The following is a 144,179-nucleotide window of genomic DNA, read 5'->3' on the forward strand; positions in this document are numbered from 1 at the left end:
GTGCCTACCTTATGGAATACTCTAGTGGTGGGATTCAGCTGATTTGTACCCATTCGGCAGAACCGGTAGCTACTTTTTTGTTGCCCAGGCCCAGAATGGACTTCTAGAAGCAGCATCCACACAGAGAAACGGTTGTTCACACATTTGAATCCCACCAGTGGAATACTCACCCCCCAAATGATTCAGCAAGCACTCACTCTTTTAACCTTTTGAAGGCTGTCAATACCTGGTCTTTTACCTACCGTATTTTTTGGCATATAAGATGACTTTTTAACCCATGAAAATCTTCTCAAAAGTCAGAGGTCATCTTATACGCCGGGTGCTGAAACTTTAGGGACAGGTGTTAGAATATGTTGTTGAAAAAATGGTTTGTTTAACAGAGTATTATTAATACACAGTGGAAGTTGTACTGGGACTTTTAGGCAAACAGTAATGCACTAACACGAGTTTTATAACTTATTTTTACTCAGACAACAAAAAGAAACACAGTAAGAAATAGTCCAAGTATCAATCCAGTATCATGCACATAAAAGTCAATCCATAAAAAACATAGTATCAAAATACAAAAGCTGCTTACCAATATCAAAAACAATATACACTGTAGCAAGCAGTTGATTCTTGAGAGAATAAATATCAAGTTAGCAAACAAGAGAACAAGAGGTATCCAAACACTAACATCAAACACATATACAAGAGCAACTACGTGTAACATCTAACTCTCTTTTATGTGGAATAATTACAGCCACACCCTTAGGCCGTTTAACTCCTTAAAGGTGCTTTTACTCCATTATATAATATTGTCACCCAAATCAAGTTTAATCTTTAACAATCTCCCCTTTTGGGTGGCATATTATACATATATTTTACAATCTCAAATTACACATATCACAAACAGATTTATGCTTTATAGCACCCTGAGCTTTAGTAAACTGGTCAGCAATATTATCTTCAGTTGCACAATATTCCAGTTTAATCAAATTATCTTTAACACATTGTCTGACATTTAGATACCGTAGATCCGTATGTTTTGATCTAGTTTTCACTGCAGCATTAGTTGCTAATTTTATAGCTGCTTGATTGTCTTCATACACTTTTATTGGTTCATTACAATTTAAACCCATATCAAACAATAATTGTTTCCATACCAATAGCTCAGTACATAATAAGGATAAACAAGAAAATTCGGATTCAGTTGTTGATAAGCTTATATGCTTCTGTCTGTTAGACCTCCATCCTACTAAAGCGTTTCCCAATAATACAGCCAATCCTGAAGTGGATTTCCTGGTTACAGAATCAGATGCAAAACTAGCATCTGCAAATGCTTTTAGTTCCAATTCCTTTGTTGGCTCTAGATATAGAGAATAATGTATGGTGTGCTTCAAATATCTTAAAACTCTTTTCGCACCTTGCCAACATCTGGTTGTAGGATTCTCACAATATCTAGCTAAATGATTAACTGTAAATGCTATGTCAGGTCTTGACCAGTTACATAAATACATCAAGCTGCCTATTAATGATTGATATATCTTTTTATCAAAGACATTGCTGTTATCTGCTGAACTCTCAAAACCTTGAACCATAGGTGTTTTTACTGGTTTACAGTTTTCCATATTATAACGTTTCAGCAAACCATTAATTTTCTTAGCTTGAGACAGTTTAAATCCTTTACTAGTCCTGATAATATCCAGCCCTAGATAATGACTAATAGCTCCTAGATCTTTTACTCTAAATTTTCTTTTTAACCCTGAAATAATTCTTTCAGTTTCTGTTTCATCTTTTGCTATAATAGCAATATCATCAGTGAATAATAATAACAATGATAATTCACTATTTTGCTGTTTTATAAATAAACAAGGATCTGCAATACTAGCTTTAAATCCCAAACTATTTAACTCTTTTACTAAACATCTATTCCACTCATAACCTGACTGTTTTAAACCATACAAACTCTTATTCAGTTTCCAACAGTACCCTACCTTACTTTCTATTCCTGATGGAACTTTCATATATATATCATGGTTTAATGTTGCATGCAAATAAGCAGTTTCAATATCTACATGTTTTATACTATAATTCTTATTTGCTGCCCAAACTAAAGCAGCCCTAAGAGTGGAAGCTCTTAACGTTGGGGAAAATACTTCATCATAATCACTATTATTCTGTGCAAATCCTTGAGCAACTAATCTTGCTTTATGTATTACCTCTCCTGTAACACTTTCTTTCAGTTTAAAAACCCATTTACATCCAATTAACTTTTCTGTTTTAGGTATTTTAACCTCTTGATAAACATTAAGATCTTGCAAAGACTTTATCTCTTTATCCATAGCTACTTTCCAATTCTTTCTTTCATTCTCAGGATACATTTTTATTTCTTCAACATTAGAAGGTTCAATGTCTATTTGACAAATTAAACCTGCCTCGAAACGATCAGGCTGTCGTCTTTCCCTGTTAGACCTTCTGAGAATTATTGGACTTATAGGTACATTTACATTATTATCTTCTTCCTCTCCTGTCTCCACTATCAGTGGTTCTTGTTTGATCTCTCTAGCAGGTTCCTCCTCTTCTTTATCACTTTCATTTGAGGAGTTAGTTAAATCTTGTTGAGGAATATATACAATATCTTCTACCCTTTCCCAGCCTGACTGTTCTTGAAAAACAGCGCTAGAACTACAATAAATGTTTTTAGTACCTTTCTCCCAGAACCGATAAGACTTATGGTTTAACTCATAGCCAACAAAAAATAATTGTTTAGCTCTATGTTCTCCTTTATTTCTTATTGAACTTGGAATATGTACCCAAGCAGGTGTCCCAATTGTGTGAATATAACTAAGATTTGGTTTTCTCTTATACCATAAGGTATAAGGAATTTTACCTGTAGCTGAACTAACCACATTGTTTAAAATATGATTAGCACATTTTGCTGCTTCTCCCCATAAGCTATCAGGTAAACCAGAATCTTCAATCATAGATCTAATCATAGCTTGCAATGTTTGGCCCCTCCGTTCAACAAATGCATTATGCTGAGGTCTATAAGGAGCTGTACGTCTATGCTCTATTCCCTCTGAAACTAACAGCTCATTGAACTGTTTATTAACAAACTCAGTTCCATTGTCTGTTATTATGGTTTTTACATTTAACTGAGTTTTCCTTTGTACAAACTTGAGCCAATTAGATATTGTTTGTATAGTTTCAGTTTTTGACGTAAGTAGATAACAGAACCCATATCTGCTATAATGGTCTAGAATATTTAATATGTAGCAAGCACCCCCTAAACTGGGTTTCATAGGACCTATCAAATCCATAAATACCAGTTCTAATGGAGTTGTGGTTTTAAATCCATCTAACCTATTAGCTGGTGCTGCCCTGCTCTTTTCTCTACCACATACGTTACACTGCAGATATTTCTTACAAGCCTTTAACTTAAACCCATTAGACAAAGCTACAGTTCTTTTTAGTGTATTAAAATTCACATGACCCAATCTTCTATGTAATAAATGAATACATTCATCATGTGGTTTTTGATTTGTACAAGTAGTAGCCATTATAATAGGATCATTGCTAATTACAAACAAACCGTCTTTCATATTAGCTATTAAGTTCACTTCATTCTTTTGAATAAGACATTCCTCCCTTTGGAAAGTAACTTTAAAACCTGCTTCCAATAATGCCTTAACTGATAATAGATTATAATCACATCTGGGAACATATAGCATTTCCAAATTTTGTTTTAAAAATGAACAGTAAACCTTACCCTCTCCAGAGACCTTGACTCTCCAGCCATTAGCCATAGAAATATATTTTCTACTAGACCTTATATTCTCAAAATCCCTTTTTATTTTTGAAATACAATGTGTAGCTCCACTATCTACCACCCACCAATTGTGGTTATTAGTAGTTCTATTAGCTACAGCTACATTAATCAGTTTTTTATTCTTTCTATGGCTTTCCTTTCTCTGACAATTACTATTCTGACAAAACTTAGCAATATGTCCCTTTAACCCACAATTAAAGCATTTCCTTAAAATATAAGCAGATTCAGTCTTCTTTATTTCTTGTTGCAATGGCTCTCTCAACTGTTTTCTCTCCATACGACATCTTGATTCTTCCAACAACCTTCCAGTTATTGAAGAAACAGTTAGGTCTTCTTTGGACAAAACCTCCAAGGACGATACAAAGGCATCGTAGCTCTCATCCAATGATGATAAAATGATGTAAACCTGGTGAAGCTCTGAGAAAATAAGTTCTTTTTCTTGCAGTTCCAACAAAGTTGCTTTTATAAAGTTAAGGTGAGCTAACATATCGCCATTCTTTTCCAGTCTAGCTCTAAATAGCTTTCTGGTAAGATTTATATGAGCACCAACACTGTCCCGAACAAAAATCTTTTTCAACTTAGCCCAACATTTAGCAGCAGATTCTTCTCCACGCACATGGACTAGCTGTTGGTCTCCTAATGTTAGCCCAATGATAGATAAAGCCTTATCATTGTCTTTATTGAAATCTACAATCTTCTTGTTATCTTCTTCATTAGTTGGATCCCAGGCAGTTACATCAGGAGGATTATGGACTATTTTCCAAAGACCTTGATTTTGTAATAGCAAACTACATTGTGTAGACCAGGATACGTAGTTTGACCCATTAAGCCGGGTAATGCAGAATGGATTGAATAGTCCTTGTGCCATTGTCTGAATTTGAAAACTCAGTTAGGAAATATAAATACAATACTGTGCCTGTCCTCAGCACCACACTGGATCTGGGCCCATAACCATTGTTAGAATATGTTGTTGAAAAAATGGTTTGTTTAACAGAGTATTATTAATACACAGTGGAAGTTGTACTGGGACTTTTAGGCAAACAGTAATGCACTAACACGAGTTTTATAACTTATTTTTACTCAGACAACAAAAAGAAACACAGTAAGAAATAGTCCAAGTATCAATCCAGTATCATGCACATAAAAGTCAATCCATAAAAAACATAGTATCAAAATACAAAAGCTGCTTACCAATATCAAAAACAATATACACTGTAGCAAGCAGTTGATTCTTGAGAGAATAAATATCAAGTTAGCAAACAAGAGAACAAGAGGTATCCAAACACTAACATCAAACACATATACAAGAGCAACTACGTGTAACATCTAACTCTCTTTTATGTGGAATAATTACAGCCACACCCTTAGGCCGTTTAACTCCTTAAAGGTGCTTTTACTCCATTATATAATATTGTCACCCAAATCAAGTTTAATCTCTAACAACAGGGCTGGCTGGAAAACCTGGAGCAGATCTCCCATTTGCTCTGCACAGGGAAAGCGGGACCAATTGGAGAAGAAGCTGCAGTCTGTGATTTTTTACAGGCTGGGGTCTGGGCGTCTTTCCTTCTAAAGTTGAAGAGCAGCTGCAGTCTATCCCAACTTGAAAGGCAGGTGGGGAATGCAGCAGCCAGAGCAGCTGCTTAGCTCTAAGGACACATTTGACTCAGGAACTGGGCGGGCTGGCTGGAAAACCTGGAGCGGATCTCCCATTTGGTCTGCGCAGGGAAAGCTTTAGAGTGAATTAGGAAAAGTTTAATCCACTTGCACTGTTTTATGTTTACATGTTTGATGACAAACAGCCTTATGTTTATAAGTGACAGTTTTCCTACTAAGTACCTGCATGTCATAAGCATTTGAATTAAAATTACCATATTAAAATCAAATCTGATGTTTTTTAATTTTTATTTGGTGTGTGTTGGAAGAGGGGTAGTCTTATACAGCGAGTATAGCCCAAATCCTATAATTTAACAGGAAATGTAGGGGGTCGTCTTATACGCCCAGTCATCTTATACCCTAAAAAATATGGTAAACTCTGAAATAATACAATGGGGGGAAAGATAAGTTTGTGTACAACAAAAGGCAAATTTCCATGGGCTTATTTTAACTGAACATTTAAAACAATTTTAAAAATGTAAATCAGGACACTTACTTGTTGAAAGCAGTAATCTTGAAGTTAACTCATGGAAAACTTTTTGTTCCACTAAGCTCCCTTCCCAATTATATTTATCAGTGCTTTTTTCTCAAAAAAGGTGCTGGAACTCTCATCTTGGTGGGCGCAGGAGGCAGGGGTGGGTGGGGTGGGGTGACGCTGCTGTGGTCACGGGTGTGAGGGGTGTTGGTGGCAGGATCACCCCCGGGGACAGAGCCGACACAGTTTTTGCTGTGGGAGCAACAGGGCCCGCTCTGTTATCAGTTTTGGGAAGTGGGGGAGGGGGGCCTAAGGGGGGGTTGGGGATGGGATAATATTGTAACCTTTTATAAAACTTTTCAATAAAAAAACAAGAGACTGGACAGCCATTTGTCTGAAATGGTATAGGGTTTCCTCCCTGAGCAGGGGGTTGGACTAGATGACCTCCAAGGTCCCTTTCAACTTATTATTATTAAACCTCATGATGTGGATTGCATACAAATATTATATAATTGGTAAATAAAGGTAGAACATATGTTAAATATACATCAAATGATAATATGCTTCCCTACAAAGTCAATTCTTGCTCAATGACAGACCAAGGAGTTAACTCGCAAAGGCAAGAGGAAAATCTAGAACAGATCTGTGCAACTTGTAGAAGGGAAAGGCCCAGACTGATAAATTAAAAAATCTTTGTGGTCTGCAAAGGAATGCTGCTGGGCTAATCAATGATTTGGTGACTAGAGGAGCATCTACAGTGTTGGAGCTTGTGGTCATGGTAAGCCATGGAGGCACTAGGCAACATGACTTTCAGGGCAGTGGTGGTGATTTTATTATTATTTTTTTAAAGTCTGTGCTCTGTCCATGGGTGCTTGGTAGGCTGCATGTACAAGCCTGGTCTAGAATTTATTTTGGAGCATTCAACTATCAAGAACAGGGACGTCAAACCCATTTTGTTTGAGGCAACTTCTTATAAAAGAATTGCCGTTAATTTGTTTTAATAAAATAATTTAAATTAATTTTTCACTTGATTTCAAATTAAATGAATTATATTGGTTGACAATGAGATTTTTTTAGTACAATTGCCAAATGCAATAAACTGGTTTTAGGTATATGTTACTGGAAGGAAAAAGCAATCCCTGCTGCATTACTGATCCCAGAGAAGCATTTGCACGTATGCAGGTATCCTTAGGGTGCCATAGTTTTGGATGAGAAATATTGGTTGCAAAGTTGGCATTTCTGGATGTAATACAGATATTTTGGACTTATTTTTGTTTCTTTGCATGTTTGATATTTTTAAAAAGGCATATGCTACTGACTATGCTTATGCACATATGTAACATCTTTTGCTAGGATACATGACCATTGCTTGTCCAAAATTTTAATATACAGATATTATCACCAGAAATTATTTTAGCCTTTTTAATAAATGTTGTTATTGATGTTTAGCTCACCAGGGAAAACATCATATATTGTTATGTATATACTAGGTTAATTATTTAAAGACTGAAGTGCAACATAACTGGACTCTAAATAATCTATTTTTCAAAACACACAACAGTCCAAACAGTAAAAGTAAAGTCCAAATTAAGAATATTTCATTCTTAAGACTTTTTTAGATTCAAAATAGTTTTCAAGAGTGTACAAAAGATACTATTTTTTTAGAATCAGCTAAATTAAACATATTACATTGAGAAAAATGTTTCTCATTTCTTTCCTGTTACCTTTGATTTCATTGCAGAGATGTTAACATAAGAAATAGATTATTTTGTTATCTAATTTTACCTTCCAAAAGACAGAAGCAGATGAAAAATGTGGGGTTCTTTCCTGTTGGCTTTTTTGAATTAGCTGTTTTAGATTCTAAAAGTTTAGTTCATAGGGTAAGCAACCTTGGCTCTTTTATGACTCAAGGACTTCAACTCCCAGAATTCCTAAGCCAGCATGGCTCAGCTTGGAAACCTCTCCCTTTCCCCTCAGCGTAGCTGGCTCAGGATTTCTGGGAGTTGAAGTCCATGAGTCATAAAAAAGAGCCAAGATTGCTAGCCCTGCAATAGGCTTAGGAAAGCCAATAATAGAACTGCGGGGGGGGGGGGGGTTCCTGCAAAAAAGGGGGCGGAATGCTGTTCTGAGTGTTCTATGAGAATAAAAGCCCTATCCATATCTATGGCACCCTAAGGATACCTGCATACATGCAAATGCTTCTCTGGGATCAGTAATGCAGCAGGGATTGCTTTTTCCTTCCAATAACAGATTGCTGGGAAATGCCAAACATGGCCTTAAGAATTCTAATGTTTGTTACAAATTTTTCTGGATGTGGTTGGAAAGAGGCCTAGAAATGCTAGCACAAATACATCACGCTTGTTGAACATGTACATGCAACTAATTACAATCTTCAATTATATGTGATATATGAGATGTCTCAACTGCAACTTGCAAACTGTTCCGTTTTGTGGCAAAACAATCCAGGACAAGCTGATCAGCAGAGCTAAGAGATGACTCATTAACACAATTTCTGGGAAGGAAAGAAACAGAAGGACAGTTTAATATCTTCCAGTTGATGTTATGTTATGTAACATCTTCTGGGAGTTGAAGTCTACGAGTCATAAAAGAGCCAAGGTTGCCTATGCCTGGCCTACTGGCTTGCTGCTGAGTGTGCCAAAAGACCTGGCCAACAAACGTTGCACAGGCAAGTTGTCTGCAGCGAAGGCAGAAACATTGCATGCCTCCCTGCTGCCCAACTACACCATCTTAACTAGGTAAGTAAGAGAGGACAAGGAGTGGGAATTTACTCCATAGTACTTCTCTATTTACCATATCAAATGCTGCTGTAAGGTCTATGAAAGCAGCAAACAGTGGTCTCCTCTTATAGGCATATTTGGCAATTAGACAAAGCAGTTATCAATAGTAGATCTGTTTTGTCTAAAACCTGCTTGTTCTTCTGTGAGGATGTTGTTTTCCTCTACCCAGATTCAAATTCTGTTCAAAAGGTACCTAGCATATATTTTTGCTACAATGTCAATCAGGCTGATGGGCCTGTAATTACTAGGATCTTTTTATTCCCTTTTTTATATATGGGGACAACTATTGCCATCTTCCACCCATCTGGTATATGACAGGTGTTATTTATGTGTGCTAATACAGGGCCCCAGCAATTGGTTAATTTCTTAAATAATTCTGCTGGTAAAAAATCCTCGCCTGGGGCTTTATTGCTCTTTAAGCTTTTAATGATGGACTGTATCTTCTTTTCTGAGACTGGTGGCCAGGGGGGGAGTTCTAGGGTTTGCTAAATCACTATTTAAAAATAGTTTCTTTACTGGTTTGGTGGGAGCAAACAAGCACTGATAATAATTCTCCCAGTCCGCAGCAGAGATTGGTATGTTGAATGCAAATCTCCGTTCCTTCAGGATACCTGCTACAGAGTGCCAAAATAATACTGAGTTATGACTTCTGGCAGCCAACTCGAGTTCTGACCAGATTGAAATGGCAAAACTTTTTTTTCTTTAATGTTATAGGGTTTTTTTATTTTCCCTTGTGTGCAGCATTTTAGCTTGTATATGGGCAGTAGGATTCCTCTGGGCAAGGCTCATGGCTGCCCTCAATTTCTTTTTCAGTTGCTGGCAATCAGGATCAAACCAGACAGGTTTACCCACTCAGGCTCTTTTTGTAGCAGGTTTAGCTGTTAGGTGTTTCTTCAGTATGTTACAAAGATTGGAGAATGAATTGAAGGCTGACATCCAGACAGTAGTAGATGACTGGATTGTTCTAGCCCACTTAGTAGCATTCTCTTTTTTAAGGCATTCTAATATTGCCTTAGTATCAACTTTGGCCCAAATTAACCTTTTATTTTGGGTCTCCTCTACCTTTTTGGTGAGCCATCTGTCAGCCATGTTATATGGTCTTAAATCTGAGTGGCCTCGCAATGTCACACTTACAGGCTGATGGTCGCTATTGTCATTAAGGTGTACTGTGACCTCCGAAAAGAGAACAGCCTTATCTCTAGACACACAAAAGAGATCCAGCACACTACTTGAATTGGCTGAGTGGTATGTATAAGGGTATGTGTAATTCCTATCCTTACCTCCCAAAATTTGGAGATTACCCTTAAAAATTAAGGAAACTAGGAGCAGTCCAGCGGCATTACTTTTACAGTCTCTCGAGAGCCACTGAGGATGAGTATCAAAGAACTCCCCTGGGATTCCCTTCTTCTGGGCAAGCTCATACAGAGAGGAACCCAGCCTAGAATTCAGATCTCCTAGTAATACCATTATGGACTGAGGGTACAGTACAGATATATCTTCTAGGATAACTTCCAAGCCCATCCAGTATTCGGAATTGTAGTGCTGGGATATGCTTGGAGGAATATACACATTTACCAATATTAACTCAAGCTGGTCATATTCAAATTTGATAGCTAGGAAGTACGGATACTTATCTTCGTTATATAATTTCTCCCCCTGCCATTGCAACTCTTGCTTTATAAGAATGCATAGCCCACTAGAGGGTCTCCATTTGTTCTTTGTTTTTTGGGCCTGGGAGGCCCATCCCTGAAAGCCTGGCAGTTGTACTGGTTCATCCACTTTGGTTAGCCAGGTCTCTTGAAAGGCTATTACATCAAATCTAGAGAGAAAGCTCATTAGTCCACTATCAAACATTCATTTCCAACCAGCTATGTTCCAGGTCATCAACTGTATGGGGTTCTCAGAAGCAAGGTGGTCTAGCTTGGTTGATTGGTTAGATCAGGCATGTCAAACTCACGATGTCACATGACATTGCGTTATGTATCGGAGCTTTTTCCCCATTGCCAGCAATGGGGTGGGCGCAGTTTCATTGTGACGCATCCGGCCCATGGGCCGGCAGTTTGACACCCCTGGGTTAGATGGTGAAAATGCCAGATGTCAACTTCACATTGGAGCCGGGTTGATATCATCTATGCTTCCCATATAAACAAAGTTGTTGTGAGGTTCGGTATTTCTCCTCGTGGGTTGCAGAACTTGTTGTTGCTCCTCTATATCTCGGTTGCCAGTGTGCTCCTGCTCTTGCTCCAAGAATGATTTTTTTTTCAATGGGCAGGTACTCCAGCTTAAGTCTACAAATGTAGATTTCTGTCCATTTTTGGAGGGGCATAGCTGAGGATTCATCTTGTGAAAAGATGTTGTGGCAACTTCTAAATCAAATGAGGATGGAAGCTGGATTATATCCTTAGTGTTTGTCAGCTTAGGGGGCACTGTATGATGAAGCCCTTTCTCTTTCAGTTGTTTGCCCTCTAGTTGGGTTTGTAAGTCCCATTCCAACAAGTCACATAAATTAAATTTATCTGATAAGGTACCTGCGAATAAGTTACTTACTGGAACAGACTGTCTGTTTGCAATATAATCTTCCATTTTCTGCTGCTTCAATGGCTTGGATAAACTCTCTGCTGCAGAGTGCTGTCTCTTCCTCCTTTTCCCCATTCAGGTTTGTTAAAACAGGTTTAAAAATAAGTTTAAAACTAGATTTAAATAGGTTAAAATGGGTTAAAAATGAGTTTTAAAAGGTTTTAAAAGGTTAAAATAAATTTAAAAGGGTAGGTTAAAAATACAATATTAAAAGAGGTTAAAAAGTTAAAATAAAAATAAAGTAAAATAAAATAAAGCTTTTACTTTTGGAGGAGCTCTTTACATCCTTTGCTGCCTGTCCACCATCTTGGCTCCTCCCCCCTCTATATAGTAGAACACACATCTATTTGCCATGGAAAAACGGACTTCCCAAGATGCTTTGAAGGAAGTCATGGCAGATGAGGCTGACAGAGGAGCAATGAAGGTTCTCTGGCCACCAAAAACACACACCAGTCCCACGACGATCCACCACAAGACCACAGATGGACCGGGGAAGACCGATGAAGTTGATGAGATTGATCGGTTGCAAAGAGAGCCACTCAGACGGCAGTGCTCAACAGAGCAAACAACATCTCCACAAAACTGCACTAGCTGCAGGAGACAGCATAAAAGATCAAAGGGCAGATTTCATACAGCTGTTTGCTGCACCTGTGGGAAGCAAGGCCACATTGCCAGAGTCTGTAGAGGTCGCCAACAAAAAACGTGAAGTGCGGCTCCACAGCAGAAAGGTAAATAGGCCCCAGGGCAGAACAGGGTTGGATACTGCTCAGGGAGGTGAAGTATCTAATGAACAAGAGCCCAACGCCCGCTCAAGGAGAAGTTAAAACTCGAAATTAGACTTCAAGGGGTCTCCATGAAGCTAGACACTGGTCAGCTCTATCAATTATCTCATACAAGACTTTTCATTACATTTGCAGACAAGGCAAAGGGTGAGTTCTGCTCAAGCCATCAAGCCTCATACTAATGAACTTGGTGGTGTTTCCATAGGAGGGGAAGCCACCATTAGGTTTAGGTTCAAGGAGTTTGAGGGTCCCCTCAGCGTTCTGGTTGTAGATGGACAGCACACCAGCCTCATTGGACTGGACTGGATTGAAGCCCTGGACATCAATGTGATGGGCATCCATCACACACAAACAGCTGATCTGACAGCAGTATGCCAACAATATGCTGATGTCTTCAGCACAGAGTTGGGACAATACAGAGGGGTGCCCATTTTGCTCAATCTTGATTCAGCAGTCACTCCAGTCAGAATGAAACCGCGCAGAGTGCTCTTCACACTAAAGCCAAAGATTGACTCGGAACCTGACAAACCAGTGTAGCAGGGAGTGCTCCAACCTGTGGACAGTAGCCTGTGGGAGACTCCCATAGTGACCCTGTGAAGCCGAATGGGGATGTTCGCATCTGTGCAGACTATAAGTGCACAATAAACAAGGCACTATAGAGCTTCCGGTGGCAGCGCGGCGCCGGAGACAGCCTTTTCGGGCTGCCCGCTGCTCAGCTGTGTTGTTTTCACCCGAAACAGCGCCGATCAGCTGTTTGGGTGGATTGGAAGCCCCCTCCTCGGGAGAAGAGGGGGTGAGGCCCCAGGTAGGGGTTGAGTTCTCCGGGGCCGCCTGAGCTTAAAGCTTGGGCGGCTGAAGGATTGAACTCCCCCGTAGCCTGGGTTGCTCCCAGCTGTTCAGCGTCTCTGCTCCGGAATTTTTGGAGCAGAACCAGGCGTTTGCGACCACCCCTGCCAGAAGGAAAGACCTTGGAATAAAAAGGAGCAGGCAGAGCGGTACAGGAGGACAAGGTGAAGAGGACTTTTATTTTTACTCTCTAGCTTAATGGACTTTTTAATCTTAAAGTGAAAGTGCGCAACAAGTGAAAGTAAAAAGATGGCGGCTAAACCTCCCTCAAAAACTCTTCGGAGTGCTGGAACTTCCCCGGTGCAACAGACATCGTTGCAAGCTTTGCTTCCTCCTGCTGCATTGACATCGAAGGATTTACAAGATGCTCTTGAAAAACAAGCCCAGGTAATCTTAGAAACACTGGGTGATAAGTTGGCAAAGGTGGAGGAGAAACTGGAGAAACTGGAGGAGAGGATAGAAGAGAGGATGGAAGAGAAATTCAGTGCGATGAGGGTAGACATTTTGTCTACAGTGGAAAGTGTGGCTGAATGTGTGCAAGGTTTGGATGAAAAAGTGGAAGATCTGACTCAAAAGAATGCTATATTAGAAGTAAAGGTATTGGAGAATGAAGATTTAAGAGACAAAATGGACAGAGAATTGAGTCTTGTTCAGTATCATCAGATGCAGTATGCTGTTAGAATCAGAGGCTTAAAAGAAAATATTAAAGAAGACCTAAAGCAGCTGATTTCTGAGGCTCTGGAAGCAGTATTGGGTCAGCCAGCATCTGAAATAAAGGGATGCATGGATAAAGTCTTTTGTGTAAATTCATGGATTGCTAGACAGAGAAAGCTACCTAGAGATGTGGTGGTTTATTTTGCAAAGAGAGAAATTAGAGATGAAGTTATTCAAGCTGCCTATGATACTAAAGTAGTGGTTGCTGACCAAGAAGTTTTGGTTTTAAAGGAAATTCCTCCAAAGATTTTAAGGAGAAGGAAGGACTTTGCATTTCTTGTGCAGGAACTTAAGCAACGTGATATAAGGTTCAGATGGGAGATTCCAGTTGGATTGGTGGCGATGCATGAAGGTAAAAGATACCGTCTGGTTACTGTGACACAGGCGCGTGATTTCTACAATAATGTTTTAAAAGCAACCCCACTATCACTTCTGGAAGCTGCAAAGGGATCTGGAGAAGGAAAACCTCAAGAGGCCGAAGATGGACAGACAGAGGAGAATGGTGCTGGAGGGGATCAAACTATAACTTCGTTGGCTGATGCTGGAGAGCAGAGGGTGACGCGTGCTGCTTTAAAAAGAGCAAAACAAATAAAAGAACAAGACCAGCAGAAGTTTATGGAACTTTCAAAGCGTACTTACAGCGAGGCAGTGGGAGGAGCGCGGCCCAAAGGAGACAGAGGGGCTATTAAAGATGTGCTCCAACAACTTCGGGATGACAAGCATGGCGACTAAATTTCTAACCTGCAACGTTAATGGACTAAATTCGCCTCAGAAGAGAAAGAAAGTTTTTCAATATTTAAAACAATTTAAGATTGATGTTATATGCTTGCAAGAAACGCATATTAGGGCTATGGACCAAAAGTTTTTATTGAACTCAAGGTTGGGCACGCAATTTGTCGCCTCTGCAATGAATAAGAAAAACGGAGTGGTTGTCTATGTTAAAAGTGCTTTAACAGCGGACTTAATTGAAGCAGATAAGCATGGAAGATACGTTATGATAGATTTGTTGCTAGAAGGCAAAAAAACGCTTTTAGTTGGACTGTATGCTCCTAATCAACAACAACAACAAGCTGACTTTTTTAGTTTACTTCATACAAAGCTTACTCAGTTGGATTACAAATCGTTTATTTTTATGGGGGACTGGAATGGTGTTTTGGATGTACAGATGGATAAGGCTGGTTTTTTTAAGCGTGTTCCGTGTCATGCCAGATTGCCTAAATCTTTTTTTGAAATGAAGGATGATTTGGAACTGCGAGACATTTGGCGTGACACACACCCGCAGGAAAAGGATTATACTTTTTTTTCTGATAGACATCAATCTTTTTCCAGGATTGACTTCATTTTGTTGACTAACGATTTTTTTTCTAGGATTAAGAAGGTAAAGATCTGTGCAAGAGCTATTTCTGACCATAGTCCAGTATGGTTAGAGATCAATAAGGACAATAGAGATAGGCGCTTGTGGTGCGTAAATGAGAACTTGTTTAGGAATGAGAAAAATGTGGAAGAATGTAAACAGCGGATGAAGGATTTTTTTGAAATTAACATGAATAAGGATGGTTTGGGTATGGTATGGACATGGTTTGGGATGCTAGCAAGGCCTATATGAGAGGGGTGTTGATATATATGAATAATAAACACAGACGTACTTTGGAAGCTAGAAGGAAAGAATTGGAGAATGAAATTAAGGAAAAAGAGAAGGCCTTGATTCTGAATCCATTGGATGTGAAGACTAAGGAGGTTATTAAGCTATTAAGAGGACAATTTGATAAATTAATGGCTGACCAGGTGGCAACCAATTTGCGGTTTGCCAGGCATAATACTTTTTGCAATGCTAATAAGCCAGGTAGATGGCTAGCTTACAGACTAAGGAAAAAGCAAAGGGCTTCTAATATAGACAAAATTGAACATAAGGGAAAGGTTGTGTTTCAACAGGATCTTATTAAGGAAGCCTTTGTGGATTTTTATTCTAAATTATATGCTAAGGAGAAGATAAATGAAAAAGACATTGATGTATATTTGGAGAATGCTAGCATCCCGGTTCTTACGCAAGTACAAAAAGAGGAGATTAATCAATTGATTACAGAAGAAGAAATTCTTATAGCAATTAAGGAGTTGAAGGTGGATAAAGCGCCAGGTACAGATGGTCTGACTGCGGCTTACTACAAAAATTTACAATTAGAGTTGATAAAACCGTTAAAGGAACTGTTCCAGATAATCCAGAGAGGGGGAAAGGTGCCTCCGTCTTGGAGAACTGCTTTTATTTCTTTGATTCCGAAGGAAGACCAAGATGTTACTCAAGTAAAAAACTACAGACCGATATCACTTTTAAATACAGATTACAAGATATTTGCTAAGGTGTTAGCTAATAGATTGATGAGGGTTCTGCAACAGGTGATTCATGGGGATCAAACTGGGTTTATTAGTGGTAGGCAAATGAAAAATAACGTGAGGCATATAGTTGATGTGTTGGAATTTTTGGAAAGGAACAACCAGATCCCTGCGGCGCTAATTTTTTTAGATGCTGAGAAAGCCTTTGATCAATTGAACTGGCAATTTTTGATGAAAGTTTTAGATAAAATGAATTTTGGGGATAAATTTTTGCAACCAATTAGGGCATTATATCAAAAACAAACAGCCCAAATAATAGTTAATAATAGTTTGACAGAAGCATGTAATATTGAGAAGGGTACAAGGCAAGGGTGCCCGTTATCGCCTTTGTTATTTGTGTTAACATTGGAGATATTATTGGTTAAAATACGGAACTCGGAAAGAATTAAGGGTATACAAATTAGAGATCAGGATTATAGATTGAGAGCGTTCGCAGACGATCTGGTTGTTACAGTGACCCAGCCGGAGAGCTCTGTTGTGGACCTGATGGAGATAATAATGCAATATGGGAAGGTTTCTGGATTTAAAGTTAATGTACAAAAAACTAAAATTTTGGCTAAAAACATGACAGCATCGCAAAAGGCCCTTTTAGAAGGGTTAACTGGATTTGAGATTGTTAAAAGGGTCAAATATTTGGGGGTGCTTTTGTCGCCCTCTAATACAAAATTATATAAAAATAATTATGAAAAATTATGGGGAAAAATTCAAAAAGAAATGGAGAGTTGGGAAAAACTGCAATTGTCTTTGTTGGGGCGAATCGCAGCAGTGAAAATGAATGTCCTGCCTAAATTTTTATTTTTATTTCAAATGATACCGGTTCTTAAGAAAGATTCTAATTTGGAGGAATGGCAGCGAGGTATCAATAAATTTGTCTGGGCAGGGAAAAGGCCACGAGTTAAACTTAAGATTATGCAGGATACTCGTGAAAGAGGTGGTCTTAAAATGCCTAATCTTAAATTATATTATGAAGCTGCTGCGTTAGCAGGTATAAGTGATTGGATTAATTTGACACAAGAGAGATTATTAAATCTTGAGGGCCACGATTTGCTGTTTGGCTGGCATGCATATTTGTTGTATGATAAGAAGGTAGATAATGTGTTTAGAGTGCATATTTTAAGACAGGCATTGCTGAGAGTTTGGAGGAAGTATAGACATGTTAGACTGTAAGATACCTTTATGGGCAATTCCAAAACACGCAATAGAAAATATAAATGTTGGTTTTAAACATGATGTGACTACGTATAAGGAGATTTTAAGCTTGGAAAGAAATGTCTGGTGTTTGAAACCATATAGCCTCTTGCGAGATGAAGAGATTGTTCAAACTTGGTTTCAATATATTCAGCTACGGGCCAGGTGGAAAGAAGACCAGAAAATTGGCTTTACAATGACTGATGAAAATCTGATAAAGCAAATTAGAAATCAGGGACCAGCACATATTAAACGGATATATCTTGCATTGATAGAGATTGATTCAGAAACAGAACTTGATAAGGACTGTATGATAAAATGGGCCCAAAACATCCAAGAAGTTATTACAATGGACACGTGGGAAAAGATTTGGGTGAGGAACGTAAAATTTACACAAGCTCAAAATCTAAGAGAGAACTTTTATAAAATGTTTTATAGATGGCATTTAGATCCTAAAAAGCTTGCAAGTATGTACCCGAATTATCAGCCAAAATGCTGGAGGTGTGGCGATGAAGATTCAACATATTTTCACATATGGTGCACTTACAAAAAGGTTAAGGCCTTTTGGATAAAAATTTGGTGGAATATGCAGAAGATTTTCAAGCAAAGGATAAAGTTTTGTCCGCAACTTTTTTTGTTGGGAATAATTACAGATGTTACGGTTGTGGACACTAAGCTGATGTTGAATTTAATTACGGCAGCAAGACTCTTAATAGGTCAGTATTGGAAGAAGGAGGAACTGCCGACCTTAGAAGAATGGACTTTAAAGGTTTCTGACCTGGCAGAGATGGCAAAGATTTCAGCTTATTTGAAAGATCACTCGCAAGAACGTTATATTATGGAATGGAGAAAATGGATTGAGTATATCCAGAACAAATATAGGACTAAAAAGTTTCATGTAGCATTTGAATAAGTCTTCCTTTTCTTTTCTTTTTTCCCCCCTTTTTTATATATATATTTAATATTAATAGTGTTTGTATTATCCTATATGAGCCAGAGAGTGATAGATTTTAGAGTTTATGGTTGTTAGCATATGGATGTTTATGATTGTTTTTTTTGTTTTTATACCTTGTACTTAGCTCTGGGAAGTCGGGGGGGGGAGGGGGAGAGGGGTAGGGAGGGAGGGAGAAGGGAGGGGGAGGGGGGACTGTTAAAGATAAAATGTATATTAAAACTTTTCAATAAAAAAATAAAATAAACAAGGCATGCTTTCCCAGTTCCAGCGGTAAGCCACATACTCGCCTCGCTTCAAGGAGGCCGAATCTTTGCTAAATTAGACCTTGCCCAGGCATACGGACAGCTGCCAGTCAATGACTCAACTGCCGAGGCACAAACCATCATCACACACAGAGGGGCATTCTGAGTGTGCCGCCTGCAGTTTGGGGTAAGCGTAGTCCCAGGTTGTTCCAAAGCATCATGGAACAGACACGTAAAAACATACCCAGCGTCTGTCCATACCTTGATGATGTCCTGATTGCAGGGGAATTGGCGGCAGTCCTGGCCATTCCTGGAAAATGCCTCACCCCACATCTTAGTCCCCAGGTATACCTTTTTACCCCTTCATGGTTTACTGTCTTGTGGTTAAGGGGCTTGTGTAATTCAATGAAGCTATGAGCTATGCTGTGCAGGGCCACCCAAGACGGAAAGGTCATAGCACAGAGTTCTGACAAAACGTGATCCACTGGAGAAGGAAATGGCAACCCACTCCAGTATCTTTGCCATGAAAACCCTATGGACAGTACCAAAAGGCAAAACGATATGACGCTGGAAGATGAGCCCCTCAGGTCAGAAGGTGTCCAACATGCTACTGGGGAAGAGCAGAGGGCTAGTACTAGTCATGCCAGAAAGAATGAAGCGACTGGGCCAAAGCCAAAAGGACGCTCAGCTGTGGATGTGTCTGGTGGTGAAAGGAAAGTCCGATTCTGTAAAGATTTTTTCTCCATAGGAACCTGGAATGTAAGATCCATGAATCAAGGCAAGCTGGACGTGGTCAAACAAGAGATGACAAGACTGAACATTGACATCTTAGGTATCAGCGAACTAAAATGGACAGGAATGGGTGAATTTAATTCAGATGACCATCAGGTATCCTACTGTGGGCAAGAATCCCTCAGAAGAAATGGAGTAGCCTTCATAGTCAATAAAAGAGTAAAAAAAGCAATACTGGGATACAATCCTCAAAATGACAGAATGATCTCAGTTCGAATCCAAGACAAACTATTCAATATCACAGTAGTCCAAGTCTATGCCCCAACCACCAGTGCTGAAGAGGATGAAATTGACTGGTTCTATAAAGCCAAAGAGGCAGAGGAACTAGAGATCAAATTGCCAACATATGCTGGATCATGGAGAAAGCTAGAGAGTTCCAGAAAAACATCTACTTCTGCTTCATTGGCTATGCTAAAGCCTTTGCTTGTGTGGATCATAACAAACTGTGGCCAGTCCTTAAAGAGATGGGTGTACCAGACCATCTTATTTGTCTCTTGAGAAACCTATATGCAGGCCAAGAAGCAACAGTGAGAACTGGACACAGAACCACTGATTGGTTCAAAATTGGGAAAGGAGTCCGGCAAGGCTGTATACTGTCACCCTGCCTATTTAACTTATATGCAGAGCACATCATGAGAAAGGCAGGGCTAGATGAATCAAAAGTTGGAATTAAGATTGCCAGGAGAAATATCAAACACCTAGGATACTGTATGCAGATGATACCACTCTAATGGCAGAAAGTAAAGAGGAACTAAAGAGCCTCTTGTTGTGAGTGAAGAAGGAGAGTGCAAAACATGGGTTGAAATTAAACATTAAGAAAACCAAGATCATGGCATCTGGCCCTCTCAATTCCTGGCAAATAGATGGGGAAGAAATGGAGGTAGTGACAGATTTTATTTTCCTGGGCTCCAAGATCACTGCAGATGGGGACTGTAGACAAGAAATTAAAAGACGCTTGCTCCTCGGGAGGAAAGTCATGGCAAATCTAGACAGCACACTAAAAAGCAGAGACATCACCCTGTCAACAAAAGTGCATATAGTTAAGGCTATGGTCTTCCCAGTTGCAATGTATGGCAGTGAAAGTTGGACCATAAAAAAGGCTGAGTGCCAAAGAATTGAGGCCTTTGAATTATGGTGCTGGAGAACACTCCTGTGATTCCCTTGGACTGCAAGGCGATCAAACCATTCAGTCCTAGAGGAGATCAACCCTGACTGCTCTGTAGAAGACCACATCCTGAAGCTAAAACTCAAAAACTTTGGCCACCTAACGAGAAGGAAGGACTCACTGGAGAAGAGCATAATGCTTGGAAAGATTGAGGGCAATAGAAGAAGGGGATGACAGAGAATGAGGTGGCTGGATGGAGTCACTGAAGCAGTAGGCACGAACCTAAATGGACTCCAGAAGATGGTAGAGGACAGGAAGGCCTGGAGGAATGTTGTCCATAGGGTCGCGATGGGTCAGACATGACTTCACAACTAACAACAACAATGCCTTGTTAAGTGGAGCGGGATGCTCTCCTCCCGAGCAATTGAGCCTGCCTCTGTTGTTCTTTAATTCTCTCTGCTCTCCTTGGTCTAGGATTGGGGGGGCTTGCTCCTCACCTGCACTATGCCTTTCCTGTTCCGAACCTGAAGGGCCCTGGCCTGCCTCAGCCTGTTCTTCCGTACAGTCCTCCAAAACCACAGAAACCCCCTCCTGGGCCTCAACGAAGCACTCCATATCTTCCTCAGAGTCAGGCTCAGATGGAGGCATGACAGCCAAATTCCAATCTTTCCTAAACACCAACATCATATGGCCGCAACCTCTGCTCCCTCCCATCCCGCTCCCAACCATCAGGCCAAGCGAATGGTGAGGTCCACCAAGGAATCACTCAAGTGGATGACAATGGGAGATTGGAATCACCACCTTGCAAATTTTCTCCTGTGCCAGCACACGACTCCTAGCACTGCAATGGGTCGCATCCCTACAGAACTAAGGTGGGGCCGCAGGCTCACAATGAAGCTTGAACAATTCTACCCAAACAGGACAGCAGCAGAAACAGCTCAACCAAAGCTTCCCAGGAACCTAGGACCTAGAGTGACTAAAGTAACGGGGCCATTGTCTTACGAGGTAGCTCTGGAAAATGGTCACGTGGTCAGATGCCACATTGACCAGTTATGGCATCATCAGGCTGGGCCATTCCTGGGAGGGAGGAATTCAGACACACTGAGTGACTATGTTTTTCTGAATCTGCCCACATTTGCCAGGGCCGGCTCCGCAGAAACAGAGGCACCACAGGTTGGAGAACCACCTCTTCTATCAGATGACCTAAATGGCTATCACATCATGGGTCAATTAGAGACGGATGATCATACAGTAGAACAGGACTCCCAAATGACATTACGGCAGTCCGTCCAAATCCGCAGTCCCCCTGTCTACCTTAAGGACGATGTGCACTTATCGTTTTTTTAAAATAAATCTTTATTTACATTTCGTGTTGAAAACACACCATACACCAACAAAGACCAAAAAAACCCCATTTACAATATACAGAAAACGAAGAAATCAAAAAATTGAAAACCATTTCAAAAATTTCAAATTAAATCTACTTCTAAACTGACAATTGTATTCCACTCATTAAATCTCTTATAACTATCCAACTCCAAAGCTTATTCATTAACAAAAACTATATCATTTCATTTTGGACCAACCTCCAAGCCACCCTCATTTCTTTAATCTTTTATCCATCCAAATATACCATTCATTCCGTGATAGAAATGCTGGTGTCTCTTCTTTACCCTTCAACTTCTTGGTCAATGTATCTGCTTCTGCACAATCAAGTATTCTCTTAAGTATAGCTTCATCCGGCGGAGTATGATTTGCCTTCCAAAATTGAGCATACCCCATCCTCGCTGCCATTAAGATATGTAAAACTAAATACCATATTCCCCTCTTAATATTTCCAAGTCTGAAGCCAAGCAGATATGTCTCTGGTTTAAGATCAACTAAACACCCTCTAAGTTCCTCTATCCGTTTTTGAATCCTCATCCAATATCTAACCACTTAGATGGGAGATGCCATCTATAAAGCATTTTGTATATGTTCTCCTTATATGACGTGGAAACCACCAGCCTCATATTAATTCACCAAATCTCTTCCCATTTCTCAAGTGGAAGTGCATAACCAAAATTCTTCCCCCAGGCAATCATCGCGTCTTTTACCACCTCCTCCCCTACTACCCTGGTTAGCAAAAATGTATAGCACTTAGATATCATCCCTTTCTCCGGACCCAGCAGAATCTTATCTAATTCCTGCAGGTTCAGATAAATACCCCTTCCTTCCTTATCCTTCTTATACCTTGACTGAATCTGCAAGTAGGCCCACCACTCCAGTTGTAACCCTTGCTGAGCCAGATCTTGTCGCGTTTTGAGTTCTCCCCCGCTATCTAAAAGTTCTTTGTAAGTTGGTCTTCTTCCCTTCTTGAGTATGGTCGGATGGGTCAAAGCTTCCAAGGTTGATAACCATCACGGAATTTGCACATAGTACTTGGCCCTTATCTTATCCCAATTCCGAATCAGTATATCCCTTATGTAATGACGAGTAAACTGTTTGCTTGGAGGAGTACCTTCCCGCCAGAGGGCAGCATGCCATCCCTGCAACAAATCGAATCCTTCCAAACTCAACAATCGATTATTCCTTAAACTTATCCATTCCTTGCCCCAAACTAAAAGGGCAGCCTGATAGTAAAGTTCCCAATTCGGCAGGCCAAGACCCCCTCTTTCCTTAATTTCTTGCATCATTCTTTTTCCAATCCTGGGCCGTGTCCCCTGCCATATGAATCTAGAAACTACCCCCTCTAACTCTTTAAAAAATGTCATCGAAAGTTTAACTGGTGCTGTCTGGAAAAGAAAATTCCATTTCGGCAAAATATAAGATTTCACCGTGGCTACCCTTCCTAATAATGACAACTGTATCCTACCCCATTTTCCCAAGTCCATTTTTGTTTGTATCAGCAATTTAAACTGTAATTTGTTTAAATCAGTAATTTATTACGATTTTAAACCCTGTAATGTCCTCTAACATCTGTTTACTTCTATTCGAAAGATTTTTCGTTAATATATTCGTCTTATGTTTATTTACTTGTAGACCAGCCACATTTCCAAATTCCTCAATCCTTTTTAGTAACTCCGTGCTGGATTCCAGAGGGTTTTCCAAAACAAAGACCATATTACCTGCAAACGCCTGCAGTTTATAAATTTGGTCTCTTATCTGAAGCCCAGTAATGTCCTCATCTTTCCTTATTATTCTCAATAGGGGTTCTAAAGTTAAAATAAATAAAAGTGGGGAGAGTGGACAACCCTGCCTAGTGCCCTGACAGATAGCAAATTTGTCAGTTAAATTCCCATTTATCAACAATCTCGCAACGAAGCTTGACCAATTCCACCCAAACAGGACAGCAGTAGAAATAGCTCAACCAAAGCTTCCCAGGAACCTAGGACCTAGAGTGACTAAAGTAATGGGGCCATTGTCTTACGAGTCCCTCTGGGAGAAGGGCGGTATAAAAATCTCAATAAATTAATTAAATTAAATTAAAATGGTCACGTGCTCAGATGCCACATTGACCAGTTACGGCACCGTCAGGCTGGGCCAATCCTGGGAGAGGAGTTAGGGGGGAATTCAGACACACTGAGTGACTATGTTTTTCTGAATCTGCCCACATTTGCCAGGGCCGGCTCCGCAGAAACAGAGGCACCACAGGTTGGAAAACCACCTCTTCCATCAGATGACCTAAATGGCCATCACGTCATGGGTCAATTAGAGATGGATGATCGTACAGTAGAACAGGACTCCCAAATGACATTATGGCACTCCGCCCAAATCCGCAGTCCCCCTGTCTACCTTAAGGACTATGCATTTATCAAGCAAAGGATAACAACTATCCTTTGGGGGCGGGGTGTTATATATTAAGTACTAATGTTAATGTGTTGTGAAGTAACATATCTCCAACTGCTTTGGAGGGAAACTTCAAGAATTTAAGTTTCGGTGGGAGCGAAATAACTTTGCGATTGGCTGATGCCCTAGAGGTGGAAAGTATAAACTGCAGGCATTTGCCAGTTTTAACTCAGTTCTGTTCTTACTTAATAAACACCGTTGTACCATACTGGTCTGGTCATTGCCTACGAAACCTACTACACAATAGGAATCATGGTAAAATGACATCACAATCAGAAAGAACTCTCAGCTTGCAGTGGCCTTCTCCTGCAGCCATATTGAAAGGCATCCATATTGAAAGGCATCCTTTACTGACAAAGAGAGGATGTCCAGAATGAGATGGACTGCCATATCTATTACCCAACTATTTTTAGTTGGGATCCTTCTGCTGTATTTTAAAAGGCTGGGAGGAGAAAAAGATCATGATCTTGGAAAAAAACCAAAGGGAGAAGATTTATTTCTTAGATTCCTAATAAAGAGGCGACAATTTAAAGAAAATGTTGGAAAAGGTACAGGAGAGCAAGTAAAACCGGTTCCATATAGAATGGTGGAACAATGGTGGAAGCCTGTAGGACGGAAAGGGCCTATGGAGTTTAACAGGCAGCCAGAAGTATCTGCTAAAGGAAAAAATAAGAGACAATATAGAGAAAAATTATGAGATCCAAAAGAAAGTGGCTACGGAAACTTTTGTGGCTTCTGATGACACCAGCCAGAGGAATGAAAGCCCTCTGGAAAAATTAAGGAGCCATCACAAAACTGGAGCAAAAGATCGTGAGCTTGGAAAAAAACCAAAGGGAGAAGATTTATTTCTTAGATTCCTAATAAAGAGGCGACAATTTAAAGAAAATGTTGGAAAAGGTACAGGAGAGCAAGTAAAACCGGTTCCATATAGAATGGTGGAACAATGGTGGAAGCCTGTAGGACGGAAAGGGCCTATGGAGTTTAACAGGCAGCCAGAAGTATCTGCTAAAGGGAAAATAAGAGACAATATAGAGAAAAATTATGAGATCCAAAAGAAAGTGGCTACGGAAACTTTTGTGGCTTCTGATGACACCAGCCAGAGGAATGAAAGCCCTCTGGAAAAATTAAGGAGCCATCACAAAACTGGAGCAAAAGATCGTGATCTTGGAAAAAATCCAAAGGGAGAAGATTTATTTCTTTGATTCCTAATAAAGAGGCGACAATTTAAAGAAAATGTTGGAAAAGGTACAGGAGAGCAAGTAAAACCGGTTCCATATAGAATGGTGGAACAATGGTGGAAGCCTGTAGGACGGAAAGGGCCTATGGAGTTTAACAGGCAGCCAGAAGTATCTGCTAAAGGAAAAATAAGAGACAATATAGAGAAAAATTATGAGATCCAAAAGAAAGTGGCTACGGAAACTTTTGTGGCTTCTGATGACACCAGCCAGAGGAATGAAAGCCCTCTGGAAAAATTAAGGAGCCATCACAAAACTGGAGCAAAAGATCGTGAGCTTGGAAAAAATCCAAAGGGAGAAGATTTATTTCTTAGATTCCTAATAAAGAGGCGACAATTTAAAGAAAATGTTGGAAAAGGTACAGGAGAGCAAGTAAAACCGGTTCCATATAGAATGGTGGAACAATGGTGGAAGCCTGTAGGACAGAAAGGGCCTATGGAGTTTAACAGGCAGCCAGAAGTATCTGCTAAAGGAAAAATAAGAGACAATATAGAGAAAAATTATGAGATCCAAAAGAAAGTGGCTACGGAAATTTTTGTGGCTTCTGATGACACCAGCCAGAGGAATGAAAGCCCTCTGATAAAATTAAGGAGCCATCACAAAACTGGAGCAAAAGATCGTGATCTTGGAAAAAATCCAAAGGGAGAAGATTTATTTGTTAGATTCCTAACAAAAAGGCAACAGTTGAAAAAAAATGTTGGAAAAGGTACAGAAGAGCAAGTAAAACCGGTCCCATATACAATGGGACTTGCTCAAGCCTCAGTTCATTCATTACAGAAGCGCTCCATTTTACATCTTCCTACTGAGTTGTCTCCTTTGACGTCATCTACTGTAGCGGATGATGGTGGTGAAGAAGAGGCTGGTAAAGTCATCTTTATTTTGAAATCTGGCAACATATCAGCACAGCCCAGACATGGAAACCATCATGTAATCCAGAAGACAATAGAGCAAATTGTGAAGAAGGAACTTGAATCTCATGATTCAAGAATGGAAAATCTTCTCAGAAATTTGATGATTGGAGGAAGCAACTCCAGAAGGCCTACTGATAAGTTGAAAAGTTTGGATGAGAAAACGTTATCTAATGAAGCGCCTTTGGAACATCAGGAAGAAACCACGTCTGCTCCCCTATTATATGATTTTTTCTCAACTACCAATAACCCTTTGCTTCAGGGAGATCTCCTTGAAGCTGCATTGCAAAAAGTCTTGGCACAGCTGATCCTCAATGAACGCATCAGGAATTTAATTTCTCACTTGATACGTTTAATTCAAGTGGACTGCAGAGAACTGAGTACGAGGAGCACTTGTGGTTTTCTCATCGCTAAGATAGGTCTATTAATTAAATTATATAGTAAGAGAAAATACAATCAGGAGGCATCTGCTATCTTCAAATCCTCCTTGTTAAAGGGTAAAAATGTAAAGAATATAACTACAGCAAGCTCTAGAAAATTGGAGAAACCTTCTGATGAGGTAAAAGCAACCTAGATAAATAGTCCTAAGAACCGCCCAAATAGGAGTATTACAAGATTTGGTTACCTAGATGTGTCCCTTTTTTCCCAGGAGACCAAATTGATGTAAACGAATTGCCTTTCATTTATGAAAGACAATTATGGTTTTTTGAGTAAAAGCCTTGTTAGACTGTTTATAATAATGTGCAGGTGCAAAGACTCCATTTCTACCTAATTCCCATATCTGTATACTAGGATACGTTTCATGTGTATTGATGTAAGGTTCTTACAAATTGTGATCAGCATCTCTGGGAGAGTGATGTTTAGCACAAAGCTAAAGTAATTGAAGCATGAAAGCAAATAAAAACAGAATGAGGTTCATCAGAATTAAAAGAGAAATTTCAGATATGATAATTTTAGGAAAGCTGGATTTTACTGTTTTTAAAGGGTAGATAGACACAAAAATACTTTTTTCTGGAGAAAAGAGCTTTTATATAGATTAGAAGAACTGCAAGAGTCTGCAGGATTTGTTTCATAAAGTAGATAACTGGTCATTAAAGAAAATGATACACTGAAAAATGATATAATCAAATGTTTCCTGTATTAAGTTGATGACGATGATGATGATTGCAATGATATATCATTGTCTCTGGTCTGATTTATCAACTTAATTTCTCCTTTTAAATTTTGGCATGCCATTCTAAAGGAGCAAAATATATATTATAAGAAATATCTAAATATTTTAATGCTAAATTTTGAAATTTCCTAAACAGCAAATGAAAATGAATTTGGATAATAGTATATAGTACATATTATTTATTTTCACATAATACTAAATAAGATTTGCTGTAATATTTCTAATACATCTAATACATGTATAGATCTATACATCGTATTGCACATAAAGAGAGTAATCGTCACTTGTTTACTTAATTACTTTTTAAAAATTTTTTTAACTTTAGACATGTTGTATCTTCCATGTCCTAGCAGCAATAATATTTTCCCCATTTATATTTATAGAAGTACTATATTGAGCATTTGTCAGTGATTTATGAGGATTTTTATTAATGTTTTATAAATTTATTTTTATATATGTTTCCCATTTTTACTGTAATCTTATAATTCCAAAGTGGTTTATTATGAGCATGCATTTATAAGACTGTGCCTATGGGTTTTCCTTATTACATTTTTTAAAAAATCCAATGGGTATTTTTAGGTTTTGAGGGGCTAATACAGTAGATGATTTGGCACACAGACTTCAGAATTTTCCATTTGTCTGGTATTCAGCAGACAAGATGGATGGTGAAAAGGTTGTCAGGGAAAGTTACAAGACTGCATGGAGGGGAACAAGATTTCGGAAACTTGCCTTTGTCTTGCCTTGATTTCACCATGAAATGGTAAGGGCCTCCAGTATGGCAAAGTATAAACCAATAATAAACCAGGATTCTTAGCTCAAGATAATAATAATAATAATTAGACATGGTATGGCTTAGTAAACTAACTTCAAGATATGGGTTTAGATTATAGTTGTTCAAATCTTATTAGATATGAGCTAAGACATTCAAATTAAGCAAATTCTAGTTTAGCATTATATGAGAATGAAGTTGTTCTAAAACGGTCTGATACATACCGATGAGTACAAGCTGCCCTTTATGTCATTAATTGGGATGGAGTAGATGTTGAAATATTAGAAGGTCCATCTTCCACTTTATTTCTCTTGGTTTATCTTTGCAGATACCAAAGGAGGGAATTTCTCAATATGGGCATGGCATCAATTGGCCGTTGGCTGTCTCAGTGACAACAGTGATGGTGGTCATTATTGCAGTAATTTGTTTGATTGAGGTAAGATAAAGTATTTTTCTAGAGATCCTTATATTAATTTATGTACCCACTATATCTCAAAGTCCAGTAATAAAAAGATAAACATCCCCAAAGTCTCAATATACTGCTTTAGTGAAGAGCTAGTGTGGGACTGATTTTTGTAAAATTATTGATGGGGGCAAATAGGGTAACTAAACAGGTGTATTAAGCTTGGATTCATTCCACCTCCAATTCTGATAGGGAACATCTGGCTGGTGGGCTTGATGTGGTCTATAAGACCTTCTTTTGAGGCTTACCAAGATCATGTTGGAGGCTTTAGTCCTTTTTACAGATGAAGAAAAGGAAGAGTTTCTTATTGGGAAGCAGAGAAAAAAACCCATAGTTCCCTGTGTCAGTCATTGTTTCTTTTTCCTCACTGTGAAAAATCTTGTACATTTATCCCTCACAACCACACCTCTCTTTTTGGATTAAACAGATCTGTTCTCATCGCTCTGCAAAAAGAATGGAAGGAACCCCTCAGGAAAAACGGTAACTCTTCCCTGGAGATACTTAGTTATTTGCAACTCTCTACTCTGAAAATCCTCTTCATGAGGACCAGTCTCAAGATTAGGTGCCAATGCACCTGAGTTTCACTCTTAAAAAGCGAATTTTATTTTACAAGATGCTGCATTTAAAAGTTGAAAACACTGAACACATCACTAAAAAATTTTTTTTTTGCTGGCTGAATTTGTATGTTTAGCATTGGCTTCCTGCTACATTCCTCAACTGGACCCATATCCTTTGTTCCCTAAAACAGTCCTCTTGGAAACTTCAAATTATTTTCAATACTGAACAAATATTAAACGTGAAATTGCCTGGAGGATATCCATGCTAACGAAGCCAAAAATAAGTAAAACTCTAAAGAGATACGTGGTTACCTGCAACATGTGCTCTTATAATTCTAGAGACAATCGCAGGTGTGTGTTTCAGCATAAGAAGCAAAAAAGCGTCCTATGGCTTGCACATTGGTTGTACATGCACAGAAGAGTCTTGTGAATGAAAAGGCCTTTTGAATCCATTTTGAGAAACAGCAATATATATAATAAGAGTTTGTATACTCCTCCAATACAGAAATGTATGCCATATTTGGTTTGAACTTTGTTAAAAGGGTTTTATCTAGCCTAAGAACTCACTATTTTACTCTTTAATTGTTTCTTTAAGGACATTTCTGGGTAGAAACAAGAAATCTATACCTGAAAACAAGGTATGTAAATGCAGAAGCAACCACTGGTGGTCTGGCTATTCAATTTTCTTATTGGATCTGAAAAACATGGCTCCATATACCCATAAATATTACAAATGTGGCTTAGGCAAGCTTCAATTACCAAGTCTTAATAATAAAAATACAAATTAAAGTGTAACTGGATGGTGGATTTTTTAAAAATTTTGTAATCTTCCTAGAATCACTTATCAGTGAGTTGGACAGTTACATAAACTTATATATATATATATAATCCTATCATTTTTGAAGTATATTAAACTCAGTGAGACTTACATTTGAGTAAATATGCTTTTTTTGCCTTTTGGTACTGTCCATGGGGAAGTAATGGAGGTAGTGACAGATTTTATTTTCCTGGGCTCCAAGATCACCGCAGACAGGGACTGCAGCCAAGAAATTAAAAGACGTTTGCTCCTGGGGTGGAAAGCCATGGCAAATCTAGCCAGCACACTAAAAAGCAGAGACATCACCCTGCCAACAAAAGTGCATATAGTTATGGCTATGGTCTTCCCAGTTGCAATATATGGCTGTGAAAGTTGGACCATAAGAAAGGCTGAGCACCAAAGAATTGAAGCCTTTGAACTATGGTGCTGGAGAAGATTCCTGCAAGTCCCTTGGACTGAAAGGCATTCAGACCAGTCAGTCTTAGAGGAGATCAACCCTGACTGCTCTTTAGAAGGCCAGATCCTGAAGTTGAAACTCAAATACTTTGGCCACCTAATGAGAAGGAAGGACTCACTGGAGAAGAGCCTAATGCTGGGAAAGATTGAGGGCAATAGAAGAAGGGGACGACAGAGAATGAGGTGGCTGGATGGAGTCACTGAAGCAGTAGGCGTGAGCTTAAATGGACTCTGAAGATGGTACAGAACAGGAAGGCCTGGAGGAACGCTGTCCATGGGATTGTGATGGGTCAGACATGACTTCACAACTAACAACAACAACAACAAAGCATTCTTAAGCAAGGGTAATGTTCTGCCAAGAGTAAGGACATAAAAGCGAATCAAAAAGATGGCACTGAAATGTGCAGATTGAATAGGTAATTTGCAGGTCTAAATGGCTTCCGAGAAGGAAAGCTGGCTAAAAAGACTGCAATAATTCAGTTGGCTACAATTTTTACTTTCCATTTTGACATAAAATCAAGGAGAAGCTTGAGCCGTATTTATATCCATGAAGAAATGTCTCCAATTGTTCTGTTACACATTGTATATTAATTTGTACCAAATCCTCGCATAATAGTTTCCTTCTCTAAGATGTCTATTGTATCTTTTCTTCTTGAAGTGTCTTGAGCCCAGCCTGTCCTACACCTGTGATTTCTAGATGACTGACAGTTTGAAATGCCCAAATATATACTCTGGTATTTAGAAAAAAGCAGTGTTTTGAACCATTTTTGGTAGACATTTTTATGACATAGTTCAAATGACCAGAAAATTATTTATGGAATAAATCACAATGGCTGGATTCAAAAAACATGAAGGGAAAATCTGACTTAAATTGAGCCAAATATGTAAACCAGATCTTACAGTTTTATGTATTTTGTGTATTTATCATTATTCCTATGGGATCTTTTCAGAAGAAAAGTTTTGCTACAATCATTTGTGACATTAAATATACCAAAATTAACAGATTATGGTTTGTGGAGGTTTTGTGCATTGCAACTAACTTTTCCAGCTTTTTCAAACCAGTAATTTGGGAGACAGCTTGCATGAAGCAAGAATGGTCTTTTGTAAGGATCCCATAGAAATAGTGGTGATGCACACAAATCACTTGTTGTATCGACCATATGAATTGATAAAAGCCTTGTTCCCGTACAATATTAAGCCATACATTTATTTCATAGATTATAATTAAACCCAAATTAAATAACATTATTAAGTATAAAAACACTTGGAAAGTTTAGGATTCTTAGTACTGGAGAAATTTTTTTAACTGCTGCTACTAACTACTAATGTTATTGGCTACTAACACTAATTAGCAGAAGTACAAAATATATTCCAGGATTCTCTATCATAGATAAAGAGGGACCTAAAACAGGTGATGTAATTAAGAGTTCACAGTTAAACAACCTTCTCTTCTCGCAAGAGGCTATATGACTTCAAACACCAGACATTTCTTTCCAAAGTTAGGATCTCCTTGTACGTAATCACATCATGTTTGAAGCCAGCATGTATATTTTCTATTGCGTGTTTTGGAATTGCCCACAATGGTATCTTGCAACTCAACTTATGTCTATACTTCTTCCAAACTCTCAGCAATGCCTGTCTTAAAATATGCACCCTAAACACATTGTCTACCTTCTTATCATACAACAAATATGCATGCCAGCCAAACCACAAATCATGGCCCTCAAGATTTAATAACCTCCCTTGCGTCGAATTAATCCAATCACTTATTCCTACCAATGCAGCAGCTTCATAGTATAATTTAAAATTAGGCAATTTAAGACCACCTCTCTCACGAGTATCCTGCATAATCTTAAGTTTAACTCGTGGTTTTTTCCCTGCCCACACAAATTTATTGATACCACGCTGCCATTCCTCCAAATTAGAATCTTTCTTAAGAATCGGTATCATTTGAAACAAAAATAAAAATTTGGGCAGGACATTCATTTTCACTGCTGCAATCCGTCCCAACAAAGACAATTGCAATTTTTGCCAACTCTCCAATTCTTTTTGAATTTTCCCCCATAGTTTTTCATAATTATTTTTATATAGCTTTGTATTAGAGGGCGACAAAATCACCCCCAAATATTTAACCCTCTTAACAATCTCAAATCCAGTTAATCCTTCTAAGAGAGCCTTCTGTGAAACTGTCATATTTCTAGCCAAAATTTTAGTTTTCTGTGTATTTACCTTAAATCCAGAAACCTTCCCATATTGTGTTATTATCTCCATCAGGTCCACAACAGAGTTCTCTGGCTGGGTCACTGTAACAACCAGATCATCTGCAAATGCTCTCAATCTATAGTCCTGATCTCCAACTTGTATCCCCTTAATTTTTTCCGAAGTCCGAATCTTAACCAATAGTATCTCTAATGTTAACACAAATAACAAGGGCGATAACGGACACCCTTGCCTTGTGCCCTTCTCAATGTTACATGCTGCTGTCAAGCTATTGTTAACTATGATTCGGGCAGTTTGTTTTTGATATAATGCCCTAATCGGCTGTAAAAAATTTTCCCCAAAATCCATTTTATCTAAAACTTTCAACAAAAATTGCCAATTCAATTGTTCAAAATTGGTTTCAATATACTCAGCTATGGGCCAGGTGGAAAGAAGATCAGAAAAATGGTTTTACAATGACTGATGAAAATTTGATAAAGCAAGTTAGAAATCAGGGACCAGCACATATCAAACGGATATATCTTGCATTGATAGAGATTGACTCAGAGACAGAGCTTGTCAAGGATTGTATGATAAAATGGGCCCAAAATATCCAGGAAGTTATCACAATGGACATGTGGGAAAAGATTTGGGTGAGGAACGTAAAATTTACTCAAGCTCAAAATCTAAGAGAGAACTTCTACAAAATGTTTTATAGATGGCATTTAGATCCTAAAAAGCTTGCAAGTATGTATCCGAACTATCAGCCTAAATGTTGGAGGTGCGGTGATGAAGATGCAACATATTTTCACATATGGTGGACTTGCAAAAAGGTTAAGGCTTTTTGGATAAAAGTCTGGTGGAATATGCAGAAGATTTTTAAACAGAGGTTAAAGTTTTGTCCGCAATTTTTTTTGTTGGGAATAATTACAGATGCCACAGTTGTGGACACCAAGTTGATGTTGAATTTAATTACGGCAGCAAGACTTTTGATAGGCCAATATTGGAAGAAAGAGGAATTGCCGACCATAGAAGAGTGGACTTTAAAGGTTTCCGACCTGGCAGAGATGGCGAAGATTTCGGCCTATTTGAAAGATCATTCGCAAGAACGCTATATTATGGAATGGAGAAAATGGATTGAGTTTATCCAGAACAAGTATAGGGTTAAGAAGTTTTATGTAGCATTCGAATAAGTCTTCTTTCGTTTTTTTTTCTTTTTTATTCTAGTTTTTTATATATAGTTAATATTGTTAAGGTGTGTCTCATCCTATATAAGCTAGAGAGTAATGGATTTTAGATTTTATAGTGGGTAGTATATGGTTGTTTATGATTGCCTTTTTATAGATATATACCTTGTATTTAGCTCTGGGAAGTCGGGGGGGGGAGGGGGGGAAGGAGGGAGGGGAGGAGGGAGGGAGGTTGGGGGGAGGTAGGGGGGGGAGCAGGGAGGGGGAAGGAGGGTTTTTTAAAGGAAAACTGTATTTTAAAACTTTTCAATAAAAAAAAAAAGAGTTCACAGTTAAGTTTGCTCTAATTTGTTAACCACACATTCCATCAGGAAGAACCTTCACTCCAGGATCTGTAATTTGAATTTGTGATATAAATACAATGATAATGCAACACGAAAATTAATATGTCAGATTGAAGTTTTATGATCATTTTTCACATCCTTTCCTCATGCTTAGACTTCAGCATCTTCTTTGGAGAACGCTCTTTGCCTTCAGGAAACCTATCAATCTGCTGATAAACTGTGGAAAAAATGCAGCAAGGATAAATTAGATAGTGAAGAATCTTCAGAAGAGATATTTAATCGTACTAGCTTCAGGTAGTTTTCTTTCATTTTTTCCTCTTTGGCACATATTAAAAGAAAGAAACTGACAAAGCTTGATGATGATGATGATGATGATGATGATGATGATGATGATGATGATGATGATGATGATGCATTCACTCATGTCCAACTCTAGACAATTCTATGGACTAAGCCTAACCACATGTTCCTATCTTGCACTACTTGAGTTTCTGTCTGCCCTGTTTGATGTCAGCTTTGATAGAGTACGGCCACCATGTTCTTTGACAGCCTGGCTTCCTTTTACTGCTAACTCTTCGAAATGTAATTGCATTCTCCAGTGAATTCCCCTCCTGACATGATCAAAATAAGACTAGACAGGGAATAGTCCCATTCTGCAACTTAGAGAATGTCTTTATATTTTTCACTACTAAATGCTTGAGACAAATTTGGATTTGTCCAAAGTTAGATCACTGCAATGAGCTCCTTGAAGATCACTTCAAGTGCCCGTGAAGGCAACTCAAAAGCTACAACTGGTCCAAAAAGCACTGGCACATGCAGTATTGGATGTTCTAGGTTTGCCCATGTTACACCTCTGTTGTATGAACTGTGCTGGCTGCCAGCTTCCTTCTGGGTGTAATTCAAGGTGCTGTTCATTACCCTTAAATCCCTACACGGCAGGGACCAGGATATTTGTGGGATCGCTTCTCCCTGACAGTATCTGCCCATCCTACCAGATCAGATAGGGCAGGTATGCTCCATGTCCCTTCCCTGAAGTCTTGCAGTCTCTCTAGAGGGAGCTCGGAAATGTGCCTTCGCCTGTGGCTGTGCCTACCTTACAGAATACTCCCCCCCCCCAAATGATTCAGCAAGCCTTCACTCATTTAACCTTTAGGAAAGCTGTCAATACCTGGGGTTTTACCCGGATGCAGGGATGGAGAAAAGAATGTCTGAAACCAGTGGTGGAATATCTCAAGGGGATGACTGAGAATCCTGTTGTTTGTTCTCATTTTATGGTTTTATAGTTATTGGATTTATTGTTATGAACCTATGAACGACCCAGAATTTTGTTTAAGTTAGGCAGCAGCACAAATATATTTTGGAGAAGAAAACATGTGGCATTCTACAGGAATGGTTACTTTCTTCTTCCACTGAAAAAATCCTGCAATATTTCTGCAAAAATGAATAATGAGTGAAACTATAGATGTTGCCCTTGCTGACTGCAAAATCTGGATGTTCTATTCATATACTGCTTCTAAATTATGAATTAGCTTCTCTGGCTGAGGCTGTCTTCTCTGAACATGGGCATACAGCAATGTAATATTGTCTTGAAAATAGGTTTGTTTATAACCTTCATATACAAGAGCTGTACATGAAGAACAAACCATGCAAGTTGCAAAAATAAAAGAATTTTAAACCTTATTGTTGTACAACAAACTCTGTAATTTCTGCTCTTCTTTATTTATCAGATCTCAAGAAATCCCTGAGCCTCCTCCTGTGGAAATAACGTGAGTTACTACATGTACTACCGAACTATTACTAATGTTGTTTTCCTGTTTAAAAGTTCGAGCACCACAGCAAGCCTTCTGAATTTTTGTTGATAAGAAATTATTAGAAATCCTTAGAGTGCTGTTTCCAACAGAACTGATTAATGGATCAGAGTTCAAAACTTTGAAAGAATACTTATGGTATTTCATTAATTTTTTTAATTTTAAATATATTAGGTATTTTTAGACTACATATTAAAGGGCTTACCCTCTGCAATTATGTATTTTATTTTCAAATGTAGCTACCTTTTCCTCATATTTTAGCAATCCAAAAGTGAGGATAAAATTAAATTAACATTTTAGAAACAGCTGCAATTGATAGAGATCCAGTTTCTATCACCAGGCAAGAAACCAGGAGGTACTGAGTTCTAGTTTCACGCTGGGCATTAAGCCAGGAGGGTGATCTTGGCTCAATCACTCTCTCAGCCCTAGGAAGGAGGCAATGGCAAACCACTTCTGATATCTTCCCAAGAAAACCGCAGGGACAAGTCCAAGCGGTTGCCAGGAATCAATACTGATAGGAAGGGATGTAAACAAGCAATGATTGTTGAACAAGCAAATCCACCAAAAATCTTTATGTAAATCCCTCAAAACTGGTTAACTTAAAGCAGGAATGTCATCTGGGTGCAGAACAAATTAAACAGAACTGACTTCTGGGTGGCTGTCCAGCGTCGCAGACGGTTGGAATCGACCGCCGCCCCTTCGTTTCTGTTTAAACTGCTGAGCAGCCGACTTTCAGCCCCGTCCGACAAATCACCAGAAAGAATGAGTCCGGAACGAGAGCTGGTTCTCCTGAGCCACGTTTATTACCTTCACAAACAGTCACTCGAAGACAGACGAAGTCAGCGTTGATTCCACAGCACAATCAACGCTGCTAAATAGCCGGCAGAGCCGACACCCACCACCACACCCTTAATTGCTTAACCACGCCCTCACCCTACTTAACTACCGCCCCCCTTGGCTCCTGCCCTTTGGCACCCGCCCCCAGGTACGTATCCTCCCCGTCCCCGTCCCACCACCATTGCAGCCGATAAGCCACCCCCCAGCCCAAACCGCCCTCCTTTTCCCCAGAGCTCCGCACAACCTCACCTCCCCCCTCAGGTCCCCAGACCGCCGTGAGTTGCGCCGCTCGGACCATCCGCCGCTGGTGCCTGTCACGCAGTCCCCTGGCAGGCAAGGAGGCAGGCAGAGCGTTGGAACGTGTCATCTGCGCAAACGGGTTTCCAGGGGGATGCAGTGCCAGTGCGTGTCCTGGGCCCCTCCCCGTTCCGCCGGTAGGCCCTGCCGCCTCCTGGTCCGCCCTGGCGCCCGTCCTCGGTCTGCTGCTCGGGCGCTGGGCAACTGCCGGCTGCGCCACCGTACGGCTGCTCCCCGGCTTTCCGGACAGCCCTGGAGGCTGCTGGGCCACGGCGGCGGCCACGCTCTTCCCCGGCTTGTCGGTGGGATGCGGGCGCCGGCGGCTGTTCCCAGGGCCCGGTAAGATGCCCTGTGGCCTTTCCAGGTGCCGGGCGGGTGGCCGCTGAGCCGACTCGGCAGCCGCACTCCTCCCCGGCTCGTCGGGGGAATGTAGGTGCCGTCAGCTGCTTCCGAGGGCCGGCAGGTCGCTCCGCGGCCTCTCCAGGTGATGGGCGGGTGGCTGCTGAGCCGTCTCATCGGCTGCGCTCTTCTCTGGCTCGTCGGGGGAACGCGGGCGCCTGCGGCTGTTCCCGGGGGCCGGTAAGTTGCTCCGTGGCCTCCCCAGGTGTCGGGCGGGCGGCTGCTGAGCTGTCACGGCGGCTGCGCACTTCCCCGGCTCTTCGGGAGACCGCGGGTGCCGGCAGCTGGTCTCAGGGGCCGGTGGGTCGCTCCGCGGCCTCTCTGAATGTCGGGCGTGCCGGGCCCGACATGCCGCCCCCCTACCAAGGGTCCTCCTGCAGATGTAGAGGGCAAAGGCACACAATCACTCACCCCGCATACACCACCATTTCCCCGACCCCCCGGCCTGTTAGGGTGAGCACGGTGGAACGCCCGAACTAAGCGTGGAGCGTGGACGTCTTTCCCCGACACCCACGTTGCCTCCTCCACCGGGTACCCCTTCCACCGAAGAAGCTGCTTTGCAGTGTGAAAACCCTACTCCTCGGGGGAAGAGGGGAGGGGGAGTTCCCAGGTAGGGGTAGAGCCTCCTTAGAGCCCCAGAGCGTTTGTTCTGGGGCTTGAAGGGTGAGGGCCCCCCAAAGCCTGGGAGTCTCCGGAGCGGAGGACTCTTCTGCTGTTAGCAGAACAAGACGCTGAATCCACTTCTGCCAGTTTGATTGACATCTAGAAACATTGTTGCAGCAGAGCAGAGACAGGAGTCCTATAAACAGCAAGTACAAGGCTTTAACCCTCGAAAAACAATTCTTTTTTCGCCCTGCTTACTATTTGGAAAAGAAAGGGAAAATGGCATCTGAGTGAATAGGGAGGAGAGAGGGGAAGAACTTTTTTCCCTTTTTTATAAGAGGTGAAGGGGTTTTTCTTTTTTTCCCCTCTCTCCCCCCTTTTTTTATAGTGAAAGTGTTTGCTGGGAGATTGAGGAGGAATTGGACTTTAAATTTGCTCTGCCTGAACTTACGAGATGTGGTTTTAGTTCTTAAAGGAGAAGAGAAGTGAAAGTGTGAACGGAGAGTTAAGTGCCTTTAAAATGGCTTCTAAGGCTCCTAGAATCCCTGTTACTAAAGTGCAGGGACATCGCCTGTTCAGCAATCTGGACTGCAGTCTTTGACGTCATCCCCTGCAGCTTCTCCACCTGTAACGTTAAAGGACCTGCAAGATGCCTTAAAAGTGTTTAGCCACTCAGTCTGAAAAAAATAACTGAAAAAATAACTGAACAGGTGACTGAGCTTATTGAGAAGAAGAACAAGGAAATGCGGAAGGACATTCTCTTAGCAATTCAGGGGCTGGCAGGATGTATTGAGACTTTGAATGAACAGGTGGAAGAAGTGAAACAAAATAATTTGTTGTTGGAGGCTAAAATGGGTGAAGCTGAATTTAAAATGGATAAAACGGAGGAAGAGGTTCTGATGTTACAGTATAGAGATATGGAGTTTGCCCTAAGGATCAGAGGTTTGAAAGAGAATTCTCAGGAGAACTTGCAAGAGATTCTGGTGGATGCTTTGGCACCTATTTTGGGGTTTAAACCCAAAGAATTCTTTAGGGAGATAGATAAAGTCTTCAGAGTTAACTCTTGGATTGCCAGGCAGAGGAAATTGCCAAGAGATGTGATGGTGTATTTTACGAAGAGGAGGATAAGAAATGAGATTATCCAAAAATTTTATAATAAGAGATTTACAATTGCTGGTCAAGAGGTGTTGATTCTGAAAGAAATTCCCCCAAAAGTTTTGAGAAAAAGGAAAGAATTTGCTTTTTTGGCAGAAGAATTGAAAAAACAACAGCTTCAGTTCAGATGGGAGATTCCAATGGGGATTGTGGTGAATTTTGCTGGAATAAGATATCGTCTTAATACAGTTTTGAAGACACAAGATTTTTATACTAATGTATTGAAAGCAGGTTCATCGCCCTCTACAGAAGATAAAGAAGGAAAAGATGAAGGAGTGCAACAGTTATAAGAAAAACAGCAATCTTCAGAAATTGTGCAAACCTTGGCTTTAGCAGAAGAAACTTCGACTCAAGGAATAACACGGGCTGCATCTAGACGTAAGGCACAACAACAACAACGGCAACAGAATCAATGTTTGATGATTACAACTCAAGAATCAAGTGAAGCAGTGGGAGGAGCGCGGCCGAAGAGGCAGATTTCTGAATATCTTCAGGTGGCGCTCCGGAGGCTTCAAGTCGCAAAGGATGGTGACAAAATTCCTGACCTGGAATGTTAATGGCTTGAATTCACCACAAAAGAGGAAGAAAATAGTTCAGTATTTGAAACATTTTAAAAATGATGTTGTATGTTTGCAAGAGACGCATATTCACGTATCTGATCAGAAATATTTGATAAATCTGAGACTGGGTACACAATTTATTGCATCCGCTCCAGAGAAGAAAAATGGTATAGTAATATATGTGAAGAAGGGTTTGATAGCCAAATTAATAGAAGCAGATATACAAGGAAGATATATTATTTGGTTGTGATGATGCAACGTATTATCACGTATGGTGGACTTGTAAAAAAGTTAAAGCTTTTTGGATTAAAATTTGGTGGAATATGCAGAAGATTTTTAAGAAAAAGATAAGATTTTTACCCCAATTGTTTTTGTTGGGTATTATCACTGATTGTACTGCTATAGAAACCAAATTGATGCTGAATTTAATAACAGCTGCAAGACTTTTGGTAGCGCAATACTGGAAGAAGGAGGACCTGCCTACTATTGAAGAATGGACTTTGAAAGTTTCGAACTTGGCAGAAATGGCTAAAATCTCAGCATATGTGAAAGATCACTCTCAACAGAGTGGAATGGAAAAGATGGATTGATTTTATTCAGAACAAATATGGGACTACAAAGTATCATTTAGCATTTTAATAGTTATTAGTTATTGTAATTAGAGGCTATATTATTTTTCTTTTCTATGGTTAAAAGGTAAAGGTAAAGGTACCCCCGCACATGCGTGCTAGTCGTTTCCGACTCTAGGGGCCGGTGCTCATCTCCGTTTCAAAGCCGAAGAGCCAGCGCTTGTCCGAGGATGTCTCCGTGGTCATGCGGCCGGCATGACTAGACGCCAAAGGCGCAAAGTGTGATAGGGTTTAAAGAGTAATTATAGTAATTAGAATATTTTAGAGTAAGATTGTATGATGTAATACCCTGTATTCGGCTCTGTGAAGTTGGGGGTGGTGGTGTTGGGATGGGAGGGATGGGGAGAGGAGTGGGGTAGATGGGGTATATGTTTTAAAAATGTATTTTAAAACTTTTCAATAAAAAAAGACTCTAAAGGAACTGCAACAGAAGTTCTTTATGATGGGATCAGACCCTATTTTGTTCAATGACAAATACAAATTTTATATGGTTATATGTGTTTGTTATTCTATTGCATCCTGTCCTATAGGATTGTTTACAGTCTCTTGAAATATAGAAGAGAGGTGAACCATTGGTTTTTCCAGAAAACTAATCCGTTCTGGTATCAAAACTAGACAAAAAATTGTTTATGTTTTTATTTTTTGGATATATGTTTTACCGTATTTTTCCCTGTGGACGTACGACAGCATATAGGAGAGACCTCACTCATTTTAGCCCAAGAGCAACAATCCTGTGAGGTAGGTTTATCCCAGGAAGCGACTGGCGCCAAATCATTCAGAGACTCCATGAGATTTCTGGACATTTGAACTTGGGACTCCCCACATCTGTTTCAACAGTTTGACTTGGTTATCCCTTTAATTCACGCTCTCAGCTATGAATTAACAAGCTAAAGCAGAATGACAATACATTTATTTATTTATTTATTAAATTTTTATACCGCCCTTCTCCCGAAGGACTCAGGGCGGTGTACAGGGCAACAAATATCAAAATGTAAATACAAAAGTTAAAAAAGAGATTAAAAAGAATTAAATAATTATGCCCAAGAATACAATACTAAAAATGTGATTAAAACTTATTTAAATCCAACCCCAAACCCATCAGACAAGGCCCGATTGTTCAAATAGATAGGTTTTTAAATGACGCCGGAAGGAGCGCAGGTCGGGGGCCATCTGGAGCTCAACCAGAAGGCGGTTCCACAGGTCTGGCGCGCCCACAGAGAACGCCCTCCCCCTGGGGGCCACCAATCGACATTCTTTGATCGGAGGCACCCTGAGGAGGCCCTCTCTGTGGGAGCGCACTGGATGGAGGGAAGTTGATGCCGGCAGCAGGTGCTGCCGTAGGTAATCCAGACCCATGCCATGTAGGGCTTTGTAGGTCATAACCAGCACCTTGAATAAAAGAAATAAATGGATGTAGGTATCAAAAGCTTAAAAAAAGGAAGAAGAGTCTGCCTAGGCATTCTGGAAAAGCTAGACTTGAGTTACAATGAAGGTAAGAGCCTGGGTACACACATGCATTCTCTGTCATGCCCACAACACCTAGGTTTTGCAGCAAAGCCATCTTAGGATGCTCATGAGCAACTACGTGATAGTTGCTCCCTTTAGAGAAAATGTAAAATCCTGAGTTCACAAAAGGAAACAAAAGAACACAACTTGGATCTTTATTAACCCACTTTAAATGGGGATTAATCTCTGTTTCTGTTTTGTCTTCCTAGGGAACTAATGCCACCACCGCCACCAGCAGAAGCAGATGCTGAAGCTCCGGTTTCAGCTCCGGCTCCGGCTCCAGTTCCAGCTCCACCTCCGGCTCCGGCTCCACCTCCACCTCCAGCTCCAGAGCCTGTGAAAAAGGCCAGTTCGAAGAAACTGTGAGTACCTATAGAGTTATACATGCGGCATATTATTTCTTTTCTTGAAGGTAGATCCACCCATAGATTCTAATTCATTCAATTTATGAAAGAGTTGTGGTAGCTCAGTGGTTAGAATGCAGTATTGCAGCCTAACTCACTGCTCACTGCCAGGAGTTCGATCCTGATCAGCTCAAGGTTGACTCAGCCTTCCATCCTTCCCATGTCAGGAATATGAGGACCCAGATTGTTCGGGGCAATACGCTGATTCTGCTAACCCCTTAGAGAAGGCTGTAGTGCACTATGAAGCAGTATATAAGTCCTAGTGCTACTGCTATTGGATGCCTGAATCACATTTATTTAAATGATGTGCTACATAATTTCCATACTAAGAGGCTTCTCACAATTCCTAGCCTTAACCATAAGCAAGCAAATTGAGATGCAGCGATATTTGGTTTAATTTGTCAAGGAGAAAAAAAATATCTCCGATTGATTTCAGCTCATGGTAGCCGTTTTCCAGAGGGCAATTTATCTACAACAATGTTCCTCAATCACAAAGCCTTTAAGCTGTGTGGGTGTCAACTTCCAGAATTGCCTAGCCAGCCATGCTTATTATTAACACCTTAAGGTTGCTGAGGATAAGGAAAACCAGTCAAAACTTCTTTCCATTTTAAGAAGTTTGAAAACAAATAAGCCATCATCCTTCCTATCCTGGGAAGGAGAGAAGCTTAGATGCAGAAGAGTTCTTTTTAACGTCTATTAAAATGTCTTTCTGTTCTTTCTCAGGTCTGAAAAAGAGACCGCAAGTAGTGAAGCTTCTCCACAGACGGAGTGAGTAGTACAGTCTTTCAAGGATTGTTCTTTAACTTAGAACTTTTTTCCTCTCAGATATTTCCTGGGAAGGAGAAAATCTTAACTACAGCACAGCTCTTTTTAACTTCTATTAAAACATATTTCTGTTCTTTCCCAGGTCTGAAAAAGAGAGCCCAGCTAGTGAAACCTCTCCAAATACAGAGTGAGTAGAACAGTTTGTCAAGAACTTAATTAAATGCTTAATTAAAAAAGGGATAAATTTTAGATGGTTAATACCAGAAGGAGTAATGATAAATTGGCAAGAACAGAGATGTAGACTGGACAAAAATAGAGAAAGCAGAACTTTTCTATGATCAATACTTTGGGCAGCAAGAAGAAGAAAGGCTGATAGGGGAAAGAGTAGTCAGACAGCAAGGAGACGAGACAGAGAAGCAACGCAGTAAGTATAGAACAGGAGGAAAGGGTGTTGAGAGAAGGGACAAGAGCAAAAGAGGTAAAAGAGCAAAGAGAGATGGGAATAACGAGAATAACGAGAGCAACTAAAACTTCAAATAAATAAACATGGAAGAAGAGATGAAAGCAATTTCAATAAATGTAAATGGACTAAATTCGGCTATAAAAAGACAAAGAACATTAAATAAATTGGGGAAATAAAAAATGGACATGATTTGCTTACAAGACGTTCATATTAAGAAACAACATAAAAATCTACTAGAATATCCAAAATTGGGAGAATTATATACCTGACTTGCAGATCAAAGAGGTGTGGTACTATATATTCAAAAATCAATACAAACTACATTGTTATATTCAGATGAAGAAGGGCGAATTTTAATGGTGGAAGTAACTATGAATTGTAAAAAAAATATTGGTAGCAATTGATGCTCCAAATGAAAACCAACAAAATTTCTATTCAAAATTACACCAGAAAACAATAGAATTGGAATTCGAAAGCATATGTATGATTGGAGATTTCAATGCTATCGTAAAGGCCGGGCTGGATTATAATACAACAACAACAACAACAAAATAAGACCGTAAGGAGAACACTTCCAGAATCTTTGCATAATATGGTGGACGAATTAAATATATTAGATGTTTGGAGAGCAAAATATCCGGAAAAGAAGCAATATACATTCTATTCTAACAGACACCTGTCCTGGTTGAGAATAGATATGATATGGACATCAATAGACTTATTTACAAGTACACAAAATATAAACATAGAAACAAGCGCATGGGCAGACCACAACCCAGTCACAATTATATGGAAAGTACAAAAAAAGAACAAGATGGACATTAAATCAAACTGTATTGAATGAAAAAGACTTCCAGCAATATATGGAAAAAGAAATGACTTTCTTCTTTAAGGAAAACAAAACAGAAGATACCTCACTTCAAAATGTCTGGGATACGGTGAAAGCGTACATGAGAGGACTTGCTATATCTTATATGGGGAAAAAGAATAAACAGAAAAGACAAATTAGGAAAAAACTGGAGGAAGAATATAAGACTCTTGAGAAAGAATTAGAAAAAGATACACAAAACAAAAAGATAAAAAAATTAATGGAGTTGAACAAGCATAAAATGAACTTAATAGAAAATGAAGAGGTGGCAAGGAAAATAAAGGCAGCTAAACAAACCTTTTTTGAACATGCAAACAAACCTGGGAGATGGTTGACATATAAAATTAAAAAGGAGAAAGAGAAGAGATGGATTAAACAACTGGAAGATGCTGAGGGGACTTTACAACACCGGAATGAAGAAAAGGGAAAAAAATAGCTTGGGAATATTATGAGAATTTATATAAGCAACAAGTAGTTTCAGATGAAGGGATAAAACAATTCTTGGAAAAAACAGAAATACCTAAAGTACCAGAGAAGTTTAAAAAGCTAGTAGAAGAAAAAATAACAATGATGGAATTAACAGAAGCAATGAAAAAACAAAAGAATGGCAAAACACCAGGACCAGATGGGTTACCAGCAGAACTATATAGAACATTGCAGGAACTGTTAGGCAATGTAATGCTGGAACTCTATAATGAACTCCTCTCTGAAGCTAAGATACCAGATTCGTGGTCGGAAGCACTTATTACCCTGATACCAAAGGAAGAAACAGAAATACAGGAAATAAAGAACTATAGACTGATTTCCTTGCTGAACGTGGACTATAAAATATTTGCATCAGTCATGGCCGAAAGACTTAAAAAGTTCCTAAACGAATTTATACATTTGGATCAAAATGGGTTCCTGCCCAAAAGACAGATTAGAGACAATATGCAAATTATATTAAACACATTAGAATATTATGAAACACATCCCAAAAAACTGATGGCATTGATGTTTTTGGATGCGCAGAAAACATTCGACAATGTGAATTGGCAATTCATGATAAGACAACTACAGATTATGGATTTTGGGGAGAAATTTATAAATGTAATTAAAGCAATTTACAATAAGCAAATAGCCAAAATAATGATTAATGGAGATATGACTGAAAAGATTAACAATATGAAGGGAACAAGGCAGGGATGCCCTTTATCCCCATTATTGTTTGTATTGACACTAGAGATACTAAAAAGAACTATAAGACAGAATAAGGATATAAAAGGTATGAAAGTTAAGAGAGAAGAATATAAGCTACAAGCTTTCGCAGATGATTTAGTATTTATCTTGGAGGAGCCACTAGAGACAGGACCTGTATTAATAGAAGAAATAGAAAAATATGGTGAGGTAGCAGGTTTGAAGATTAATAAAGCTAAAACAAAAATGTTAGTGAAAAATATTACTGGGAAAAAACAGAATTGATGGGAGAGTTAGAGATACAGATTGTAAAGAAGGTAAAATATCTGGGGATTCACCTGACAGCAAGGTGTACAACAATTAAAGAAGATAACTATTATAAATTGAAAAGACAAATCGAAGTAGATCTGGATAAATGGAAAAAGGTACAACTATCATTAATGGGTAGGATTGCAATAATCAAAATGAATATATTACGATTGTTGTTTTTGTTTTCAACAATAGCAATAAGATTGGAAAAGAAATATTTTGAGGGGCTAAATAAAATAATTTTGAAATATATTTGGCAGGGGGAAAAGGCAAGGATTAATTTAAAAATGTTACAGGATGCAAGACTCAGAGGTGGGTTTAGCTTACCTAATTGGGAATTATATTACCAGGCTGCAGCGATGTCATGGATGAGAGAATGGATTTTACTGAGGAATACTAGATTATTGACATTAGAGGGACATGATTTACAGTTGGGATGGCATGCGTTCATGTGGTATGGCAAAAATAGAATACACAGCTATTTCCAGAGACATCATATCAGGAATTCTTTATTGATGATTTGGGAGAAAATAAAGAGGAAGCATTACTTGAGGATCCCAGATTGGCTCTCAACTATGGAAGCATTAATACACCCCAATATGTTTAACATGGGAAACATTATAAGATATAAAGATCTACTAACAGACACGTGGAAGCTGAAAACCAAACAACAATTAGAGGAACAAGGAATAAAGATGGATTGGTACATGAGAATGCAAATACAATCTAGATATGAAAAAGATGCTAAAATAGATGGTTTTAATTTGGGGAGAAGAGAGTTAGATGAAATACTTATGGGAACTGAAGAAAAATGGATTTAAAAATGTATAGCTACTTATTATATAGGGAATTAGAGGAGGAGCAAGTTAGGGAGTCAATGATAAAATGGTAAAAAAATTGGATATACGATTGAATTGGCAGCAATTGTGGGAAAGAAATTGTAAACTGACAATGGCGACAGCGTACAAAGAAAATATGTACAAGATGTTCTACAAATGGCATATGTCTCCAGAAAGACTAGCTAAAATGTTTAAGGACAGATCTATGAAATGTTGGAAATGCCATCAAATACCAGGCTCTTTCTATCATATGTGGTGGACGTGTGCAGAAGCTAAAACCTATTGGAACATAATCAAATCATGGATAGAAAAGATGATACAACAACGTATAGAATTAAGACCAGAAATATTCCAGTTGGGTATTTTACCAGAGAAATATAGCAAAGAGAACACATATTTGATTATTCATATAACCACTGCAGCTGGGATTGTGATTGCACAAAACTGGAAGGCACTGAAAGCTCCTCCAGAAGAAGAGGTGATCAGGAAAATAATGGAATGTGCGGAAATGAATAGATTAACAATGATAATTAAAGATAGTACAGAGTCAGAGTATTATGAAATTTGGGGAAAATTTTACAAGTGGGTGAAAAAGAGAATATGCTTAAAAGACGGCTAACACCAATTTAGATGGAAGAAAAATGAGGAGATTAGGAGAGAGACCCAGGTGACACAGTATTGCATAACCGGAGGTAGTATGAAAATTTATAGGAAGTATATACCGAGAAGGTCATATTTATAGAAATATTGATGTAATAGAAAATTAATGTTATCATACCTAAAATAGACATTGAAAATCTAAGGAGAGGAGCTGCTCAGACATTACCCCTGAATTGTATCGGAAGAGGAATGGGAGGCAAGAAAGGAGATGAGAGAGTGGAGAGAGTAGAGGAGGGGGAAGGAAGTAGGAAGGTTAGAGGAAAAGAGGGGGAGAAGTGGGGAGAAACGGGAGGGGAGTGGAGAGGGAAAGAGGAGAGGAGAGGAAGAAGAGGGAAGTAGGAAAGAAAGGAGAAAGAGAGAAAGAAAGTAGAGAAGAGGGAAGAGAGAGAAGGAGGGTGGATACAGTGAAAGGGGAAATGGACGAGCAGCACCAAAACTTACGTGTATGTATCTATGTATTGCGATATATTTGTTGACTTGTTTGTGGAAGAAATGGAAAAATAAAAATGAATATATATATATATATATATATATATATATATATATATATATATGTAGGTCTAGAGTCTCGGGTTTCTTCCCGCGTTCCTTTCATCTTCAGAAAGTTGTGGCGACGTTTCGACGAAATCCCATCCGTCATCATCAGGCCGGAGTGTTCCTCCTGCTGCTTTCAGGAGCAATGCGTGGTCTGTCTGTTCCTTTCCTTCCAACTGCCGGTGGGGCTGTGTTCCGACTGGGTGGAGGCGTGGCTGCTTTCTGATTGGGTGGGGGTGTCCTCCGACTGGGTGGAGGCGTGCTTGTCTTCTGATTGAGTGGAGGTGTGGCTGTCTTCTGATTGGGTGGATGTGTGGTTGTCTTCCGATTGGTTGGAGGCGTGGCTGTCTTCTGATTGGGTGGGGTGTGTTCTGAATGGGTGGGGTTTTTTGTTGTGTCGTAATATCCTGAGTGTTGTGATTTGGTGTCCTGAGGAGTGGGCTGTGTGGTGGCCTTCAGAGCTTTGGCTTGGCTCCGAGTTCGAGGACCCGCCATGCATCTCTGGTATGGGTCAGTCAGGTTCGTGTGTGCGTTCTTCTGCTTGGGTGATAGCACTTTTGCTTGACTTGTTCTGTCTTCTGTGTGGGAGAGTTTTTGTTCTGGGTGTGGATGAGTCTTGCTGGGGCTGGTGGCATTTGGGGTTGTTTGTTGGTTTTTTAAATCCTTTTTTGCTGAAATTCGTTTGTCTATCAATGCTGGTTTCCAAATGGCATGTAGGCGGGAGGTGTCGTCTCGCTTGTTCATACTGTCTGGGTGTTTTTCTATTTCAATGGCTTCTCTGATTATTCTGCTATTGAGATGTTCTATTTTGGCGATTGTTTTTGTACCTTCAAAATTGATGTTGTGTCCCGTAGTGTTTATGTGTTGTACTAGTGAAGATGTGTGATCTTTCTTCTGTACTGAGTTCTTATGTTCTTCTACACATACCTCTATTCTTCTGTTAGTCTGTCCGATGTATGTTGCTGGACAGGAGGCGCATGGGATTTGGTATATGCCCTGGTTTTCCAGTTCTATTTTGTCTTTGGGATTTCTCAGGATGGTTGATATCTTTCTGTCAGTGTTAAATGCGGTTTTGATGTTATGTTTGTGTAGTACTTTACTGATTTTGTCGGTTGTTCCTTTTATATAGGGCAAGATGTATATGTGTATGTGTATGTGTATATGTATATATATATATATATATATATATATATATATATATATATATATATACACATACACATACACATACACACACACACACACACACACACACACACACACACACACATATATATATATATATATATATATATATATATATAAAGAACATTTTGTCAAGAACTGTTCTTTAACTCAGACCTCTTCCCCCCTCCAAGATATGTCATCTACATGATGCATTTATTTAAAACATCTAGTTTATACTGTTACTATTCCACTTTCATTATTCTTAAAATTAACAATTCTATACACCCAAAAAACTTTACATATATAAATTAAATATAAAATAGACTGCATGCAGAATTGTAATACCCTAATTCCTCCTGCACTGTAATAGAATGAAATGGTCTAGAAAAATAGAAGATCCATTTTTAGTAGCTGAAGACATTTCAGATTCTAAGATCATTCTGAATTAAAAATTCAGATCAGGGGAAGCAGAACTAGCAATCACAGGATGCCTCCTAGTTCTAGCACTCGCTAACCTGGTTGAAAAATGCAAGGCAAAAAGCACCATTCTTTCCAGACTGCTCCACTCCCCAAACCCAAATGAGAGTTTCTAGCTGGGTGCTAGAAACTGCCCAAAATTATTTGCTGCTCAAATTTGAGCAGCAGAGAGTGCCTCCCTCCCATGGAGGCATAATTTATTTTTGGTGCCCCTATTAAGGAAGATTTTATGAAGTCCTCTCACTCTCTCTACTTGCAAGTGAACTGAGTTAATGATGCTACAAAATTGATTTTCTTGCTGGCACAATAGGAATGGAGAAGTGCCAGTAGGAATGCGATGGGAATTAATTAGACATAACAATTCTCTTATGTCAATTCTGGGGCTTTTGAAATAAGAGATGATAAAGAATGGCGGGTTGGAAACAGGAGGGAAAGCTTGCATTTTAAACTAATTGGAGAATGTGATTTATGACTGCAAATTAAAGGTGGGAATTGTGCTTTGATACTATTTGTTTAGGGGAGGGGAATTCAGATTTCAGCTTCAACCATGTATGTGCCGAAGCTATGCTATTCTATTAAAGGTTCTTTAGGTAAAGAATGCCTTGAAGTTCTTTGAAGAGTTTCATTTGTCAAAACCATGACAGTTAATTTACCTGCAAACTATGTTCCAACTTGACTGGGGCTTGAATAAGAAGGATTAAATATGAGGTTGATTGTCCTCTAGCCCGACAGAAGAGACCGCAATGTGAGATGAAAGAGCACCTTCTTACTGATGTCCTGTTCATAAAATTCTCGTAACTGAAAAGACAAGAAAAGCAACTTCAAGGCAACAGTATTTGGAAGAAAAGGACTAAAATGATAGCTCAAATGCATGAGGGACCCGTAAAAAAAGCAAGCTTACATACAAGCAATAACTGGTGCACGAAGATCTTGTGGTCCCTAGAATGGCCCATGTTACACCACTGTTCTGAGAGCTCCACTGGTTGCTGGTTTGCTTCTGGGTGCAGTTCCAAGAGTTGGCCATTATCCTTATAGGCCTGCATGGCATAAGTCAAGGTTACTTGAGGAGCAGTCGCACCCACTGAGGCTGGCCCACTCCACCACGCCAGCAGAGGAGGCAAGCTGCAGGCCCTGTCAGTCAAGGAATTTTGGCTGGTGGGGTCCAGGAGAAGGACTCTTCTCTGTTGTGGCTCCTCCCCCTTGGAAGATCTTAGCTCCTGAGATCAGCTCCCACTCTTCCGGCCTTCCACAAGGGAAAGAAGACCTGGCTCTGCCAGATGGCTGGGGCCCCCAAAAGGGGAGCATCACCCAGGAGGTGGTGGATGAATTAGGAGACAATCCCACCTCCCCCCACCTGAGCATCCTGCTCCCTGCCCATCTTATATCTTTTAGTTATCTTTTATTTATTAACTTTGTCTTTATTATAATTTCATTTTTATCATCTTAGAAATATTTATCTTTCATGGTTTTAATGCTTTCAATGCTGTAAGCCTCCCAGGGTTGCTTTGGAACAAGATGGGTGGAATTAAATTGAATAAATAAACAAATAAATCACTAGGCCAAGCTGACCAGGTGATGATAAAATATTCAACTGCTGCCAGAGCAATACTTAAATTCTGCTTTAAATTATTATTTTTTTAATCAGGACTTCAGGAACAGAAGAAGAAGAAGGAACTGAAGGCACTTCAAAGAAGGCGTAAGTAGCTTCAGTGTGCAAGTCGGGATTATTTCTCTTTAAGAATTTTTGAAGTGGTTCAGAATGCATTTGCAGATCCACATTTATAGGATACTTAATGCATAAAACATCTAATAACTTGCTTATTTCATTGTTCATCAGTAGAAAGAAGAAGTTATAGTAGGAAATAGGAAAAGGAAGGAGAAAAACTAGAAAAGAGCAAAACCTTTTTTACCTTTTCCAGTTCCGGAATATCAAACACCTATTACAAAACGGAGCAGATACTCCTTTATTGTCCGTTCATTGTATGTTTGTGTTGTATACATGTGGATGCAGTTTCCCATCATTTTTCTATCTATCTGATTCTAACAGTTTGGAGGCTTTTTCAGTTTTGCTTTTCAATTTAATTTAAATTGGATCCTATATTTACTCTTTGAAGAATAGTCAGAAAAGTTGCAATAAGGTATTAACAAATGGCTCTTTTTAGAAATGGAAATGGTAAATTAATAAAGTTCTCAGCTGGAGCACTATATAATTAAAACAGCATGAAATCTAAAATGAAAGATAAAACAATAAAACTATTATTCCTTTCTAACTCTAACTCCAAATGGATAAAAATATAAAAAAGGGATGGAGATTTTTTCCTTAGAAGATTTTCTTTTGTGTGGCTTCTTTGTTAGAATACAGGACATACAAAGCAAAGATACGCTTAGTGGGTATGAAAAACTAGCTTCGAGCATCCGTTATTTTTAGGTGGTTCTAGAGTTTATTAATAGATTCATTTTGGGGGGATGATATTTTCCAATGTCTGTTAAAATATACAATGATTGCTTTAATAGAATCTGGAATTGCAGATTTAACAAAAGCAATAGCACTTAAACTTGTACGCCACCCCAGAGTGCTTTACAGCAGGACTTTTGAGCCAGTGGTACGTGTATCACCTGTGGTGCCATTGGCACCTGGCAGGTGGTATGCGACCCTGCCTAGCCTACACAAGAGTAGTGGGGGAGCTGCAGGGCTGCTGGGCCAAGACAAAGGCCCCAGGATGGGCACTTCCGGCACCCCCGGGAGAGAAAGGAGGGTGGGGGGCGGAGACAGGAGAGGCTATAAAAGGAGGCAGTTTGGGCTGGAGAGGTAGAGAAAAAAAAGACTCCAGAGAAAGAGACAGAAGAGAAAAGGCTTTTGTTAGAGAAGCGATGAGGAGAAAGATAGAGGGGGAAATGCTTTCTGGGAGAAGTGTGTGTGAGAGAGAGACAGCGAGGGTGAAGGAAAAAAGGAAAAATGTGAGGGGGAGAAAGGAAAAAGAAAAGGCATAGACTTCCACTTTCTCTGCTGCAGTAGAAGGAAGCATTAATATTGAACCTCAACTTTGTACTTTTCCATATTATAAACTAGCCATTTCTATAACAACAAATGAATCTAAGAATAAAACCCAAAATCCCCCACTTTTTTTTAAGTCATCAAGTTTTTGACCCCTTGCTAAGCACTGGTGGTACTCAATTATTTTCGTGCCCTAAAAGTGGTACGATCTCTGAAAAGGTTGAAAAGCCCTCCTTTACAGCCCCCTCTGAGATATTTATAGTGTCAGAATAACGCCCCCAACAGTATTGTTGGGAGCAATACCAACCTCAGGAAGAGAAACGGATGAGTCAACCTTGCGCTGATCAGGATGTAACTTCTGGCTGTGGGCAGAGTTACCTGCAATACTGCATACTAGTAATTAGCTGTACTGCTCAGGACAGAAAGTAATGCAAGGTAGGGGGTGAACTACAGTTGGCAAACTAGAGAAAAGGATTTGAGGATTGTTGAGAAAGGGTAGGAAGTGGGGAAAACAAACAAACGGAAACTCAAAGGATTCATTAAATTATCTCAATTGGCAAGATAGCATTGTGTTCTGCCTGTTAAAATTCTGATTTTGATGTAAGAATATGCATCCTGACCTATATAACCAATTCAAGATGAACCACAGAGAATATAGTGTGTTTTACTCCTAAGTACATTTACACTGGGATGCCATAGTAAGAATCCTTCCAAAGAGTGGTTTACTAGGGATAAACGGTACTTTGGTTTTTAACTGCATCCATTTTATTCCAAATTATATTGAAATAACTTTCATTGAGCACAGACGTTGGTTTATAGGGACAGAGAAATTTTCATTTATTTATTAAACAAATGCGTATAAGTCCCCAACTCCCATAAGGTAATTCCAGGCAGCTTAACACATTTATTAATGTTGTAAAAACTAATTTAATTCAAACATGTCAAAAAAGGGAAGCCAGAGCACAGTAGTTCTCTCCTCAGTCTTCTTGGAAGGCTTCTGGAAGCTTGTTTTACTGCTCACCTTAGGGCTTCACTTCTCTCTTTCCCTGTCCCCATCCTAGATAGAAAGTGATGCTGCCAGACCCAAAGTAGCTGTTGTGAGAAGATTCTACAGATGGTTACCGAGCCCTCTTCCCTTAAGGCGCCTGGCTACCAGAGCGTTGTTGAAATTGCTTCTCATCCTGCGTTCTGCATTAGAATCCTCTTAGAGCAGCTCCTACAATGGTTAATAATCTCAGGACCTGAGCTGTCTTCTTAGCAACCGTATTTAGGCTGGGTTCACTTGAGATACTAAATACGGTTGCTTAGTTTATATCTCCAGGTGTTGTGCCAACCCAGGACACTGGGCTAATTCAATCAATGAGTTCATTTCTCATGAGGCAGTGTGTTGTGCATCAATAAAGCTCTTAGCAAGATAGGCACCAGTAGAGAAAGCTGATAGGAAAGCAAACAGTGACAACATTGCTGATTCTCTGCTTCTTAGCAGAGGGCTAACAATGTGTCCATTCTACTTTTTGTTGGAAATATGGATGAAAACACCGCTTGCACTCTGAACTCCTGTCATCCTGCCTAGTTATTCATAATCTCTCACTATTCTTTTCAAGCCCTTTCTGGCAGTGTCATTGGCTCTGACATGAAACTGAAAAATGGGTATTGAATTTCTATTATCTTCCTACCTTTAATGGCTTGAACAGTTGGAAAAGGCAAGCAAGAGTAATCAAGAGGCAGAACTTTGACAAGCCAGTGTTTGGACTCCCTTGATCTTTGCTACGTATAGTTGCTCTCTTCTGCTCTTTTCTGCATGGTAACTACTCAGCATGGCAGAAATTCAACAGGTCTGAAATACTGAAAACCTTGCTCTTCTCAGAAAAGAATAAGGATTCTGGATCGATAATAATAATAATAATAATAATAATAATAATAATAATAATAATAATAATAATAATAATAATAATAGCAGCTTGACAAAAGTTGAAGAGACCTATTAGAAGTTTTATAAGCACATTGTAATATCTTTTATTCCTTTTCTATCTACAGAAGTTCAGAAGAGGGAGAGGAGGAGGAAGATGAAGAAGACTAAGAAGCACTGTTTATTGTTAAATATTTTATAATTAAATACATTATTTGTCATTCATCTTTGTTATTGTTACCCTTATCCTGAGGCTTAAAAATATTTCATAATAGCCATTCTCCCATCTGGAACCACTACAACTGTGTTGGGCTAAAGGTCTTATTACTCATGGCCCTAGTGGCTAGCAATGATAAAATCTATAGGTTTCGTGGTGCCAGAAGGATGTTTTACAAATGTGTAGAACGTCCACATGATGTTTGCATAGCGGCAGGATTACCCCATACGTATGTATTATTTATTTATTTGTTGTTGTTAGCTGCGAAGTCGTGTCCGACCCATCGCGACCCTATGGACAACATTCCTCCAGGCCTTCCTGTCTTCTACCATCTTCTGGAGTCCATTTAAGCTCACGCCTACTGCTTCAGTGACTCCATCCAGCCACCTCATTCTCTGTCGTCCCCTTCTTCTATTGCCCTCGATCTTTCCCAGCATTAGGCTCTTCTCCAGTGAGTCCTTCCTTCTCATTAGGTGGCCAAAGTATTTGAGTTTTAGCTTCAGGATCTGGCCTTCTAAAGAGCAGTCAGGATTGATCTCCTCTAGGACTGACCGGTTTGATCGCCTTGCAGTCCAAGGGACTCGCAGGAGTCTTCTCCAGCACCAGAGTTCAAAGGCCTCAATTCTTTGGCGCTCAGCCTTTCTTATGGTCCAACTTTCACTGCCATACATTGCAACTGGGAAGACCATAGCCTTGACTATACGCACTTTTGTTGACAGGGTGATGTCTCTGCTTTTTAGTGTGCTGTCTAGATTTGCCATGGCTTTCCTCCCCAGGAGCAAGCGTCTTTTAATTTCTTGGCTACAGTCCCCATCTGCAGTGATCTTGGAGCCCAGGAAAACAAAATCTGTCACTACCTCCATTTCTTCCCCATCTATTTGCCAGGAATTGAGAGGGCCAGTTGCCATGATCTTGGTTTTCTTAATGTTAAGTTTCAACCCAAGTTTTGCACTCTCCTTCTTCACCCGCAACAAGAGGCTCTTTAGTTCTTCTTCACTTTCTGCCATTAGAGTGGTATCATCTGCGTATCTTAGGTTGTTGATATTTCTTCCAGCAATCTTAATTCCAAATTTTGATTCATCTAGCCCTGCCTTTCTCATGATGTGCTCTGCATATAAGTTAAATAGGCAGGGCGACAGTATACAGCCTTGCCGGACTCCTTTCCCAATTTTGAACCAATCAGTGGTTCCGTGTCCAGTTCTCACTGTTGCTTCTTGACCCGCATATAGGTTTCTCAAGAGACAAATAAGATGGTCTGGTACTCCCATCTCTTTAAGAACTTGCCACAGTTTGTTATGATCCACACAATCAAAGGCTTTAGCATAGTCAATGAAGCAGAAGTAGATGTTTTTCTGGAACTCTCTAGCTTTCTCCATGATCCAGCGTATGTTGGCAATTTGATCTCTAGTTCCTCTGCCTCTTCGAAATCCTGCCTGTACTTCTGGTAGTTCTCGATCCACATACTGCTGAAGTCTAGCTTGTAGGATTTTAAGCATGACTTTACTAGCATGAGAAATGAGTGCAATGGTGCGATAGTTTGAACATTCTTTGGCACTGCCTTTCTTTGGAATTGGAATGTAAACTGATCTTTTCCAATCCTGTGGCCACTGTTGAGTTTTCCAAATTTGCTGGCAAATTGAGTGTAGCACTTTTACTGCACTGTCTTTTAAGATTTTGAATAGCTCAGCTGGAATACTGTCACCTCCACTAGCTTTGTTGTTGCTCAGCTTTTCTAAGGCCCACTTCACCTCACATTCTAGGATGTCTGGCTCGAGGTCAGTGACCACATCATTGTGATTATCTGGGACGTTAAGCTCATTCTTGTATAGTTCTTCTGTGTAATTTTGCCACCTCTTCTTAATCTCTTCTGCCTCTGTTAGGTCCCTGCCATTTTGGTCCTTTATCATGCCCATTTTTGCATTAAACGTTCCCTTCATCTCTCCAATTTTCTTGAAAAGATCTCTGGTCCTCCCTATTCTATTGTTTTCTTCTATTTCTTTGCACTGTTCATTTAAGAAGGCATTCTTATCTCTTCTAGCTATTCTCTGGAATTCTGCATTCAATTGGGCATATCTATGTTTTTCTCCCTTGCCTTTCGCTTCCCTCCTTTCCTCAGCTATTTGCAAAGCTTCCTCAGACAGCCATTTTGCTTTCTTGCATTTCTTTTTCTTTGGGATAGTTTTGGTTGCTACCTGTTGTACAATGTCGCGAACCTCTGTCCATAGTTCTTCAGGCACTCTGTCTATCAGATCTAATTCCTTAAATCTATTTGTCACCTCTACTGTATATTCAACAGGGATATGATTTAATTCATACCTGACTGGCCTAGTGCTTTTCCCTACTTTCTTCAGTTTAAGCCTAAACTTTGCAAGGAGAAGCTCATGGTCTGAGCCACAGTCAGCTCCTGGTCTTGTTTTTACCGACTGTATAGAGCTTCTCCATCTTTGGCTGCAGAGCATATAGTCAATCTGATTTCTGTGTTGACCGTCTGGTGATGTCCATGTGTAGAGCCGTCTCTTGGGTTGTTGGAAAAGAGTGTTTGCTATGACCATCGTATTCTCTTGACAAAATTCTATCAGCCTGTGCCCTGCTTCATTTTGTACTCCAAGGCCAAACTTGCCTGTTATTCCAGTTATCTTTTGGCTTCCTACTTTAGCATTCCAATCCCCCATGATGATAAGGACATCATTTTTTGGTGTTACTTCTATAAGGTGCTGTAGGGCTTCATAGAACCGGTCAATTTCATCCTCTTCAGCACTGGTGGTTGGGGCATAGACTTGGACTACTGTGATATTGAATGGTTTCCCTTGGATTCGAACTGAGATCATTCTGTCATTTTGAGGATTGTATCCCAGTATTGATTTTCCTACTCTTTTATTGACTATGAAGGCTACTCCATTTCTTCTGAGGGATTCTTGCCCGCAGTAGTATACCTGATGGTCATCTGAATTAAATTCACCCATTCCTGTCCATTTTAGTTCGCTGATACCTAAGATGTCGATGTTCAGTCTTGTCATCTCTTGTTTGACCACGTCCAGCTTTCCTTGATTCATGGATCTTACATTCCAGGTTCCTATGGAGAAAAAATCTTTACAGCATCGGACTTTCCTTTCACCACCAGACATATCCACAGCTGAGCGTCCTTTCGGCTTTGGCCCAGTCGCTTCATTCTTTCTGGCGCTACTAGTACTAGCCCTCTGCTCTTCCCCAGTAGCATATTGGACGCCTTCCGACCTGAGGGGCTCATCTTCCAGCGTCATATCGTTTTGCCTTTTGGTACTGTCCATAGGGTTTTCATGGCAAAGATACTGGAGTGGGTTGCCATTTCCTTCTCCAGTGGATCACGTTTTGTCAGAACTCTCAGCTATGACCTGTCCGTCTTGGGTGGCCCTGCACGGCATAGCTCATAGCTTCATTGAATTACGCAAGCCCCTTCGCCACGACAAGGCAGTAATCCATGAAGGGGATTTATTTATTGCATCTCTATAAAATCTTCAATAATATTTTCGGGTTCCCAAATGCAGAATACGGTATCAGATCTTTGTATATCTGTAACTAAAACTATGACTATAAACTGTGACATAAAAAATTAGCAGGGAATGAAAGAAGACTCACAGTATGACTAAAAATCCACATTTACAGTACACAATGAAAACATTAATAGGTATTAAAAAGACGGGGGGGAAACAAAATTCACTTGATGGTAAAATAAAAAATAAATAGGTGTATAAGACTATTCTCCTTTTTCAGTCAAAGCATTCCATTTTCTTCACTTCACTTGTCAGGAGCAAAAATAAATAAATAAATAAAACAACCTTTGGAAAAGTTTTCATGGTACAAACTGAAAGATGTGAGAGGACATGCTCCTTCTAAAAATTTAGTCCCAAGTCAAAATAGCATTAGATGTTGAGTCCACAAACATCCTGGGCAGCTAATAAACCACTGGAGTGGCATAGCAAATTGCTCCATCTCCAAAAATCTTGCAGCATTATTTGGCCTACTGAAATTTTAAGACTCTTTGAAAATAACACACTCGGGAAGATGATTGCAACAGGGTGAAGGTGGGCAGGTTGTCACTTGCAGGAAAAACGACAACTAGCTTATCAGCCAAAGCTGATGAAGAATGCTTATTTCTCATCACGGAGACTGCTCAGGTTTTTAGGGGCAACTCTGGTTCAGGAATAAATCTTAAGTGCTATTGCTATTTTTCAAGACTCAGATGTCAGCAAAGACATTAAGAGTATTTTCTAAGTTTTACCCAGGTAAGGTTGGACTTATATTGAATCCTTTGGTCAGGTCAGGTCATCTAATGTCATCTGATCTCTTTTGTCCAAATCATTTCTTAAAGTGGTTCTTAGTAAACTACCAATGGTCTGTATGTGCCCAGAAACATCTTTCATGGTTTCTTATTAAATACCTTTCTCAGACAAGACACATGTCGAGATAGATCTTTTCTCACTTCCAGTGAAGACTTGACCAGCAGCTGAAACACCCAAGGAATCTTCTCTCTCTGACTGTTGTTTTTCATGGATATAAATAAGGCTGAGAATTTATTGAAGAAAAGAGACTTGAAAGACGCTCCTGAGAAGAAAGAGGTTTCATTCCATGAAGACAAACTAGAGGGAGTGACTTAAATTTAATGATTTAAGTAGTTAGCATGGATTTTTATAAGTTTGATATATCTATTGAAAGAAAGCTTTAGGGTAGCTTTGTATGTATAATATGAGTTTGTAAATGAATGTCTACTGTAATGCTGAATAATTCCCAAAGTTTGTAAAATACTGTTGATTAAATTTCCCCTTCATGGATTACTGCCTTGCTGTGGCGAAGGGCCTTGCGTAATTCAATGAAGCTATGAGCTATGTTGTGCAGGTCTACCCAAGACGGAGACGGTGTAAAAAAGATGTCGAGACTCTAGAAAGAGTACAGAGAAGAGCAACAAAGATGATTGGGGGACTGGAGGCTAAAACATATAGGGAACGGTTGCTGGAATTGGGTATGTGTAGTTTAATGAAGAGAAGGGTGAGGGGTGACATGATAGCAGTGTTCCAATATCTTGGGCCGCCACAAAGAAGAGGGAGTCAAGCTATTCTCCAAAGCACCTGAAAGCAGGACAAGAAGCAACGGATGGAAACTAGTCAAGGAGAGAAGAAACCTAGAACTAAGGAGAAACTTTCTGACAGAACAATTAACCAGTGGAACAACCTGCCTCCAGAAGTGGTGAATGCTCCAACAGTGGAGGTTTTTAAGAAGAGAGTGGCCAGCCTACTCTAGGTTAACAGGTTTTGAGGGATTTGCATAAAGATTTTTGGTGGATTTATTTATTTAGCTATCATTGTTTAAGTGTGTTGCTTCATATCTATGTTGACTCCTGGCAACCACCTAGATTAGTCCCTGCAGTTTTCTTGGAAAGATTTAAGATGCATAAGGTGTGACTAGAACTCGCTACCTCCTGATTTCTAGCCTGATATCTAAACCACTGCACCTAACTAGGTCTAGTCTGATGTCTAAACCCACTGCCCCAAACTGGCAGTGGTGTATGCCCATGTTCAAAGAAGACAGCCTCAGCCAGAAAACCTAATTGGTATCCCCTGCAATCTATAGATGCAGTATATGAATAGATCGTCCAGATTTTGCAGTCAGCAAGAGCAACATCTGCAATTTCACACATTATTCCTTCTTGCAGAAATGTTGTGGGGTTTTTTCAATGGAATAAGAAAGTAAGCATTGTAGAATGCCACATGTTTACCTCTATAAAAAAGATTTGGATGGCTGCGGATGACTCCCGATACTCCTATGTAACACCTCTACTCCGCGAGCTGCATTGGCTCCCGGTTGCCCTCCGGGGAAGATTCAAGGTGCTGGTGATGACCTATAAAGCCCTAAATGGCTTGGGTCCAGGATATCTGAGGGAACACCTGCTGCCGGCATCAAGCTCCCTTCGTCCAGTGCGCTCCCACAGGGAGGGTCTTCTCAGGGTGCCACCGGTAAGAGATTGCCGGCGGACGACACCCAAGGATAGGGCCTTCTCAGTGGGTGCGCCTGCCCTTTGGAACCAGCTGCCAGTGGAGCTTAGGACTGCCCCCGACCTCCGTTCATTCCGCCGGGACCTGAAGACCTGGCTCTTCGAGCTCTCTGGCCCAGGCTGAGAATTTTAACTTTAATTTTAATTTTAACTGGGGTTTTATTTATTCAGGGACGGATATAATTTTTTTAAAATTTATTTTTAACTTTTGTATTTTTGTTTTTAATCACCCTGTAAACCACCCTGAGTCCTTCGGGAAAGGGCGGTATATAAATGTAATAAAATAAAATAAATAAAATAAATAAATAAATAAATAAAACCCATAACTATAAAACCATAAAATGAGAACAAACACCAGGCTTCTCAGTCATCCCCTTGGGATGTACAGCCATTGGCTTTAGACATTCTTTTCTCCATCCCTGCATCCAGGTAAAAGCCCAGGTATTGACAGCCTTCAAAAGGCTAAAAGAGTGAGTGCTTGCTGAATCATTTGGGGGTGAGTATTCCAGTGGTGGGATTCAAATATGTGAACAACCAGTTCTCTGTGTGGATGCCGCTTCCATTCTGGGCCTGGGCAACAAAAAATTAGCTACCAGTTCTGCCGAATGGGTACAAATCAGATGAATCCCACCACTAGAGTATTCCATAAGGTAGGCACAGCCACAGGCAAAGGCTCACTTCTGAGATCCCTCTAGAAAGAGTGAAAGACTCCAAGGAGGCAGATACTGTCAGGGAGAAGCGATCCCACAAATATCCTGGTCCCTGCCATGTAGGGATTTAAGGGTAATCACCAGCACCTTGAATTACACCCAGAAGGAAGCTGGCAGCCAGCACAGTTCATACAACAGAGGTGTAACATGGGCAAACCTAGAACACCCAATACTGTATGTGCCAGTGCTTTTTGGACCAGTTGAAGATTCTGAGGTGCCTTCACAGGCACTTGAAGTGATCTCCAAGAATTTAGTAATGAAAAATATAAAGATGTTTTCTAAGTTGCAGAATGGGACTATTCCCCCTCTAGTCTTACTTTGATCATGTCAGGTGGGGAATTCACTGGAGAATGTAATTACATTTGGAAGAGTTAGCAGTAAAAGGAAGCCAGGCTGTCAAACAACATGGTGGCCGTAATCCATCAAAGCTGACATCAAACAGGGCAGACAGAAACTCAAGTACTGCAAGATAGGAAGATGTGGCGAGACTTAGTCCATAGAATCGTCAAGAGTTGGACATGAGTGAATGCATCATCATCACCATCATCAAGCTTTGTCAGTTTCTTTCTTGTAATATGTTCCAAAGAGGAAAAAATGAAGAAAAATACCTGATTCTAGCACAATTAAATATCTCTTCCTCTTCTGAGGATTCTTCATTGTATAATTCTGATCCAATGTTGGATCCTGACTTCAAGAAGAAAAGTGACTTAAACTTTAATCTAGACTATTTGAGGCCTGAAATTGCAGTTGTTACTGTTGCAATATATGCATGTTCCTCTTTTATGTCTTTCAGGTCTTCAAGACAACAAGCAAATCACAAACATTTATTTGTATTTGCATAACTACCGTTATAGCATACAGTATATAGTGATATTTACAATACCAGACGGGGAGTGTGCTGTTACATCAGCTATAGAGTATTTGAACAGTCAGAATATGGAGAGGGGGTGGGCCATTCTGAAGCCTTTGTCTTTTTGCACACACCATGAGCAACCTGGCCAAGGAGAGCAAGCCAAGCAGCAGAAGCCTTGAGGAGGTAAGCACAGCCGGGCACCCCCTTGGGGAAGACTGGGCACTTGCCTTCCACTGCCCAGAGCTCCCTGTACTGCTAGGGATCCTCTGTGGGGCCTGAGAGGGATGACAAGGCTCCTCTGGTGGACAAGGATATGGTGCTCGCCATGGTCTCACCTTTCTCTGTTGGAGACAATGGATCCCCTTCAGCCCCACCTGCTCTTTGATACCCCTGCTCTTATTCCTTCTAATTAACATTTACTATATATGAAGCTCCTGTGTGAGGTTATCCGTTGTATGGGTCAGGTGTAATTGGCATGCTGATTATATAGCTCAGTATCATGTGCATCTTGAGTGTGGACAACCAACTCATACCATAAAGTACTTGAATCAGTGCTCGAAGATTGTAGGGCAATGCATTTAAGCTCAACCCTAGCAAGACAAAGTAAATACTGATGTGGGTATGAACTTCCAGTTCTGGGAAGTTTGTATCTCTAATTCTAAATAAGGTTACACTCCCCACATGGAACTGATGTACAATTTGAAGTTCTTCTTGCACTCCTGCTCAAAATTCCTAGTCAAAGAACATGTGATAGCTGTAGCCAGGAAGGCCTTCTCACAAATTTGTCTTGTACACCAATTGCATCTCTTCCTGGATTGGGAAGCTCTTCTCATAGTCCCTTATGCTTTGATTAGCCCAGTTGCAAGCCTGCTTTTCTTTAAATACGGCTTAACTATTTCACCAAGTTTGGGGTTAGGGCAGCTTATGATCTCCCTTTGTGAGATGTTCTTATGTCTGCTGCATTTGAATAAACCTTCCCATTGCCTGATAATTGTTCTTTCTGCGGTTTTCAGCTTGTATATTGTCTATCTCTGAGAAACTGGACAGCTTTAGAATTATAAATGATAAGAACAAGCATTATAAATACATTTTCAATAGAGATGCAAAATATGGGTGTATGTAAGGCTGTGTCTTTAAAGGAAAGTTTATTCTCAAAGTAGTTTAACACTTTTAAGTATAGTTTATAAAATAAAAAGGTCCCTTATTTTAAAAAAGAAAACATTTGTAATATTTGCAGGATATTTGCTAAAATGTTTGCTGTTGGCATTTAGAATATGTAACTTCTTAATTCCTTTGAATTTTGAAAGGTGTTTTTAAAAGATGATTTGGGATTTCTAAGTAGCCCCGTAGCTACTTAGGTATTGTGATTTGTTTTCTGCTACAAGGTAATATGCTTCCTTCAAGAAAAAACACTTTTCATTGTCCAGTATAGAAAGAGGTAATCATCAATATTCATAAGCTCTATCAGAACATGTTAAAAATTAACATTTAATGCTTCTTTTCCTGGGATTTGTCTTTTAGTAACATATCAAAAATAAGAGATGGCAGTAATGGAAATAGCTTGCCAGGACCAAACAGAGCCAACTACCGGATCTCCAAAGGATCTCCTAATGGGCAAAGGGCCAGAAGAAGTAGTGAGTGAAAAGAAAAGCAATGTTTGCAAAATAGAGGAGCCAGATAAAAAGATGTTTCATGGATCATGGAAGATCCTTAATGATGTGATTGCTAAAGGAACTGCCAAGGAAGACAGCGGAGAAAGGAGCTTAGCCTCAATCTCCATCATTGCCCAGGCAGAATGTAAGTGGAAAATAATATATTAATGAAAGGAGGAGGAGGAGGAGCTGAAGGTGTGAGTGTGTCATCCTTTACTAGTGTCAGATGACAAAGAGAGGATGTGCAGCATGAGATGTATTGCCACATCTACTACCCAACTTTTTTTTGTTGGGATCCTTTTGGTGTATTTTAAAAGGCTGGATGGATTCAAACTTCTATGCCCAGCCTCAAACATTAATTGTAGAAGGAATACCGATTCTCCCACTTATGACAATCTGCCTATTCAGGAGGCACTTGGTAATTCCATTGAAATTGACAGTCCATCTATCTTAAAATCAGTGAGTAAATTAAATAAAGTATTTGGATGAAAAAGGATCTCATAAAAATCTGCTGAAAAGACTGTACAAATGAACTCAATGCCCTACAAGTGGGACCCAGAGCAAAAACAACTGAAAATGCAGAGGGGACTCAAGAGCTGGATATCCAAAATACATTACATACAGCAATTACCGAAGCTTCTGGTGACATCAGCCTGGGGACTAAAAGCCCTCTGGAAGGACTAAAGAACCACCAGAATGTGGTACAGAGAGATCACGGACTTCAAAAAAATCCAAGAAAAGAAGACTTAGCTCTTAAGTCCTCAAAAAACAGGCAAGGATTATCAGAAACCATTGCAAAACTTGCAGAAGAGAAAAACAAAGCTACTTTAGATACAATAGTTCAAAAATGGTGGAAGCCTGTAGGGGGAAAAAGGCCTATGAAGGCAAAGGGGAAGCCACAGGTGTCTCCCAAAGGGAAAATGACAGAAAATGTACAGAAAAACTATGACTTGGATAACCAAAAGAAAGTGGCTAAAGAAATTTTTATTGCTTCTGATGCCTTCAGCCTGAGGATTAGAAGCCCTCTGGAAAGAATAAGGAGAATGAGAGCCCAACGCCCCCTCAAGGAGAAGTTAAAACACCAAATTAGACTTCATGGGGTCCCATGCTCCATGGAGCTAGACACTGGTCAGCTCTATCAATCATCTCATACAAGACTTTTCATTACATTTGCAGACAATATACATATACATACATACACACATCTTTCATTAAATAATAAGAGATTGCATACTCCTCCAATATAGAAATGTATGCCATATTTGGTTTGAACAGTGTCAAAAATTTTCTAGGCTAAGAACTCACTATTTTACTCTTTGTTTTTTTAAGGACATTTCTGGGTAGAAAGAAGAAATCTACACCTGAAAACCAGTTATGTAAATGCAGAAGCAACCTTCAGTATCTTCTTTGGAGAAGCCTCTTTGGCTTCAGGAAACTTATCAAGCATTTGATAAAATATTGAAAAAATGCAGCAGCGATAAATTATACAATGAAGAATCCTCAGAAGAGGAAGAGATATTTAATCGTGCTAGAATCAGATATTTTTCTGATCACCTATTGGGTGATCAGGCCCTGAATGGTAGTCTCAAATGTTGTGAGAATTAACTCCTTTCACCTTTGAGGAAGGCTCAGGGGCTTTTGAGGATCCTGAAGGGAAAGGCAGAGCCCAGGCTTTGGGGCCATTGGAGATATTCGGCAAAGAGTGACTGGAGCAAATCTATTCCTGCCGCCGCCGTCTTATTTTCCGGTGGTGAATCCGCCCCAGGCCAACCCCAGCTTCTAAGCCTAAGCGTGCTACCCCTAAAGTAAAACGAGGGTTGGAGCAAAGGAAGGACATCATCAAGGCTAAAGGAGGGCATCTGCGACATTTGAGAGAAGGGAACTATATACTCAAAATACTGGAAATAGTTCAGTCTTTGATTAACCAATCTGACCCCATTTTAGGCCAAAGGTGCTGGTTGTGTTTGTCTGCATCCCCATCTGCCTACCATGCAGTCCCAGTTTCACCAGACCTCTGGGTGATGACCAATGCCACCCTAGCTTTTGAAAGAGGTGCCAGGTGTGGAATCAACACAGTAGAGGCAAAATTACATGATGATCTCTAGCACCTTAGAAAACTGGGAGTTAGCCATCTGCCCATTGTTGGCACTGTGGCTGTAGGTGTGGACCTCCTAGGGCCACCCTCCTTATGTGTCAAAAGGAGTCAGGAACCAGGGGAAGGCACTCCGGTGGGATCAGAGACAGGGAAACACTGGCAAGAGTGTCAAAAAGTGCAATGTCGCGTGGTCGCACTGAGAGACAGACACTGAGCTGGGTAGTGACTTCTTTTTTTTTTTTAATTGAAAAGTTTTAACATACATTTTCTCTTTAACAATCCCCCCTCCCCCTCCCCTCTCCCTCCCTCCCTACCCCTCTCCCCCTCCCCCCCCGACCTCCCAGAGCTAAGTACAAGGTATAAAAACAAAGGAAAAAACAATCATAAACATCCATGTGCTAACAACCATAAACTTTAAAATCTATCACTCTCTGGCTCATATAGGATAATACAAACACTATTAATATTAAATATATATAGAAAAAACAAGAAAAAAAAAGAAAAAGAAAAGGAAGACTTATTCGAATGCTACATGAAACTTTTTAGTCCTATATTTGTTCTGTATATACTCAATCCATTTTCTCCATTCCATAATATAACGTTCTTGCGAGTGATCTTTCAAATAAGCCGAAATCTTTGCCATCTCTGCCAGGTCAGAAACCTTTAAAGTCCATTCTTCTATGGTCGGCAGTTCCTCTTTCTTCCAATACTGACCTATTAAGAGTCTTGCTGCCGTAATTAAATTCAACATCAACTTAGTGTCCACAACCGTAGCATCTGTAATTATTCCCAACAAGAAAAGTTGCGGACAAAACTTTATCCTTTGCTTGAAAATCTTCTGCATATTCCACCAAATTTTAATCCAGAAGGCCTTAACCTTTTTGCAAGTCAACCATACGTGAAAATATGTTGCATCTTCATCACCACACCTCCAGCATTTTGGCTGATAATTCGGATACATACTTGCAAGTTTTTTAGGATCTAGATGCCATCTATAAAACATTTTATAAAAGTTCTCTCTTAAATTTTGAGCTTGTGTAAATTTTACGTTCCTCACCCAAATCTTTTCCCACGTGTCCATTGTAATAACTTCTTGGATGTTTTGAGCCCATTTTATCATACAGTCCTTAACAAGTTCTGTTTCTGAGTCAATCTCTATCAATGCAAGATATATCCGTTTAATATGTGCTGGTCCCTGATTTCTAATTTGCCTTATCAGATTTTCATCAGTCATTGTAAAGCCAATTTTCTGGTCTTCTTTCCACCTGGCCCGTAGCTGAATATATTGAAACCAAGTTTGAACAATCTCTTCATCTCGCAAGAGGCTATATGGTTTCAAACACCAGACATTTCTTTCCAAGCTTAAAATCTCTTTATACGTAGTCACATCATGTTTAAAACCAACATTTATATTTTCTATTGCGTGTTTTGGAATTGCCCACAATGGTATCTTACAATCTAACTTATGTCTATACTTCTTCCAAACTCTCAACAATGCCTGTCTTAAAATATGCACTCTAAACACATTATCTACCTTCTTATCATACAACAAATATGCATGCCAGCCAAACAGCAAGTCATGGCCCTCAAGATTTAATAATCTCTCTTGTGTCAAATTAATCCAGTCACTTATACCTGCTAATGCAGCAGCTTCATAATATAATTTAAAATTAGGCATTTTAAGACCACCTCTTTCACGAGTATCCTGCATAATCTTAAATTTAACTCGTGGCCTTTTCCCTGCCCAGACAAATTTATTGATACCTCTCTGCCATTCTTCCAAATTAGAATCTTTCTTTAGAACCGGTATCATTTGAAATAAAAATAAAAATTTAGGCAGGACATTCATTTTCACTGCTGCGATTCGCCCCAACAAAGACAATTGCAGTTTTTCCCAACTCTCCATTTCTTTTTGGATTTTTCCCCATAATTTTTCATAGTTATTTTTATATAGTTTTGTATTAGAGGGCGACAAAAGCACCCCCAAATATTTGACCCTTTTAACAATCTCAAATCCAGTTAACCCTTCTAAAAGGGCCTTTTGCGATGCTGTCATGTTTTTAGCCAAAATTTTAGTTTTTTATACATTAACTTTAAATCCAGAAACCTTCCCATATTGCATTATTATCTCCATCAGGTCCACCACAGAGCTCTCCGGCTGGGTCACTGTAACAACCAGATCGTCTGCGAACGCTCTCAATCTGTAATCCTGATCTCTAATTTGTATACCCTTAATTCTTTCCGAGTTCCGTATTTTTACCAGTAATATCTCCAATGTTAACACAAATAACAAAGGTGATAACGGGCACCCTTGCCTTGTACCCTTCTCGATATTACATGCTTCTGACAAACTATTATTAACAATTATTCGGGCTGTTTGTTTTTGATATAATGCCCTAATTGGTTGCAAAAAATTATCCCCAAAATTCATTTTATCTAGAACTTTCATTAAAAATTGCCAATTCAATTGATCAAAAGCTTTTTCAGCATCTAAAAAAATTAGCGCCGCAGGGATCTGGTTGTTCCTTTCCAAAAACTCTAACACATCAACTATATGCCTCACGTTATTTTTCATTTGCCTACCACTAATAAACCCAGTTTGATCCCCATGAATCATCTGTTGCAGAACCCTCATCAATCTATTAGCCAACACCTTAGCAAATATCTTATAATCTGTATTTAATAGTGATATCGGTCTGTAGTTTTTTACTTGAGTAACATCTTGGTCTTCCTTCGGAATCAAAGAAATAAAAGCAGTTCTCCAAGACGGAGGCACCTTTCCCCCTCTCTGGATTGTCTGGAACAATTCCTTTAACGGTTTTATCATCTCTAATTGTAAATTTTTGTAGTAGGCCGCAGTCAGACCATCTGTACCTGGCGCTTTATCCACCTTCAACTCCTTAATTGCTGTAAGTATTTCTTCTTCTGTAATCAATTGATTAATCTCCTCTTTTTGTAGTTGCGTAAGAACCGGAATGCTAGCATTCTCCAAATATACATCAATGTCTTTTTCATTAATCTTCTCCTTAGCATATAATTTAGAATAAAAATCCACAAAGGATTCCTTAATAAGATCCTGTTGAAACACTACCTTTCCCTTATATTCAATTTTGTCTATATTAGAAGCCCTCTGCTTTTTCCTTAGTCTATAAGCTAGCCATCTGCCTGGCTTATTAGCATTGCAAAAAGTGTTATGCCTGGCAAACCGCAAATTGGTAGCCACCTGGTCAGCCATTAGTTTATCAAATTGTCCTCTTAATAGCTTAATAACCTCCTTAGTCTTCACATCCAATGGATTCAGAATCAAGGCATTCTCTTTTTCCTTAATTTCATTCTCCAATTCTTTCCTTCTAGTTTCCAAAATACGTCTGTGTTTATTATTCATATATATCAACACCCCTCTCATATAGGCCTTGCTAGCATCCCAAACCATGTCCATAGAAGTATCCTTATTCATATTAATTTCAAAAAAATCCTTCATTCGCTGTTTACACTCTTCCACATTTTTCTGATTTCTAAACAAGTTCTCATTTACGCGCCACGAGCGCCTCTCTCTATTGTCCTTATTAATCTCTAACCATACTGGGCTATGGTCAGAAATAGCTCTTGCACAAACTTTACCTTCTTAATCCTAGAAAAAAAATCGTTAGTCAACAAAATGAAGTCAATCCTGGAAAAAGATTGATGTCTATCAGAAAAAAAAAGTATAATTCTTTTCATGCGGGTGTGTGTCACGCCAAATGTCTCGCAATTCCAGATCATCCTTCATTTCAAAAAAAGATTTAGGCAATCTGGCATGACACGGAACACGCTTAAAAAAACCAGCCTTATCCATCTGTACCTCCAAAACACCATTCCAGTCCCCCATAAGAATAAACGATTTGTAATCCAACTGAGTAAGCTTTGTATGAAGTAAGCTAAAAAAGTCAGCTTGTTGTTGTTGATTAGGAGCATACAGTCCAACTAAAAGCGTTTTTTGCCTTCTAACAACAAATCTATCATTACGTATCTTCCATGCTTATCTGCTTCAATTAAGTCCGCTGTTAAAGCATTTTTAACATAGACAACCACTCCATTTTTCTTATTCATTGCAGAGGCGACAAATTGCGTACCCAACCTTGAGTTCAATAAAAACTTTTGGTCCATAGCCCTAATATGCGTTTCTTGCAGGCATATAACATCAATCTTAAATTGTTTTAGATATTGAAAAACTTTCTTTCTCTTCTGAGGCGAATTTAGTCCATTAACGTTCCAGGGTAGAAATTTAGTCGCCATGCTTGTCATCCCGAAGCTGTTGGAGCACATCTTTAATAGCCCCTCTGTCGCCTTTGGGCCGTGCTCCTCCCACTGCCTCGCTATAAGTACGCTTTGAAATTTCCATAAACTTCTGCTGGTCTTGTTCTTTTATTTGTTTTGCTCTTTTTGAAGCAGCACGCGTCACCCTCAGCTCTCCAACATCAGCCAACGAAGTTATAGTTTGATCCCCTCCAGCACCATTCTCCTCTGTCTGTCCATCTTCTTCTCCAGATCCCTTTGCCGCTTCCAAAAGTGATAGTGGAGTTGCTTTTAAAACATTATTGTAGAAATCACGCGCCTGTGCCACAGTGACCAGACGGTATCTTTTACCTTCATGCATCGCCACCAATCCAACTGGGATCTCCCATCTGAACCTTATATCACGTTGCTTAAGTTCCTGCACAAGAAATGCAAAGTCCTTTCTTCTCCTTAAAATCTTTGGAGGAATTTCCTTTAAAACCAAAACTTCTTGGTCAGCAACCACTACTTTAGTATCATAGGCGGCTTGAATAACTTCATCTCTAGTTTCTCTCTTTGCAAAATAAACCACCACATCTCTAGGTAGCTTTCTCTGTCTGGCAATCCATGAATTAACACGAAAAACTTTATCCATACATCCCTTTATTTCAGATGCTGGCTGACCCAATACTGCTTCCAGAGCTTCAGAAATCAGCTGCTTTAGGTCTTCTTTAATATTTTCTTTTAAGCCTCTGATTCTAACAGCATACTGCATCTGATGAAACTGAACAAGACTTAATTCTCTGTCCATTTTATCTCTTAACTCTTCATTCTCCAATACCTTTACTTCTAATATAGCATTTTTTTGAGTCAAATCTTCCACTTTTTCTTCCAAACCTAGCACACATTCAGCCACACTTTCCACTGTAGACAAAATGTCTACCCTCATCGCACTGAATTTCTCCTCCATCCTCTCTTCTATCCTCTCCTCCATTTTCTCCAATTTCTCCTCCACCTTTACCAACTTATCACCCAGTGTCTCTAAAATTACCTGGGCATGTTTTTCAAGAGCATCTTGTAAATCCTTTGATGTCAATGCAGCAGGAGGAAGCAAAGCTTGCAACGATATCTGTTGCACCGGGGAAGTTCCAGCACTCCGAAGAGTTTTTGAGGGAGGTTTAGCCGCCATCTTTTTACTTTTACTTGTTACGCACTTTCACTTTAGGTTTAAAAAGTCCATTAAGCTAGAGAGTAAAAATAAAAGTCCTCTTCACCTTTTCCTCTTGTACCGCTCTGCCTGCTCCTTTTATTCCAGGGTCTTTCCTTCTGGCAGGGGTGGTCGCAAACGCCTGGCTCTGCTCCAAGAATCCCGGAGCAGAGACGCTGAACAGCTGGGAGCAACCCAGGCTACGGGGGAGTTCAATCCTTCAGCCACCCAAGCTTTAAGCTCAGGCGGCCCCAGAGAACTCAACCCCTACCTGGGGCCTCTCCCCCTCCTCTTCTCCCGAGGAGGGGGCTTCAAATTCACCCGAACAGCTGATCGGCGCTGTTTCGGGTGAAAACAACACAGCTGAGCAGCGGGCAGCCCGAAACGGCTGTCTCCGGCGCCGCGCCGCCACCGGAAGCCCGTGACTTCTTTATTTGGGTCAGGAACGAGGCTGGAGCAAAAGGGGTTACCTGGTGTCTCTTTATACCTGCCCAGGTGAATCGTAACCAATAGATTCAAACCTGGGCTTCCCGTCAGTGCAGGTGACCAATAGATTTAAACCCTGGCTTCCCACCAGAGCTGACCACGCCCCGGAGCTGTCAGGCTTGCTCCATTCAGGCTTTCCCGCCAAAAGCAGTTATAGCCTGGAGCTGTCCAGCCCCCTGCTGTGCTGACATCCTGTGTATGCTTAAGACGCATACACTACAAAAAGAAATAACCATGAGCCCTCGACGTAAACTTATGGATGTTAAACTGACTCACAGTATTGCACACCACCTCTTCCAAAAGAAGGTCACTTTCTCGACTCTGCCACAAATATTCTTTACAAAATGGGCAGGAAACATTACTTTCATAAAGTGCCCAAGCCACCCCGATTTCCACTTTGGCTCTACAGCAGGTCCATGCAGGGTTTCTGTATTCCATTCCCCCATGGAAATGAAAGCTCCCGTTATCTTCTTGAAGTTCCCTTCCTCAGGGATGAACAAAGGGATCGTCAAAAACCTCCACTACAGCCATTGACTGGCATGTTTATGGCAGGGACTTTGGGGGTTTGGAGTAATGAGCACAACCATAGATTTCATGCCTTTTCCATGAGCATGGCATGAACTGGGAGAAATTAAAGAAACTCTGCCAAGCGCCTAAAGAGGAGCTTTCTCCCAAACGCACTCTTTTATTAAAGTTTTTCCTGAAATGGAAAGACTACGGGCACTATCTCAAAAGGGTCCAGCAGCAGCTAAAGGATCCAACACTCGAGAAGGAAATGCAACACCTCAAGCTGATAAACAAGGAACATGAGTGTTTCTTAGAAAGTAAAAAATGCCTCCCTGAGGGCAAGCTACACCTGGAAGACATACTGCGCGAGAAGGCCAAGTATGAAACCTCCCGCCACTCCAAAACATCTCGTCATAGCCATTCATCCCGATGCCCAGGGCAGTGCAAGCACAAGTCGATACTGCGGTAGCCGCAGCAGTTTTACCTGTGGCAAAAGAAGAGCAGCTGATAAAGGCAGAAATGGCTGAAGCAGCTCTGCACTGGGCGAAAGCCAAGCAGCTGCTAAAGGAAGAAATGGCCAAACCAGAGGCCCCAATGTGCCCCATTCTCTTGCTCTTGAGAGCAATGCTTTTGAGGATCAACAAAAAGCTACTGATCATGCCCCTGATGACCTCAACACTGTACCAGCCCAGCCTGATGGCAAATCCTGCACAGCACCAATGAATCCTCCAGCATCCTGGAGAAGGTTGGATTCAGAAGACTACAAGGTTTGCTTTGAATGCTGTGAATGTATGGATCACGTGGCCAAAGCTTGCACAGCTAAGGGGAAGTGCCACCCAAGTGAGGGTGACAAACGCCCAGGAGAGCTGCATCCAGACTCTGAGCAGCTACAACAAGCAACTTCTACTCCTTCTTTAAACATGGAGCCCCAGCATGGCTCCAAAGAGCACCCAGAGACACTCACCAAGGTCAACTGCACGTCAGTAGGTAGCAACTCACCATTACCAAGTGCACCCCCAAGCACAGAAACACCTTTCACAACATGCACTGTGTGACAGAACATGGCGGGGAGGAAAGATGCTGAATGGGAGCTCACAGATCCTACCGTCACCATTGCCAGTCACTGAACTCTGCATCCAGTCGTTAGATGGGAGCTCACAGATCCTACCAATGCCATTGCCAAAATGGGACACCTCACAAGATGATCGCAGTCAAATTTAACCAGAGGTAACATGCACCATACCTCACCTGAAGCACATGGATGATCACCTTCCTGATCACCTAAATCCTGAGGCTGAAATCTTGCCTCTGTTGAGAATAGACGCCCCTGACACCTTTGCCTACCACGGAATGGTCAGAGGCCCAACAAGTTCCCCAATTCCCTTTGGGATGGAACCTGGATGGTTCCTCCCAAGAACGGTCCATGTTGACCAGCTGCAAACTCCAACCCAGGTGATGTTCTCAACAAGCTCCATTCTCAGTAATCCACCTGAAACCATACCAAGAACGCTTCACACTTGTGATTCTTTTTTTTATTGAAAAGTTTTACAATACATTTTATCTTTAACAATCCCCCCCTCCCTCCACCCACCCCTACCTAAACCTCCCTATCCCTCCCCCCCTTCTCCCCTCCCCCCCCGACTTCCCAGAGCTAAGTACAAGGTATAAAAACAAAGAACAATCATAAACAACCATATGCTAACAACAATAAACTATTAAGTCTATCGCACTCTAGCTCATATGAAATGACTACAAGCAATACTAATATTACATAAAAAAAAAGAAAAAAAAGAAAAGAAAACTTATTCAAATGCTAAGTGAAACTTTTTAGTCCCATATTTGTTCTGGATATAATCAATCCACTTTTTCCACTCCATAATATAACGTTGTTGCGAGTGATCTTTCAAATAAGCTGAAATCTTTGCCATTTCGGCCAGGTTAGAAACTTTTAAAGTCCACTCTTCTATAGTCGGAAGTTCCTCCTTCTTCCAATATTGACCTATTAAGAGTCTTGCTGCTGTGATTAAATTCAACATCAACTTAATGTCCACAACAGTAGCATCTGTAATTATGCCCAGTAAAAACAATTGCGGACAAAACTTTATCCTTTGCTTAAAGATCTTCTGCATATTCCACCAAATTTTTATCCAAAAAGCCTTAACCTTTTTACAGGTCCACCATATATGAAAATACGTTGCATCTTCGCCACCACATCTCCAACATTTAGGTTGATAGTTCGGATTCATACTTGCAAGCTTTTTAGGATCTAAATGCCATCTATAAAACATTTTATAAAAGTTCTCTCTTAAGTTTTGAGCTTGCGTAAATTTTACGTTCCTCACCCAGATCTTTTCCCACGTGTCCATTGTGATAACTTCTTGGATGTTCTGGGCCCATTTTATCATACAATCTTTAACAAGTTCTGTTTCTGAGTCAATTTCTATCAATGCAAGATATATCCGTTTGATATGTGCTGGACCCTGATTTCTAATTTGCTTTATCAAATTTTCATCAGTCATTGAGAAACAAATTTTCTGGTCTTCTTTCCACCTGGCATGTAATTGACCATATTGAAACCAAGTTTGAATGATCTTCTCATCTCGCAAAAAATTGTACGGCTTCAAACGCCAGACGTTCCTCTCCAAGCTTAAGATCTCCTTGTACGTAGTCACATCATGTTTGAAGCCAACATTTATGTTTTCTATTGCATGTTTCGGGATTGCCCACAACGACATATTGTAGTCTAACTTGTGTCTATACTTCTTCCAAACTCTCAACAATGCCTGTCTTAAAATACGCACTTTAAACACATTATCTACCTTCTTATCATATAGTAAATATGCATGCCAGCCAAATAACAAGTCGTGGCCCTCCAGATTTAATAATCTCCCTTGTGTCAAATTAATCGAATCACTTATACCTGACAACGCAGCAGCTTCATAATAAAATTTAAGATTGGGCATTTTAAGACCACCTCTTTCACGCGTAACCTGCATAATCTTAAGTTTAACTCGTGGCCTTTTCCCTGCCCAGACAAATTTATTGATACCCCTTTGCCATTCTTCCAGATTAGAGTCTTTTTTAAGAATCGGTATCATTTGGAATAAAAATAAAAATTTAGGCAAAACATTCATTTTCACTGCTGCGATTCTTCCTAGTAAAGACAATTGCAATTTTTCCCAACTCTCCAATTCTTTTTGAATTTTCCCCATAACTTTTCATAATTATTTTTATACAACTTTGCATTTGAGGGTGACAAATACACCCCCAAGTATTTGACCCTTTTAACAATCTCAAATCCAGTTAATCCTTCTAAAAGGGCCTTTTGCGATACTGTCATATTTTTGGCTAGTATTTTAGTTTTTTGTACATTAACCTTAAATCCAGAAACCTTCCCATATTGCATTATTATCTCCATCAGGTCCACAACAGAATTTTCTGGCTGGGTCACCGTAACAACCAGATCGTCTGCAAACACCCTCAATCTATAATCCTGATCTCTAATTTGAATACCCTTAATTTTTTTCCGAATTCCGTATTTTTATCAATAATATCTCCAATGTTAACACAAATAATAGAGGTGATAATGGACACCCTTGTCTTGTGCCCTTTTCAATATTGCATACTTCAGTCAGGCTATTATTTACTATTATTCGGGCAGTTTGCTTTTGATATAATGCCCTGATTGGTTGTAAAAATTTATCCCCAAAATTCATTTTATCTAGAACTTTCATCAAAAATTGCCAATCCAGTTGATCAAAAGCTTTTTCAGCATCTAGAAAGATTAACGCCACAGGGATCTGGTTGTTCCTTTCCAAAAACTCCACCACGTCAACTATATGCCTCACATTATTTTTCATTTGTCTACCACTAATAAACCCAGTTTGATCCCCATGAATCATCTGTTGCAAAACCCTCATCAATCTATTAGCTAAAACCTTGGCAAATATCTTGTAGTCCATATTTAAAAGTGATATTGGTCTGTAGTTTCTTACTTGAGTAACATCCTGATCCTCCTTCGGAATCAAGGAAATAAAAGCAGTTCTCCAAGACGGAGGCACCCTTCCTCCCCTTTGAATTGTCTGAAACAATTCCCTTAATGGCTTTATCAGCTCCAATTGTAGATTTCTGTAATAGACCGCAGTCAGTCCATCCGTACCTGGCGCTTTGTCCACCTTCAGTTGCTTAATTGCTAAGAGAAGTTCTTCTTCTGTTATCAATTGATTAATCTCTTCCTTTTGTTCTTGTGTAAGAACCGGGATGTTGGCATTCTTCAAATATACGTCAATGTCTGTTTCATTAATCTTATCTTTAACATATAATTTGGAATAAAAGTCCACAAAGGCTTCCTTAATAAGATCCTGTTGAAACACAACCTTGCCTTTATGTTCTATTTTATCTATGTTAGAAGCCCTTTGTTTTTTCCTTAACCTGTAAGCTAACCACCTACCTGGTTTATTGGCATTGCAAAAAGTGTTGTGCCTAGCAAACCGTAAGTTAGTTGCCACTTGGTCAGCCATCAACTTATCAAATTGTCCTCTTAGCAAATTAATAACCTCTTTAATCTTCACATCCGATGGATTCAAAATTAGGGCCTTTTCTTTTTCCCTAATTTCATTCTCCAATTCTTTCCTCCTGACTTCCAAATTACGTCTGTATTTATTATTCATATATATTAACACCCCTCTCATATAGGCTTTACTAGCATCCCATACCATGTCCATAGAAGTATCCTTGTTCATATTAATTTCAAAAAAGTCCTTCATCTGCTTTTTACATTCTTCCACATTACTCTGATTTCTAAACAAATTCTCATTTACGCGCCAAGAGCGCCTATCTCTATTATCCTTGTTAATCTCTAACCAGACTGGACTATGGTCAGATATAGTTCTTGCACAAATCTTTGTCTTCTTAATCCTAGAAAAAAAATCATTAGTCAGTAGTATAAAATCAATCCTAGAAAAAGATTGGTGTCTGTCAGAAAAAAAGTATAATCCTTATCATGTAAATGTGTTTCTCGCCAAATGTCACGCAGTTCCAAATCATCCTTCATTTCAAAAAAAGATTTAGGCAATCTAGCATGACTCGGGGCATGTTTAAAAAAACCAGATTTGTCCAGTTGTACATCCAAGACACCATTACAATCTCCCATAAAAATAAAAGATTTATAATCCAACTGGGTAATCTTTGTATGTAGTAAACTGTAAAAGTCAGCTTGTTGTTGATTAGGAGCATACAATCCAACTAAAAGCGTTTTTTTGCCTTCTAACAGCAGATCTATCATAACATATCTTCCTTGTTTATCTGCTTCGATTAGTTCCGCTGTCAAAGTATTCCTGACATAAATAACCACTCCATTCTTCTTGTTCATCGCAGAAGCAATAAATTGCGTACCCAACCTTGAGTTCATCAAGTACTTTTGGTCCATAACCCTAATATGCGTTTCTTGCAAACAAATAACATCAGTCTTAAATTGTTTTAAATATTGAAAAACTTTCTTTCTCTTCTGTGGTGAGTTTAATCCATTGACATTCCAGGTTAGAAACTTAGTCGCCATTCCTGACATCCCGAAGCTTCTGGAGCACGCCTGCCAGGACCCCTTTAACTTCCTTAGGCCGCGCCCCTCCCACAGCTTCGCTATAGGTACGCTTTGGAGGTTCCATAACTTTCTGCTGATCTTGCTCTTGCTCTTGTCTCACTCGTCTTAAGGCGGCCCGCGTCATCCTCTGCTCTCTAACATCTGCCAATGAAGCTGTAATTTGATCCCCTCCAGTACTATTCTCCTCTGTCTGTATTCCTTCAGCATCTTGAGGTTTTCCCTCGCCATTTTTCTTTGCAGATTCCAGAAGTGGTGGAGGGGTTGCTTTTAGAACTTTACTGTAGAAGTCACGTGCCTGAATCACTGTAACCAAACGGTGTCTCTTGCCTTCATGCATCACCACCATGCCCACTGGAATCTCCCATCTAAACTTGATGTCACGTTTCTTAAGTTCCTGTGCCAAAAAAGCAAAATCTTTCCTTCTCCTTAAAATTCTTGGAGGAATTTCTTTTAAAACCAAAACTTCTTGCTCAGCAACCACAAGCTTAGTATCATAAGCAACTTGAATAACTTCATTCCTAATTGCTCTCTTTGTAAAGTAGACCACCACATCTCTAGGTAACTTCCTCTGCCTTGCAATCCATGAATTCACACAAAAGATTTTGTCTATACTTCCCTCAATTTCAGCTGCTGGCTGTCCCAGTACCGCTTCCAAAGCCTCAGAGACCATCTGCTTTAAATCTTCTTTAGGGTTCTCTTTTAAGCCTCTGATTCTGATAGCAAACTCCATCTGATGGTACTGGACGAGAGTCAAATCTCCATCCATTTTATCCATTATATTTTCATTCTCTAATACTTTTGCTTCTAGTCTGAAATTCTTTTGACTAAGATCCTCCATTTTTTCATCCAAACATTGAATACAAACAGCCACACCTTCAATTGCAGGCAAGATGTCTGCCCTCATTGCTCTAAACTTCTCTTCCATCTTCTCCTCCAGCTTCTCCTCCAGCTTTTCCATCTTATCATCCATCATGTCTGATATTTGTTGTGAATGCTTTTCCAAGGCATCCTGTAAATCCTTAAGCGTCAGTGCCGGAGCAGGTGCAGGAGGAAGTAAGGCTTGCAACGAGGTCTGTTGCACCGGGGAAGCCCCCGCACTCTGGAGAGTTTTAGAAGTTTTAGTCGCCATCTTCCCCCACTTTCACTTACTGCGCACTTTCACTTTTAAAAGGCATAAAGTCCACTGAACTAGAGAATAAAAGTCCACTTCACCTTGTCCTCCTGTACCGCTCTGCCTGCTTCTTCACACTCAAAAGTCTTTCCTTCTGGCAGGGGTGGTTGCTAACGCTTGGTTCTGCTCCAAAAAACACGGAGCAGAAGCGCTGCGCAGGCCAGAGCAAACCCAGGCTTCGGGGGGGCTCAATCCTTCAGCCGCCCAAACTAAAAGCTCAGGCGGCCCCGGAGAGCTCAACCCCTACCTGGGGCCTCACCCCCTCCTGTTCTCCTGGGGAGGGGGCTTCCGAATCACCAAAACAGCTGATCAGCGCTGTTTTCAGCAATTCAACAAAGCCACAGAGCGGACAGCCCGGAGATGGCTGTCTTCAGCGTCGCGTTGCCACCGGAAGTCCCCCCACACTTGTGATTCTTAGTAATGGGAGAGCATCCCACATTTTCACCTTTAGAACCCCTGTGAAAGACAATGCTTTCACAAGAAGAGGAGTCCTGTCTACAGTAAACAGCCTATTCAACCCTCTACGTTTTGCTGCAACAGCCCAAGGAAAGCTTCTTCTGTGCTCACTCTCCCAACGCATCTTGGATTGGGACAAGCTGCTCCCACAAGAACAGAAGCAAGACTGGGAGATGTGGCGTGGATCCCTAAGTTGTCTCAAAAGTGCCCGTGTACAGAGCACACATGTTCCCATCTCACTTGCCACCACAACAAACAAGGAGCTGCACATGTTGTCAGGCGCTGCAAAGAAGGCAATAGCAGCTGTAGGATACTTAAAAGTCTGCAGCGGGGAGAGCTGCAGCATCGGTTCTGTCATTCAAAAGGTGAAATTAACACCGCTACAAGGTCACACCATGCCCAGATTAGAACTCCACAGCGCTGTTTTAGCCATAGAAACTGCAGACCTGATAACTAAAGCAATAAACCTTGAGTTTCAATACATCACCTTCTACACAAACAGCAAGGTGGTGCTGTACTGCTTCTACAACCAAAGCATACACTTATACATCTATGCAAACAACAGAGTAGAAAAGATTAAAGATCTCCAAGCCCTGAGCAATGGCAATATGTGCCAATCGATCACAACCCTGCAGACCAAGCTAAGTGGTCCACATGCAGTATTGGGTGTTCTAGGTTTGCCCATGTTACACCTCTGTTGTATGAACTGTGCTGGCTGCCAGCTTCCTTCTGGGTGTAATTCAAGGTGCTGGTGATTACCCTTAAATCCCTACATGGCAGGGACCAGGATATTTGTGGGATCGCTTGTCCCTGACAGTATCTGCCTCCTTGGAGTCTTTCACTCTTTCTAGAGGGATCTCAGAAGTGAGCCTTTGCCTGTGGCTGTGCCTACCTTATGGAATACTCTAGTGGTGGGATTCATCTGATTTGTACCCATTCGGCAGAACTGGTAGCTAATTTTTTGTTGCCCAGGCCCAGAATGGAAGCGGCATCCACACAGAGAACTGGTTGTTCACATATTTGAATCCCACCACTGGAATACTCACCCCCAAATGATTCAGCAAGCACTCACTCTTTTAGCCTTTTGAAGGCTGTCAATACCTGGGCTTTTACCTGGATGCAGGGATGGAGAAAAGAATGTCTAAAGCCAATAGCAGTACATCCCAAGGGGATGACTGAGAAGCCTGGTGTTTGTTCTCATTTTATGGTTTTATAGTTATGGGTTTTATTTATTTATTTATTTTATTTATTTATTTTATTACATTTATATACCGCCCTTTCCCGAAGGACTCAGGGCGGTTTACAGGGTGATTAAAAACAAAAATACAAAAGTTAAAAACAAATTTTAAAAAAATTATATCCGTCCCTGAATAAATAAAACCCCAGTTAAAATTAAAATTAAAATTAAAGTTAAAATTCTCAGCCTGGGCCAGAGAGCTCAAAGAGCCAGGTCTTCAGGTCCCGGCGGAATGAATGGAGGTCGGGGGCAGTCCTAAGCTCCACTGGCAGCTGGTTCCAAAGGGCAGGCGCACCCACTGAGAAGGCCCTATCCCTGGGTGTCGTCTGCCAGCAATCTCTTACCGGTGGCACCCTGAGAAGACCCTCCCTGTGGAAGCGCACTGGACGAAGGGAGCTTGATGCCGGCAGCAGGTGTTCCCTCAGATATCCTGGACCCAAGCCATTTAGGGCTTTATAGGTCATCACCAGCACCTTGAATCTCCCCCGGAGGGCAACCGGGAGCCAATGCAGCTCGCGGAGTAGAGGTGTTACATGGGAGTATCGGGAGTCATCCGCAGCCATCTAAATCTTTTTTATAGAGGTAAACATGTGGCATTCTACAATGCTTACTTTCTTATTCCATTAAAAAAAAACCACAACATTTCTGCAAGAAGGAATAATGTGTGAAATTGCAGATGTTGCTCTTGCTGACTGCAAAATCTGGACGATCTATTCATATACTGCATCTATAGATTGCAGGGGATACCAATTAGGTTTTCTGGCTGAGGCTGTCTTCTTTGAACCTGGGCATACACCACTGCCAGTTTGGGGCAGTGGGTTTAGACATCAGACTAGACCTAGTTAGGTGCAGTGGTTTAGATATCAGGCTAGAAATCAGGAGGTAGCGAGTTCTAGTCACACCTTATGCATCTTAAATCTTTCCAAGAAAACTGCAAGGACTAATCTAGGTGGTTGCCAGGAGTCAACATAGATATGAAGCAACACACTTAAACAATAATAGCTAAATAAATAAATCCACCAAATATTTTTATGCAAATCCCTCAAAACCTGTTAACCTAGAGTAGACTGGCCACTCTCTTCTTAAAAACCTCCACTGTTGGAGCATTCACCACTTCTGGAGGCAGGTTGTTCCACTGGTTAATTGTTCTAACTGTCAGAAAGTTTCTCCTTAGTTCTAGGTTGCTTCTCTCCTTGACTAGTTTCCATCCGTTGCTTCTTGTCCTGCTTTCAGGTGCTTTGGAGAATAGCTTGACTCCCTCTTCTTTGTGGCGGCCCCTGAGATATTGGAACACTGCTATCATGTCACCCCTCACCCTTCTCTTCATTAAACTACACATACCCAATTCCAGCAACCGTTCCCTATATGTTTTAGCCTCCAGTCCCCCAATCATCTTTGTTGCTCTTCTCTGTACTCTTTCTAGAGTCTCGACATCTTTTTTACATCGTCTCTGTCTTGGGTAGACCTGCACAACATAGCTCATAGCTTCATTGAATTACGCAAGGCCCTTCGCCACAGCAAGGCAGTAATCCATGAAGGGGAAATTTAATCAACAGTATTTTACAAACTTTGGGAATTATTCAGCATTACAGTAGACATTCATTTACAAACTCATATTATACATACAAAGCTACCCTAAAGCTTTCTTTCAATAGATATATCAAACTTATAAAAATCCATGCTAACTACTTAAATCATTAAATTTAAGTCACTCCCTCTAGTTTGTCTTCATGGAATGAAACCTCTTTCTTCTCAGGAGCGTCTTTCAAGTCTCTTTTCTTCAATAAATTCTCAGCCTTATTTATATCCATGAAAAACAACAGTCAGAGAGAGAAGATTCCTTGGGTGTTTCAACTGCTGGTCAAGTCTTCACTGGAAGTGAGAAAAGATCTATCTCGACATGTGTCTTGTCTGAGAAAGGTATTTAATAAGAAACTATCTTCATGAAAGGTGTTTCTGGGCACCTACAGATGATTGGCAGTTTATTAAGAACCACTTTAAGAAATGATTTGGACAAAAGAGATCAGATGACATTAGATGACCTAACCTGACCAAAGGATTCAATATAAGTCCAACCTTACCTGGGTAAAACTTAGAAAATACTCTTAATGTCTTTGCTGACGTCTGAGTCTTGAAAAATAGCAATAGCACTTAAGATTTATTCCTGAACCAGAGTTGCCCCTAAAAACCTGAGCAGTCTCCGTGATGAGAAATAAGCATTCTTCATCAGCTTTGGCTGATAAGCTAGTTGTCGTTTTTCCTGCAAGTGACAACCTGCCCACCTTCACCCTGTTGCAATCATCTTCCCGAGTGTGTTGTTTTCAAAGAGTCTTAAAATTTCAGTAGGCCAAATAATGCTGCAAGATTTTTGGAGACGGAGCAATTTGCTATGCCACTCCAGTGGTTTATTAGCTGCCCAGGATGTTTGTGGACTCAACATCTAATGCTATTTTGACTTGGGACTAAATTTTTAGAAGGAGCATGTCCTCTCACATCTTTCAGTTTGTACCATGAAAACTTTTCCAAAGGTTGTTTTATTTATTTATTTATTTTTGCTCCTGACAAGTGAAGTAAAGAAAATGGAATGCTTTGACTGAAAAAGGAGAATAGTCTTTTTTTATTGAAAAGTTTTAAAATACATTTTATCTTTGACAATCCCCCCCTCCCCTACCTATCCCTCCCTACCCCTCCCCCCCATTCCCCCCTCCCCCCCCCCCGACTTCCCAGAGCTAAGTACAGGGTATAAAAACAAAGAACAATCATAAGCATCCATATGCTACCAACAATAAATTCTTAAATCTAACACTCTCTAGCTCAGATAAGATAACTACAAGCAATACTAACATTTCATATAGAAAAGAAAAGAAAAAAAAGAAAATAGAAAGGAAGACTTATTCAAATGCTAAATGAAACTTTTTAGTCCCATATTTGTTCTGGATATATTCAATCCATTTTTTCCACTCCATAATATAACGTTCTTGCGAATGATCTTTCAAATAAGCCGAGATCTTTGCCATCTCTGCCAGGTCAGAAACCTTTAAAGTCCATTCTTCTATGGTCGGCAATTCCTCCTTCTTCCAGTATTGACCTATTAAAAGTCTTGCTGCTGTAATTAAATTCAACATCAATTTAGTGTCCACAACCGTAGCATCTGTAATTATACCCAACAAAAAGAGTTGCGGACAAAACTTTATCCTTTGCTTGAAAATCTTCTGCATATTCCACCAAATTTTTATCCAAAAAGCCTTGACCTTTTTACAAGTCCACCAAATGTGAAAATATGTTGCATCTTCACCACCACACTGTTGCGTTGGGTGGTTGCGCTGGGCAGTTGATCTGGGTTCTGGCCTCAACTCTTAGAGCCCCGTGACAGGGGTGAGAATTTAGAGGGTCCCTCGCAAGGATGAACACCTTGAATATGGAAGGATCCTGCCCTTTGCCACCGACCCAGTGTGCCAGACGTTCCGACGGTCACACTTGGGAACTGCGATGACTCAGGAACAGAGTCCCAGGACAAATTGAGGCACCGACACAAGTTTGCTCAAGGTGAGAGAGCACGGAGTGCCTGGGGTTGATGTTATGCCCCCGAACAGCTCCGGACACCCTCCTTTTATTAGGCTGTTTCATTTGGGAGGGGCAAACACACTCATGAGGGAGCAACATATGAAAGGTCATAGGGAAAACATAACTCAATGTATACAAGAGCAAAAGTCATCACAGGAAACAATAAAACATAGTTTATGCTAACAGAGAACTGCTAATGAAGAGGGCAAAGGTCATTACAGGAAACAATAATGCATAGCTATCTTATACAAATGTTAACAAAGTTGACAAGGATTATCATAGGAAGACATAACTTGAGGCAGAAATAATTGCAGGAGACAGGGCCATATACAAATGCTAACAGGGAAGACAAAAGGTTATCACAGGAAGACATGACTTGAAAGACATAATCTTGAAGCAGAGACAATTTCAGGAGACAGGAAGCCATATCTTGAGGCATGGGCAATTACAACTCTTGTTATATGTGAATGAAGAATCATCAGGGACAGGAATGTGGTTGTAAAAGAAAGAGTTTTATCACCAGAGGCAGAAATGGAATGCAGGAATGTGACCTTACAATTGCAGATTTGGAGAAAAGGCAGAAGTGTTAAACTGAATGCAGGAATGTAACTTTGCAAATGGGGGGGAAGGCAGAAGTGTTAAACTTTTAATATGGGAATCAAAAAAGGTCTTTTGCAGGCAGAGGAAAGCAGATTTTACACTTGCAGAAATATTATCACTAGAGACAGGAAGGGAGAATTTTGTGATTTTTAATATAGGAATCAAAAAAGGTCTTTTGGGAGACTGGGATATCTACAACTCCTCTTTTTCTGTTTTTTTTTTAAAGCCAATTACTGAGAAGGCCCCTCAATGTCCAGAACTTTCTCTTCTAGGATACTTACGCTGGAAAAAGAGAAATCCTTCGATAACTCCTGTGCTGGCGTCAGTGTTCCTTTCAAAGAGTGTTGGTGTGAGGGTGCATCAGTCTCTGGGTCAGAAGTGAATTCTAAAAGAGGATGTTTGTATTCACTGTCAACAGTGTGTTTCATCAACAGAATGTCATCGCTAATGCTGCTCAGCCTTCGTTGTAGAAAATCTAAAAGTTTACCCATAACACATGGGCCAATTGCACATGCAAGTAATAGTAAAATTAAAGGACCAGCTATAGCTGAGAGAAGGGTGGTCAGCCAGGGAGAAAAGTTGAACATTCCTTGATACCAAGTATAATGTTGGGAGCGTTCCCCTTCTCTGTCTTTTAATCGTTTGTTTAATTCTGCCATGGAGTCAAGCACAATACCTGAGCTATCAGTGTAAAAGCAACATTCCTCTTTCAAAGCTACACATAGGCCTCCATTTTTCAAGAAAAGCAAATCCAAGCCTCTTCTATTCTGTAAAACAACTTCAGATAATGAGGTGAGGGATTTTTGGAGAGCAACCATAGACTGTTCGATTCGTTTGAGGTCTGCATCAATTTCGATACTTAACTTGCGGATGTTTTGGTCACCCAGGACCATACCTGCAATGCCTGTTGTTGCACCAGTGGCTCCCAGGCCTAAGAGAATGGCTAAGGTCACAGTGGTGATTACCTCGCGCTTAGCTCGAAGAGAATATTGGGGTGGTTCCATACGGGAGATAAAGTCATTATCAGAAAAGACAGACATTTTTGGGAGAAGGTAAACCTGAATACAAAAAGCTTTTTGTGTGTGTAATATGTCTCCACTGACACATGCAGTGGCACCAGTGGAGCAAGCCCAGATGGATCCATTGGAAGGAATGAAGAACTGACCCTTAAGTCGTTTGGAAAGATCTGCTGTTGTAGAGTGAGTATACATTATAGACCATCCCTCAGCTCCATAAGGAAGACCTGTTCTTTCATTTGGTAAAAATATCATACAAGATATATAAGCATCAGATGAGGCATTAATACAATAGTGGGAGTAATTAGAAGGTACATATCCAAGACAGCATCCTTGGCCTTCAATGGAAAATATAGTTATAGAAGAATTGGACCATCTGCAAGTGGCATCAGAGGTGCTATTTGCAAATGGGGAGGGGGAGCCAATAGCTTCATAAAAAGGGGGTAGAGAAGATAAGCACAACCAACATTTGGTATCATTGTCAGGGAAAGCATGAGCTGCTACCAAGGCGTCGTGTGTGGAGGAAACAAGAGTTATCAACGGATTAGTTTCCCTTGGAAAGGGTTGTAAAAAGGGAGAGTTATTTTGCTTATTTGGACCCACAGGTGGGGATACTTCTAGGGACATGGTGAGTCGAATTATAAAAATATTACCTGGATGATTGTATGTGGATTTATCATAGGATCTGCCCCCCCACTTTTTCCCTGCTAACCAAGCAGCAAGCGGGAGCCTTTTTCCATGTGATGTGAAGGTAACGTACATTGGGTTGAGGCGAACACCACAGCAAGCCCAATTGCTGCATGATGACCAAGGCAAGTTGGAGTCCGGTCCCAGTCCTACCTCGATGTAATCAGTAGTGTAAGGTGCAGTCCACCAAATTTTTCCTGTGGACACACATTGCCAGGATTTGCAATACCAATCAGAGGCGGTTCCACATTCATCTATATGGGATAGGTCTGTAATATAGCCTGGGCAAATGTACAGGCCTGGGCCTGTGCACCAGACCTCACGAGGGGAAGGATCTCATTTTGTTTTGTGCTTAAACCCATGGGCTCCTACGAGCATTTCAGCAAAGTCAAAGTAGAGCGTGGGAAACCAGGGCCATAGGGTACGGTTGGAAATGGAGTATAGGGTGTTTCCTTGAAAGTCAATGATAGTCCAGGTGTAGTTTACAGGGCGATGCTGGTTGTTAGGAACGGAGGGCAAAGAGCGTCGTGATCGAGGAAAATGTTGACGTGGTGATAAGGCTGGTAGAATGGTTCTTGGAGCGGTTGGTGCAGCCGGCTGCGTACTGGTCCAAGCAATGTTACGCGGCCGACGGGGAAGTGACAAAGGACGTTGGTCGTGTCCTCGCTGGCCGTGACTTGGCGAAGCCCGTTGATGAATGTGATGATGAGGCGGCGGGGAAATTTTGCTTCCTCCTTCACAGTGGCCGACGAGGCGATCAAAAGACCAGAGGCACTTTAGCGTGTTGACAGGAGAGGGGCGTCTGCAGCGGACGTAGCGTACAGCACAGGGATCCTTTGAATAGGGTGGGTATCTGGAGAGCCAAGAGGCAAGCAGAGAAGGAATAGGAAGGTAGGAGGCAGAATATGAAGAGAAAAGATACACGGTTTGATTGAAACGAGTGCCATTGGCTAGAAATCCAAGGCAGGAGTAAGAGCCAATAGTGGAGGGGGTGACTGTTACATGAAGGAAAATATTACACGGAAAATAAGTGTATTGAATATGTGCCGGAAAAGGAGAAGCAAGATAACGACCGCGGTGTTGCAATGCATAATTACAGTGAGGCAGAGAGTCATCTCGAAAAGTGAAAGTGACAGGTGTGAAAGGGGGTGCAAGTATAATATGCGGGTCAGCCCTCAATTGAGCTGTCGCTAAAGAGTAAAGGCAAAGACATAGAGTCAGCAGCAGGGGAAGGCTTTGTGATAGCATGATAGGGCCGTACGCAACGTGCAGGGACCCACAATGCGCGATCCGGAAGTTGGACTGCAGCGTAGCCTTTTCCCCAGGTGATCAAGGGTACCGGTCCTTTCCAAGCAGGATCTGGTAGTTGCCTATAATAAACAGAAGGTCTGGAGGTTGGACAAGGAGGGTTAGAAAAATGTCGAGAAGCGGCTGAAGTAGCTGGTGACCCTGTAAGGTTCAAAAAATTGAGAGTATAAAGACAAACATTAAGAACATTTTGCAACACTGGGAGTGTCGGGGGACTTACGCCTTTTGCCCCTAAATATCGTTGCAATGCATTTTTAAGTGTTTGATTTGTGCGTTCCACAATAGCTTGCCCTTGGCTATTAAATGGAATACCAAATTTGTGTACAATGTCCCATCGATAGCAGAATTCCGAAAATGCAGTACTTGTGTATGCAGGACCATTGTCAGTTTTTAAAATTTTAGGACATCCCAGTGTTATGAAAGATCTAATACAATGATTGATTGTTTGTTTGGCCGTTTCCCCTCTTTGTAGGGTGGCCATGATAAAGCCTGAATACGTATCTACGGATACATGAATATACTTCCAAGGGGGAAATGGAGGGAATTGTGTAACGTCCATTTGCCAAGTCTCACAAGCTTGTGTACCCCTAGGATTTACTCCTTCAGGGATACTTCGAGCTTGAAGACTACAAGTAGGGCATTGTTGAATGATTGCAGCAGCTTCTTGGTGTGTGAGTCCGAATTGCTTCACAAGAGCCTTTTTGTTTTGATGAAAATATGAGTGACTTTCTCCGGCTGTTAAAGCACAAATCTGTAAGACAGATTTACAGGCTTCATCCGCCATATGATTCCCTTCTGATAGGAATCCTGGAAGATGTTGATGACTCCTAATGTGTGCTACAAATAATGGTGTTGTTCGTTTTTGTAACAATTGTTGCAGCTGTAAAAATAAAGTCATTAATGATGGTGATAGAGAAGGAGAAATATAGGCATCAAAAATGGAAAAAACAATGTTGGCAACATAAAGACTGTCTGTGATTATGTTCAATGGCTGATTTTGAAAAATGGAAAGAGCCAGATTAAAAGCAGCTAATTCAGCTTGTTGAGCTGATGATTGTCCCGTAGTGAGACGTTTGTGCCATGTGGAATCAAGTTGCCAAACACATGCCCCAATGGCTTTTGAACCATCCGTAAACACTGTTAGTGCTTGCGGGATAGGTTGTTTTGCTATTGGATTAAAAATTGTAGTTGGGATAGTTTTGATCAATTGTAGTCGAGGGTCTGTGGGGAGGTGGCAAGATAATTTTCCATTCCAATTTTCAAGAGCAATTTGAAGGACATCTGAATTTACAAACATTTCTTCCCATTGTGTCAATCGGAAGGGGAGATAAATTGTGTCTATTTCCAGACCCATCATTGCCTTTGCCCGTTTCCGAGCTTTGGTAAAAAGAGCAGCAAGTTGGGTGATTCGAGAAAAAATAGAAGTTTTTGGAGTGTGAGAAAGGTGTAACCATTCCAAGATTAAAAGTTTTTTACTGCTACTAATTTGCATAAGAATTCCTGTGTACAATTGCGGAGTGGAAAGAACAGCCAAAGATATTGGAATGTTGGCTTCTAATCGATCCACCCACAAAGTACGAAGGGCCAGATTAACCTCTTGAACCACTTGTAATTGATGTGAATCTAGGATGATTTTATCTGCAGGATGCTTGGGGCCTATTAAGGCCTTAAATAGAGGAGATAAGATATTAGTAGGAAGAGAGAAATAAGGTCTAGCCCAATTCAAAGTACCAAGATATTGTTGTAATTTGACCAAGGTAGTAACTGGTCCAATATTTAAAAGTGGAAGATCGGGGGCAGCTGCAGCTGCAAGTACCTTATGACCCAAATATTGTACCGGATATTGTGACTGTATTTTGTCTGGGGCTATAAAAAGACCAGCAGAATTTAAGAGCTGAGTAAGGAAAGGGATTGTTTGCATAACAGTACCTTTTGGTCCTTCTGCTGCAACTAGTATGTCATCCATATAGTGGTAAACCAAAATTTTTGGATATTTATGTCTAAATGGTTCTAAAACTTTATCTACATAGTATTGGCACATTGTTGGAGAATTTAACATTCCCTGAGGAAGAACTTTCCATTGGTACCTTTTAGTGGGTCTGCTATTATTAAATTCAGGAATAGTAAAAGCAAAAAGAAGATGGTCAGGTTCTGCAAGCGGAATAGAAAAGAAACAGTCCTTCAAATCAATTACAACAAGGTCATAATTTTGAGGAATCAAATTAGGATTAGGTAGGCCACATTGCAATGGGCCCATTGGTTGGAGAATGTTATTGATCATTCTTAAGTCTTGTAATAGTCTCCATTTTCCCGATTTCTTTTTGATGACAAAAATTGGTGTGTTATAAGGGCTAGTAGAAGGCTCAATATGACCCTGCTGCAACTGTTGTTGGACTAAATCTATTAAAGCAGTGAGTTTTTCAATAGGAAGTGGCCATTGATCTACCCACACAGGAAGACTAGATTTTAAAGCAAGTGACAAAGGTTTAGGCAGCATATTTAAGGAATATGTAGTGTAGCCCGAAGTTGAGAAAGAAGATCTCGCCCCCAGAGGTTACAATGAAGAGGCCATACGTAAGGTTTAAGAAAAGCAGTAGCCAAAGAATCAGGAGTGGAGGCAGACAGCCAGTTAGTGCTAACCTTGGCAGCCTGTGCTCCTCCCACTCCCTGAACGGCAGAGGTATTGGTAAGAGGCCAATCAGCAGGCCATTCAGCTGTACGGATCACGGAAACATCAGCTCCTGTATCTATTAGACCAGAAAAAGAACGGCCTTGTAAGGAAACAGTAAGGAAGGATTTAGAAACATGAACAGGTTGATGCAAAGAAAAAACACCAGGGGTATCGTTAGTTGGTGGCGACAGAAAAATTAGTGTGGCGATTTGTGTGCCTGCTTTAAGGTGGAAGGTCCTATCGCCATAGGCAGATAAGGAAAGATTATGAAGTGAAGTAGAGTCATAAAGGAAAGGAGCAGCGACTACTCCTTCAACAATTAAAACAGAATTAGGAATAAGTAAAGCCGGAATATTAGAGGGAACAGGCTTCTGTAATGTAATTGATAGTGGCATGGTAAAAATTGATCCAGGATCATCATATGTTATATCTGAAGTTAAAGTAACAGGCAATGAGAATGTATTTGAAGATTGAGTGTTTGCCAAATCAAAAGGAAGTGTGGAAATAGTTTCAACCTTTGGAGCGGGGCTGGTTGATCGCCCCGTGTCTAGTTTCCCTGATTTTGTTGAATGGAAACATTTGCTCGACATTGCGAAGCCCAGTGGAAGCCTTTGCGGCAACGTGGGCAGACTGTTTTTGGCTTTGTGTTGGGGGGTGGCTGTGGTCCCCGTGCTTGGCCACGAGGCGCACCCCCTCCCCCAGGTTGTCGACACTGATTTTTGAAGTGACCCGGTTTGCCACAGTTAAAACAATTCCCTGTTCTAGTGATAGGAAAAGCTTCCGGAGAAGTTTCAGGAGATGTTTTATTAGCAGAAATAACTGCCGCCAGTGCTTGCATCTTATAGGAAGTTGTCCCTACACTGTGACAAAGTTCTAAAAATTCTGCAAGTGTAACTCCTGGTTTGTTAGCAATGGGTTGTAAGACTTTCTGACAGTCATCATTAGCATTGCTATAAGCCAATTTAATAATTAATTCATCCCTGCCAGCTTTATTATCAAATTGTCGTTCTAATGCCAATTGAAGGCAACTGATAAATGTAGCATATGGTTCCATAGGTCCTTGAACAATTTTGAGAAAATTTTGAGCAGATTCTCCAGAGGCATCATCTACGTGGCGTAAAGCTGCCATTGCACAGAGATGTATTATGGCAAAAGCACGCCGTGGACAATTTTGTTGTTGAATTAAGGTGGCAAATTGACCGATGCCCAACAAGTGGTCACGTGTTACACCCTGAGGGAGTCCTTTTCGGACCTCAGATTCAACATTTTTTTTGTATTCTGATTGCCAGATGACATATTGAGCAGGAGTTAAAAGCATAGAAAAAAGAGTTTTCCAATCATAAAGTAGCATTGTCGAGTTAGCATCTACTAATGAATTAAGTAATCCTTTAACATATGGCGATTGGATACCATATTCTTTGACTGCCATTTTCAAATCTTTTAATAATTTCATAGGTATATTTTGATGAACTGCAGGACCTCCTCCACCCGGGGCTAAACTTAAAGGGTAAAGAGATGTTTCTTCAGGAGAATTCATCAGAAAAACAGATGAAGTAAGAAGATTTGTTAATTGGCCTCCTGGCAATAAGGTTAGAGAAGAGGAGTCTAGAAATTCAGATGAGAATGGAGAATGCAAGGAAGGTTTCTCAGAAGATGTTGTAGATGGTGCAGAAGGATAGGGTGGTGGTGCTTCAGATGAAGGCGAAAGATCAGAAGAAGGATCAAGAGGTTTAGAAGTAGATGTCAGATCTAAAGGAGATGGCAAAAGTTTTAATGCTGCCATCACTGCTTGCCATGCGGATAGAATGTCAGCAGGCGCCCTGGGATGATTGTGAAGATATTTCCCTAGCTTTTCCCAGGTTATAACAGACAAAGTGCCTGATTCCGGATAAGCCGGACAATTTTTGTTAATATATCGTAAAAGTTTTGTTAAAAGTCTCTTTCCTGCAGGATGGACCATGGTGCCATTGTGTTTTTGAACAAAATTAGCATTCTGCACTATATTAAAAAGTTCGTCCCTATGACCTGACGAAACTTTGGAAAGTGGGGAGCCCATTTACTCACGATTTGAAGCCTTCTCCGAGGTGCGTGAAAACGAGAATGCAGGCAGCACACCCCTGGACAGGAGTCGTACTGTGGAGTTGAAGCCGCGATCCAACGGACGAGCCCCCAGTTGTTGGGTTGGGTGGTTGCGCTGGGCGGTTGATCTGGGTTCTGGCCTCAACTCTTAGAGCCCCGTGACAGGGGTGAGAATTTAGAGGGTCCCTCGCAAGGGTGAACACCTTGAATATGGAAGGATCCTGCCCTTTGCCACCGACCCAGTGTGCCGGACGTTCCGACGGTCACACTTGGGAACTGCGATGACTCAGGAACAGAGTCCCAGGACAAATTGAGGCACCGACACAAGTTTGCTCAAGGTGAGAGAGCACGGAGTGCCCGGGGTTGATGTTATGCCCCCGAACAGCTCCGGACACCCTCCTTTTATTAGGCTGTTTCATTTGGGAGGGGCAAACACACTCATGAGGGAGCAACATATGAAAGGTCATAGGGAAAACATAACTCAATGTATACAAGAGCAAAAGTCATCACAGGAAACAATAAAACATAGTTTATGCTAACAGAGAACTGCTAATGAAGAGGGCAAAGGTCATTACAGGAAACAATAATGCATAGCTATCTTATACAAATGTTAACAAAGTTGACAAGGATTATCATAGGAAGACATAACTTGAGGCAGAAATAATTGCAGGAGACAGGGCCATATACAAATGCTAACAGGGAAGACAAAAGGTTATCACAGGAAGACATGACTTGAAAGACATAATCTTGAAGCAGAGACAATTTCAGGAGACAGGAAGCCATATCTTGAGGCATGGGCAATTACAAGTCTTGTTATATGTGAATGAAGAATCATCAGGGACAGGAATGTGGTTGTAAAAGAGTTTTATCACCAGAGGCAGAAATGGAATGCAGGAATGTGACCTTACAATTGCAGATTTGGAGAAAAGGCAGAAGTGTTAAACTGAATGCAGGAATGTAACTTTGCAAATGGGGGGGAAGGCAGAAGTGTTAAACTTTTAATATGGGAATCATTCTATGTATTCATTCTATGTATAAGCAGGCATATACATAGAATGAAGGCTACTGCTAAGCTTGTAAGCCGCCCTGAGTCTTCGGAGAAGGGCGGGATATAAATGGAATTAAAAATAAAAAATAAATAAATAAATAAAAAGGTCTTTTGCAGGCAGAGGAAAGCAGATTTTACACTTGCAGAAATATTATCACTAGAGACAGGAAGGGAGAATTTTGTGATTTTTAATATAGGAATCAAAAAAGGTCTTTTGGGAGACTGGGATATCTACACCACACCTCCAGCATTTTGGCTGATAATTCGGATACATACTTGCAAGCTTTTTAGGATCTAAATGCCATCTATGAAACATTTTATAAAAGTTCTCTCTTAAATTTTGAGCTTGTGTAAATTTTACGTTCCTCACCCAGATCTTTTCCCACGTGTCCATTGTAATAACTTCTTGGATGTTCTGAGCCCATTTTATCATACAATCTTTAACAAGTTCTGTTTCTGAGTCAATTTCAATCAATGCAAGATATATCCGTTTGATATGTGCTGGACCCTGATTTCTAATTTGCTTTATCAAATTTTCATCAGTCATTGTAAAACCAGTTTTCTGATCTTCTTTCCACCTGGCCCGTAACTGAGTATATTGAAACCAAGTTTGAACAATCTTCTCATCTCGCAAGAGGTTATACGGCTTCAAACACCAGACATTTCTTTCCAGACTTAAAATCTCCTTATACATAGTCACATCATGTTTGAAACCAACATTTATGTTTTCTATTGCGTGTTTTGGAATTGCCCACAATGGCATCTTACAGTCTAGCTTATGTCTATACTTCTTCCAAACTCTCAACAATGCCTGTCTTAAAATATGCACTTTAAACACATTATCTACCTTCTTATCATACAACAAATATGCATGCCAGCCAAATAACAAGTCGTGGCCCTCAAGATTTAATAATCTCTCTTGTGTCAAATTAATCCAATCACTTATTCCTGCTAACGCAGCAGCTTCATAATATAATTTAAGATTGGGCATTTTAAGGCCACCTCTTTCACGAGTATCCTGCATAATCTTAAGTTTAACTCGTGGCCTTTTCCCTGCCCAGACAAATTTATTGATACCCCGCTGCCATTCTTCCAGATTAGAATCTTTCTTAAGAACCGGTATCATTTGAAATAAGAATAAAAATTTAGGCAGGACATTCATTTTCACTGCTGCGATTCTTCCCAACAAAGACAATTGCAATTTTTCCCAACTCTCCATTTCTTTTTGAATTTTTCCCCATAATTTTTCATAGTTATTTTTATATAACTTTGTATTAGAGGGTGACAAAAACACCCCCAAATACTTGACCCTTTTAGCAATCTCAAATCCAGTTAATCCTTCTAAAAGAGCCTTTTGCGATACTGTCATATTTTTGGCCAGAATTTTAGTTTTTTGTGCATTAACTTTAAATCCAGAAACCTTCCCATATTGCATTATTATCTCCATCAGGTCCACAACAGAGTTCTCCGGCTGGGTCACCGTAACAACCAGATCATCTGCGAATGCTCTCAACCTATAATCCTGATCTCTAATTTGTATACCCTTAATTCTTTCCGAATTCCGTATTTTTACCAATAATATCTCCAATGTTAACACAAATAACAAAGGCGATAACGGACACCCTTGCCTTGTGCCCTTCTCAATATTACATGCTTCAGTCAAACTATTGTTAACTATTATTCGGGCAGTTTGTTTTTGATATAATGCCCTAATTGGTTGCAAAAATTTATCCCCAAAATTCATTTTATCTAGAACTTTCATCAAAAATTGCCAATTCAATTGATCAAAAGCTTTTTCAGCATCTAAAAAAATTAGCGCCGCAGGGATCTGGTTGTTCCTTTCCAAAAACTCTAACACATCAACTATATGCCTCACATTATTTTTCATTTGCCTACCACTAATAAACCCAGTTTGATCCCCATGAATCACCTGTTGCAGAACCCTCATCAATCTATTAGCCAACACCTTAGCAAATATCTTGTAATCTGTATTTAAAAGTGATATCGGTCTATAGTTTTTTACTTGAGTAGCATCTTGATCTTCCTTTGGAATCAAAGAGATAAAAGCAGTTCTCCAAGACGGAGGCACCTTTCCCCCTCTCTGAATTGTCTGGAACAGTTCCTTTAACGGTTTTATCAACTCTAATTGTAAATTTTTGTAGTAAGCTGCAGTCAAACCATCCGTACCTGGCGCTTTATCCACCTTCAATTCCTTAATTGCTATAAGAATTTCTTCTTCTGTTATCAATTGATTAATCTCCTCTTTTTGTGCATGCGTAAGAACCGGGATGCTAGCGTTCTCCAAATATACATCAATGTCTTTTTCATTAATCTTCTCCTTAGCATATAATTTAGAATAAAAATCCAGAAAGGCTTCCTTAATAAGATCCTGTTGAAACACAACCTTTCCCTTATGTTCAATCTTATCTATATTAGAAGCCCTTTGCTTTTTCCTTAGTCTGTAAGCTAGCCATCTACCTGGCTTATTAGCATTGCAAAAAGTATTATGCCTGGCAAAACGCAAATTGGTTGCCACTTGATCAGCCATCAATTTATCAAATTGTCCTCTTAATAGCTTAATAACCTCCTTAGTCTTCACATCCAATGGATTCAAAATTAAGGCCTTTTCTTTTTCCCTAATTTCATTCTCCAATTCTTTCCTTCTGGCTTCCAAAGTACGTCTGCATTTATTATTTATATATATCAACACTCCTCTCATGTAGGCCTTGCTAGCATCCCAAACCATATCCATAGAGGTATCCTTGTTCATATTAATTTCAAAAAAATCCTTCATCTGCTGTTTACATTCTTCCACATTTCTCTGATTTCTGAACAAATTCTCATTTACACGCCACGAGCGCCTATCCCTATTGTCCTTATTGATCTCTAACCAAACTGGACTATGGTCAGAAATAGTTCTTGCACAGATCTTTACCTTCTTAATCCTAGGAAAAAAATCATTAGTCAACAAAATAAAATCAATCCTAGAAAAAGTTTGATGTCTGTTAGAAAAAAAAGTATAATCCTTTTCATGTAGGTGTGTGTCACGCCAGATATCTCGCAGTTCCAAATCGTCCTTCATTTCAAAAAAAGATTTAGGCAGTCTGGCATGACTCGGAGCACGCTTAAAAGAGCCAGCCTTATCCATCTGTACATCCAAAACACCATTCCAGTCTCCCATAAAAATAAACGATTTATAATCCAATTGAGTAAGCTTTGTATGAAGTAGATTAAAAAAGTCAGCTTGTTGTTGATTAGGAGCATACAGTGCAACTAGAAGCGTTTTTTTACCTTCTAACAGCAAATCTATCATAACATATCTTCCTTGCTTATCTGCAATTAATTCCGCTGTTAGAGTACTTTTCACGTAGACAACCACACCATTTTTCTTATTCATCGCAGAGGCAACAAATTGCGTGCCCAACCTTGAGTTCGATAAATACTTTTGGTCCATAACCCTAATATGCGTTTCTTGCAAGCATATAACATCAATCTTAAATTGTTTTAAATATTGAAAAACTTTCTTTCTCTTCTGTGGTGAGTTTAATCCATTAACATTCTAAGTTAGAAATTTAGTCGCCATGCTTGGCGCCCCGAAGCTTTTGGAGCACATCCTCAATAGCCCCTCTATCTTCTTTGGGCCGCGCTCCTCCCACAGCTTCACTGTAAGTACGCTTGGAGAGTTCCATAAACTTCTGCTGGTCTTGCTCTTGTACTTGTCTTGCTCGTCTTAAAGCGGCACACGTCAACCTCTGCTCTCCAGCAGCAGCCGATGAAGCTATAACTTGATCCCCTCCAGCACCATTCTCCTCTGTCTGTCCACCTTCAGCCTCTTGAGGTTTTCCCTCTCCAGCTCCCTTTGCAGCTTCCAAGAGTGATAGAGGGGTTGCTTTTAAAACATTGCTATAGAAATCACGCGCCTGAGTCACAGTAACCAGACGATATCTTTTACCTTCGTGCATCACCACCAATCCGACTGGAATCTCCCATCTGAACTTAATATCACGTTGCTTAAGTTCCTGCACAAAAAATGCAAAATCTTTCCTTCTCCTTAAGATCTTTGGAGGAATCTCTTTTGGAACCAGGACTTCTATGCTCAGCAACCACAACTTTAGTATCATAAGCAGCTTGAATAACTTCATCTCTAGTTGCTCTCTTTGTAAAATAGACCACCACATCTCTAGGTAGCTTCCTCTGCCTTGCAATCCATGAATTTACATGAAAAATTTTATCCATACATCCCTCTATTTCAGATGCTGGCTGGCCCAATACTGCTTCCAAAGCCTCAGAAATCAGCTGCTTTAAGTCTTCTTTAGGATTCTCTTTTAAGCCCCTGATTCTAATAGCATACTGCATCTGGTGATACTGGACAAGGCTCAATTCTCCATCCATTTTATCCCTTAAATTTTCATTCTCCAGTACCTTTATTTCTAGTATAGAGTTCTTTTGACTAAGATCCTCCACTTTTTCGTCCAAACGTTGCACACATTCAGCCACGCTTTCAACTGTAGACAAAATGTCTACCCTCATTGCACTGAACTTCTCTTCCATCCTCTCCTCCATTACATTAAACTTCTCTTTCATCCTCTCCTCCAGTTTCTCCAGTTTCTCCTCCAGCCTTGCCATCTTATCATCCATCATTACTGACATTACCTGAGATTGCTTTGCAAAGGCATCTTGTAAGTCCTTCAACGTCAATGCCACCGGAGGTGCAGGAGGAAGCAAAGCTTGCAACGATGTCTGTTGCACCGGGGAATTTCCCGCACTCCGAAGAACTTTAGAGGAAGAGTTAGCCGCCATCTTTCCCCACTTTCACTTGTTGCGTACTTTCACTTTAAAACTGTAAAGTCCATTGAGCTAGGGAGTAAAAATAAAAATCCTCTTCACCTTGACCTCCTGTACCGCTCTGTCTGCTCCTTATTACTCCAAAGTCATTCCTTCTGGCAGGGGTGGTCGCAAACGCCTGGCTCTGCTCCAAAAAATCCCGGAGCAGAGACGCTCAACAGCTCGGAGCAACCCAGGCTTCGGGGGGGCTCAATCCTTCAGCCGCCCAAGCTTTCAGCTCAGGCGGCCCCGGAGAGCTCAACCCCTACCTGGGGCCTCACCCCCTCCTCTTCTCCCGAGGAGGGGGCTTCAAATCCACTGAAACAGCTGATCGGCGCTGTTTTCGGTAGAAAAACTCAGCTGTGAAGCGGACAGCCCGAAACGGCTATCTTCGGCGCCCCGCTGCCACCGGAAGTCGACATCTAGAAACATTGTTGCAGCAGAGCGGAGACAGGAGTCCTATAAACAGCAAGTACAAGGCTTTAACCCTCGAAAAACAATTCTTTTTTCGTCCTGCTTACTATTTGGAAAAGAAAGGGAAAATGGCATCTGAGTGAATAGGGAGGAGAGAGGGGAAGAACTTTTTCCCCCTTTTTTTATAAGAGGTGAAGGGGTTTTTCTTTTTTTCCCCTCTCTCCCCCCTTTTTTATAGTGAAAGTGTTTGCTGGGAGATTGAGGAGGAATTGGACTTTAAATTTGCTCTGCCTGTACAGACTGGCCATCCTCTTACTACAGGATCCATAATTTTTGACAGAAATGCTACAGCTTTGTGTTGACCTGCCCAGGTTTGAGTCAAAACCCCATAAGCTATTCCTTCTTCTGCATTTACAAACAAATGAAAAGGTTTGTCTAAATTGGGAAAGCTCAACACAGGAGTTTGGGTCAAAGCTTCTTTAATTTGCTTAAAATCTTCTTTTTCCTGATTCTCCCACTCCAAATCCCATGGTTCAGATTCAATCAATTTAGCATATAAAGGTTTAGTCAGACTAGCATAGTTGTCAATCCATAACCTACAATAGCCTACCAAACCTAGGAATTTTCTCAACTCCTTTTTATCTTTAGGAAGAGGCTGTTTAACCACCCCTTCAATTCTATCCAGTGTTATTTTTCTACTACCTTTACTTATCAAATGTCCCAAATACTTCACCTCTCTTTCAACATATTGTAATTTCTTCTTAGAAACTCTCAACCCCTTTTCTCCCAAAATTTCTAGCAATTTATCAGTTGCTTCTCATGTATGTTTCTCCAGGGACCTGGAATTGTTCCAATACCTGTTCCAACACTTGTCCAAACAGGTTTGGAGATTCCATAAATCCCTGAGGAAGCACAGTCCATTGGTATTGTTGTTTCCTTCCTGTAAAGGCATTTTCCCATTCAAAAGCAAACAATGGACGTGATTCCTCTGCTAAGGGGCAAGCCCAGAATGCATCTTTTAAATCTACCACACTGAACCACTGATGTTCAGGTGGAATGTGTCCCATCAAAGTGTATGGGTTTGAGATTACAGGGTGTCTAGTCCTCACAATTCTGTTCAAAAGCCTAAGATCTTGTACCATCCTGTATGTTCCATCTGATTTCTTTACAGGAAGTATAGGTGTATTAAAAGGTGACATGGTAGGTTCTAATAACCCATCTTTCACTAAACCATCAATTACAGATTGAAGACCTTTCCGACCCTCCATTGACAAAGCACATTGTTTCTGTCTTACTACTTCATCTGGACTTGTTAATTCTATTTTTAGGGGTTCAATTTGCAAACCTCTCCTATTTCCTTCCCCAACCCACACCTTTGGGTTTATCCTCTTTTCATCTTCTTCTGTTAATACAAAAAGAGGATTCGTTTTTTCCTTAAATGTAATTGTAAGTCCCAATTTTCTTAACACATCTCTCCCTAGCAAATTCACACCTGCCTCTGGTATATACAATAATTATGCCCTTATATTTTCTCCATTTTCTTGCCCAATTTGAATATCCTCCAATTCTTTTACATAAAATCCTTCTCCTTTCACTCCAGACACTCTAATTTGATTCTGACTAATCTTTGTGGTAGGTATTAAAGTTGACACTGAAGTGCGCGCTGCCCCAGTATCAATTAAAAACACTACCTCTTCCTTCTTGGGTCCCACTTCTAAATTTATCAAGGGCTCATTGTGGGACCTAAAAAATAAATTGTCCCTGACACCCCTAGTAAAAACTATCCTCGTCTTCCCACACTGAGTAAATTTGCTGCTCTCTTTCACGTTTAAGGCAATCCTTTTTTTTAAGCCTTTGGTATTGCTTCTTTCATTCCTCTACTTATAAGATTTCTCATATCTTCCATATTTTGTCTTCCAGCCAAATCATTGTTATCCCAGTTTGGTCTGGCAAGAGGAAGCTTTACATCTGCCACTACCCCCCCCCCCCCATTTGGGTGTTCCCTAGTCCAAATTGCTGCTGCTGCAGTTCTAATTAATTGTCTTTCTTCAGCCGAAAATAAAGCATTTAAAATAGCCGCCAGTTCGTCCCAGGTATAAATATTTGGTCCTAATACATTATCCAACTGTTCAGCAGCCCCCAGCGGGTCCTCAATTAGAGTTTTCAATTCTTTTTTTTAAATGCCCTTATTGCTTTTAATATAAAGTTAGTCAAATTCCAATTTAATCCTTATTCCAATCAGATGGAAACAAATTTCCATCAAGTAGGTTAAAACTTACAAATCTAAGCAAAACAATTCAAAGTAATTTCTTTTGGTTGATGAATATATATATAGATCTAATTAAAACTCAATTTCCAAAAAAGATTGTCCAACAATTAATCTCTCCTCTTTTGAGTAAAAAAAAAATTGCAAGCTGAAACTGCAAGAGTGGGCATTAAATTTCACATCCATCCCCCTTCCTCAGACAGGAATTCTGAGCAGAGGAAAAAAGAAATAGTTAAAACAAACAGCCCCCCCTCTTCTGGCTGGCTCTCTCTCTCTCTCTCTCTCTCTCTCTCTCTCTCTCTCTCTCTCTCTCTCTCTCTCTCTCTCTCTCTCTCTCTCTCTCATTCTCTCTCACTCTTAAAGTAACACAGTGGGGGGGGGGGGGAGAAAGAGACTAAAGGGGGGGAAAAAGTAAAAGAAACTTTACAAAAATGTCACCACTATATAATAATAATAATAATAATAATAATAATAATAATAATAATAATAATAATAATAATAATAATAATAATAATAATAATAATTTGCTCTCCTTTACATGTATTTTCCATAAATTCTCTCACACATCCTCCATGGCTTTTACAACAATAAAATCTGCAGTTTACTGTTCCTTTCACAGCCTGGGACGGGGTGGGGGTGGTAGGTGGGTTTGAGGGCTAACACACTCACATTTACATATCAGCAAATTAACTCATTCACTTCCATTCCAACTGCCTGCATAAACAATTTCACATACAAAAAGTTCATTTCATACTTTTTCCAGGCAAACCATACATTTTTAAATAAGGCCTTTTTGTTTATTTTTATTAGACACAACACAGATAGACACAAATACACTACCTCCAAACTCCTCTAACAAAAATGAACTATTCATTGCCTGGAATCTAACAGGCATAAAAACTTCTTTTATTAACATATATGTTTAATGCTTGACATAGCCAATTTTAAAACTTCCATATTTCCATATTTTGAGCAATAGGATTTCTTGGCCACTCAAAATAACAATATTGAATCATGGTACCTTTGTTAACCTTGCCCTAAGGGACTTTCCAGGGAACACCTTATCCCCTTACTGGCCTTATTGCCCATGACTTATCTTTCCCTGCCTATGAGGCCCCCAACACACACAGTCAACCCATTAATAGGAGTCCCAAAGGATTCTCTTTATCTACATTTAGTTTGGGATTTTTCCTAATTTTCTTCACACATTTCTTTTCTGGGAACACTCCTAGAATTGCCTATACTGGTTTACCATACTGTTATCTTATCCTTACCAATCTAATGAGACCAACTTTCGCTTCACCAAGCTCCTACTTCTCCTTTTACAGAAGGGTCAGCTCCCACTCCGTCTTGCTATCCCCAGTGGTACTCGGGACGTCTAATGCACTCCTCTCACAGATCTCAGATGCAAACAGTCCTACCCAGTCCTCATCTGCTGGTTTACCGTACTGCTATTTTATCCTTATCAATCTAATGAGACCAACTTTTGCTTCACCAAGGTCCTGCTTCGCCTTTTACAGAAGGGTCAGCTCCCACTCCGTCTTGCTACCCCCAATGGTACTTGGGATGTCTAATGCACTCCTCTCACAGATCTCAGATTCAAGCAGTCCTACCCAGCCCTCTCCCAACCGCCTAAGTGGTTTTCATCTGGCCACCCCAGATCTTACTCACCTAGGTCCGTGCACAAAGTTACCCGGTATTTCCTGAGGCCTAGAGGCCGGCAATCTCTGTTCCTGTTCCCCTTCATACTTCTGTTCTATTTGTATGTTCCACAGGTTCTTGGGGCTCTAGGGTTCATTCAGAACTTACCACTCCCAGAATTCAAAGCTGGACTGTCGAACTCGACAGGGCATGCCTTCCACATCCTCCACCAAGTTAGGGAGTCCTGAATGAAATCCTGTTGAGTCCCGGGTTTTGGCACCAAAAATTGTTAGACACAAAAATAGTCACAAATTGAAATCCACTCTGTTTGAGTTACAAATAGAAAAGAAGTTTATCAGACTTCACAACAAAGTCTAAAAAAATAACGGTTTGCAAAGCATGGTGGATTCAGGAAGGCAAACAATGTAGCCAAACACTGAACCACACCCCAAATTCCAAAATCACATATTATTATACATCCTATCACGACGCCCCATTCCCTCCCCCGTGGCCCCATTGGCTTAGGCTTTGGAGGTTACAATCTATCAGAAGCGCCTAAACAGAATACATTATCTCTGCCCCTGTTTGCTTACATTATACTAATAAGATCCCTCCCCTACTATCCTGTTTCTAGAGGAGAGATGTTTCCCATCTTCTACATCTGCCAGGGGTACCAGGCACCAGAAGGTACTTAAAAACAATTCCTAGATGGTGACTCACACTGGGCCCCATGGTAACCCCTGTTCTCCCCCTCCCCTACTTAAGGCCTGTATTTTTCCCCATATACTCAAAGCATCTACCCAGGCAATTGATTATAAAATGATTATTATAAAATATAAAATATGATTACATGATAATACTAAAAGCATATATATATTTATTTTTAAATTTCCTCAGTACTTCCAGTTATTTTCCACATTGTGTATGAGTCATCATATAGGATTTATTTTTCTGTACCTTTTGGTTCCTAGTACCAAGACCAGATCTCTTTGTTCTGGAAAGGTATAAAAGGTGGAAGACATCTTTCCTGGTTGTTGCCTTCATCTGTCTACCAGCCACAAAGAGAGATGTGGCCACCCAACTCTATTTTGATCAAAATAAAAGTTGTTTGCTTGCTGAAACCTTGGCTCAGGAGTTCCTTTTGGCTCTTTTAAATTCCTGAGTAATGTTGGGGCAATTGTGAGGCTAAGTGTAAAACCTTACAACATGTTAGTTCTAAGATGGCAGCATCTGGATCGGCTGTGGCTACATTAGTTCTCGAAGGTGAAAAGTTTTTGGAGGGATATAAGGGATATGGGTCACATGACCAGCAATGTTTTAATGTGTTTGAGCAATATGGTGAGACTAGGGTAACACACGACCGACAACCTTTGCTGGTATGGCTAGTTTCGGAACTGTTGGTGAGACCATTAAAAATCATTTGTGCTCTTCAAATTATTCTGCTGGCAGCAAGATCTGACTGCTGGCACAGCTATGGATTCAATTGCAAATCAGGACTGTTTCCAAAGGAGGCAGAGGAGGAGAGGTCCAGGGGCTTATGGAGCAAAAGAACTGGATGAGTCTGTCAGCAGGCCCAGAGGAAGAGAGAGAGGCTTTTGGGGGAGTTGGAGGTGGTGGCAGTGTCCTCCAGGGGCAAAAAGGAGCAAGGCCCCATTAAGGAAAAGGTGGAAGAGACAGGATGAGAAAAAGGAAAGGAGAGGAGGTTGTCGTGCAGGAATACAAGCTAATTTGAGGGCTAATCCACATGGAGCTGTTTCCATCTGTCCTGTTTGCCACCGTTTGCTTCCTAGAGACTAAAATGGACATTCTGAAACTTGAGCCGGCCACAAACAAGGAGTGTATATCAGACTTGGTGACCCTTTGAGAGCTGTATGCAATGAAATTTCATTGTACGGTCACTCATGCGCTCGTGACCTCTCGTTTAGACTACTGCAATGCTCTCTACATGCGGCTGCCCTTGAGGACCACTCGGAGGCTTCAGCTGGTGCAGAATGCAGCCACACGAGTTGTGTTGGGGGTCTCCCGATACTCCCATGTTACACCTCTGCTCCGTGAGCTGCATTGGCTTCCAGTTGCCCTCCGAGTGAGATTCAAGGTGCTGGTGATGACCTATAAAGCCCTACATGGCATGGGTCCACAGACAGGGCCTCCTCAGGGTGCCACCGGTCAGAGAATGTCGACTGGTGACCCCCAGGGGGAGGGCGTTCTCTGTGGGCACGCCAGACCTTTGGAACCGCTTACCAGTTGAGCTCCGGATGGCTCCCGACCTTCACTCCTTTCGCCGTGATCTGAAAACTTATTTATTCGAACAAGCCGGCCTGGTCTGATGGGTTTGGGGTTTTAATATTGATTTTAATTATCTATTGCATTGGGCATAATTATTTAATTTTCTTTTAACTTTTGTACCTTGTATTTTTGATATTTATTGCCCTGTACACCGCCCTGAGTCCTTTGGGAGAAGGGCAGTATATAAATCAAATAAATATAAATATAAATATTTTGATGTATGCAGTTTGGTTTACATTCAAAGTGACAGTAAAGTTGTTGTTGTTGCTCTTGTTGTTGTTGTTATTCAAGCCAGCATAGTTTATAAACTGTAGCAGATGCGATTACTGAGCTCAACTAACTGTAGTTAAATCAACAACTAGAACTATACAAACCAGGACTTAGTGCAATCTGCAAACACTATCTAAAAGTCATGGTTTAACAATGAAAACACATTTTAAAAGAGACCAAATGTTTGTTCAAATGTTCCATTCTAACTAAGAAGATTAGCTCCAATAAAACACACAATATCTGGACAATAAGTATATGATGAAGCCAGTCGCCTATTTAAGGAGTAGAATACAACCTATGCTGACCCTCTGGGCACTTTTTACCATATGCTTTGTCCTTTTCTGTATTGGTCATTTTGAGTCCTGCTTACCAGGAGATTTGATATATGTTTGTGTGTGCATTCACTATTTCTTTTGCGCTCTTTCTTCCTATGCCCTGTTCCACACTCATTTGAAGAAGAAAAAAGCTAGATAAGAGGACAGTTCCATCTTTGAAAAGAAACAAGAATAGCCTTATGGGTCAGATCAAAGCTGCACCTGATTATAGAGACAGACACTTTTAAGAAGCTCAGAAGATTTGATAAAGATCAATCTCTGCTTTTGTTGAACTTCAGTTCTTACTTTATCAGGATTGTATTTTTTGCATATCTGGAGGATTACTGGTTGAAGAACACTAATGGTAATTATTTGTCCCCAGCTGTGTTGCTTTCTTCTAAATATGCAAGGTTCATAGTTAGCTTTATGGCTTTATGATTTTGCTTAAAATGACTTTTGCCAACAAGACAGCTTTCAGATAAGTTAATCTGCAGTTTCCAAAATTTCAAATCTTCAGTTCTGTATGTTTTCTAAGAGGACTGCTGACATTACTTTGGAGTGATCACAGCTTCTCAAAGAAGCATATATTCTAGAAATTTCATATATTTCCCATATCCTCACTATTTGAAATGAATATGGACCTTCTGCACAAGAGAGATGGCCAAAGAATACTTGAAAGATTTCACATGTTGATACATTTCTCCGCATTCTTGGAAAAAGAATTGCAAAAGTCACTTCCTTCTATTCTGTCCTGTTCGTTATAATAGGGGTGATGGAGAGAAACCTATAGGTGAGACACTTGTCCCCTGTGCTTCTAAGTATGCTAATTGAACTAGAAACAATACAGCTCAAAAATTTACCACTCACAAGCCTGGGAAGTCAGCTGTACTGGAGTGCCAATCTGAATTGCTAAGAAGAACTGATGAGTGATCTGTTCTACACTGTGGTATCTTTAGTTTCCCACCCACTTGTCTCCCAGCAGCATTTGGTCCAAGTCTGTAAAACTGATATAAACATCCCAGCAACAACTGCATTCTGAATTCTAAAATACTTGTGAGGGATTCTATTCACTTCTATTCACTCCTTTCAGCTTAGACATGCTTATGATGCCAAGAAATGAGATTGCTAATTCAAAATAATTTGAGGGTATGGGAATGTAATAAAAAGGGGTCTTCTGTTCACCTGAATGAGGCCTTTGAGTTCTTCTTCTGATAAACAGCCAATGAGATCTTTCTCAGGACAGCTATACTCCACTGCTGCCTTCCCATTCTCTGAAACAAGCTATCAAAAATAAGGGCAACTATGAACAAATCAACCATAAACCACATAGAAAACATTTTGATACATCTCTGAAATTTATTTATTTTATAGATTATCAATTTAGGATTTTTTAACTAAAATTAACAGTACTTCCTTGATTATTTCTAAAGTGCTAGAGCAGGGGTGTCAAACTCAATTTCACTGAGGGCCGCACCAGCATTGTGGTTGCCCTCAGGGGCTGGGTGAGTGTGGTTGGGGTTGGACATGGCCTACTGGGTGGGCATGGCCAGCTCGACATCGTTCACGCCAGGTGTCCCTGGGCAGGCCTGGGCAGGCCTTAGGCGGAACCGAGGGTCTCCAGCAGAGGAGGTAGGACCAGGACAAGCACCGGGGCATGGTCCACTGGAGGAGCCTCACTGGTGGGGGGGGGGCAGATGATGATGGCACAGGCTGCCCAGAGCCCTGTGCAGCAGAGGTCAAGCACCCAGCCATCGGGTTCAGGGACCCTACAGCCCAGCTTGGCCTAGCCCCACTTCCCCAAGGGAGCACCCAGCTGCGCTTACCTTCTCCTTGAGGCTGCTGCTGATGTGTTCACTCTCCTTGGCCAGGTTGCTCATAGCGGGTCAGAGGGAGGCCCACTCCCTCTCCATGCGAGGAGACCCAGCTTTGTAACCAAAGCATCCTCAGCAACAGGATGTGAGACCACCAGTGGATGGTGAAAGGGCAGCAGGGCTGTGGTGGCCATGTGCTAAGGCAGGACTTTCCTCAGACCCTCCTTCCCTCTCATTTCAATCTCCCTCCTTCTTTCCTTCCTTCCTTCCTGTTTCCCTCCTCTTCTTCCCTTTCTCTGTGTCCAGGAAGGGATGAGGGGAAGGAAAGAGTTGTCAGTGCTTCTCTCAAAGAATAACAGAGTTGGAAGAGACCTTTGAGGTCTTCTAGTCTAACCCCCTGCTCAAGCAGAAGACCTATACCATTCTAGACAATGGAATATCCAATCTCTTCTTAAAAGCCTCCAGTGATGGAGCATCCACAACTTCTGAAGGCAAGCCTTTTCATTGGTTAGTTGTTTTCACAAGTCCTTAGTTCTAGGCTGGTTTTCTTCTTAATTAGTTTCCATCTATTATTACCTTATGATGCTTTGGAGAATAGGTTGATTTGCTCTTCTCTGTGGCGGCCTGTCAAATATTGGAACACTACTATCAGGTAACCACCCCTAGTCCTTTTCACTAGAATAGACATACCCAATTCCCACAAACATTTGTCATATGTTTTAGCCTCCAGCCCCCTACTCATCTTTGTTTACCATCCATTAAGACCAGATCATCACGCCTCACCTGTTCGGTAGTCACTTTTCCCACTTTTTCTTTCTTCCTCCTCCTTTGAATAGCCCTTCACTCCCGTTGCTGCTTTTTCAGTCCCAGGGTTTTGTTCAGAGCCTGTGCAGAGGGCCTTTGGAAATGAAGCCCTGCAGCGATCAGGTGGGGTGGGAATCATTCCCTTTGCTTTTGACCAGCTCTGAAATGGACTGGAAGGAACGGGCCGAGGACTCCAATCTGGTTTTGCAGCAAGCAAGGGGATTGGAGGAAGAAGTCATGAAGATGCTCCGCGCCCAATCCAGACCAGTCCTGTCACACCACGGAAAGCAAGGCAGCAGCCCTATGTGAGTCCCTGTGAGCGAGCACGCCCCCGCCCTGCTAGGCAAGTAGAGCCACGGCATCTGCAGCAGGAGTGCAGGTGGGCAGTGGAAGGCACAAGGAGCCCTGATCCCAGCACAGCCCCTCCCCACTCTCCTTCGCTCAGAAGAGCTACAGGGCTCAAGAGCCTCCCCCCATGCCCCACCATCCACTGAGCAAGACAACCTCCTACCTACTGCTCCACCCACCAGAGACCCTCTGGATCACCCCAACCCTGCCTGGCCCTGACAGGCATCCCTCCCCAGGAGCAACATTGAGCTAGCTCCCCCCCACCCTGGCCATGCCCATCCATTCTGCCATGTCCACCATAGCCACGCCCACCCAGCGGGGCCTGCCCACTCAAGCATCTATGAAGGCAAGCTGGACATGGTCAAACAAGAGATGACAAGACTGAACATCAACATCTTAGGAATCAGCGAACTAAAATGGACAGGAATGGGTGAATTTAATTCAGATGACCATCAGGTATACTACTGCAGGCAAGAATCCCTCAGAAGAAATGGAGTAGCCTTCATAGTAAATAAAGAATAGGAAAAGCAATACTGGGTTACAACCCCCAAAATGACAGAATGATCTCAGTGCGAATCCAAGGCAAACCATTCAAAATCACAATAGTCCAAGTCTATGCCCCAACCACCGGTGCTGAAGAGGAAGAAATTGACCAGTTCTATGAAGCCCTACAGCACCTTATAGAATTAACACCAAAAATGATGTCCTTGTCATCATGGGGGATTGGAATGCTAAAGTAGGAAGCCCACAGATAACTGGAATAACAGGCAAGTTTGGCCTTGGAGTACAAAATGAAGCAGGGCACAGGCTGATAGAATTTTGTCAAGAGAATACGATGGTCATAGCAAACACTCTGTTCCAACAAACCAAGAGACGGCTCTACACATGGACATCACCAGAAGGTCAACACAGAAATCAGATTGACTATGTGCTCTGCAGCCAAAGATGGGGAAGCTCTATACAGTCAGTAAAAACAAGACCAAGAGCTGACTGTGGCTCAGATCATGAGCTTCTCATTGCAAAATTTAGGCTGGAATTGAAGATAGTAGGGAAAAGCACTAGGCCACTCAGATATATACTAAATCATATCCCTGATGAATACATAGTAGAAGTGACATAGATTTAAGGAATTAGATCTGATAGACAGTGTCTGAAGAATTATGGATGACAGTTCACATCATTGTACAAGAGGTAGCAACTAAAACCATCCCAAAGAAAAAGAAATGCAAGAAAGCAAAATGGCTGTCTGAGGAAGCTTTGCAAACAGCTGAGGAAAGAAGGGAAGTGAAAGGCAAGGGAGAAAGAGAAAGATACACCCAATTGAATACAGAATTCCAGAGAATAGCTAGAAGAGATAAGAATGCCTTTTTATCTCTTGCAGAGAAATAGAAGAAAACAATAGAAGAGGGAAGACCAGAGGTCTCTTTAAGAAAATTGGAGATATGAAGGGAACGTTTCATGCAAAGATGGGCATGATAAAGGACCAAAATGGCAGGGACCTAACAGAGGTGGAAGAGATTAAGAAGAGGTGGCAAAACTATACAGAAGAACTATACAAGAATGAGCTTAACATCCCAGATAACCACGATTGGTTGGTCACTGACCCTGAGCCAGACATCCTAGAATGTGAAGTAAAATGGGCCTTAAGAAATCTAATCAACAACAAAGCTAGTGGAGATGACAGTATTCCAGCTAAGCTATTCAAAATCTTAAAAGATGATGCAGTAAAAGTGCTACACTCAATTTGCCAGCAAATTTGGAAAACTCAATAGTGGCCATAGGATTGGAAAAGGTCAGTTTGCATTCCAATTCCAAAGAAAGGCAATGCCAAAGAATGTTCAAACTATCGCACCACTGCTCTCATTTCACATGCTAGTAAAGTTATGCTTAAAATCCTACAAGCTAGACTTCAGCAGTATGTGGATCGAGAACGACCAGAAGTACAGGGAGGATTTTGAAGAGGCACAGGAACTAGAGAACAAATTGCCAACATACACTGGATCATGAAGAAAGCTAGGGAGTTCCAGAAAAACATTTACTTCTGCTTTATTGATTATGCTAAAGCCTTTGATTGTGTGGATCACAACAAATTGTGGCAAGTTATTAAAGAGATGGGAGTACTAGACCATCTTATTTGTCTCTTGAGAAACCTATATGCAGGTCAAGAAGCAACAGAGAGAACTGGACATGGAACCACTGATTGGTTCAAAATTGGGAAATGCTGTATACTGTCACCCTGCCTATTGAATGTATATGCAGAACACATCATGAGAAAGGCAGGGCTACATGAATCAAAAGTTGGAATTAAGATTGCTGGGAGAAATATCAACAACCTAAAGTAGGCAGATGATACCACTCTAATGGCAGAAAGTGACGAGGAACTAAAGAGCCTCTTCATGTGGGTGAAGAAGGAGAGTGCAAAAGTTGGCTTGAAACTCAACATTAAGAAAACCAAGATCATGGCATCTGGCCCTCCCAATTCCTGGCAAATAGATGGGGAAGAAAGGGAGGTAGTGACAGATTTTATTTTCCTGGGCTCCAAGATCACCTCAGATGGGGAGTGCAGCCAAGAAATTAAAAGATGCTTACTCCTGGGGAGGAAAGCCATGGCAAATCTAGACAACATACTAAAAAGCAAATACATCACCCTGCCAACAAACGTGCATATAGTCAAGGCCATGGTTTTCCCACTTGCAATGTATGGCTGTAATCCTATCAATTTTGGAGTATATTAAATTCAGTGAAACTTACTTCTGAGTAAATATGCTTTAGGATTGGGTTGCACTGTTTGACATACAGTATATGGCTTTTACTTGGTAAGTGATGTCTAAAGCCATTTGATGTGTTCCCTCTAAATGTAGCTCTTCCTTTTTAAAAGTCACTCATTGTGTTTTAAAGTCATCTAAGCCAGGCAGGATAATCATTCCCTGTTGAAAAGTAGTGTGGATAAAGATGACAGCTTCCCAGCCATTCCTCCTGAATTTACCAGTTTCTGCTGCCTCTCACCATTTCTTCTGGATCCTGTAAGCCAATCGGTTGTCTTCAGGAACAGGAGGCACCCTGGTTTTCTGCCCACTCAGAAGTCATTCAGAACCACTCTGGTTCTCTGTGCAGAGGGAGAAGAAGGCAATTGTCAAAGCCAACAGTCTAGAGCCCAGCCTGTCCTACACCTGTGATTTCTAGATGACTGACAGTTTGAAATGCCCAAATACCGTATTTTCCAGCGTATAAGACGACTGGGCATATAAGACGACCCCCCAACTTTTGAGATGATTTTCAAGATTTTTCGTCTTATACGCCGGAAAATCAGCGAGCCCGTGAAGGCACGCCCTCCCCTCTCACTGTGGAGGAAGCAGGGCAGGCTGGCGTCTGGCGGGAGCCGGCAGGGCAGTCCTGTGCACGCGCGCGCTTCCCAGCTGTTAAGGAGCACTCCTCAGCAGCCGGGGAGTGTGCGCGTGTGCAGGACTGCCCTGCCGGCTCCCGCCCGACGCTCTTCCCTCTTGAGGCAGCATCGCTCCCTGGCTCCTAAGGAGTCCTCGGGGATGCTGCCTCAAGAGGGATAAGCGTTGGGTCCTGCCGGCTCCCGCCCGACGCTCTTCCCTCTTGAGGTTTTTGAAGAAAGGCATCACTGCCTGCAGTTTCAAGCCTGAGCTCCACCGTCCAAATGAATCTCATGCAACGTCCCAACAGGCCCTCCGCTTTCATTTCCGCTTTGGATAAACAAATTAAAGGGAGATTGTTCATACGACTCTCGGTTTCAGGACAGCGAATGAAGTAGAGGCAGTGATCAATTTCCTGTGTTCGATGGACAAATCAGAACCCAGTGATGCCCAAAGAGGTGGCGCCTTCCTTCTCTTCCGTTGCAAGCTGCTCCAGGGATTCCACAGGTGGCTGCGCGTTCTGGTTAGGGAGGGCGGCTCCTCCTCGGCTTTGGAGACGAGGTGGATTGGGTGGGGGGGGGAAAGGGGAAGGGACGCTTTCGTCTTATTTTCTATCTCTCGCTCACCTCCTAGCCATGATTCATGATATTTACAGCTGCCCGGGACATTATGTACTTGTAAGGTAAGCCTGGGGGAAGGGAATTATTGGGAGGAGCTGCGGGAAGGCGTTAGGGAGACAGTGGAGGAAGAAAGTAGCGATGATCTCTTCCCACCCTCCCCTCCCCGGTGCTAAAAGGGAATTTGGGTGTACCCGGAAAATAACATTGTCGGCGGGATCTAGGCGGATCTTTAGAAGGAGTCTAGCTGTTGCTGGAGTCTTGTCTTCTAACCCGCTCCATAGTGATCTTGCTGGAATGGAAGGTTTGCTTCTCCAGGAAAGCTAATCAGTATTAGAAAGTTAGCACAGGAAGCGGTAGCTTCTGTTCCTTTCACAGCCAAGAGCCGGAAAACGTTTCTTCCAAGATTTGGAATCGCAGTAGAAAAATAACTAAATTTGGAACTTTTCGGCATATGGTAAACGCCAAGAGAAATACAAACAGGTTGAATGGATTTTCGGTCTGGCCAGCAAGATCCAATGTTATGTATGCTAACTAAATCATAATCAAAGCATTAATATATATCCAATATGTGTGCACAAGACAGATAGAGATCTTAGCAGGGCCATTATTTTACTCTTGGGTCCTGCCGGCTCCTGCCCGACGCTCATCCCTCTTGAGGCAGCATCCCCAAGGACTCCTTAGTAGCCGGGGAGCGATAATGCCTCAAGAGGGAAGAGCGTCGGGCGGGAGCCGGCAGGGCAGTCCTGCGCACGCGCGCGCTCCCCAGCTGCTAAGGAGTGCTCCTTAACAGCTGGGGAGCGTGTGCGTGCGCAGGACTGCCCTGCTGGCTCCTGCCAGACACCAGCCTGCCCTGCTTCCTCCCGGGTTTGCTGATTTTCCGGCGTATAAGACGACTGGGCGTATAAGATGACCCCCCAACTTTTGAGATGATTTTCATGGGTTAAAAAGTCATCTTATACACCGGAAAATACGGTATGTACTATAGTGTTTAGAAAAAAGCAGTGTTTTGAACCATTTTTGGTAGATGTATTTATGACAATAGTTCAAATGACCAGAAAATTATTTATGGAATAAATCACAATGGCTGGTTTCACAAAGCTTGAAGGGAAAATCTGATTTAAATGTGTGAGGTGTATTGAGCAAAATATGTAAACCAGATCTTACAGTTTCATGTATTTTGTGTATTTATCATTATTCCTCTGGGATCTTTTCAGAAGAAAAGTTTTGCTGCAATCATTTGTGACTTATTAAATATACCAAAATTAACAGATATGGTTTGTGGAGGTTTTGTGCATTGCAACTATCTTTTCCAGCTTTTCCAAACCATTAATTTAGGAGACAGCATGCATGAAGCAAGATTGGTCTTTTGAAATGATCACATAGGAATACACAATCCATTTACACCAGAATTGTATCGACCAGATGAATTGCTAAAAGCTTTGTTCCCATACAACATTAAGCCATACATTTATTTCATAGATTATAATTAAACCCAAATTAAATAACATATATTAAGGATAACAAAACTTGCAAAGTTTAAAAATGCCAGTACTGGAGGAATTTGTTTTAACAGCAGCTATTAACTAAACAGTGTTCCGTGGGCCTTTGGCGTCTAGTCATGCCGGCCACATGACCACGGAGACGTCCTCGGACAAGCGCTGGCTCTTCGGCTTTGAAACGGAGATGAGCACCGGCCCCTAGAGTTAAAAACGACTAGCACGCATGTGCGGGGGAACCTTTACCTTTTACCTATTAACTAAATAATGTTGCTGGCTACTAACACTAATTAGCAGAAATACAAAATATGTTCCAGGATTCTCTATCATAGATAAAGAGGGAGCTAAAACCGGAGACCTAATTAGGAGTTCACAGTAATGTTTGCTCTAATTTGCTAACCACATATTCCATCACAAAAAGCCTTCATTCCAGAATCTGGAATTTGAATTTGAGATATAAATACAATGATAATACAATCTGAAAATTAAAATGTCAGACTGCAGTTTTATTATCATTTTTCACATCCTTTCCTCATGCTTAGACTTCAGCATCTTCTTTTGAGAAGGCTCTTTGGCTTCAGGAAACTTACAAAGCATTTGATAAAATATTGAAAAAATGCAATAATGATAAATCATACAATGAAGAATCCTCAGAAGAGGAAGAGATATTTAATTGTGCCAGCATCAGGTATTTTTCCTTCCCTTTTTCCTGTTTGGCACATATTACAAGAAAGAAACTGACAAAGAAGGATGAGGATGATGATGATGCATGCACTCATGTCCAACTCTTGGTGATTGTATGGACTAAGTCTCGCCACATCTTCCTACATTGCACTACTTCTGTCTGGTCTGGTTGATGTCATCTTTGATGGAGTATGGCCACCATATTCTTTGACAGCCTAGCTTCCTTTTACTACTCACTCTTCCAAATGTCATTGCATTCTCCAGTGAGTTCCCGGCATGTGATGGTGAAAGTAAAACTAGAGGGGGGTTCGTCCCATTCTGCAACTTAGAAAACATCGTTATATTTTTAATTACAAAATTCTTGGGACAAATTTGGATTTGTCCAAATTAGATCACGACAATGTGCTTTGCATGGGGCTGTCCTTGAAGATTACTTCAAGTGCCCGTGAAGGCAACTCAGAAGCTACAACTAGTCCAAAAAGCACTGGCACATGCAGTATTGGGTGTTTCTAGGTTTGCCCATGTTACACCTCTGTTGTATGAACTGTGCTGGCTGCCAGCTTCCTTCTGGGTGTAATTCAAGGTGCTGTTCATTACCCTTAAATCCCTACATGGCAGGGACCAGGATATTTGTGGGATCGCTTCTCCCTGACAGTATGCTCATTGCCAGTGAGTCCACTGAGGTGCTTGCAAGGAGGCTCCAAGCTGTCCTTCAACGGTTCCGCGCAGCGGGACTTAAATTAAAAAGGAACAAGTGTAACTGTTTTGGGGCTATTAATTTTATTTTACTTTAATTTGTACATTGCATTGTTTTAATTTGCCCTGTAAACCGCCCTGAGTCCTTTGGGAAAAGGGCGGTATATAAATTGAAATAAATAAATAAACATTGGGGTCCCTTCCACTGAGTTCCTGGGATTCCATACTGATGCTGAAGGCATCCACCCTGCCAAATCCAAGCTGAAGGCCATTCAGCAGGCACCTAGGCCCAGGTCAAAAGGAGAGCTTCAGGCATTCCTGGATCTCCTTAATTTTAACCATGTGTTCCTTCCTAACAAGGCCGCAGTGGCAGAGCTGTCACACTGGCTCTTAGACAAAAACACCCCTTGGAAGTGGACCAAGGTTCACGAAAACTGCTTTAAGTCAGTAAAATCACCACTGTCTTCCAATTCAGTGCTTACACACTTTAATGAAACATTGCCTGTATGCATTGCATGTGACACATCCCCTTATGGGGTGGGGGCTGTTCTAAACCATTTGTCAAGTCCCCACTGCCTGTTATTCAAGAACTTTGTCCTTAGCTGAGCGCAAAGATTGACAAAGAGGCCTTGGCCATTGTGGCCAGGGTGAAGAAATTCCATGATTACTTGTATGGCAGGGAATTCACGGTCTTCACTAACCACAAGCCACTGTTGGGGTTATTTACTACAGATAGGCAGACACTTCAAATACTGTCCCCTAGGATATTAAGGTGGTCCAATTTTATGTAAGCCTACAGCTACATGCTGGTTCACAAATCTGGCAAAGACATGGGCCACGCAGATGGCCTTAGCAGGTTGCCATTGCCTCAGGTGGAGCCAGATCTGGCTCCAGCAACTTGCATTTTGTCAATTCAGGATTTGCCTGAGTTTCCCCTCCATGCTGGGGATGTGGCTGCAGAAACTGCTGCAGACAAGGTTTAAGTAGAGTTTTGGCATGGATTCACACTGGGTGGCTTGAAAATAGCCCTGGACCTGAGTTCCAGAGCTACTTCACACGTAGACACAAGCTTTCAGCTCACAAAGGCTGCATTTTAGGGGGGAGCAGGGTTATTGTCCTCAGTTCATTAAGGCACCGTGTTCTTCAGTCTCTGCATGAGGGACATCCAGGCATAGTCCAGATGAAGGCATTGGCACGAAGCTACCTATCGAGGCCCAAGTACATGGGTGTTACACATGTCAACAGTCCAGACCAGAAATGCCACATGCTCCTGTCCACAGATGGGAGGAAACTCATACACCGTGGTCAAGGATTCACATTGACTTCGCTGGGCCCTTTCAGCTATTTTTGGTAGTGCTCAACAGCCACTCTAAATGGTTGGAAGTAATTCCTATTGCAACTATGACTACTGCTAGGACCATCCAGGTGCTTAGAAAGCTTTTTGCCACTCACGGGCTGCTGGACATCATAGACCTGGACAAAGGGGCCCAGTTCACAGTGGCAGAGTTTCAAGCCTTCTTGAGGACTAACCTCATAAGGCATGCAACATCGGCTCCCTTTCACCCCTCGACTAACAGGCAGCCGAACGCATAGTGCACACAACAAAGGAGTCACTCAAGCGCATAGTGACTGGAGATTGGCACCATAGGCTGGCTGATTTCTTGCTTTGCCAGCATATGCCTTGCACAGCAACGGGAGAGAACCCAGCAGAACTATGCTAGGGGAGAAGGGTCCTCACAAAACTGGACTAGTCAAGGCCATGGTTTTCCCACTTGCAATGTATGGCTGTAATCCTATCAATTTTGGAATATATTAAACTCAGTGAAACTTACTTCTGAGTAAATACGCTTTAGGATTGGGTTGCACTGTTTGACATACAGTATATGGCTTTTACTTGGTAAGTGATGTCTAAAGCCTTTTGATGTGTTCCCTCTAAATGTAGCTCTTCCTTTTTAAAAGTCACTCATTGTGTTTTAAAGTCATCTAAGCCAGGCAGGATAATTATTCCTTGTTGACAGTAGTGTGGATAAAGATGGCAGCTTCCCAGCCATTCCTCCTGAATTTGCCAGTTTCCGCTGCCTCTCACCATTTCTTCTGGATCCTGTAAGCCAATCAGTTGTCTTTAGGAACAGGAGGCACCCTGGTTTTCTGCCCGCCCAGAAGTTATTCAGAACCACTCTGGTTCTCTCTGCAGAGGGAGAAGAAGGCAATTGTCACAGCCAACAGTCTTGAACCCAACCTGTCCTACACCTGTGATTTCTAGATGACTGACAGTTTGAAATGCCCAAATATGTACTATAGTGTTTAGAAAAAAGCAGTGTTTTGAACCATTTTTGGTAGACATTTTTATGACATAGTTCAAATGACCAGAAAATTATTTATGGAATAAATCACAATGGCTGGATTCACAAAGCTTGAAGGGAAAATCTGATTTAAATGTGTGAGGTGTATTGAGTAAAATATGTAAACCAGATCTTACAGTTTCGTGTATTTTGTCTATTTATGATTAGGATTTGACGTCCCTTTTTTCCAGGACGAAATTGATGTAAATTAATTGTGCATTCATTTCTGTAAAGACAATTTCTGTTTTTTTGAGTAAAAGCCTTGTTAGACTGTTTATAGTAATGTGCAGGTGCAAAGACCACAACTCTGCCTGATTCCCATGTATGTATACTAGGATAAGCGACGTGTATGTATGTAAGGTTCTTACAAATTGTGATCAGCATCTGGGGAGAGGGGTGTATAGCACAAAGCTAACGTAACAGAAACATGAAAACAAAAAAAATATCATGAGGTTCATCAGAAATAAAATTTCAGAAGTGGTTTGCCATTGCCTCCTTCCTAGGGCTGAGAGAGTGACTGAGCCAAGGTCACCCTGCCAGCTTAATGCCCAAGGGGAAACTCACCAGGTTTGTAGCCTGGTCAATGGCTGACCAAAAAACATCAAAATGAAAAAGGTGGTTTGTTCATTGTGAAATATAAAGTATGTGAAGTATTGCTTCTAAAACAGTGTTCCATTATAGTTTCAGTTTTGCAGAATAAATAGAGAAAATAAGGAACTAGAAAGTTAAGGGAATTTTTGAAAAATTAGTTAAAGCAGTATTGTTCTTTCAGTCAAATGGTTTATAAAAGTCCAGAAGAAATAAGAGAGGGGAGGGGGTACTTTCTGAGCAATAGCTTAACTGTCACATTCTAAAAATAACTAATTTATGCAAGAAAAGCCACAGGGAGTTAGTGATATCATGTTGATTGGTTGTTTTTGTTAATAGTAGTTCTGGATAGGTTGTGAGCTTGTTAATATCCAGCCAATGGGAAAACAGAACAGTACTGAGTGTCAGGGTATAAAAAGCTGTTGCATGCTTTGAGCTGGGTCTCAGATCAGGCGAGTTTGTTCTGCTGTTTTGAGCAGGAAATCATGGATTTGCTTCCTTCAATTATTAAGTAGCTGAGTATGTTTTTCTTTCTTCATTCCTGAGGCTCAAATTCTTTTTCCAAAACTTTCTTTGTGTTTTGTTTACTCTGGGTATCTTTCTCTTTCTCCTGCCCATTGATTATAATATGCTTTACATAGTAGGGCCTTGCTGATCTGGAAGATTATAGAATAAAGGCTTATTTACAAGCCCAGTGCACAGCATAATCATCCAACAGAAGAAATGGAGGGATTGTTAAAGTGAACATGCAAGACATGTATTTTATAAAAAAACAAGTGTAAAACATTAAATCTTCACAAATCACTGACAAAATGTAATCCTATAAACATAGAGTAGATGGGAAATATAGGTGGGGAAAGTTATTGTGTTTCATTTTCATCTACTGTTTAGGAATATTTTGCAAAATTGAGCATTAGAAAATTGAAAGATCTAGCAAGAAGTAAATTGCACCTTGAATTCAAGCAAGACAAGTCATGTCCAGAGTCAAAGATGAAATCCAATTCCAGGACATGTGAGCCCAAAGCCTTTAACCTGTCACATTTGGTGGTTTTGAACAAAATCTGTTCTTCACCATCTAACCATCTCAAAAAAACCTTGACAGGATGACACATGTCTGTTCCCATATCCTCAGATCCCTTCATAGTATATGAAATGGCTGCCTTCCCCTTCCAGGCACTGAGTCAAAAACAAGACAAGATGGCTACTGTCCTTTAAGCTCCCATCAGGGTATAGCCCTCAAGGCCCCCATCCTCCTGAACTCCTTTCCTAAAAAAAAAAGCTTTCTTATGAGAGGGAACAAATCCCAAGAGACTCAATTCTATTGGGAGTGTGATTTCTCAGTTTTTTATGTAGTTTATGCAGCAAAAAGTGTAGTTGCTGCAAAGCAGTCTTATTGTTACAGACATTTCTAGAATAGACCTTGAGTGAAAAATCAGCACTGCAAAGGAAGTCCAATGCTGGCAGATGCTCATCCAGTTCAAATTAACTTTCAAATGAATTTCAGCCCTTCACATCCTGGAAGCAAACTGTGTCAACTCCTCTTTTCCTGGGTTCTGGGGCCTGCACACTGCACAGAGAACAGAGAAATACAATTAAGTATAATTAAGTATTAAGTATAATCAGCAGAAGTATCTCTTCTGCTGCTACATCCTTTGGAGCTTCTCAGTAACCCATAAAGTACACTGGGGCCTGCACACAGTGAATCTGCATAGGTGTGATCCAACCTAAAGCTATCATCACCATCCTATTGCCTGTATCAGCGTTTCAGAGAAAAAACCCTTCTATCTGAAACCCAAGTTGGTCAATTATGCACCGAGACTGGACTTTTTGAATAGGTCTAGAATTCCAGCAGAAAGGGTGTAAATTTACTGCAATAAAGTTAGGATTAATAGGGAATGATTTGTTCAAAACAAGGGATTGATGATACTATACCCAATGGAAATTCATGGGACAAAGACTGGGTGCTTCTGCTGTGGTTTGAATCTGTAATAAGGTGATAAAAGTGCATTGTTGTCATTTCTCAATAAAATACTGCAGGTTTTTTGACTATTCCCCAAAAGCAAATATAGGATCCAATTTAAAAACAAGTGCAAAAGCAAAATTGAAAAAGCTTTCAGTCTGTTAGAATCAGATAAATAAAAAAGATAGGAAATTACATCCATATATATGCATCAGAAACATACAATGGATGTACAGTGAATGGAGCATCTGCTCCCTTTTGTAATAGGTGTTTGATACTCCAGAACTGGAAAAGGTAAAAAGCTTTTACTCTTTTTTAGTTTTTCTCCTTTCTTTTCCTATTAGATCTTCTTCTTTATACTATTGCACAGTCAAATAAGCACAGTGATAAGCAAGTTTTGTATCCTACAAATATGGATCAGCAAATGCATTCTGAACCACTTCAAAAGGTCTTAAAGAGAACTCTGATTTGCACAGTAAAGTTACACTTTCTTTGAAGTGCCTTCAGTTCCCTCTTCTGTTCCTGAAGTCCTGGAAAAAAATTAAAAGCAAAATTATTGTTCTGGCAGCAATTGAATATTTTATCAATATTTCGCCAACTTTGCTTAGTCATTTATTTGTTTATTTATTCAATTTAATTGCCATCCATCTTGTTTCAAAGCAACCCTGGTGGCTTAAAGCATTAAAAACATAAATATTTCTAAGATGATAAAAATGAAGTTACATTTCAGCTACAAAATTATTAACTAAAAGATAATTAAAAGATAAAAGATGGAGAGGGAGGGAGCAGGATGCTCAGTGGGAAGGATGTGGGATTGTTTTGAGTGTGAAGCTCCCATATTGGGGCCCCAAGCAGTCTGGCAAAGTCAGGTCTTCAGGTGTGACCTTATGGAAAGTCAGAAAAGTATGAGCTGATCTCACCTCAGGGGATAAGATGAGTCAAAAGGCAGGAGCCATAGCAATAGCTAGCCATGCTAGCCAAAATTCCTTGACTGACAGGGCCTGAAGCTTTCCTCCAGCAAGAGGTATGAGTAGGTTAATAAGGATCAAAGTTGTGATGCTTTATTTCCTTATGTGAACCCAGCATTTCACATTTTCTCTAAAGGGAGCAATCATTTTGTAGTTGTTTGTGAGCACCCAAAGATGACTTTGCTACAAAACCCAGGTGTTATCTGCATGATAGAGAATACATGTGTGCACCCAGGACCTTACCTTCATTGCATCTCAAGTCTACCTTTTTCAAAATACTTAAGCAGACTTTTATTCCTTTTTTTCCAAGCCTTTGATTCTTATATACATTTATTTCTTTTATGTATTCTTATTCTGCTTCGGTTGTTAATTCATAATTGAGAGTGTGAATTAAAGGATAACTGAGCTAAAGTTGAACTAGATAGGGAGACCCAAGTTCAAATATCCACAAATGTCATGGGATTTGGAGCCAGTCACTTCCTTGGTTAAACCTAGCTCACAGGAATATTACTGTTGGGATAAAATGAGGGGGGTTCTCCTGTATGCCATCTTGAGTCCACAGGAAAAAAAAGGGCAAAACATATACCCAACAAATATTTCTTTACTTTGGTACCAGAAGTGGATTAGCTTTCTGGAAACACCAGTGGTTCATGCCTCTTCTCTGGGCCTTGCTGATGTGTTGCCAGATTTCACAATAAAGATGACTTTACCAGCCTCTTCTTCACCACCATCATCCGCTACAGTAGATGAAGTCAAAGGAGACAACTCAGTAGGAAGATGTAAAATGGAGTGCTTCTGTAATAAATGAACTGAGGTTTGAGGAAGCCTGTTAAAGAAAGAAACCTGCTGAGGCTCTAGTAGCGCTTCAGTATTCCCTGTTTTTTCATCCATGGATTGTGAAGTAATTTTTCCACTGACTTTTGCAAATCCTCATCTTTTTGTTCTTCCCTTGAACTGTTCTTCCCTTGGATTTTTCCCAAGCTCATGATCTTCTTCTCCAGGTTCTTGATGTCTCTAAGTTTTCTGGTGGGCTTTCATTCCTCAGGCTGATGGCACAAGAAGCCACAAAAATATCAGTAGCCACTTTCTTTTGGATATCATGTATCATTTACTTCGGTTAGTACTGGGTTCCAAAAATGCAAGAAAGAGAAAAAAACATATGTCATTGTGCAAACTAAAAGACTTCCTGCATCACCCCTGGTTTCAGAGGTTTCTTCCGGCCCATCTCTCAACGCTTCCAAAGCATCTATTATTTTCTCAGTGTGTTCAGCAAGTACGCATACAGCTTCATGCTTTGAACTCCATCTTGTGTTACACGATCGCTTTACACAAATTGGTACATGTTTCTTAAGGATATCCCACCTGTGGGTGGAGCTTGAGAAAAATGCATACACCTTTTCCACAGTGCCAAAGAAAGTAACAGACTTTGTCCCAACACCAACTGCATGCATCCCAGCAAGATTGAGCGAGTGATTGTTACATGGCACAAACATTGCTTTGGGATTCATATCCAAAATACGTTTTTGTACACCACTAATGTGTCCAGCCATAGTCGCAGCATTGTCGTATCCCTGGCCATAGCAATGCTCTAGGTTAAGGCCATCAGCTTGCAACTTGTAACAAATTTGTTTTGTAATGACATCAGCTGATTTCCCATATAACTGAATAAAGTCAATGAAAGATTCTGTCACATGGACTCCTGAATCTTCAATATGCACATACCGAATCACTTGGGACATTTGGTCAGTGTGTGAAATATCAGGAGTGCTATCAAACATTATAGCAAAATACTTGGTCTTTATGATATTTTGAAAGATGACTGTTCGAATGTGATCGCCGAGCAGGCTAATAAACTCATTCTGGCTCTGTGGAGGGAGATAGGACACAATGTAACCATCTGTGTGGTGTACTCTGTGAAGATGTTGTTTGGCAACTGGGTCATATTTGGCGAGTAACTTGAAAGTTTCTAAGAAATTTCCACAGTTACCATCTGTATTTAAATCTTCAGAGTGACCACGTAAGGGTAAGGTTTGCCTGGCTAGATACAGAACACAATCAAGTATTCTGACTAAGATTGCCTTCCATTTTTCAAATGACCTCTGTTGTGCAAGCTGGGCAGCAGCATCAATAGTCTCCTGTTTATGCAGCCGCATTTCTAATTCTTTCCACATTGTAAATGCACTCAAGTGATATGAACTGCGCTCATGTTCTAGTAATCTAGGGCTTAACTTTCTCCATGCATTAAATCCACTTGACTTTCCAAATGAACTTTTCCCTTTAGACTTCTGAAAAAGCATGCAAGGAAAGCAATATGCAGCATTGTTTACAGGAGAAAACACCAACCATGTCCTTAACATAGTCTCACCATTCTCCAAATGTATGCCATTACTGTCTCTTGGAAACCATGCATCCTTATTCTGCAGTTCCTCTGTCCCTCGCCTGACAAGTTCAGTTTTCAAGGTTTCATCCACGGTTTCAGGCCAATAGCCAATATCAGTATAAACTTTTTGGTCAATATTTTCTGGCAGATTTGGCTGAGTATAAACATCCTTAGATGAAACTGTCTCTGCTTCTAATGCAGGAACAGGAATGTCCACCGACACAGGATCAGGATTATGAGTTTCCTGTGGTGCTGCTGATGGTCCTGCTGTAATTTCAGCAGTACTCACCAAAAACCGGTGAAGGCTTCCAGCTAACTTAGCTTGTTGCTCTGTCTCTATCTTTCTCCTTTTCCTGCCTTGTGCACCAGATTCTTTTTTGTATGGCATGATATAGGTGTAGTATTCTGCTAAAATTCTAAAAAAAGAAAAAAAAGAAAATCACTTTCTTGCCTTGCTGCACTTTTAGCACCCCTTCATTGTATAACCATTTCTTTACTCTTAACATAATGTTTATTCACCTTCATGCCTATTGCCTTACTCTTTCAGCAAAAAAATAAATAAATTAAAGGTTGCTAGACCCACTGGCTTACATCAACTTATGTTGAGCTGGAGCAGCTACATATGGATCGAAATCTGTCTCGTCACTGTTGAACCAACCAAACTTCAATCCATCTGGTCAGCTCAACATGCCAGTCTTGACCTGCAGACCGGGAACATCCCAAAGGAACTGCAGTTTTGGAGATGCTCTGACCCAATCATCTAGCCATTACATAATGTGTCCCTGTCCCTTGTCAAACTCACTTAGATCTTTTTGCTTCTTCATTTTTCTGCTCTCAACAGCTACAGACACAAGATGCCATTGTAAGGAGATCAATGTTATTCAGTTATGTTTTGTGTGATTGTTGTATGTAAGATCATATGCAGTTCCTACCTAGTAAGTTTTCCTACCTGAGTACTGGTCATATTGAAATCTCTGAATGTACATGTACAAAGAATACCTACGTCAGGTCAGGTACATGTACAAAGAATACCTACGTCAGGTCAGGTACATGTACAAAGAATACCTACGTCAGGTCAGGTACATGTACAAAGAATACCTATGTCAGCCCTGAGGGTCAGGATGGTGTGTCTTACAGGAAGATAGTGGAAGGAGAAGAGACTCACCGCGTGGAAGCTCCACTTGAACTTGAAGGCCTTGGCTCTTTTCTTCAAGGTGCACACACTGCAATCTGAGTAGTCTTTGTCTGAGGAGGGTTTTGGCCCGACATGTCGAATGCATGTGATGAGTTTAGTGATCCTGCCTATGCCCTGCTAAGTGTCCAGTGTGCCCCCTTTCAATGCGGAATGACCAGCGTGCCCCCTTTCAATGTGGAATGACCAGCGTGCCCCCTTTCAGCATGCCTGGTCTGGTCTGGTGTGGTTCTCTCCCGCGCTTAGCGCTGCGCTGGGCGGCCGCTGCACTGTCCCTCCCCCAGATAGTCCCTCGCTCTCTCCGCACCGCACCGCACGCCTGGCACCCCCCTCCACAATGGGCAGCGACCCGGCGGCTCAGATCGGATTCGCACAGCCAGCAGCACTGCAGTGAGAGAGAGTGAGTGAGCCAGGCAGGGGCAGAGAGCTGCGAGTGCGAGCGCCCCCCCAGATGTTGTGCCTGGTGCGGCCGGCCCCCCCTGCACCCCCCACGCTACGCCACTGCGCAGCCACTGTTTTGGGTAGACCGGGGCCCGCAACCGCAATGCTGGGTAGACCGGGGGCGATTCGCGCTGTGGCCGTGGAGCTGGGTAGACCGGGAGCCGTTCGCTCCGCATCTGTACTCCTGGGCTCTCTCGTCCACCGTGGCTGGTCTCGGTTCCCTCACGTTGTCTCGGTTGGGGTTGAAGGGTTGCTGTGGCCGGTTGATGGCGTCCACTTTCAGCTCTGCCTCGTCTGCGTCGCTGTACCCTCTCAGCTGGTGGATGGATCCGCCTTCCCTCGCATCGGACTCCTCAGCCGTGTCCCAGGCTAGGAATTCTTCTTGGACGTCCCTCAGGGTCAGTTTCTGTTTGGCAAAAATTTTCTGGTGCAGCTTCCTGTCCCTCAACCCACAGACGATCCGATCCTGCAGTCGGATTTCTAAGTTTTCAAAGTTGCAGAGGCGAGCTGCCTGCCTCAGGGCTGCCATGTATTGTTTGGCAGACTCACCTGGCCGCTGGTCCCGCTTCTCAAACCGATACCACCAGGCGATATCAGACATCTCGGGCTTGAAATGTTCGGTCAGCTTCGCCAGCTTCCTTCACCCCGTTTGCTCGTAGGTAGCATTCGAGCTGACCAACGAACGCTTCCCACTCCTCGGGGCGGCCGCTATTGAAAAGGGGATACTGACCCAGTTGTGTGTCATCCGGGGTGGTTATCAAAGAACTCCCCTGGGATTTTACTTGCTGTCCTGTAGGTTTTCCGACATTTTCTTCAAATTGTCGACGCTTTGTTAGTAATCTAAGAAATAAATCTTCTCCCATTGGATTTTTTCCATGATCTTTTACTCCAGTTTTGTGATGGCTCCTACAGAACTAAGGTGGGGCTGCAGGCTCACAACAAAGCTTGACCAATTCCACCCAAACAGGACAGCAGTAGAGACAGTTCAACCAAAGTTTCCCAGGAACCTAGGGCCTAGAGTGACTAAAGTAACGGGGCCATTGTCTTACGAGGTGGCTCTGGAAAATGTTCGCGTGGTCAGATGCCACATTGACCAGTTATGGCACTGTCAGCCTGGGCCAATCCTGGGAGAGGAGTTAGCGAGGAATTCAGACACACTGAGTGACTTTTGCCAGGGCTGGCTCAACAGAAACAGAGGGACCACAGGTTGGAAAACCACCTCTTCCATCAGATGACCTAAATGGCCATCATGTCATGGGTCAATTAGAGACGGATGATCGTACAGTGGAACAGGACTCCCAAATGACATTACGGCAGTCCGCCCAAATCCGCAGTCCCCCGTCTACCTTAAGGACTATGTGCATTTATCAAGCAAAGGATAACAACTATCCTATGGGGGGAGGGGTGTTGTGTATTAAGTACTAATGTTAATGTGTTGTGAAACTAACATACCTCCAACTGCTTTGGAGGGAAACTTCAAGAATTTAAGTTTGGGTGGGAGTGAAATAACTTTGCAATTGGCTGATGCCTTCGAGGTGGAAAGTATAAATTGCAGGCATTTGCCGGTTTTGACTCAGTTCTGTTCTAACTTAATAAACACCGTTGTACCATACTGGTCTGGTCATTGCCTACGAAACATCACAATCAGACAGAACTCTCAGCTTGCAGTGGCCTTCTCCTGCAGCCTCCATATGGAATGACATGTGGTTGCTTGGTAACCGCAGGGAGTCACCTCCACTGTGGGATGCCATATTGAAAGGCATCCTTTACTGACAAAGAGAGGATGTCCAGAATGAGATGTATTGCCATATCTATTACCCAACTATTTTTAGTTGGGATCCTTCTGCTATATTTTAAAAGGCTGGAAGGAGAAGAAGATGATGAGCTTGGGAAAAATCCAAAGGGAGATTTATTTGTTAGATTCCTAATAAAGAAATTTAAAGAAAATGTGGGAAAACGTACAGGAGAGCAAGTAAAACCGGTCCCATATACAATGATTGAACAATGGTGGAAGCCTGTAGGGCAAAAAGGGCCTATGGAGGTTAACAGGCAGCCACGGGTGTCTCCCAAAACAAAAATAACAGACAATATAGACAAAACATGATATCCAAAAGAAAGTGGCTACTGATATTTTTGTGGCTTCTTGTGCCATCAGCCTGAGGAATGAAAGCCCACCAGAAAACTTAGAGGCATCAAGAACCTGGAGAAGAAGATCATGAGCTTGGGAAAAATCCAAGGGAAGAACAGTTCAAGGGAAGAACAAAAAGACGAGGATTTGCAAAAGTCAGTGGAAAAATTACTTCACAATCCATGGATGAAAAAACAGGGAATACTGAAGCGCTACTAGAGCCTCAGCAGCTTTCTTTCTTTAACAGGCTTCCTCAAACCTCAGTTCATTTATTACAGAAGCGCTCCATTTTACATCTTCCTACTGAGTTGTCTCCTTTGACTTCATCTACTGTAGCGGATGATGGTGGTGAAGAAGAGGCTGGTAAAGTCATCTTTATTGTGAAATCTGGCAACACATCAGCAAGGCCCAGACATGGAAACCACAGTGTAATCATTGAGCAGGCAAAAGAGCAAAATACTCAGAGTGAACAAATCACAGAGAATGTTTTGAAGAAGGAACTTGAATCTCAGGATTCAAGAATGGAAAATCTCAGACATTTGATAATTGGAGGAAGCAACTCTAAAAGTTTGGATAAATTGTTGCCTGAGAAAACGTTATCTGATGAAGCGCATTTGGAACATCAGGAAAAAACCACGTCTGCTCCCCTATTATCTGATATATTGCTGTCCTCTTAATATTCTTTGCATACTGAAATAATCCATTTAAAACACTGCAAACAGCAACAAAATACTCCTGTAGCTATAATTAGTAATAAAAATGCAATCCCTGTGTTACCCCGATCTCTAAGATCTAGAAACAGATTATTAAAAAAAATTAAAGGGACTCCAAAAATCCTCCCAATGTTCTTTATCTACTTGATGTTTTATAACAATTGATTCTTTCCTTCCATGTAAGGTTTTTAGTCATTCATTTCATCTTGGGTACAGGGAGAGTACCCTGTATCCATCGTATATTACTCCATCCTGGGCACGTTTCCATTTTTAAAACCTCAAGGACTTGATGATTTTTTATTTATTTCAACATGCTAATATGTTTATCAGCATTAGCATCAATCTGAAATGTGATATCAGTAGTATTCAATGTAACTTGGTACAAAACCTCATCCCTTAATTTAATTGTCCCAATAAATGTTTTATTAGCCTGTATACACCTTAAATCTATCCATTCTATATCCTCCAGTGGAATTTGAATATCACTATCTCCCAATATAACTGAATTTAGGTCGTGTTTCCGCTGTCTCAATTTCAATCTCTTCTATAATTGGGTATGTGGGATAAAAAGGGTCTTTTGGTGTCGGACCTTTACACATTTATAACCAATCTTCCACTATTACTATGTCACAAGGTTCTTCATAGGGACAGACTGGTCCACAATCACAGCAGTGATAACAACAACAGCATTCAGTGATACAGTTGCAATCACAGAACCAACATCTTATATAAGGGTTTGTAGAATGCGGAGGTCCACAGCTTCCTCTGGAATCCTTTGGATGGTACAGCATAGGCCACCACTCAGATCGAAAAAGCCAGAAAGCTGCTACTCCTGCAATGAGAAAAACCACAAACAAAATCCAAGCTATTCATCCCACAACGATCACATCAGTTTTTGGTAATTTTTATTCACAGTGGGTCTTCTCCAGGAATTATTTTCCACTCTTTTGGCTCCACCCTTTTTCTTTTTTTCAAACTGCTGTTTCAATTGTTAGTAGGACTTGGTAGGGACCATCCCAGGCTGGAGTAAGTTTTTCTTCACACCAGTTTTTTATCAGGACCCAATCACCAGGCTGAAACTTGTGGACAGCAAACTCCAATGGAGGTGTCTGGGTTAGCAATCCTTGTTTCCTGAGAAAAGACAAAGCAGAAAACAGCCCCCAAGTATCTAATCCTTTATAAACATGTCATTAGTTTGATATTGTGGAATTTCTCCCACTTGAGATAATTTAAATTCAACTTGAACACATTGAAATAGCCTCACCACTAGATGTTATAGAGCTTTTTATTTACTTATTTACATATCATATATTTATCACAATTTGTTTAACTAGAGTATAAATACAACCATCCTGTGTTTTTTTTTAAAGTATCACTCATCCCTTGCAACCCCTTTTCAGTGGCTGCTTCTGTGTCCTAGCGAATGCTTTTTCTTTCTTAATTTCTATTCAACATCTGTCTCCCATCTTGCAACATCCACCTCTCATTTGATGTTGAACTTGATAACAGCAGCACTGTTACTGGTGGGATAATACTGGAAGGCTAGTTTGCCTACTATAGAAGAATGGGTGTTAGATTTCTGCTTATTTGAAGGATCATTCACAGGAAAGATACATTTCAGTTTGGAGAAGATGGATAAATTATATTCAGAATAAATTTGGGACTAAAAAGTTCCATTTAGCTTATGAGTAGATTTTAGAGGGATATTTTTATTAATTTCAGTGTTAGTACTTTGTATGTATTTATGTTAAAGGGGAGTTAAAGCACATTATGAATTTGGTTAATTTTATATTATGGATAATTTTTAGTTAGAATATGATTATTATATCTATAACCCTGTATTTAGCTCTGGGAAATGGGGGGGAAGGGGGGTGGTTTGGAGTGGGTGGGTTTTGGGGATATGTATTGTAAAACCTTTTTTTGTAAAACTCTTTAATAAAAAAAAATGCTCCGGATGCAAGTGCTGCGTGGCTAAACAGAAATGCACCGGGTACGTGGGAAGCTATCACCGATCCACCTGCAAAGTGTGTAGGTGTTTCCTTCACCTAGATATATAACAAACGTATCTGGGATCTAATTTCCCACTTGATCCGTTTAATCAAAGTGGACTGCAGAGAACTGACTACGCAGAACTCTTGATGCGCTCTGATGAAGCGCATTGGGAATATCAGGAAGAAACCACGTCTGCTCCCCTATTAATCTGATTTTTTCTCAACTACCAATAACCCTTTGCTTCAGGGAGATCTCTTTGAAGCTGAGGTGCAAATACTCTTGGCACAGCTGATCCTCAATGAATGCATCAGGTCTAGTCACGAAATTGTACAGTAAGAGAAAAAACATCCAGGAGGCATCTGCTATGTTGAAATCCTCCTTGTTGCTGGGTAAAAATGTAAAGAATATGACTACAACAAGCTCTAGAAAAATGGAGAAACCTTCTGATGAGGTAAAAGCAACCTAAATAAATAGTCCTAAGAACTGCCCAAATAGGAGTATTACAAGATTTGGTTACCTAGATGTGTCTCTTTTTTTTCCCAGGAGACCAAATTGATGTAAACGAATTGCCTTTCATTTATGAAAGACAATTATGGTTTTTTGAGTAAAAGCCTTGTTAGACTGTTTATAATAATGTGCAGGTGCAAAGACTCCGTTTCTACCTAATTCCCATATTTATTTAGTTACATTTATATACCGCCCTTTCCCTAAGGACTCAGGGCGGTTTACAGGGAATTAAAAAATCCAACATACAAAAGTTAAAAACCAAATTAAAAAATATTAAATTGACCCTGTACACTTAAAAACCCCAATTAAAATTTCTCCTCAGCCTGGGCCCGAGAGCTCAAAGAGCCAGGTCTTCAGGCCCCGGCGGAATGATCGGAGGTCGGGGGCAGTTCTCAGCTCCACCGGCAGCTGGTTCCAGAGGGCAGGCACTCCCACTGAGAAGGCCCTATCCCTGGGTGTCACCCACCGGCAATCTCTCACCGGCGGAACCCTGAGCAGACCCTCCCTGTGGGAGCGCACTGGGCGAAGGGCGTTTGATGCCGGCAGCAGGTGTTCCCTCAAATAACCCGGACCCAGGCCATGTAGGGCTTTATAGGTAATAACCAGCACCTTGAATTTCACCCGGAGGGCAACCGGAAGCCAATGCAGCTCGCGGAGTAGAGGTGTTACATGGGAGTATCGGGAAACCCCCATTACAACTCGCGTGGCCGCATTCTGCACCAGTTGAAGCCTCCGAGTGGTCTTCAAGGGCAGCCCCATGTAGAGAGCGTTACAGTAGTCCAAACGGGAGGTCACAAGCGCATGAGTAACTGTGCGTAGGGCGTCTCGGTCCAGATAGGGACGCAACTGGCGCACCAGGCGAACCTGTGCAAAAGCCCCCCTATATGGTCTTCAAAATTGAGCCGTGAATCCAGGAGGACGCCCAGGTTGCGAGCCCTATCAACGGGGGGTAACACCTCGCCCCCCATCATTAAGGATGGAATAACTTGGTTAACCCGAGATGCCGATATGCACAGCCATTCAGTCTTGGCGGGATTGAGACGAAGCCTGTTTCTCCCCATCCAGACCTGAACCGCCTCCAGGCACCGGGACATCACGGAGAGGGCATCACTGGGTTGGTTCGGGGTGGAAAGAAAAAGTTGGGTATCATCAGCGTACTGGTGATACCCCACCCCAAAACCACGAATGATCTCGCCCAGCGGCTTCATATAGATGTTGAACAGGAGGGGCGAGAGAACCGACCCCTGAGGAACTCCACAAATGAGAGACCTCGGGGCGGATCTCTGCCCTCCTGCCAACACCGACTGCAAGCGGCCCTGGAGGTAGGAGGAGAACCACCGTAGAACGGTGCCTCCCACTCCCAACCCCCTGAGACGCCGCAGCAGGATACCATGGTTGATGGTATCGAACGCCGCTGAGAGATCTAATAGGACCAGGACAGAGGAACAACCCCTGTCCCTAGCCCTCCAGAGATCATTCACCAGCGCGACCAATGCCGTCTCCGTGCTGTGTCCGGGCCTGAAGCCCGATTGGTACGGGTCCAGATAATCAGTTTCCTCCAGGAACAGAAGGAGCTGGTGCGCCACCACACTCTCAACAACCTTCGCCAGAAAGCGAAGGTTGGAGACTGGACGATAGTTGTTTAAAACAGCCGGGTCCAAAGCAGGCTTCTTGAGAAGGGGTCTCACCACCGCCTCCTTCAAGGCGGCAGGAAAGACCCTCCTTCAAGGAAGCAGTTATTACTGCATGGAACCAGCCTCGTGTTCCCTCCCGAGCCGCATAAGCTAGCCAGGAGGGGCACGGATCCAACAAACAGGTGGTGGTGCTCAGTCTCCCCATGATCTTGTCCACATCATCAGGGGAAACAGGATCGAACTCAGTCCAGATAATGTGCTCAAGACCGCCTGATTCCTCCACATCATACTCTGCCCAGTCAGAGCCCAAGCCGGTCCGGATCCGAGCGATTTTGTCCGCCAGATGATGACTAAACTCCTCGGCTCGTCCCTGCAAGGGATCCTCTCTCACCTCCTGGTTAAGGAGGGAGCGAGTCACCCTAAACAGGGCGGCCGGGCAATTATCTGCGGACGCGACAAGGGCGGCAAAGTAGTTAGACTTCGCCGTCCCTATCTCCGCAAGATAAGACCTTATAAAGGTTCTTAACTGCAATCGGTCGGATTCGGATCGGCTGGATCTCCAACTGCTCTCTAGACCTTGTCTCCGACGCTTCATCTCCCGGAGCTCCACAGAGAACCATGGGGCCCAGCGGGATCTGCGACGGGTCAGAGGTCGCAAGGGTACAACGCAGTCGAGTGCCCTGGTGGCAGCCGTTTCCCAGGCCTCCACCAGGGCATCAACTGGGCTGTGGGTAAGGGTGATAGGTATAGGCCCAAGCGCCCTCCGGAACCGATCCGGGTCCATTAGGCGCCTGGGGCGGAACAACCTGGTCGGTTCCGCCGCCCAGCAGCGGGGGGTGGCATGACGGAAAACCAGCCTCAGGAGGTAATGATCTGACCATGACAGAGGGGTGATGGACGGGGAACCCCCTCCCAGATCATCCAACCACTGTCCAGACAGGAACACCAGGTCGAGAGTATGATCCCCCTCATGAGTCGGGCCCTCAATAACCTGGGTCAGGCCCATGGCTGTCATGGAAGCCATGAACTCCCGAGCTAACTCCGACGACCCTCCCAGTGATGGCAGGTTGAAGTCACCCAGGACTATAAGCCTGGGGAACTCCACCGCCAACCCTGAGAGGGTGTCGAGCAGCTCAGGCAGGGCTGTTGCCACACAGCTGGGCGCCAGGTATGTAAGCAACAAGCCCAACTGAACCCGAGGACCACATCTCAAGAGGAGGGATTCACTCCTGGCCATCTGGACAATGGTGGCCTCCCGGGGACACAAAGTCTCCCGAATAACCACTGCCACCCCACCGCCCCTGCCCTGAGCCCGTGGCTGGTGCAGCACCCGGAAACCTGGCGGGCATAACTCAGTGAGAGGCACCCCTCCCTCCGAGCCCAGCCAAGTTTCCGTGATGCACGCTAGATCCGCACATTCCTCCTCGATCAGATCACGGATGAGGGGAGCTTTGTTAACTACGGATCTAGCGTTAAAATAGACCAACCTGAGCTCAGGAGCCTGATCACCCTCATCCCCGGGTAAGAGGGTGCTAACCGGAGGGTCAGAGCGCGCCACCGCTCGGAGATAGCGGGGGCGCGATCCCAGATGTTGATATGGCCCTCCGCGCAAACACCTGCTGCCATACCCTATCGCCGTGGGGATTCGATGCCCCACCCCCACATTCCCAGCACCAGCAGCCACCTCCCCCAACCCCGTCCCGTCAGGACCTCTAACAGGTCCAGACTGAGTGCCGGTTACAGGTTCCCTCCCTACCCCCCCCTCCCTCCCCCTCCCTAACCTCTTAAAATAACCGGCTAAGAATCTTATCAGGGGCCTCTTGGCACGTCTTAACTCGAGGCCCCTATCTAAGCCCAACCACCTCTCGGGGTCCCAAAGCTTGGGCCCGTCATTAAGGGGAGTATGGAAACAGGCGACAGGTCACGCCCATGAGGCAGGAACCGCCCTAAGGGCATACAAGTCCGCTTCGGAATAACGATAGACCATATTGCGCTCGAATAGTCTCTTAGGGCCAATGTTGTAAATATGACCAGAGGATCGCTCGTTGATGGTACATAGATGGAGAAAGAAGGAGTCCAGTGGGCATATCTCTCAGTCTGCAAGGCCATCTCAGCTCTCACCTGAGATGGAAATCCAAGGGACAACCTCAGCCGTCCTCTCACTCCGGCTGAGGAGTCTAACTGGAGCAGAGAGAGAAAAGAGGGATCCTAAGCCAGGCCCACCCCAACTGGTCTCTCACACCAGTGAGGTGGTCGCTGACCAGTCCAAAACCGTCCTCCCACCATGGTTCGGTCCCGTCCACACTGGACTATCACTAGGGAGATCTTAATTCCCATCAGGTACGGAGCTAGCCATAATGCCTGCCTATCTGTATACTAGGATACGTTTCATGTGTACTGATGTAAGGTTCTTACAAATTGTGATCAGCATCTCTGGGAGAGTGATGTTTAGCACAAAGCTAAAGTAATTGAAGCATGGAAGCAAATAAAAACAGAATGAGGTTCATCAGAATTAAAAGAGAAATTTCAGATATGATAATTTTAGGAAAGCTGGATTTTACTGTTTTTAAAGGGTAGATAGACACAAATATACCTTTTTCTGGAGAAAAGAGCTTTTATATAGATTAGAAGAACTGCAAGAGTCTGCAGGATTTGTTTCATAAAGTAGATAACTGGTCATTAAAGAAAATGATACACTGAAAAATGATATAATCAAATGTTTCCTGCATTAAGTTGATGACAATGATGATGATTGCAATGATATATCATTGTCTCTGGTCTGATTTATCAACTTAATTTATCCTTTTAAATTTTGACATGCCATTCTAAAGGAGCAAAATATATATTATAAAAAATATCTAAATATTTTAATGCTAAATTTTGAAATTTCCTAAACAGCAAATGAAAATGAATTTGGATAATAGTATATAGTACATATTATTTATTTTTACATAATACTAAATAAGATTTGCTGTAATATTTCTAATACATCTAATACATGTATAGATCTATACATCGTATTGAACATAAAGAGAGTAATCGTCACTTGTTTACTTAATTACTTTTTAAAAAATTTTTTAACTTTAGACATATTGTATCTTCCATGTCCTAGCAGCAATAATATTTTCCCCATTTATATTTATAGAAGTACTATATTGAGCATTTGTCAGTGATTTATGAGGATTTTTATTAATGTTTTATAAATTTATTTTTATATATGTTTCCCATTTTTACTGTAATCTTATAATTCCAAAGTGGTTTATTATGAGCATGCATTTATAAGACTGTGCCTATGGGTTTTCTTTCTGATATAATTACATTTTTTAAAAAATCCAATGGGTATTTTTAGGTTTTGAGAGGCTAATACAATAGATGATTTGGCACACAGACTTCAGAATTTTCCATTTGTCTGGTATTCAGCAGACAAGATGGATGGTGAAAAGGTTGCAAGACTGCATGGAGGGGAACAAGATTTCGGAAACTTGCCTTTGTCTTGCCTTGATTTCACCATGAAATGGTAAGGGCATCCAGTATGGCAAAGTATAAACCAATAATAAACCAGGATTCTTAGCTCAAGATAATAATAATAATTAAACATGGTATGGCTTAGTAAACTAACTTCAAGATAAGAGTTTAGATTATAGTTGTTGTTCAAATCTTATTAGATATGAGCTAAGACATTCAAATTAAGCAAATTCTAGTTTAGCATTATATGAGAATGAAGTTGTTCTAAAACGGTCTGATACATACCGATGAGTACAAGCTGCCCTTTATGTCATTAATTGGGATGGAGTAGATGTTGAAATAGGGACGCGGTGGCTCAGTGGGTTAGGACGCTGAGCTTGTCGATCGGAAGGTCGGCAGTTTGGCGGGTCGAATCCCGAGTGCCGCGTAGCAGAGTGAGCGCCTGTTACTCGTCCCAGCTTCTGCCCACCTAGCAGTTCGAAAGCATGTAAAAATGCAAGTAGAAAAATAGGGACCACTACGGTGGGAAGGTAACAGCGTTCCGTGCGCCTTTGGCGTCTAGTCATGCCGGCCACATGACCACGGAGATGTCCTCGGACAAGCGCTGGCTCTTCGGCTATGAAACGGAGATGAGCACCGGCCCCTAGAGTCGGAAACGACTAGCACACATGTGCGGGGGAACCTTTACCTTTACCTAGATGTTGAAATATTAGAAGGTCCATCTTCCACTTTATTTCTCTTGGTTTATCTTTGCAGATACCAAAGGAGGGAATTTCTCAATATGAGCATGGCATTAATTGGCCGTTGGCTGTCTCAGTGAAAACAGTGATGGTGGTCATTATTGCAGTAATTTGTTTGATTGAGGTAAGATAAAGTATTTTTCTAGAGATCCTTATATTAATTTATGTACCCACTATATCTCAAAGTCCAGTAATAAAAAGATAAACATCCCCAAACTCTCAATATACTGCTTTAGTGAAGAGCTAGTTTGAGACTGATTTTTGTAAAATTATTGATGGGGGGGGGCAAATAGGGTAACTAAACAGGTATATTAAGCTTGGATTCATTCCACATCCAATTCTGATAGGGAACATCTGGCTGGTGGGCTTGATGTGGTCTATAAGACCTTCTTTTGAGGCTTACCATGGTCATGTTGATGGCTTTAGACCTTTTTACAGATGGAGAAAAGGAAGAGTTTCTTATTGGGAAGCAGAGAAAAAAACCCATAGTTCCCTGTGTCAGTCATTGTTTCTCTTTCCTCACTGTGAAAAATCTTGTACATTTATCCCTCACAACCACACCTCTCTTTTCGGATTAAACAGATCTGTTCTTATCGCTCTGCAAAAAGAATGGAAGGAACCCCTCAGGAAAACCAGTAACTCTTCGCTGGAGATACTTAGTTATTTGCAACTGTCTACTCTGAAAATCCTCTTCATGAGGACCAGTCTCAAGATTAGGTGCCAATGCACCCATGAGTTTCACTCTTAAAAAGCGAATTTTATCAAGATGCTGCATCTAAAAGTTGAAAACACTGAACACATCACTAAAAAAATCTTTTTTTTTTTTTGCTGGCTGAATTTGTATGTTTAGCATTGGCTTCCTGCTACATTCCTCAACTGGACCCATATCCTTTGTTCCCTAAAACAGTCCTCTTGGAAACTTCAAATTATTTTCAGTACTGAACAAACATTAAACGTGAAATTGCCTGGAGGATATCCATGCTAACGAAGCCAAAAATAAGTAAAACTCTAAAGAGATACGTGGTTACCTGCAACATGTGCTCTTATCATTCTAGAGACAATCGCAGGTGTGTGTTTCAGCATAAGAAGCAAACAAGCGTCCTATGGCTTGCACATTGCTTGTACTTGCACAGAAGAGTCTTGTGAACGAAAAGGCCTTTTGAGTCCATTTTGAGAAACAGCAATATATATAATAAGAGTTTGTATACTCCTCCAATACAGAAATGTATGCCATATTTGGTTTGAACATTTTTAAAAGGGTTTTATCTAGCCTAAGAACTCACTATTTTACTCTTTAATTGTTTCTTTAAGGACATTTCTGGGTAGAAACAAGAAATCTACACCTGAAAACCAGATATGCAAATGCAGAAGCAACCACTGGTGGTCTGGCTATTCAATTTTCTTATTGGATCTGAAAAACATGGCTCCATATACCCATAAATATTACAGATGTGGCTTAGGCAAGCTTCAATTACCAAGTCTTAATAATAAAAATACAAATTAAAGTGTGACTGGATGGTGGATTTTTAAAAAAAGTTTGTAATCTGCCTAGAATCACCTATCGGTGAGTTGGACAGTTACATAAACTTATTTAAATAAATATATGTATAATCCTATCATTTTTGAAGTATATTAAACTCAGTGAGACTTACTTTTGAGTAAATATGCTTTTTTTGCCTTTTGGTACTGTCCATGGGGAAGAAATGAAGGTAGTGACAGATTTTATTTTCCTAGGCTCCAAGATCACCACAGACGGGGACTGCAGCCAAGAAATTAAAAGACGTTTGCTCCTGGGGTGGAAAGCCATGGCAAATCTAGCCAGCACACTAAAAAGCAGAGAAATCACCCTGCCAACAAAAGTGTGTATAGTTAAGGCTATGGTCTTCCCAGTTGCAATGTATGGCTGTGAAAGTTGGACCATAAGAAAGGCTGAGCACCAAAGAATTGAAGCCTTTGAACTAGACCAGTCAGTCCTAGAGTGCTTTATCATTATTCCTATGGGATCTTTTCAGAAGAAAGGTTTTGCTACTATCATTTGTGACATTAAATATACCAAAATTAACAGATTATGGTTTGTGGAGGTTTTGTGCATTGCAACTAACTTTTCCAGCTTTTTCAAACCAGTAATTTGGGAGACAGCTTGCATGAAGCAAGAATGGTCTTTTGTAAGGATTCCATAGAAATAGTGGTGATGCACACAAATCACTTGTTGTATCGACCATATGAATTGATAAAAGCCTTGTTCCCATACAATATTAAGCCATACATTTATTTCATAGATTATAATTAAACCCAAATTAAATAACATTATTATGCATAAAAACACTTGGAAAGTTTAGGATTGCTAGTACTGGAGGAATTTTTTTAACTGCAGCTACTAACTACTAATGTTATTGGCTACTAACACTAATTAGCAGAATTACAAAATATATTCCAGGATTCTCTATCATAGATAAAGAGGGACCTAAAACAGGTGATGTAATTAGGAGTTCACAGTTAAGTTTACTCTAATTTGTTAACCACACATTCCATCAGGAAGAACCTTCACTCCAGGATCTGTAATTTGAATTTGTGATATAAATACAATGATAATGCAACATGAAAATTAAAATGTCAGATTGAAGTTTTATGATCATTTTTCACATCCTTTCCTCATGCTTAGACTTCAGCATCTTTGAAGAAGCCTCTTTGGCTTCAGGAAACTTATCAATCTGTTGATAAACTGGGAAAAATACAGCAAGGATAAATTACATAGTGAAGAATCTTCAGAAGAGATATTTAATCGTACTAGCATCACGTAGTTTTCTTTCATGTTTTCCTCTTTGGCACATACAGTATTACAAGAAAGAAACTGACAAAGCTTGATGATGATGATGATGACGATGCATTCACCCATGTCCAACTCTTGACGATTCTATGGACTAAGTCTAACCACATCTTTCTATCTTGCGCTAGTTGAGTTTCTGTCTGCCCTGTTTGATGTCAGCTTTGATAGAGTACGGCCACCATGTTCTTTGATAGCCTGACTTCCTTTTACTGCTAACTCTTCCAAATGTAATTGCATTCTCCAGTGAATTCCCCTCATGACATAATCAAAATAAGACTAGAGAGGGAATAGTCCCATTCTGCAACTTAGAGAATGTCTTTATATTTTTCACTACTAAATGCTTGAGACAAATTTGGATTTGTCCAAAGTTAGATCACTGCAATGAGCTCCTTGAAGATCACTTCAAGTGCCCGTGAAGGCAACTCAAAAGCTACAACTGGTCCAAAAAGCACTGGCACATGCAGTATTGGGTGTTCTAGGTTTGCCCATGTTACACCTCTGTTGTATGAACTGTGCTGGCTGCCAGCTTCCTTCTGGGTGTAATTCAAGGTGCTGTTCATTACCCTTAAATCCCTACATGACAGGGACCAGGATATTTGTGGGATCGCTTCTCCCTGACAGTATGCTCATTGCCAGTGAGTCCAGTGAGGTGCTTGCAAGGAGGCTCCAAGCTGTCCTTCAACGGTTCCGCGCAGCGGGACTTAAATTAAAAAGGAACAAGTGTAACTGTTTTGGGGCTATTAATTTTATTTTATTTTAATTTGTACATTGCATTGTTTTAATTTGCCCTGTAAACCGCCCTGAGTCCTTCGGGAAAAGGGCGGTATATAAATTGAAATAAATAAATAAATAAATAAACATTGGGGTCCCTTCCACTGAGTTCCTGGGATTCCATACTGATGCTGAAGGCATCCACCCTGCCAAATCCAAGCTGAAGGCCATTCAGCAGGCACCTAGGCCCAGGTCAAAAGGAGAGCTTCAGGCATTCCTGGATCTCCTTAATTTTAACCATGCGTTCCTTCCTAACAAGGCCGCAGTGGCAGAGCTGTCACACTGGCTCTTAGACAAAAACACCCCTTGGAAGTGGACCAAGGTTCACAAACTGCTTTAAGTCAGTAAAATCACTACTGTCTTCCAATTGAGTGCTTACACACTTTAATGAAACATTGCCTTTATGCATTGCATGTGACGCATCCCCTTATGGGGTGGGGGCTGTTCTAAGCCATTTGTCAAGTCCCCATTGCCTATTATTCAAGAACATTGTCCTTAGCTGAGCGCAAAGATTGACAAAGAGGCCTTGGCCATTGTGGCCAGGGTGAAGAAATTCCATGATTACTTGTATGGCAGGGAATTCACGGTCTTCACTAACCACAAGCCACTGTTGGGGTTATTTACTACAGATAGGCAGACACTTCAAATACTGTCCCCTAGGATATTAAGGTGGTCCAATTTTATGTAAGCCTACAGCTACATGCTGGTTCACAAATCTGGCAAAGACACGGGCCACGCAGATGGCCTTAGCAGGTTGCCATTGCCTCAGGTGGAGCCAGATCTGGCTCCAGCAACTTGCATTTTGTCAATTCAGGATTTGCCTGAGTTTCCCCTCCATGCTGGGGATGTGGCTGCAGAAACTGCTGCAGACAAGGTTTAAGTAGAGTTTTGGCATGGATTCACACTGGGTGGCTTGAAAATAGCCCTGGACCTGAGTTCCAGAGCTACTTCACACGTAGACACAAGCTTTCAGCTCACAAAGGCTGCATTTTAGGGGGGAGCAGGGTTATTGTCCTCAGTTCATTAAGGCACCGTGTTCTTCAGTCTCTGCATGAGGGACATCCAGGCATAGTCCAGATGAAGGCATTGGCACGAAGCTACCTATCGAGGCCCAAGTACATGGGTGTTACACATGTCAACAGTCCAGACCAGAAATGCCACATGCTCCTGTCCACAGATGGGAGGAAACTCATACACCGTGGTCAAGGATTCACATTGACTTCGCTGGGCCCTTTCAGCTATTTTTGGTAGTGCTCAACAGCCACTCTAAATGGTTGGAAGTAATTCCTATTGCAACTATGACTACTGCTAGGACCATCCAGGTGCTTAGAAAGCTTTTTGCCACTCACGGGCTGCTGGACATCATAGACCTGGACAAAGGGGCCCAGTTCACAGTGGCAGAGTTTCAAGCCTTCTTGAGGACTAACCTCATAAGGCATGCAACATCGGCTCCCTTTCACCCCTCGACTAACAGGCAGCCGAACGCATAGTGCACACAACAAAGGAGTCACTCAAGCGCATAGTGACTGGAGATTGGCACCATAGGCTGGCTGATTTCTTGCTTTGCCAGCATATGCCTTGCACAGCAACGGGAGAGAACCCAGCAGAACTATGCTAGGGGAGAAGGGTCCTCACAAAACTGGACTAGTCAAGGCCATGGTTTTCCCACTTGCAATGTATGGCTGTAATCCTATCAATTTTGGAATATATTAAACTCAGTGAAACTTACTTCTGAGTAAATACGCTTTAGGATTGGGTTGCACTGTTTGACATACAGTATATGGCTTTTACTTGGTAAGTGATGTCTAAAGCCTTTTGATGTGTTCCCTCTAAATGTAGCTCTTCCTTTTTAAAAGTCACTCATTGTGTTTTAAAGTCATCTAAGCCAGGCAGGATAATTATTCCTTGTTGACAGTAGTGTGGATAAAGATGGCAGCTTCCCAGCCATTCCTCCTGAATTTGCCAGTTTCCGCTGCCTCTCACCATTTCTTCTGGATCCTGTAAGCCAATCAGTTGTCTTTAGGAACAGGAGGCACCCTGGTTTTCTGCCCGCCCAGAAGTTATTCAGAACCACTCTGGTTCTCTCTGCAGAGGGAGAAGAAGGCAATTGTCACAGCCAACAGTCTTGAACCCAGCCTGTCCTACACCTGTGATTTCTAGATGACTGACAGTTTGAAATGCCCAAATATGTACTATAGTGTTTAGAAAAATGCAGTGTTTTGAACCATTTTTGGTAGACATTTTTATGACATAGTTCAAATGACCAGAAAATTATTTATGGAATAAATCACAATGGCTGGTTTCACAAAGCTTGAAGGGAAAATCTGATTTAAATGTGTGAGGTGTATTGAGCAAAATATGTAAACCAGATCTTACAGTTTCATGTATTTTGTGTATTTATCATTATTCCTCTGGGATCTTTTCAGAAGAAAAGTTTTGCTGCAATCATTTGTGACTTATTAAATATACCAAAATTAACAGATATGGTTTGTGGAGGTTTTGTGCATTGCAACTATCTTTTCCAGCTTTTCCAAACCATTAATTTAGGAGACAGCATGCATGAAGCAAGATTGGTCTTTTGAAATGATCACATAGGAATACACAATCCATTTACACCAGAATTGTATCGACCAGATGAATTGCTAAAAGCTTTGTTCCCATACAACATTAAGCCATACATTTATTTCATAGATTATAATTAAACCCAAATTAAATAACATATATTAAGGATAACAAAACTTGCAAAGTTTAAAAATGCCAGTACTGGAGGAATTTGTTTTAACAGCAGCTATTAACTAAACAGTGTTCCGTGGGCCTTTGGCGTCTAGTCATGCCGGCCACATGACCACGGAGACGTCCTCGGACAAGCGCTGGCTCTTCGGCTTTGAAACGGAGATGAGCACCGGCCCCTAGAGTTAAAAACGACTAGCACGCATGTGCGGGGGAACCTTTACCTTTTACCTATTAACTAAATAATGTTGCTGGCTACTAACACTAATTAGCAGAAATACAAAATATGTTCCAGGATTCTCTATCATAGATAAAGAGGGAGCTAAAACCGGAGACCTAATTAGGAGTTCACAGTAATGTTTGCTCTAATTTGCTAACCACATATTCCATCACAAAAAGCCTTCATTCCAGAATCTGGAATTTGAATTTGAGATATAAATACAATGATAATACAATCTGAAAATTAAAATGTCAGACTGCAGTTTTATTATCATTTTTCACATCCTTTCCTCATGCTTAGACTTCAGCATCTTCTTTTGAGAAGGCTCTTTGGCTTCAGGAAACTTACAAAGCATTTGATAAAATATTGAAAAAATGCAATAATGATAAATCATACAATGAAGAATCCTCAGAAGAGGAAGAGATATTTAATTGTGCCAGCATCAGGTATTTTTCCTTCCCTTTTTCCTGTTTGGCACATATTACAAGAAAGAAACTGACAAAGAAGGATGAGGATGATGATGATGCATGCACTCATGTCCAACTCTTGGTGATTGTATGGACTAAGTCTCGCCACATCTTCCTACATTGCACTACTTCTGTCTGGTCTGGTTGATGTCATCTTTGATGGAGTATGGCCACCATATTCTTTGACAGCCTAGC

The sequence above is a fragment of the Vipera berus genome (genome assembly GCF_964194415.1).
Source record: "Vipera berus genome assembly, chromosome: Z".
NCBI classification, from domain to species: domain Eukaryota; kingdom Metazoa; phylum Chordata; class Lepidosauria; order Squamata; family Viperidae; genus Vipera; species Vipera berus.